The 105,411-nt window shown below is 43.4% G+C and overlaps 2 protein-coding genes across 9 annotated transcripts; one reads left to right on the top strand and one right to left on the bottom strand.

Annotated features, from left to right (window-relative positions):
* Positions 1–26,633: 26,633 nt before the first annotated feature.
* On the bottom strand, positions 26,634–31,966 carry JMJD4 (jumonji domain containing 4). 5 transcript variants are annotated; one of them, XM_032626136.1, is made up of 6 exons: positions 31,454–31,966; positions 31,033–31,198; positions 28,846–28,971; positions 28,229–28,496; positions 27,505–27,651; positions 26,634–27,054 (listed from the first exon to the last, which is right to left on the bottom strand). In XM_032626136.1, exons 1-6 carry the CDS (start codon positions 31,716–31,718, stop codon positions 26,752–26,754), a joined length of 1,275 nt encoding a protein of 424 aa, XP_032482027.1. In that variant the 5' UTR covers positions 31,719–31,966; the 3' UTR covers positions 26,634–26,751. The 5 variants fall into 5 exon arrangements, with proteins under 5 accessions (XP_032482027.1, XP_032482029.1, XP_032482030.1 ...); XM_032626138.1 differs by having other exon boundaries at positions 26,634–26,997; positions 31,454–31,755; XM_032626137.1 differs by having other exon boundaries at positions 26,752–27,054; positions 28,229–28,460; positions 31,454–31,755.
* SNAP47 (synaptosome associated protein 47) lies at positions 31,815–96,436 on the top strand. Of its 4 annotated transcripts, none has more exons than XM_032626143.1 (5): positions 31,815–32,336; positions 42,707–43,251; positions 66,866–67,356; positions 74,832–74,956; positions 77,733–81,652. In XM_032626143.1, the coding sequence occupies exons 2-5, from the start codon at positions 42,752–42,754 to the stop codon at positions 77,742–77,744; spliced, it is 1,128 nt and encodes a 375-aa protein (XP_032482034.1). In that variant the 5' UTR covers positions 31,815–32,336; positions 42,707–42,751; the 3' UTR covers positions 77,745–81,652. The 4 variants fall into 4 exon arrangements, with proteins under 4 accessions (XP_032482034.1, XP_032482036.1, XP_032482033.1 ...); XM_032626145.1 differs by lacking the exon at positions 77,733–81,652 and adding an exon at positions 92,445–96,436 and having other exon boundaries at positions 31,960–32,336; positions 42,907–43,251; XM_032626142.1 differs by lacking the exon at positions 77,733–81,652 and adding an exon at positions 92,445–96,436 and having other exon boundaries at positions 31,960–32,336.
* Positions 96,437–105,411: the final 8,975 nt, after the last annotated feature.

Genomic DNA, 105,411 nt, shown 5'->3' with positions numbered 1-105,411 from the left:
AAGACAAAAGTTTATACAGATTGTACTTTCATGGTACGGAACACGTCCATAGGATTTGGAGTAGCTAGGGCCATGTTTGAGACACCTGAAAACCAACATTTTGAAACATGGCATCAAAAGTGGTGAGATGGTCTGAGATTGTAGGCAAAATAAGAGTGAAATCTTTGCCGATTGCATGCCAAGGCCTGCTTAACCCTTAGTAAGAGTATTTGTTTTAAAAAACGGATGCAAAAATTTTTAGGGCACAGTGCTTTTTCAGGATGTGGAATGTACATCAAGTGAGTGAAGTGGGTAGTAATTTATTTCACAGTTGTCTATCACCACTGTTTCCAGGCTACTTTGAGTCTCTGCAAAACAGGTGTGAGAATGTAATCAATGGCCTTGTCAAGCTGCAAACCAAGAAGAGGCTCCTGAGCAACCGGAAGCCTTTTGGATCAGGCTACCAGCAGAGAGTTTTTCCAGCAGTGTTTTCCCATCAAGGAGAGTTCTACCTTGTACGTGATAGAGGCAGACATGTGTCCCTGGAACTTGTAAATCTAGCAACTGTAATTGCTAAGTGAGGTTGCGCTCAGTTTAGAAGGTGGCTTCTAAAGCTGCAAGATGCTCAGTGGTCCTAGGCGGAATGAGAGTGAAATCCTTGCAGACTGCCTGCCTAGGCTTGTTTCACCTGTAGTAAAAGCATTTGTTTTCACAAGATAGATGCAAGAATTTTTAGGGACAGTGATCTTTTGGTGTATGGAAGGTAACCGAAGTGACTGAAGAAGGTAGTGATTTATTTCACAGACTTACAAGATGAGTGTTTTTTACAGACTACTTTGAGTCTTCCTCAAAACAGGTTTACTACCTGAGAATATAAGCAATGGCATCCTCAACCTGCAGCCGATGAAGAGTTTCCCATGGTAACTATAATACTTCTTTTTGAGATATCCTTTAAAACTGTGCTCAGCTCTGAGTGTAAAGCACATAAGTGTGAAGTAAGGAAAGTCCTGTTTCCCACAGGGATAATGTACATATCATACAGAGTAAAAGGAGCTGCTAGAGGCTCTGTGTTCAGAGGCAAAATGAGAGTGAAATTCTTCCAGACTTCATATGAGGGCTTGTTTCCTCCATAGTAAAAGTATGTGTTTTTCACAAGTTAGACGAAAGAATTTTTAGGCACAGTGTTCTTTCATTGTTCATAACTGACCTCGAGTGACTGAAGCAGGTAGTGTTTTATTTCACAGATAAGAATGCACTGTGTTTTTTTTATTGAGTGGAAGTTATATTTGTTTATGATGCATGAAGTATGTTGTTAAGAGTTGTAATACTTCTCTTTGGAGAGGTACTTTAAAGCTGCTCTCAGCTCTCTGTGTAAACCCCAATAGGTGTGAAGTCCTTTCACACTGTGGAATTGTCCAGATTTCCATAAGAAAATCTACTTGTCATACACGTATGAGGACTAAGTTTTATACATATTTTTCTTCCAGTGTATGGAATTTTTACCCATGATTTGGAGTAGCTAGTGAAATGTTTCAGAGACTGACAAACCAATCCTTTGTATAGTTGCATGGAAAGCTGAGAGAAGCTCTGTGTTCAGAGGCGAAATGAGAGTGAAATTCTTGCAGATTACATGTCAAGGCTTCTTCCCCCTTCAAAAAAACTGTGTGATTTCCACAAGATGGACTAAGGAATTTTTGGTACACTGTTCTTACACTGTATGGAACTTACTGCAAGTGACTGAAGATGGTGGTAATTTAATTCTCAGACATATATAACAAGTGTTTTCCAGGGCACTTTGAGTCTTTCCTCAAAACAGGTTACTAACTTAGAATATAATCACTGGCCTTGTCAACCCACATGCAATGAAGAGTCTCCCATCACAACCAGAACCGCTTTGCACCAGGCTACCGTACCAGTACAAAGTTTCTCCAACAGTGTTGTTTCCATGAAGGAAAATTATACCTTGTATGTGATACGGGCAGAGGTGTGTTCCCTGAACTTGTAAATTGGCAACTGTAATTGCTAAGTGAGGTTGAGCTCAACTAAGTGTGCTCAATGCGATTGGAAGGTCAGGCCTTTCAGATGGCATAAACATGATTCTCACGGAAGGAATGTAGCCAATTGTTTCTGTTAAACTTCTATGCACTGTGGTTTTTTTTTTTTTTAATGAGTAGAAGATGTATTTGAAGTGTGATGCATGAATTATATTGTTTAAGAGATGTAATACAGGTCTTTCGAGGGGTAATTTAAAGCTGCATTCAGCTTTGTTTTTATGCCAGTAGCTGTGAAGGCCTTTCCCACGTAAGGAAAAGGACTGTTTCCCATAGAGAAAATATACGTGTCCTACAGTGTAGAAGGATGAAGTTTTATACACATTGATCTTTCAGTGTATGGAACATGTACCCAGTATTTGGAGTGAAATGTTTGAGAGACCTCAAACCACCCCTATGAAAAGTGGCATCAAAAACTGCAAGAAGCTCAGGGTTCAGAGGCAAAATGAGAGTGAAATCCTTGCAGACTGCATGCCAAGTCTTGTTTCTCTCATTGTAAAATATGTGTTTTTCACAAGATAGGTGAAAGAACTTTTAGGCACAGTGCCCTTTCAGTGTTTGCACCTTACCCCAAGTGCCCGAATCAGGTAGTGTTTTATTTCACAGCTGTCTTTAACACTATGGTTTTACAGGCTACTTTGAATCTTTCCTCACAACAGGCTACTAAATGAGAATGTGATCAAGGGCCTCGTCAACCCTAATACAATGAAGAGTCTCCAGTTGCGACCAGAAGCATTTTGTGCCAGGCTACCAATACAGAGTTTCTCCAACAGTGTTCTTTCTCTAAAGTAAAGTTATACCTTGTATGTGATAGAGGCAGAGATGTGTTCCCTAAACCTGTAAATCTAGCAACTGTAGTTGCTAAGTGAGGTTGAGCTCAACTAAGTGTGCTCAATGCGATTGGAAGGTAAAGCCTTTCTTCAGAAGCCATAGTTAAACATGATTCTCACGGAAGGAATGTAGCCAACTGTTTCTTTACCATAAGAAAGAAATCCTATGCCCTCCGTTCTTTCATTGTATGGAAGATATATGTGAATTGTCATGCATGAAGTATATTGTTTAAGAGATCTGTGATACTGGTCTTTGGAGAGGTACTTTAAAGCTGTGGCAATTGGTGTGAAGGTCTTTCACACTGTGGAACAGGCCTGGTTTCTATATAGAAAATATACGTATCATACTGAGTAGAAGGACGAGGTTTTATACAGATTGTTCTTTCGGTGTTTGGAAATTGTTCTCAGGATTTGGAATAGCTAGTTAAATGTTTGAGAGACCTGTAAACCAACCCTTTGAAAATTGGCATCAAAAGCTGCGAGATGCTCCATGTTCAGAGGCCAAATGAGAGTGAGACTGTATGCCAAGGCCTCTTTCCCCCATAGTAAAAGTATGTGTTTTTCACAAGATAGAGGAAAGAACTCTTAGGCACAGTGTTCTTTCAGTGTTGGGAGCTGACCCCAAGTGACTGAAGTAGGTAGTGTTTTATTTCATAGCTGTCTAACACTATTGTTTTACAGGTAATTTGAGTCTTTTCTCAATACAGGTTACTAACTGAGAATATAATTAATGGCCTTGTCAACATGCATACAATGAAGAGCCTCCCATCACAACCAGAAGAACTTTGTACCTGGCTACCAGTATAAAATTTCTCTGACAGTGTTCTTTTCATGAAGGAACGTTATACCTTGTATGTGATAGAGGCAGAGATGTGTTCCCTAAACTTGTAAATCCAGCAACTTTATTTGCTAAGTCCTGTTGACCTCAACTAAGTGTGCTCAATGTGATTGGAAGGTAAAGGCTTTCAGAGGGCAGAATTAAACGTGATTCTCACAGAAGGAATGTAGCCAATGTTTCTTACCATAGGAAGGAACTTCTGTGCATTGCATTCTTTTATTGAGTGGAAGATGTTTTTGAAGTGTGACGTATGAATTATATTGTTTAAGAGATCTATAATACTGCTCTTTTGAGATGTACTTTAAAGTTTTGCTCAGCTCTATGTGTATACGTCAATAGGTGTAATAACCTACAGTGGAAGAGAATGTAAAAAAATATGTGTGTGTGTAACTGAATCACTTTGCTGTACACCTGAAACTAACACAATATTGTAAATCAAATATATTTCAATAACTATTAAGCTAATAATAAAAACTAAAAAAAATAAAAGGATTAATAAAGAGTCAATACCTGTCCTTCTCAAACTATTCTTAAAAAATTGGAAAGAACATTTCCAAACTCATTCTATGAGGCCAACATTACGCTGATATCAAAACCCAAAACACTTCAAAAAAAGAAAGTTACAGGTCAAACGTAAATATAAAAATCCTCGACAAAATATTAACGATTTGAATTCAACAATGTATTAAATGGATCTTATATCATGATTAAGTGGGATTTATTTCAGGATGCAAGGAAGGTGCAATATCCTCAAATCAATCACTGTAATACACCACATTAGCACCCTGAAGCATGAAAATCATATCATCATCTAAATAGAAGCAGAAAACTATTTGATAAAATTCAATATCCATTTATGGTAAAACCTATCAACAAAATGGGTATAGAGGGAACATAATAAGGGCCATTTATGGCAAACCCAGAGCCAACATTATACTCAATAGTGAAAATCTGAAAAATATCCTGTAATGTCAGGAACAAGACAAGGATGTCCACTCTTGCCACTCCTATTTAACATAGTATTGGAAGACCTAGCCACAGCAATTAGACAAGAAAAAGAAATAAAAGGCATCCAAGTAGGAAGGGAAGAAGTAAAAATGTTACTGTTCGCAGATGCATAGGAAAAGAATAAAATGCATAGGAATAAATTTAACCAAGGAGGTGAAAGTACTGTTCTCTGAAAAATAGAAGACACTGAAGCAAATTGAAGATGATACAAATAAATGGAAAGATATCTGTGTTCATGGATTGTAAGAATTAACATAGTTAAAATGTCCATACTATCCAAAGCAATCTACAAATTTAATGCATTTCCTATCAAAATACCCATGACATTTTTCTCAGAACTAGAACAAACAATCCAAAAATTTGTATATAAATACAAAAGACACCAGATAACCAAAGCAATCTTGAAAAAAGAATGCTTCCTGGCTTCAAACTATACTACAAAGCTAAGTAATCAAAATAGGTACTGGCACACACACACAGACACACACACACACAGACACACACACAGCACACACACAGATCAGTGAAACAAACAACCTAGAAATAAACCCATGCATATATTGTCAGTTAATCTATGACAAAGGAGGCAAAAAAATATATTGAGGAAGAGACAGCCTCTTCAATAAATGTTGTTGGGAAAACCAGACAGCTACATGTAAAAGAATCAAACTGGACTACTTTCTCACATCATACACAAAAATAAACTCAAAATGAATGGAAGACTTAAATGTATGACCTGAAGCTCCAAGAAAAAAACATGAGCAATAATCTCTTTGACACTGGTCTTAGCAACATTTTTTGGATATGTCTCCTCAGGCTAGGACAACAAAAGCAAAAAAACAGGTGGGACCAAATCTAACTAAAAATGTTTTGCACAGTGAAGAAAACAATCAACCATTTGAAAAGTCAACCTATTGAATGGGAGAAGATATTTGCAAATGGTATGTCAGATGAGGAATTAATATCCCAAAATATATAAAGAACTCATACAACTCAATATAAAAATATCTGATTAAAAAATTGGGAAGATGACCTGAATAGGCATATTTTCAAAGAAGACCTACAGATGGCCAACAGGCACATGAAAAGATGATCAACATTTTACTGAACTTAGATTGGGTCTGCTCAACAAATGCACAGCAAAGCCAGTCTGCTGACACTGAGTTGTATTAAAGGAAGGTACAGCTTTTATTGTAAGGTGCCAAGCAAGGAGTTCAGGTCTTTTTTGAGCATGAGCTGCTGATTCTCCTTGCTTGGTTCCCTGCAATAAATGCTTTACTTTCCTTAACCACAACCCAGTGTCATAAGACTGACTTTGCTGAGTGTCAGGTGAGTGGACCCAAGTCCAGGTTCAGTAACAAATATCACTACTCATTAGGGAAATGCAAATCAAAACCATGGGATAGCACCTCATACCTGGTAGAATGTTATTGTCAAAAAAACTACAAGGGCTTCCCTGGTGGCGCAGTGGTTGAGAGTCCGCCTGCCAATGCAGGGGACACGGGTTCGTGCCCCAGTCCGGGAGGATCCCACATGCCGTGGAGTGGCTGGACCCGTGAGCCATGGCCGCTGAGCCTACGCATCTGGAGCCTGTGCTCCACAACGGGAGAGGCCACAACAGTGAGAGGCCCGCGTACTGCAAAACAACAACAACAACAACAACAAAACAAAACAAAAGCTACAAATAACAAGTGTTGAAGTGGATGTGGAGAAAAGGCACCCCAGTACACTGTGATGGGAATGTAAATTGGTACAGCCAATATGGAAAACTTTATGGCAGTTCCTCAAAAAATTAAAAAGAGAACTACCATACAATCCAGCAATTACACTCCTGGGTATTTATTTGAAGAAAATGAAAACACTATTTCAAAAAGATATATGCACCTGAATTTTTTTAACATCTTTATTGGGGTATAATTGCTTTACAATGGTGTGTTAGTTTCTGCTTTATAACAAAGTGAATCAGTTATACATATACATATGTTCCAATATGTCTTCCCTCTTGCGTCTCCCTCCCTCCCACCCTCCCTATCCCACCCCTCCAGGCTGTCACAAAGCATCGAGCCAATATGCCTGTGCCATGGGGCTGCTTCCCACTAGCTATCTACCTTACTACGTTTGTTAGTGTGTGTATGTCCATGACTCTCTCTCGCCCTGTCACCACTCACCCTTCCCCCTCCCCATATCCTCAAGTCCGTTCTCCAGTAGGTCTGCGTCTTTATTCCTGTCTTACCCCTAGGTTCTTCATGACATTTTTTCCCTTAAATTCCATATATATGTGTTAGCATACGGTATTTGTCTTTTTCTTTCTGACTTACTTCACTCTGTATGACAGACTCTAGGTCTATCCACCTCATTACAAATAGCTCAATTTCGTTTCTTTTTATGGCGGAGTAATTTTCCATTGTATATATGTGCCACATCTTCTTTATCCATTCATCCAATGATGGGCACTTAGGTTGTTTCCATCTCCGGGCTATTGTAAATAGAGCTGCAATGAACATTTGGGTACATGACTCTTTTTGAATTTTGGTTTTCTCAGGGTATATGCCCAGTAGTGGGATTGCTGGGTCATATGGTAGTTCTATTTGTAGTTTTTTAAGGAACCTCCATACTGTTCTCCATAGTGGCTGAACCAATTCACATCCCCACCAGCAGTGCAAGAGTGTTCCCTTTTCTCCACACCCTCTCCAGCACTTATTGTTTCTAGATTTTTTGATGATGGCCATTCTGACTGGTGTGAGATGATATCTCATTATAGTTTTGATTTGCATTTCTCTAATGATTAATGATGTTGAGCATTCTTTCATGTGTTTGTTGGCAGTCTGTAAATCTTCTTTGGAGAAATGTCTATTTAGGTCTTCTGCCCATTTTTGGATGGGGTTGTTTGTTTTTTTGTTATTGAGCTGCATGAGCTGCTTGTAAATTTTGGAGATTAATCCTTTGTCAGTTGCTTCATTTGCAAATATGTTCTCCCATTCTGAGGGTTGCCTTTTGGTCTTGTTTATGGTTTCCTTTGCTGTGCAAAAGCTTTGAGGTTTCATTAGGTGCCATTTGTTTATTTTTGTTTTTATTTCCATTACTCTAGGAGGTGGGTCAGAAAGAATCTTGCTGTGATTTATGTCATAGAGTGTTCTGCCTATGTTTTCCTCTAAGAGTTTGATAGTTTCTGGCCTTACATTTAGATCTTTAATCCACTTTGAGCTTATTTTTGTGTATGGTGTTAGGGAGTGATCTAACCTCATACTTTTACATGTACCTGTCCAGTTTTCCCAGCACCACTTATTGAAGAGGCTGTCCTTTCTCCACTGTACATTCCTGCCACCTTTATCAAAGATAAGGTGTCCATATGTGCATGGGTTTATCTCTGGGCTTTCTATCCTGTTCCATTGATCTATCTTTCTGCTTTTGTGCCAGTACCATACTGTCTTGATTACTGTAGCCTTGTAGTATAGTCTGAAGTCAGAGAGCCTGATTCCTCCAGCTCCTTTTTTCGTTCTCAAGATTGCTTTGGCTATTCGGGGTCTTTTGTGTTTCCATACAAATTGTGAAATTTTTTGTTCTACTTCTGTGAAAAATGCCAGTGGTAGTTTGATAGGGATTGCACTGAATCTATAGATTGCTTTGGGTAGTAGAGTCATTTTCACAATGTTGATTCTTCCAATCCAAGAACATGGTATATCTCTCCATCTGTGTGTATCATCTTTAATGTCTTTCATCAGTGTATTATAATTTTCTGCATACAGGTCTTTTGTCTCCTTAGGTAGGTTTATTCCTAGATATTTTATTCTTTTTGTTGCAATGGTAAATGGGAGTGTTTTCTTGATTTCACTTTCAGATTTTTCATCATTAGTATATAGGAATGCCAGAGATTTCTGTGTATTAATTTTGTATCCTGCTACTTTACCAAATTCATTGATTAGCTCTAGTAGTTTTCTGGTAGCATCTTTAGGATTCTCTATGTATAGTATCATGTCATCTGCAAACAGTGACAGCTTTACTTCTTCTTTTCCTACTTGGATTCCTTTTATTTCCTTTTCTTCTCTGATTGCTGTGGCTAATACTTCCAAAACTATGTTGAATAAGAGTGGTGAGAGTGGGCAACCTTGTCTTGTTCCTGATCTTAGTGGAAATGCTTTCAGCTTTTCACCATTGAGGACGATGTTTGCTGTGGGCTTGTCATATATGGCCTTTATTATGTTGAAGAAAGTTCCTTCTATGCCTACTTTTTGCAGGGTTTTTATCGTAAATGGGTGTTGAATTTTGTCGAAAGCTTTCTCTGCACCTATTGAGATGATCATATGGTTTTTCTCCTTCAATTTGTTAATATGATTTATCACATTGATAGATTTGCGTATATTGAAGAATCCTTGCATTCCTGGAAAAAACCCCACTTGACCATGGTGTATGATCCTTTTAATGTGCTGTTGGATTCTGTTTGCTAGTATTTTGTTGAGGATTTTTGCATCTATGTTCATCACTGATGTTGGTCTATAATTTTCTTTCTTTGTGACATCTTTGTCTGGTTTTGGTATCTAGGTGATGGTGGCCTCGTAGAAGGAATTTGGGAGTGTCCCTCCCTCTGCTATATTTTGGAAAAGTTTGAGAAGGATAGGTGTTAGCTCTTCTCTAAATGTTTGATAGAATTCGCCTGTGAAGCCATCTGGCCCTGGGCTTTTGTTTGTTGGAAGCTTTTTAATCACAGTTTCAATTTCAGTGCTTGTGATTGGTCTGTTCATATTTTCTATTTCTTCCTGATTTAGTCTTGGCAGGTTGTGCATGTCTAAGAATTTGTCCATTTCTTCCAGATTGTCCATTTTATTGGCATAGAGCTGCTTGTAGTAATCTCTCATGATCTTTTTTATTTCTGCAGTGTCAGTTGTTACTTCTCCTTTTTCATTTCTAATTCTATTGATTTGAGTCTTCTCCCTTTTCTTCTTGATGAGTCTGGCTAGTGGTCTGGCTATTTTGTTTATCTTCTCAAAGAACCAGCTTTTAGTTTTATTGATCTTTGCAATTGTTTCCTTCATTTCTTTTTCATTTATTTCTGATCTGATTTTTATGATTTCTTTCCTTCTGCTAGCTTTGGGGTTTTTTTGTTCTTTCTCTAACTGCTTGAGGTGCAAGGTTAGGTTGTTTATTCGAGATGTTTCCTGCTTCTTAGGGTGGGCTTGTATTGCTATAAACTTCCCCCTTAGAACTGCTTTTGCTGCATCCCACAGGTTTTGGGTCATTGTGTCTCCATTGTCATTTGTTTCTAGGTATTTTTAAATTTCCTCTTTGATTTCTTCAGTGATCACTTCATTATTAAGTAGTGTATTGTTTAGCCTCCATGTGTTTGTAGTTTTTACAGATCTTTTCCTGTAATTGATATCTAGTCTCATGGCATTGTGGTCAGAAAAGATACTTGATACAATTTCAATTTTCTTAAATTTACCAAGGCTTGATTTGTGACCCAAGATATGATCTATCCTGGAGAATGTTCCATGAGCACTTGAGAAAAATGTGTATTCTGTTGTTTTTGGATGGAGTGTCCTATAAATATCAATTAAGTCCATCTTGTTTAATGTATCATTTAAAGCTTGTGTTTCCTTATTTATTTTCATTTTGGATGATCTGTCCATGGGTGAAAGTGGGGTGTTAAAGTCCCCTACTATGAATGTGTTGCTGTCGATTTCCCCTTTTATGGCTGTTAGTATTTGCCTTATGTATTGAGGTACTCCTATGTTGGGTGCATAAATATTTACAATTGTTATATCTTCTTCTTGGATCGATCCCTTGATCATTATGTAGTGTCCTTCTTTGTCTCTTTTAATAGTCCTTACTTTAAAGTCTATTTTGTCTGATATGAGAATTGCTACTCCAGCTTTCTTTTGGTTTCCATTTGCATGGAATATCTTTTTCCATCCCCGTACTTTCAGTCTGTATGTGTCTCTAGGTCTGAAGTGGGTCTCTTGTAGACAGCACATATATGGGTCTTGTTTTTGTATCCATTCAGGCAGTCTGTGTCTTTTGGTGGGAGCATTTAATCCATTTACATTTAAGGTAATTATAGATATGTATGCTCCTATTCCCATTTTCTAAATTGTTTTGGGTTCGTTATTATAGGTCTTTTCCCTCTCTTGTGTTTCTTGTTTAGAGAAGTTCCTTTAGCATTTGTTGTAAAGCTGGTTTGGTGGTGCTGGACTCTCTCAGCTTTTGCTTGTCTGTATAGGTTTTAATTTCTCCATCAAATCTGAATGAGATCCTTGCTGGGTAGAGTAGTCTTGGTTGCAGGTTTTTCTCCTTCATCACTTTCAGTATGTCCTGCCACTCCCTTCTGGCTTGTAGGGTTTCTGCTGAGAGATCAGCTGTTAACCTTATGGGGATTCCCTTGTGTGTTATTTTTCCCTTGCTGCTTTTAATATGTTTTCTTTGTATTTAATTCTTGACAGTTTGATTAATATGTGTCTTGGCGTATTTCTCCTTGTATTTATCCTGTATGGGACCCTCTTTGCTTTCTGGACTTGATTAACTATTTCCTTTCCCATATTAGGGAAGTTTTCAACTATAATCTCTTAATATATTTCCTCAGTCCCTTTCTTTTTCTCTTCTTCTTCTGGAACCCCTATAATTCGAATGTTGGTGCATTTAATGTTGTCCCAGAGGTCTCTGAGACTGTTCTCAGTTCTTTTCATTCTTTTTCCTTTATTCTTCTCTGCAGTAGTTATTTCCACTATTTTATCTTCCAGGTCACTTATCCGTTCTTCTGCCTCAGTTATTCTGCTATTGATCCCATTTAGAGTACTTTTAATTTCATTTATTGTATTGTTCATCATTGCTTGTTTCATCTTTATTTCTTCTAGGTCCTTGTTAACTGTTTCTTGCATTTTGTCCATTCTATTTCCAAGATTTCGGATCATCCTTACTATCATTATTCTGAATTCTTTTTCAGGTAGACTGCCTATTTCCTCTTCATTTGTTAGGTCTGGTGCATTTTTATCTTGCTCCTTTATCTGCTGTGTGTTTTTCTGTCTTCTCATTTTGCTTATTTTTTTTGCTTATCATTTTGCTTATCTTACTGTGTTTGGGGTCTCCTTTTTGCAGGCTGCAGGTTCGTAGTTCCCGCTGTTTTTGATGTCTGTCTCCAGTGGCTAAGGTTGGTTCAGTGGGTTGTGTAGGCTTCCTGGTGGAGGGGACTAGTGCCTGTGTTGTGGTGGATGAGGCTGGATCTTGTCTCTCTAGTGGGCAGGTTCACGTCTGGTGGTGTGTTTTGGGGTGTCTGTGGCCTTATTATGATTTTAGGCAGCCTCTCTGCTAATGGGTGGGGTTGTGTTCCTGTTTTGCTAGTTGTTTGGCATAGGTTGTCCAGCACTGTGGCTTGCTGTCGTTGAGTGAAGCTGGGTGCCGGTGTTAAGATGGAGGTCTCTGGGAGATTTTCGCCGTTTGATATTATGTGGAGCTGGGAGGTCTCTTGTTGACCAGTGTCCTGAAGTTGGCTCTCCTACCTCAGAGGCAGAGCCCTGACTCCTGGCTGGAGCACCAAGAGCCTTTCATCCACACAGCTCAGAATAAAAGGGAGAAAAAGTAGAGAGAATTAGTAGAAGTATGAGGAGAGAAAGAAGGAAAGGAGGGAAGGAAGGAAGGAAGAAAGAAAGAAAGAAGCAAAGAAGGAAAGAAGGCAAGAAGGAAAGAAAGGAGGGAGGGAGAAAGGAAGGAAGCAGGGAAAGAAGGAAAAAAGACAGAAAGAAAGAAGGTACAGTAAAAATAAAATAAAGTATAATAAAGTTATTGAATTAAAAAATACTTATTTAGGAAAAAAAAGGGACGGATAGAACCTTAGGACAAATGTTGGAAGCAAAGCTATACAGACAAAATCTTACACAGAAGCATACACATACACCCTCACAAAAAGAGGTAAAGGGGGAAAAAATCATAAATCTTGCTCTCAGAGACCACCTTCTCAATTTGGGATGATTCGTTGTCTAAAGGAGGGAAGGAAGGAAGGAAGGAAAGAAAGAAAGAAAGAAAGAAAGTAAAGTATAAAGTTATTAAAATTAATTATTAAGAAAAAAACTTTTTAAGAAAACCATGGACGGATAGAACCCTAGGACAAATGGTGGAAGCAATACTATACAGACAAGATCTCACACAGAAGCATACACATACACATTCACAAAAAGAGGAAAAGGGGAAAAAATCATAGATCTTGCTCCTAAAGCCCACCGCCTCAATTTGGGATCATTCCTTGTCTATTCAGGTATTCCACAGATGCAGGGTATATCAAGTTGATTGTGGAGCTTTAATCCGCTGCTTCTGTGGCTGCTGGGAGAGATTTCCCTTTCTCTTCTTTGTTCTCACAGCTCACAGGAGCTCAGCTTTGGATTTGGCCCTGCCTCTGCGTGTAGGTCGCTGGAGGGCGTCTGTTTTTTGCTCAGACAGGACGGGGTTAAAGGAGCCGCTGATTCGGGGGCTCTGGCGCACTCAGGCCGGGGGCGGGGGGAGGGAGGGGCACTGCGTGCGGGGCGGGCCTGCGGCGGCAGAGGTCGCCGTGACGTTGCACCAGCCTGAGGCCCGCCGTGCGTTGTCCCGGGGAAGTTGTCCCTGGATCCCGGGAACCTGGCAGTGGCGGGCTGCACAGGCTCCGCGGTAGAGGGGTGTGGAGAGTGACCTGTGCTCGCACACAGGCCCCTTGGTGGCAGCAGCAGCAGCCTTAGCGTCTCCCGCCCGTCTCTGGGGTTCGCGCTTTTAGCCGCGGCTCGCGCCCGTCTCTGGAGTTCCTTTAAGCGGCGCTCTTAAACCCCTCTCCTCACGCACCAGGAAACAAAGAGGGAAGAAAAAGTCTCTTTCCTCTTCGGCAGGTGCAGACTTTTCCCCGGACTCCCTCCGGCTAGCCGTGGTGCACTAACCCCTTCAGGCTATGTTCAAGCCGCCAACCCCAGTCCTCTCCCTGGGCTCCGTCCGAAACCGAAACCCGAGCCTCAGCTCGCAGCCCCGCCCGCCCCGGCGGGTGAGCAGACAAGCCTCTCGGGCTGGTGAGTGCCAGTCGGCACCGATCCTCTGTGTGGGAATCTCCCCACTTTGCCCTCCGCACCCGTTGCTGTGCACTCCTCCGCGGTCCCGAAGCTCCCCCCTCGGCCTCCCGCAGTCTCCGACCACGAAGGGGCTTCCTAGTGTGTGGAAACTTTTCCTCCTTCACAGCTCCCTCCCACTGCACCTGAATGTTTACAGGAGTACAATACTCAAGATGTGGAAGCATCCTAAGTGTTCATCAACAGATAAATGGATAAAGAAAATGTGGTATGTATACAGAATGGAATATTACTCAGCCTTAAAAAAGAATGAAATCTTGCCGTTTGTGACAACATGGATGAACCTGGAGGGTATAAGTCTTAGCGAAATAAATCAAAGACAAATACTGTATATTTTCACTTATATGTGGAATTTTAAAAAACCAAAGCAAATGAACAAATATAACAAGAGAGAAAACTACTCAGATACAGATAATAAACTACTGGTTGCCAGAGAGGAGGAGTGGGGGAAGAGGTAAAATAGGTGAAGGGAATTAAGAAGTACAAACTACAAGTTATAAAATAAATAAGTCAGTGGAATGTAATGTACAGCACAGGGACTATAGTCAATATTTTATAATAATTTTGTATGGTTCATAATCTATAAAAATATTGAATCACTGTGTTGTACACCTGAAACTAATATAATATTTTACGTGAACATACACTTCAATTTTAAAAACTTAAGTGAAATGGTAAGATACTGGTAATAAAAGGTGTTTCTAACAACCTGCTTGCCAGATGCATTCAGTAGAGTATTCTTTCAGTGAATGGAAATGATTCCTGTTCACTAAGGCATGTAGTGATATGATTAGAATCTTGTAATAAAGGTATTTCTAACAAGCTACTTTGCATTATGCATTAAGTACAGAGTTCTTTCAGTGAAAGAAAGTGAAACCCACTATATAATGACTGTAAAGAATTGTGTCAAAAATTGAACTAAAGATTTTTCTATAGAGGTGTTCACAGGTGTGTTAACCATGGTACTCTTTCAGTATATGCAAGTGAAATCCATTCTTTAATTCATGTAGTATAGTGTTACCAAGACTTGTCATAGTTTCTAACAAGTTAATTGCAAGATGCGTTTGATACAGTGTTCTTTCCATGATTGGAAGTGATAGTCATTCTGTAACGCATATACTGAATTGTTTACAATACTTGAAGTAAAGATGGTTATAACAAGCCACTTGCAAGTTGCACCACAAGCACAATTTGTTTTTCGGTTCATGGAAGTGATACTCATTCTGTAATGCATATCATGATTGTTTAAGAGACATAATAAAAGTGTTATCCTAAAAAGGTATTTGCATGCGATATTCAGCACAGTATTCATTCATTGAATAAATTGATATTCTTCCATAATGCATGGAGTGAAGTGTTTAAAAAACTGGTAGTCAAGGAGTTTCTAACAAGCTGCTTGCAAAATGCATTTGCTACGGTGTTATTTCAGTGAATGAAACTGATACCTGTTGTGTATTGCATTTGAGAACTGTTTAGAGGACGTACAATAAAACTGTTTCTGGAAACACTTGCAAGCTGTGTTCAGTGCAGTTTCTTTCACTGAATGGATGTGATACTTATTCTGTAATGCATGTAGTGATGTGTTTAATTTTGAAAGTAATAAAGATGTTCCTTTCAGCCTACTAGCAAGCTTTGTTCAGAAGTTTCTTTCAGTGAATGGAAGTGATACCCATTCACTAAGGCATGCTGTGTGTGTTTTAAGTTCTTGTAAGAAAGGTGTTTCTAACAAGACACTTGCAAACCATGTTTATCACAGAGTTTATTCATTGGATAGGAGTGATATTTATTTTGTGATGCATTTAGTGAGGTGTTTAAGCGACTAGTAATGAAAGTTTTTCTAACAAACTATTTGCAAGCTGCTTTCAGCATGGTATTCTTTCAGGGATGGAAATAGATACTGTAGTGCATGTAGTGAAGTATTTATGTGACTTGTAATAAAATTGTTTCTAACAAGGACTTGTAACAACAGTGTTTCTTAAAAGCCACTTGCAATATGTGTTCTGCATAATGTTCTCTCAACGAATGGAAATGATGTCCTTTCTGTAATGCATGTACTAAAGTGTTTAAGAAGCTGTAATAAACGTGTTTCTAGCAAGCTACTTGCAAGATGTGTTCAGTTTAGTTTTCTTTCAGTGAATGGAAGTGAATCCCATTCTTTACTGCATATTGTAAAGTGCTTAAGAGACTAATAACAGTGTTTCTAATAAGCCACTTGAAAACTGCATTCAGCAAGTGTTCTCTCAGAGAAAGGAAGTGATACTATTCTGTAATGCATGTAGCAAAGTGTTTAAGAAATTTGTGGTTTCTAACAAGCTTCATGCAAGCTATATTTAGCACATTATTCAGTGAATTGATGTGATACCCATTCTGTAATGCATGTAATGAAATGTTTAAAGTCTTGTATAAAGGCATTTTTCTAACAGCAAGATGTTTTCAGTTGTGTTCTTCAGTGAATGAAGGTGATACCCCATGTGTAATGCATGTTGTAATATGTGTAAGAGACTTGTAAGAAATTATTTTCTAAAACACCACTTACAAGCTGCATACTGCAGATTGTTCTTTAAATGAATAAGACTGATAACCATTCTGTAATAAATGTAGTAAAGTTTTTAACTTTACAGGCATGGGCTGTTTGGTTAACCAGCTCTTTGCCCTAGGCATTTGGACTTTCCCTCAGCACTGGACTGGTAAACCAGTTGTCCATCTGAAGCTTCCAGATCACCAAATTATTTGCCTTGAGTGCCAGGCTGCCTGGCTGACCACCTTTTCTTCCAGGGCATCCCAAAGTTGACCATGGACTCCAGGGTGCCAGATGACCAGCAGTTCTTCCCAAGCATCCCAGACTTAGAGTTGACCAGCTGTCTGTCCCTGGTGTCATGTACTTGGCCTCGGATGCTATGCTTTTGAGTCAACCAGTTGTCCATCCCAGCCTTGGCCTTCGATGTAGGATCACCAATTCAACCAGATGTCAATCTTGGGCATCCCTGAGTTGGCCTCAGTTGCCAGGCTGCTGTGTTGACCAGACTACCATTTGGGGTGTCCTGGATTTGGCCTCAGAGAGTGCTGCTGGATTGACCAAGTGTCCATCCCTAGCATCCTGGACTTGAGCTGTGGCACCACGCTGCCGAGTAGACCACTTGTCCATCTTGGACTTGACCTCCAGTGTTGGGCTGCCAGGTCGACAGGGTGTCCTAGACTTGGCCTCCAGATTCAGGCTAATGAGTTGACCAGCTGTCTATCTGAGGCATCCTGAGCTTGGCCTCAGAAGCCAGGAAGTCAGGCCAACCAGCTATCCATCTTAGGTGTCCTGGAATTGGCCTCCAGTGTCAGGCTGCAATGTCAAATAGCTATCTTTCCCAGGCTTCCCAGGCATCCAACACTTGGTCTTGAGCTCTGGACTTTTGGATCAACCAGCTGTCCATCCTGGAATCCTGGACTTGGTCTTAGGTGCCTGTTTCCAGGTTGACCAGCTGTCATTCTGGTACATGCTAGACTTGGCCTAATATGCTAGGCTGCTGGATTGTCCATCTTGGATGTCCCAAACTTGGTTTCAGGTGTTGGGCTGGTAAGTCAACCAACTGTCTATCCCAAGTGTCCTGGTTTTGGCCATGTAAGCCAGGCTTCCAGGTCAACCAACTCTTTGTCTGATGCATTCTAATTTGGCCTTGTGCACTGGCTTTCTGGGTTAAGGAGCTGTCCTTCCTCTCTGCCCCAGAATTGGCCTTCCTTAAGTGCCAAGCTGCTGGGTTGACCAGTTATCCATCCTGTTTCCTGGTCTTGGCCTCAGGAACCATGCTTCTGGGTTAACAAGCTGTTTGTCCCAGCTGTCAAAATCCTGGCCTCAGACATCATGCTTCCAAGTCAACCAGCTTTTTGTTCATCTCACATCTGGTCTCAGTGATGGGATGCTGGGTTGACCTGCTGTCAATCTCAGGTGTCCTGGGCATCCCAGACTTGGCCTTGGGTGCCAGGATACTGGGACCACTTTGGGCACCAAGCTGCTGGGTAGTTCAGCTTTTTTTCAGGCATCCTGAACTTGGCCTCAGGTGCCAGGTCTGAGGTTGCCCAGCTTGGGCATTCCATAGTTGACCTCACCACCAGGTTACCAGGTAAACCAACTGTCTGTCCCAGCCTTCCTGGAAGTCTTGGACTTGGTCTATAGTGCCAGGCAGCTAAGCTCTCCAGCTCTGTGTCTCAAACATCCCCGGCTTGGCCTTTGGTGACAAGCTTGGGTTGACCAGCAATTTGTCTCATGCATTTTGGAAATCCCAAACTTTGCCTCAAGCACCAGGCTGCCAGGCCAATGAGCTGTCCATTCTGGTGGTCCTAGACTTGGCCTCTGCCGTCAGGCTGCTGGGTTGGACAGCTGTCTATCCTGGGCATCCTGGACAACCCTGAGTGGGCCTTAGGTGCCAGAGTGCCAGCATGACCAGATATCTTTCCTGGGCCTCCCAGACTTGGCCTCTGGCACTGAGCTACTGGGTCAGCAAGCACACAATACTGGGTATCCTGAATGTCTGAGACTTGGCATCAGGTCAGGCTACTGGATTGACCAGCTGTCCTTTCAGGATGTCCTGGACTGTTTGAGAGTCCCAGACTTGGCCTTGAATGCTGAGCTGCCAGGTTGATCATCTGTGCATCCCATGGCATTCCAGACTTGGCCTCAGACCCTGGGCTGCCAAGTTGACCAGCTGTCCCTCAGAAGCATCACAGTCTTGAACTCCTGTATCGAGCTGCATTGACCAGTAGTCTGAGGTGCCCCGGACTGGGCCTCTGGTGCTGTTCTGTGGGGTTGACCAACTGTGAATTCTGTGGCATAGGGAACTTGGTCTCAGACACCCAACTACCAGGTGAAACCAGTTGTTTGTCCCAAGCATCACATACGTGATACAGTGTTGGGCTGCTGGGTCAACCCGGTATCTATCTGGGGTGTCTCAGACGTGGCCTCAGATGTTGTGAAGAGTTGACCAGCTGTCAATTTGAAGCATCCCAGACTTGGCCTCCAGTGTTAGGCTGCCAGGTCAACAAGCTGTCCTTCCTGAGCACCCTAGTGTCCTGGATTTGGTTGGCAGGTTCACCAGCTCTTTGACCTGGGCATCCCAAACTTGGCCTCAGGTGCTGGTCTGCCAGGTAACTAGCTGTCCTGTTTGGGCATACTGGATTTGGCTTTAAGTGTCAAGTTTCTGGATCAACCACATGTCAATCCTGGGCATCCCTTGTATCCCTGACTTGGCCTTGGGTGCTAGACTGTCAGGTAAACCAGCTGACAATCCTAGGAGTCCTAGACTTGGCATCAGGCACTGGGCTGCTGGGTTGACTTGGGTGTCCTGTGTGTCTTGGAGGGTCCCAGACTTGGCCTTGGGCACTGAGCTGCCAGGTCGAGTTATCACTGGCATCTCAGGCTTCCTGAACTTGGCCTTGGATACTGTACTACTGGGTCAACCAGCCGTCCATCGCAAGTGTCCTGGACTTGGCCTCTACTGCCCGACTTTAGTTGACCACCTGTATGTCTTGGGCCTCCCAGACTTAATCTTGGATGCTGGGATACTGAATCATCCAACTCTTTGTCCCATATGTCCTAGACTTGGCCTTGGGCACTGAGCTGCTGTGTCTACCAGCTGTTTTCCCTAGGCCTCCCAGACTTGGACTTGGGCGTTGGTCTTCTGGGTTGAAGAGCTGTTTGTCCTGGGCATCCCAGACTTGGCCTTGGTCACCACGTTGCTGGGTTGGCCAGCTGTCTTTCCAGGGTGTCCCAGACTTGGCCTTTTGTGCCAGGCTGCCATGTCAACCAGCTGTCTGTCCCAGGCATTCTGGACTTGACCTCTAGTGCCAATGTGTGAGGAGACCACTGTCCCTTCTGGGAATCCTGGAGTTGGCCTCAGGCTTTAAGCTGTCTTGTTGACTTGTCTGACCCAATCATCCTAGATTTGGCCTCTAGCACCTGGCTGCCAGGTCAATCACCCATCTTTCCAAGGTGTCCCAGCCTTGGCCTTGGCCCTGGGCTGCCTGCTCAACCAACTTTTTGTCCCAGACTTGCCCTCTGGAATCAGGCTGCTGTTTTGACCATTAGTTTGTCCCAGGCATCCCATATTTGGCATCAGGTGATGAGCATCCAGGTCAACCAGCTGCCTGGTACCCTGAACTTGCCTTAGGTAACAGGCTGCTGAATCAAACAGCTGTCTGTCCCAGGCATTCTGGATATCTTGGACTTAGCCTCAGGCACGGGGCTGCCCAGTCAAACAGATATGTATCCTGGTCATTCAAAACTTTCCTTGGGTGCCTGTCTGCTGGGTAGACCCCCTTTCTGGTCCCAGGAGTCATGAACTGGCCTCAGGCACTGAGATACCAGATGGACCAGCCATTCATTCTGATCTTGGACTTGGCCTCGGGCACTGGGTTGGCCAGTTGCCTGTTCTGAGTGTCCCTGTCTTGGCACTGGCACCAGACTGGGGGCCCAACAGTCATCCTAGTCATCCTGGAATTGGCCTCACAAGACAGGTTGCTGGGTTTACCAGCTGCTCATCCTGGGCATCCTAAAATTGACCTCAGGTGCTGGACTGCTGGGTTGAACACCTGTCCATTTGGGCATCCTGGACTTGGCCTTGGGCACCAGGATACTGACCTGTCTAACCATCAATCTTGGGCATCCCAAACTTAGCCTCTGGATTCAGGTTGCCATGTCAACTAGTAGTTTGTTTTAGACATTCCATACTTGGCCTGGGGCTCTGGGTAACCAAGTCAACCAGCTGTCCAGCCTGGTCCTTCTGAACTTTATGTCAAGTGCCAGGCTGCCAGGTCTACCAGCTGTTTGTTCTGGGTATCCTGGACTTGGCCAGAGTTTCCAGGCTGCTGAATAGACTGGGCTATTCATTCTGAGCCTCCTGGGTGTCCAAGACTTGGCCTTAGACTTCAGAGTGCTGGGTCAGCCAGCTGTCCACCCAGAGGATCCCACCTAGGGTGCTGGGCTGCTGGGTCAATCAGTTGTTTGTACCAGTTTTCCCAGACTTGGTCTTGGGCACTAGGCTGCTGGGTTGGCGAGTTATCCATCCTGAGCTCAGCCCTGGGTGCCAGGTTTCCAAGTGACCAGCAGTCTGACGTGGGCTCCTGAGCATCCAAGACTTGGCCTCAGGCACTGGGCTGCCAGGTCAATCAGCTGTTTGTCTTGGGTGTCTTGGGCATCCTGGACTTGGCCTTGGGCACTGGTCTGCTGGGTTGACTAGCTGTTTATCAGTCCAATTGCAGTCCAATTCTGATGAAGTCCATTTGTTTTATATTTTGTTGCTTGTACCTTTGGTGTCATATTTAAGAAACCATTGCTAAATCAAAGGACATAAAGATTGGCCTCTATGTTTGTTTGTTTGTTTTCTTTCCCCTAAGGGTTTTGGAATTTTAGCTCTTGGATCCATTTTGAGTTAATTTTTGCATATGGTGTGAGATAAGGTTCCAACTCCACTTGTTTGCATGTTGAAAACTGGGATATCCAGTTTTCCCAACGCTATTTGTAGAAAGACTGTTTTTCCTTCCTTGGATGGTCTTAATGCCTTTGTTGAAAAATCCACTGGCATGGGTTTAATTTTTAAGTCTCAATTTCTATTCCATTGATCCTGCAGCTTGACTGAATTCGTTTGCTAGCTCTAACAGTTGTGCGTATGTGTGTGAATTTTTTAGGATTTTCTACATATAAACTTTTGTCATCTGTAAATAATCTTACCTCCTACTTTCCAATTTGGATGCTTTTTGCTTTGCTTGCCTAATTGCTCTGGCCAGAGCCTCCAATGAAATGAATGTTGAATAGACGTGGTAAAGGTGGATGTCTTTGTCTTGTGTTCTGATCTTAGGAAGAAAGCTTTCAGTCTTCCAAAACTGAACGTGATGCTAGTTGTGGGGTTTTATACGTGTCCTCTATCTTGTTGAGGATGTTCCCTTTTATTTCTACTTATTGAGTTCTCTTATTCTGAAAGAGTGTTGGCTTTTGTCAAATGCCTTTTCTTCATCAGTTGAGATGATCGTGTGGATTTTTCCCCCCTTCATTTGACTAATGTGGTATAGTTTGCATTTCATATATCGAGCAGTACTTTAACCCCTGAGATAAATCCCACTTGACCATGATGCATAATCCTTTAATATGCTGCTGGATTCTGTTTGCTAGTATTTATCAAGGATTTTTGCATCTATACTCATGGGGGATATTGGTCTCTAGATTTTTCTTGTGAGATCTTTGTCTAGCTTTTGTATTAGTGTAATGTTGCTCTCACAGAAATCCTAAGTGTTCCCTCCTCTTCTACTTATTGGAAGAGTTTAAGAATTGGTGTTAGTTTTTCTTTAAATGTTTGGTAGGATTCACCTGTTTTGTAATTTGTGTGCTTGTTAGAATTTTCCCATTTCATCTAGAGTATGCAATTTGTAGGTGTATAATTTTTCACAGTTTCTTATAAACCCTTTTATTCCTGTGGGGTTGGTAGTGTTGTCCCAACTTTGTTTCTGACTTTAGTTACTTGAGTCTTCTCTACTTTTTTCTTAATCAATCTAGCTAAAGGTTCATCAATTTTTTCATTTTTTCAGAGGAACAACTTTTAGTTTGTTGATTTTCTCTATTGCTGTGTTGTTCCCTATTCTATTCATCTCGGCTCTAATATTTATTTTTTAGGTTTACTTTGCTCTTTTTCTGGTTCACAAAGGGCATCTTCTAACTAACTCCTGGCAATAGCTAGCCTCAGGATCACCCTCTCCAGGGTGAGCTAAAAACTTACAGACTGGAGTGGCCCAGGCCAGACAGGCGCCGTGCTCCCAACGTGACAGCCCAGGCCACCTCCAGGCTTGTTTCACCACTGAACCTCTTCTGGCTGGGTATGACACCTAACAGTTGGCAGGCTGACCTGGACTCCTGTGGACCTTCTTACTGCCTTAGTTGCCTTGTGCTCTCTGGGAACCAGAAGGCTAGTTAAGTTTAGCTGAGGAGCACTACCAATGGGCACAGTGCCCTGCCTGCTGCCAGATATTGCCCTCTGTACACTTCTCTCATTCCTTCACAGGTACCAGTCATTGTCATCTGTGCCCACAGGCATCCCAGAGCACTCACCCACCCAATGGGTCTGACAACTTCAGTTCTATCTTCATGACTTACAGCACCTGCCTGTTACCCTCCCAGGGGTCCTGGCCCTGCCTCCCACCGTGTTCTCAGGCTAGATTCCATCAAGGCCAACTGAGAGTGATGGACTTACCTACCCCCCTCCCCCAGTAGAGGAGAGACCCCACTTCACATACCTTGCTCTTCACCAGGAGAGGGGCAGCTGAGTCCCACTGATGTTGTCTGGTGCCACTGCAAGTGCCAGACACCAAGGACTTTATGAGACCACAGGAGATGGGGTCAGTGGGAAGGGAAAAGTTCAGAGGAGGTGAGAGGGTGATTGATTTTTTTGTATAAAAGATAAAAAAAAGGTTTACTATAGTTGTAAATAGCAAAAGCTGTACTGGAATATTATATTAAAATCCCATTTCTACTATAGCCTGGGAGTTGTGGTTTTGTTCTTTCATTTCTTGTGTTTAAAAAGAGATAGACACTCTCACTCTTCATTCAATAAGTCTTTAAGGCCATCAGTTTATTGTATGTGGGAGAAGTAGGAAGGGCCAGCTACCCTTCTCTGAAGGACATGCCCAAGTCCATCTTTCACAGAGATGTTTGTTTCAGTATCATTAAACTGGGCAAGGAGCTGAGAAAGCCCCTCAGAACTCAGGGTGCTTGGAGGGAGGTTGAAGGTACTTTCACAGGCATAGCAACAACCACTGAAAACTGGGCATCTTTAAAAGTAACTCTTGCCAGGACCATTTCCCACCCCAGGACAATGGCTGCTTTTCTACACTCTGGCGAGAGCTTTTTGCTTCTCTCGCTGAGGTATCTTTTGACCACCAATTAGGAAACTGTAGGTCAAACTCTGGAATTCTATAGGCCCTAAGTGGGGAAAATGGTTAAAAAAAAAAAAAAAAAAAACAACATGGAAAGGAAAAAGCCAGAGGAAGATTATTTGCAAACAGACTGAGGGCAGGCAGGATTTTTCATCATCCCTCCCCACCAAGGTCAGCACTCTACCTAAATTTGAATACTCCTCTGACTTCAGAATTCCTTTTCCTGCTTATTTCTTATCCAGGGGAAAGATTTGTGATGCAGAGTTTAGGCCTATAGCTGGGTGTCATTCTATAAGCATCCCTGCAATGCCCTGTATAATTGTTTTAACCCAGAAATGCCCTAGATGGCCCCCAGTCCACCATCAGGTACACTGATCAGGTACATCAAGTCACTCCTCTCTGGCTGGGGCCTGATGAATGTACTTTGGTTATGTCAAGGGGATGTCAACCTTTCATGTCGGAAGGGCTAAAAGATGCAGCCTGATAAGCAGGGGAGGAGGTGTACCACCAGGACCAACAATCCATGGGCAGCACAGACACAGCTCTACCAATTAAACACTAGAGTGCTTCCAATCTGGGTGGGAAACACACACTGCCCTGCACTCACCTGAGTGCCCTCCTGGGGCTTCTCCCAGGATTGGAAGCTAAAGGGCTAATGCCAGCCACAGGGAAGGAGCCCCTGGGACCCTATACAGCCTTCAGCCTGCACCCTGTCACCTATTTTCAGTAACATCCCCTAAATATACAGCCTATAAAGGCAAGAGACAGATGAAATACAGGGCAATTCTGAGTTACCCTTTCCTCCGTGATGGCTCTGTCACTCAGACACAGAGCAGGGCTCACCTCTGCCAGGCCCTAAGTGATTTGTGCAAGTGACTGTTGAATGCAAATGGGAGTGCAAGAAGCAGACACAGAATAGAGCAAAATGGAGCAAATGATTGTTGAACTACAGATAGCGATTGCAAAGGAGTTGATTATTGATGGCTTAGTGGAATTTGGATGGTGCAGAATGTGCAAGGAAAGATTGATAAGTTGACAGAAACGTGCAAAAGAGTAGTTGTTTTGCAGTGAGTGCGCAAGCACTGACTGTTAAATGGCACACAGTGGCTGTATACGAGGGGAAGCTGGAATAGTTAAGAGCAGTTGACAACATGGCCCCCGGGAGTATGCAGTGACTTGCAGTGGGTGCAACAAGACTTTGTTGAATAGCACACAGTGGGTGTGTGAGAATAGAAAATTTGATGGGAGCATGGGAGGAGCAATTGTTAAATGCTGCAAGAGTGTGCTGGAGTGAAAGTGAGATGCACATGCATAGATTGGCTGTTGAACTGCACATGGCGAGTGTGTAAACAGTGACTGAATGGCAAAGAGGTGTGCAAAGTGTTAAGTCAAATGGAAATACAGTCATTGGCTTTTGAATTGCACAGTGAGTGAGCAAGGAGACACTGGTCAATATCATAAGAAGTGGGCACCGGATGAAGCAGAGTGACCAGTGAATATGCGGGGAGTGATTACAATGGTGCATTTTATGTGCCAGTGTGGTCAGGTCATGGTGCACAGTTGTTTGGCTAAATGCCAGCGTCTGGATGTTGCTGTGAACTCAACCGACTTTAAGCAGATTACCTTCCATAATGTGGGTGGGCCTCATCGAATCAGTTGAAGATCTTAAGAGCAGAGGACCTAGGTTTCCCGAAGAAGCACTTCTGCCTCTAGACTGCAACACAGAAACCCTGCCTGAGTTTCCAGCCTTCAGACTCAAGACCGCAAGGTCAACTCTTCCCTGGGTCTCCAGCCTATCCTGCAGATTTAACAATCAACAGCCCTTAACACCTCTCTTTCTACACATACTCTATTGGTTCCATTTCTCTGGAGAATCCTGAAACTCTGACTATTGGGTGTAATATAGGTGTGCAAGAAGTGGAAACTGGATAGTACATACAAGTGTAAAGAGTCTGCAATGACAAAAAATTCTGGGCAGGGCAGAATGAGTGCACAAAGAGTCGTTGTTGAATCAAACACTGTTTGCAAAGTGACTTTAGATGGCGGATAGTGGGTGTTCAATGAGTTGAAGTAGTATGGTGCAGAACAGGTGTATGAAGTGTGGAAGAGGCCCAGGTTCCAGCTGGCCTTTTGGGCCCTACCTGGCCTGCAGGGAGACCTTGGGCAAGGCCCTCTCCCTCACTGGGTATGCAGCTGCTAGGGTGGGCTTAGTCTCTGAAGGGGAAAGGTGGTGCTGTAACAAGCAGGAGGGGGATAAACTCACTGGTGCTTTGCCTTGCCCTACTGCCAGCAGGGCCCAAGTGGCACGTCAATGATGTATCTATGACACTTGAGGGGCTTGCATGAAGGACAGCACATGAGGCCTAGAGCCCTGACCAACAGACATCTTTGGCTCAGGATCCTGCTGGGGAGGAGGTGGGCACAGGTGGTTCTAGTGTGGGATAGAGACACAGGCCTTTGGTCTCGGGGCTGCCTTGGGGCCCAGTGTCTCCACCCTACACTGAGGGTCTTGCTCCAGTGGGAGATGTGTGGACTCATGCAGGGATGTGGTGCTACTGCAGAGGGGGCCCTGCCAGACGAGCCAGCTGCCCTGCACTGCTGAGGATGGGAGGCCTGTCAGCTTGGATGCTGGCCTTTGCTGAGGGAAGGCTGGCGGGGTGGGGGAGAAGAAAACCTAGCCACACGCCACCCCCACTCCTGAGTCCCCAGCACATTTCCAGCCTCCTTGCTGTGGGTCCAAATAACCAACACCTCCCCATGCACCCCCCCCTCACCGGATCCAGTTCCCAGTCCTGGCTGGGCCTCACGAGGACAAGGAGCCTGGACCCTCTGGACAGGCATTGGGGCCCCAGGGATGCCAAGAGACAGCCAGGACCTATCAGACCCCAAAGAGCAGGAATTGTGCCTGGGACGCCGAGGTGACAGTTCAACAGGGAGGTGACACATCCCAGGCCACAAAGGAGGACAGAGCTTTATTTCCAGAAGGGACCCTTGCACAGGGTGACTGCCTTCCACACTGGTGCCTCGAGGGTCCCCCAAGGATGTGCTGCACCCGATCCTTGTAGCATACACTAAAGGGATGTGGTGGCGGCCACAGCCTCCTCCAGCTGCTGTAGGAGCTCCTCTGGCCGTGGTGAGAATGCACTGGTGTCCACTCTCTGGAAGTCAGGGTGGGCCACCACGGACTCCAGCACCTCAGCTATGCGGCAAATGTCAAAAGCGGCCTGCTGGGGGCCCAGCCTGGTGCCCTTGCCGCCCTCCACCTTGCCAGGACCCATCCCCTTCGCCAGGAGGAGAAGCCTCCTTTCAGCAACGACCTTGAGGAAGTGATAAAATTCCTCGAAATTAATCCCGGAGCAGGACTTCATGATGACCTGGGCCAGAAAGAACAACCAGTGAGCTGCTGCTCACTCACAGCTCTAGGCAAGTTCTGCTGACCCTGCATCGAGTCTAGGCTACAAAGGGCCCTGAGACACAGTCCAGTCCTCGAGGATGGAGACACCTGGGGGACAGCCAGTGATCAAATGGGTCTGAGTCCTGCAGCCTGGAAGCCCCAGAACCCTCACTCAAATAGGCAGGCCTGGTTGCCACCAGGCCCCCAAGACTACAGATCTGACCTTAGAGACCACACCCTCCCTTAAGACTGCAGGCTGTCCTGGGGCTTTTCCATACCCTCCCCCCACTGACGCCCTGGGCCAGGTGAGCACCCTCTTGCCCTTGACTGTGGTCCTGGTTCAGGTGAGCCCCCTACCAATCCTCCCACTATAGATAGCCCTGGTGAGCCTCATCCTGTGCCCCCCTCCTGCTCAGACCAGTTGTCCCACCTGGCAGTGGTGGTGCCAGTCGGGCATGCTGTCCCTCCACTCAATGATCTCCTGCTGCACGGCACAGAGCTCCTGCTGCAGGAAGTGCCACATGTTGGCCAGGTTACAGCCGTTGACCCAGTTGTGGTTGATGGAGATGGTGTCCTCCTGGAAGGGGTAGGGCACAGGCTGTCCCCGTGAGCCCACAGGGGGCACCGTCCCCTCCCCGTCCTGAGGTCCTCTCAGCTTTCCTCAGCTGGGAGGAGCTGCTTCCATCTCCCAATGGGAGCCAGCAGAGAAGAGGGAGCTGGGATCATTTGAATCCATAATTAGCCCAGAATGGGGCTCCGTAAGGGCTGGGACACCACAGTGTGTGGACCCCTTGCCCACTGTTGCCCAGGAAAGCAACATGGGAGGAAGGGAAAGAGGCTGGGGGCCCTCAGCAGCGCTGCGTGCAGGGAACCAATATAGCCACATGCAGTACCAGCCTTGCCCATGGCCTGCCCCATCCCATACCCAGGCTCTCCCAGAGGGACAGCCTGCCCACTCTATGGGATCAGGGCGGGTGGGCTCGGCCCTCTCTCTGCAGGAACGCATTTAGGAAGGTGCCGAGGGCAAGAAGAGCTGCTGAGCAGGCCAAGGGGCACAGGTGAACAGGGGTAAGAGTCAGCTCAGTGGAGCCCTGTGGCCTGTCTCCCTGACCCATCTGGGCCACAGCACATGGGGTAGGGAATACCCAGCATACCAGGTTGTGGACTTGATGGTGCCACCCACTGGGCACAAACACCATCTCGCCTGCCTCCTGTGTGACCTCCAGTGGTGGGCTACAGTGATCTCGCATGGGGTGTAGGCGGCTATCCAGGAGTGTGGGGGAGGTCACGTCGTAGGGCAGGCTACCGTGGCAATCCCGCAGGGCTTCTTCTTGCCCCGGTGGGAAGAAGATCCACTTTTTCCTCCCGCAGATGTTGACGGACCAGCTGAAGGAGCGGAAAATGTCAGCATGGAACGGCGACCTGTGCGAGACCTTCTGTTGGTGCTGTGTGGCTTGGATGTGGGCTTTGCTTCTTCTGAGTAGACTGACCAGGCTCAGTGGTCCCCAGCTCTCACACCTGGTCTGTGAGCCAGGTGGGAGGGCCAAACCTCCCCCACCCCAAAACATCACACAGGAGGTGCATGAGCTCTTTCCACAGACGAAAGAGGTAAGTGGGCTTAGAAATGCCAGACCTGGCAGCCGACTCCATTACCTGGCTAACAGGAATCTCTGAGAGGCTCTGGGCAAGAGCTGACACACCAGCAGGAAGGTTCAGGAGAGTGACCAGGGATGGGGTGTAGGATGGTGGGTGGGAGCAGACAGGCGGTTACCAGGTGCCGGTGGGCCCCATGTAGATGAAGCGGTAGTCATCCACGTCCAGGGCATCCCAGTACTCGTTGAGCCAGTCAGATGAGAAGTATATGGGCAGGGTGAACACGCCCTCTGCTGAGGAGTCCCTTTAGAAAGCGGCATGAAGCTACAGCAGAAGTGGCTACAAGCCAACCTCCCAGCACCCACGTCCTGAGTGCATGAAATATCATGAGAGCTTTGAAATTATGTGAATGACCCTGACCTGCCTTCTGGAGTCAGCACCAACCACCAGAAGTGGGGCCACCTCAGACCACCCAGCCATAGTCCAGTCACCAGATGACCACAGCCCCAAGTAGCCCTAGCTGATCCCTGCCCAAATGACTGAACCAGAATTGTAAGCAGATGAAATGGCTTTGGGGGTGCTGTGACACAGCCTAGACAACTTGTACAGGCAGTGACCTAGATGTTCCTGGCCACTCCCACACCCATTCCAGGATTTCAGCTTCGGGCTGAGCTGGGGTTTAAATACATCATCTGCATCATGCTGGTTTCCCGAATTTGGGGGCCTCCTCCACTTTTTTAACCACACCAGTGACCTTGATTCTGCCGAGCAGATTCAAAGCCACAGGCCCAGGCATGAGGACAGCCCAGGTACACGGAGGTCCTTTTCAACCCCTCATTTCCCTGGATCCATCCCCACAACCCAACCAATGGGCTCCCAAACAGAGGAGCATTCTAAACCAGCCCAAGGGAGAGTGCAGTTCTACCAGCAACATGGTCACACAACACTCTCAGTCAGAGGCCATGACAGGGGAGAGCCTTAGTAGTACCAAACCACCAGTAGTTCCCCAAAACACCATGCAGGTCCCTCCGCTGCCATGCCTTTGTACAGTGACAGACTCCTGCTTATCGTTCAAAACCCTGCTCAGATATCACCTCCCCTGTGGCTACCCCTGCGTGCCTGATCCAGGCCTTCCTTTGTTCTTTTTATTTGTGGGTTGCCAAGGAAAACGCAAGACACTTCCTCAAGACTGAATTTCAAATAAACAGTGAAAAAGTTTCTAGAATAAGTATGCCCCTTGTAATACCTGGGACATACTTATACCCAAAAAACTACTCGCTGCTTATCTGAAGCACAAATTCACAGTGCACGAGTGTCTGAATCTATGAGTCCATCTGTGCTGTTGGAATATGAGTCCGTGAAGTCTAGGACCAGAGTCTGGTTGCATCATAGTGACTATCTGCCAGGCCAGGTCTCTCTGACAAGTAAGAAGCTGTGTGGCAGACAGTACCAAGGGCAAACTTTGAGCAAACTTCATGTACTCTTGGATTGCTCTTGGGAATCACAAGGGCCTGAATTTTTTTTTTTTTTTTGAGTCTTAGTTCCTGCATCAGCAAAACAAGAATTCCACTGTTCACTCATTCATTAAATGAACACCTGATCTGTGCCAGGGCCCTGTGCTAGATGGTGGGGGTCTGACTAGGACCTCCTCTCTGCTTGTGAAAAGCACACCCCTGGCAGGGGAAATGGCTACAAAACCTAAGGACCACCTCAGAGAGTGGGAAGGCCAGCAGAAGGGGTGGGGCTGCCTTCAAGATAGAGGCGTTTCTCAGAGCACATCCTTTGAGCTCCCCAGGTGGAAGAAGCATATGGTGAGTGGCAACAGATCTCGGAAGGCCTTGTTAAAGAGTTGGCATTGCTTGTTAGTGATGGAGATTTTAAATGGGTGGGGCACAGTCCTGCTTGAAAGCTCACTTGGACTTTAGCAGTGGGGTGCAGGACTTGAGGCGGGGCAGCTAGTCTGGAGACTGGCAACAGCCAAGGTGGATGATAACAGGCCTGACTTGGAGAAGTAGGTCTGGACAGGGGAGGCTGGTCCCAGGGCCATCTGAGAGGACAGGCAAAGGCTGGATGCTGCCAGTTAGATGGAGGTGAAGCTGACAAGCATGGTTCTGGGCAAATGTGACAAAGAAGAGGTGGGTAACCATAGCCCATCTGTGCCTCTGCCAGGCCCACATTCCCCATAGCAACCAAGCCTGTGCAGGCATGGTGAGATGGCCATGATTGGAGAGAATGACACTTCCAACCAGGCCGAGGAAAATGGGTTAAATTCCGAACTGGGGAAAAGATGAGTTCCTCCGTGTGCAGCCAGGGCTCACTCAGAACTGAAAAACAGTGCTGTGGCCAGTGCTCCAGGCTCCTTTACCTGCACAGATGCCAGTCTTTGAGATAGAGACAGCCCCGTGAAGAGGAGTAGTTTCCCTGAATGTACTCTTTCCAGTAGCTGATGTAGTCTCTGAGGGTCATGTGTTCTTTGGGGTTGGAGTTGTATTCCCGGACCCCACAATTTGCAACAGGTACAACCACGTCTCCTGAAAGGAAAGGGTCAGGGACAAGATTCTGAGAGTCCTCCAGCCTGTCAATCCTCCCTGACCCTGTCTGCCCTCCAACTCATTGCTACACGGTCTCCAGGTGAATTCTTCTGGGGAGTGACTCATGCCTTGCCTCCCTCAAGCCCTCTGTGGCTGTCCTCATTTGCGCCCTCCCTCACAGTCCGACCTAAGAGTCTAGTCCTGTGTTTGCACTCCATGCTGTTCTTGCCCGGGTCACTCGCGCTCAGTCCTTACCATAGTTCTGAAGCAGATAATCGAAGTTGGGCTTTCCGCTGGGTGTCACCCAGAGCCTCCTGCTGCCCCAGCCCTCGGTGAAGGCGCTGGAGAAAACACAGGGTAAGTTAGGGAGCAGGTAACCCTTGAAAAAGTCGGCGTAGGAAAAGGAGTCCGGCTTCTCGATGAAGTCCACGCGGTCCAGTTTCGGGCAGACCCTGCGGGGGAGACACCCCTCGAGGCTTCGGAAGTGGCTCTCGGCGAACACGCGCGCCTCCCTGTCCATCCCGGGCCAGGTTCGGCGTCCCTGGCGTGCGGGGTGCGTGGGGTGGGAGTCTGCCGGGGGGATCTGGAGGGCTGCCGGGAACAGGGCGGGGCTCGGGGGGGGGGGGAGTCGGAGGAGCTGCAGGGCACAAGGAGGGCTGCGGGGCGGTCACAGAGGCTGCGCGGAGTCGGAGGAGCTGCTGGGGACGGAGTGCTCCTGGAGGCCCAGAATCCGGCTTCCGGATTCCCACTTCTCTGCTCTTTAAACAGGGAGGTGAAAAAGGAAGTATTTGTTAAACCTGCTTCCGGAGCACACGCTCTGAGCACCCGCGGCTCACAGCCCCGCGCCGGCTAGAGCGAAAGCGGTGAGGTACAGACACTCATAGGCCGCGGTCGTCCCGGAGCACTCGACCGGAACCTAGAGCCCGCGGTCTAAGTTCCTGGCCGAGCCTGAAACACGGCGAGCCAGTTCTTGGGCGCATGCTCGCGGCATTCTACGGCCCTCACCCGGCGCAGGCACAGGAGCGGCCCACAGCACAGTCCTCCCAGCTCCGGGTTCCCCCGTCCCCCGCGGCTTCAGAGATTGTTGAGCGGTGTCGGCCTCCAGTCTTGTCGACTTCGCGCCTCCCCCGCGACTCAGGTAAGGCGTGGCTCCAGTCTGCAGCTGGGCTTGTGCTCTTCCGTCAGGGTCCCTCCTAACGCTACCGCCGAAGTGAGGACTCCTCCTCTTTCCAATGCTCCAAGGACTACGGAAGGTGGTGGGATGTGGGCTGGGCTACCAGAGAGGCACAAGGGCCAAAGGTAGTGTTCTGAGGGATGCTGAGTGTCTAAGGGGATGCTGGGAACCTGGAGGGGATGCTGGGGGACTAGGGCGATGATGGAGGCCTAGGGGGCTGATGAGGACTTGGAAGGAATGCTGCAACTTGCCGGTGATGGTGGGACCTGGTGGGAATGCTGGGAGACTAGGGAGGTTCTGAGGGCCTAGGGCGATGCTGGGGACCCGGAGGAAATGCTGTGGACCCGGAGGAAATGCTGTGGACTAGGAGAGGATGGTGGGACCTGAAGGGCATGGTGGGGACCTGGAGGCATGCTGGGGGACTAGGGCGATGGTGGGGACCCGGAGGGGATGCTGGGGGAATAGGGTGGGTCTGAAGTGAAGGTGTGGGGGCATCAAGGGTGGGGATATGAGGCTGTGCACACCAGCAGACCTGAAATGGGGGACATCAAAGAGGAACTTGGGTGGGGGTGACACATCATGGCCTCAGCATGTTGGAGAAATAGATGTCCTTCCTACCCATATCAATATGGAAAGGAAGAAAGCAGTTTCATTACTGTATGAGCAGATTACATGCATGTAAGGCATCTTCAAGAGAGTATAGAGCTGGGCAGAACGTCACACATTTTATACACAGGGAAGTAGAAGAATGAACTGTTAAGACCTCTCTCATCTCCTTGAGGGAAAAAATAGATGCACCAGTGTAGTCTGCGGCTGATGAGAGACTCCTGCCTCAGTTCTGGAGGTCCGTGTTTACTGCTCTGAGTCAGCAGGTGGTGACTGTGCCGTGTAAAATCTGAACACTGAGTTTGTTTCATTCCTGACGAAAGGAAACACTCGAAGGCCAGGGAAGGGGCAACTTCTTCCCCTTTGTTAAACAGTGAAGATGTAATCTTATTTACCCTTATAGATGGCATAAGTGAGATTCTGGGGATATGAGGGCTCTGAGCTTTGGAGCGGGGCTTGAGGGGGGACTCTTTCCAAGGGTTATGAAGCTTATGCAGAAGGTGAACAGCAAGGACCAGAAGTGGGGAAAGGCAGAGAAGGGGAGGACTAGGAAAAAGTGAGTTAGGGAGAGCCTGAAGTCCAGGTATAGGAGGGGTCTAAAGTGGGAGCTGAGAACATGGGCAAGATGTTGGAGTGGAGAGTTCGTTGCAAGCAGAGCAGTGTGAGGGGTTGTGTGATTCTGTGTGCACTGTGCTCCCTTCCCAGTCTGTCTCATTGTACCTCACATGGTCAAGCTGTGGAATTCTTCATTGGGCCAGTGTTGGGCAGAAAGTTAGAATGCACTGGGAAGTTAAAATGGAGAAAAAGAGTCACCCTTAATTCCATCCAGAGATGAGCAGTTTTTGTTTCTTGATATAGAGTTATCCTTCCAGGCATGCACTCATTCATTCATTTTTTTTCTCTTTGTCCCTCCCTGTACACACACACACACACACACACACACACACACAAAGACACAGTCTCTCTTTCTATTTTATATGTATGTAAGTTTATATATATAAGCTTTTGCTGCTTTTAACTTTTTAAAAAAGATTAACAAATGTCAATTTCTTGCCACATATTGACCAGATGTTCCTTAATTATTTGGTTTTAGTTGTGGTGAGTACAGATCATGGAAGGCAAATAGAAAAAGTGTGGGAAGCAGAATGTTCATAATTGTCTAAAGAACTGGGAAATATGGCTCAAAGCTTGCCTCACAGGGGAAATATGAAATTCAGATAGACATTGCCTGGGAAGAATCCCAGGATTCTAGCTTCTGAAGCTCTGTGGTTGAGACTAAGTTTCATAAGAAAGGGGACGCTTTAGGCCAGCAGGTCCACATGCTCCCCAGGATTGTTGGGGCAACTAAACCAGTAACTCAGGGTAGGAAAGAGGGTCTCCTTTCTTGAGCATTTGCCCTGGGCCAGGCATTTTGTCCTGTATTTGCCCTAGTTCACATGATGGCTCGCTGGTGTTGACAGTATTATCACAACTGTACACATGAGGCCCTGACATAACTAGTGAGAACAGGGGACTGGAACACAGGTCTGTGTCCCTCCAAGGCCACTAGACGGCAGCCCTGGCATCACCTGGGAACTGGTGGGAAATGCACATTCTTGGGCCTCACCCAGACCTGACTCAGAATCTGGGAGCAGGGTACTGCTCTAAGCCTTGTCACATCTCAGTGACACACCCCACAGAGGGCCAGAAAGAAAAATGGCAGGAGTGGAGTTTAAAAGTTAGCATTTTGTAGGAGATGCAGTGGGAATAACATAAAATCCTAGTTGTCTGCTCTGAGAGGTTAGAAAGATAGCGCGTACCATGTGAATAGGCTGTGTTATTGCAATGAAACGAACACCCGCAAACCTCCCCGGTTGAAAGTGAGAGCCTCTGAGGAGCAGGAGGTGAAGGTAATGGAAAAGACTGGCCACTGATGCCTGGAGACACTGCTCCCAGTGTTCTGACTCTAAGCCTTCTTGTGGTCAGGAGTTACTGGAAGGTGCATAAAATGTTGCTTGGTCTGTTACTTTGGAAATTAACTAAAAATAGGATGTTTACTTGATACTGAGTCTACTCCAGGACACAGGTCTGATGGAAGTGCTAAGAGACATCCATTATACTAATTGCAGTGTGTTAATAAGTTCAGTCCCTGTGACCATTCATTTCTTCCCCAGGAGCATCACTGTGTGGATTAGTCTCAAAGACTCTTGAGGTACCTTGCCATGACCTCTTCTCCCTAATTCAGCAGGCATGTTGTGTTTTCACTGGAAGATGTGGGTTCCAGTTTACAGGAGGTGAGGACCAAATAAGGACTCTGTGAACTTAGCATAGAGTGAAGACCTAGTTCAGCAGATAGATGGAAGAGAACTGTCCACAGTGGACCCACTTAATGTTTTCACATCATATGATTTGTGGTTCACTCAACACATATTTAATGGGTTCCTATGGTGCACCAGCATTGTGCACAAGGCACCCTCCTTGTAATGTTTGCCTTCTCCATTGTTTTGCCTGAGTTGGTCAACATGTAAGCACATTCACAGGCTTTTTGGAATTATGGTGAGTACTGTGGTTGGTGAGTGCTGTGGTTGGTGAAGGGGCAAGGATGCCACTGGAGCAGAGACCTGGAGAGTGAGGTAGAGTTGGCTGTTCAGAGTCCCAGGAGCAGCAGGTGGGGAGCCTGAGACAGGAACAGAGCAGAGCAGAGAGGGTACGGGCTGGTCGGTGAGGCTGTAGTTAGTAAAGCCTACATGACTTGGGTGGCGACTTTGGACTTTACTCGACGTACATGGGGAAGGGTTTCAGCAGAAGAATGATGTTTTCTAATTTTGTTTTATGACTGTCATATTGGCTGCTGGCTAGAGAACGGGTAGTGGGAGGCAGAGTGAAACAAGGAGGTCAGGTGGGAAGTTGTCCAGGAGAGTAATGACAGTGTTGCATAGTCGTGTGACTGTGGGGATGGGGGGCGGTGCAGACGGCAGATGTGAGATACAAGTGCCAAAACTTGCTGACAGATTGAGAGGGATGAGGAAGAGGGGATCCAGGAGAACTCACCTGGCAGTGCCTTCACTGAAATGCAGGAGCAGAAGGAGGGGCTTGCCAAATTCCAGATGCCTGTTAGATGGTCATGTGGAGATGCCCAGGCAATACTCAAGTCTCAGAGAGTCTGGGCTGGAGAGGAAAGTTTGGCAGGCCAGGCAACAGCTGGAAGGTGATATTTAATGCTGTGAAACTGTGTTGACTCACTTAGAGAGTATTGATTAAGAGGACCAAGGTTGTGACCTGGTCATTCCAGCATTTAGCAGTCAGGTGGAAGAGGAAGAATCAGCAGAGGAGACTGAAGACAGGCCCCAGGGGGTGGGAGACCAGGGGAGCATGGTATCCAGGCAACCAAGACGTGATGTGTCTCAGGAGATGGGCAGGTGTGTTGGACAGAGGTTAGAACAGATGTGGGCATTGGATTTGGCCATCTGGAGGCCTAGACAGAGAAGTGTCAGTGAGTGGCGGGGACAGGAGCCTGTCTGGAGGGGGAGATTCCTGGCTGGTGGCTGGGGGGCAAGCACAGGGAAGCATTTGGAGTCTCTTGGAGGAGGAGTAAGTGGAGAGGACTGCGGGGATGTGGGGAGGGTGTCTGTTTTAAGATGGTCTTAGAGCATGAGTGTAAACTGATGAGATGATCTAGGACGGGTTGGTAAACTATGGCCCATGGGCCAATTCTGGCTGCCACCTGTTTTATAAGTGAAGTTTTATTGGAACAGTCACACCCCTTTGTTTCTGTATTGTCGCTGGCTGCTTCTACTCTACAATGGCAGAATAGTTAAAGGGAGACCATGTGCTCACAAAGCCTAAAATATTTACTACCTGGCCCTTAGGGGAAAAAAAGTATGCCCTTTCCTAGTGTTGAAGGGATGGAGACCAGACTAGAATCTGGTCTTTGAGGGAGGGTGCGGGGACACTGCTTCCCGCAAACTGTGCACGGAGACCAGAGGAAAGGCAGGACACCCAGGAACAGGTGTGGTATCAGAGTCCTCAGCTGAGGGAGAGGGAGGGTGTGGGTGGGGTCATTCTAATGCACACGGGAATGTTGTTCTCACTTTGGCCCTTCCACTTAATCCTCATTTATTTTGGTCTGTTGGGAAAGCTGCCATGGAAATCTGTGGTAGGAAAAGTTGTGGCCACAGGTTTTTCCTTTTGCTTTTTCCTTGGTATTTGTCAAACCTGAGTACTTTTCTCATATTTCTTGTATTAGTACAATCATGAGAAGTGTTTTCGTTCTTCTCTTAAATTTTCTTTCCTCTAACTTTTCTCTCTTTTTGAATTTTAGAATAATTTAGAGCTGATATTGTCCTTAGGTCTTTTAGTTATTTTCATGGTTAAACAGAGGCCCAGAAGATGAAATAGCTTTTCCACAGTCATAAAGTTTGTGGCAGAGCTGGAGTTGGAAATACAGCATGGTTCCTTGGATGCTGCAATGCCAGACTCAGTAATTCTTTGGGGAATTTGTGCATAATCTCACTCAGTGCTTAGGGAATACCTCTCAGAGTACACACTCAGGAATGACAGCTCGGGTCAGGCAATTGTTAATATAAATTCAATTTTCATGCTAAATCAATGTCTCAAAGTATGGGGAATAGCGGTAAACAAGATATGGCCCCTCCTCGACTCTCTTGGGGGTGGTTTATGGCAGACAGGGGGTGGCCAAGTGGCAGGAGGCTCTTTTCAGCCAGGAGGACCAGAGTCTAGCTGGTTTCAGGGGCTGACCCGAGCTGTGAGCACATTGCAGTGACTGAGGCCAGAGGTACCTTGCCTCTGACATTTGTTTTGGACGTGGAAACACTGAAAACCATGGTTGATGGGGTTAGTAGTCCCTAATGCTGAGAGTAAAAACTTTTCTATTATTCACATCTGAATAACTGCCGAGTGGCCTCATGGCAGGACAGCGCTAGCAGGTTGTGCCAGTGGCTCGCCGGGGACCTCACAGCTCATGGGGAACTGTAGGTGTGTGAGTCATAAAAGCTGAAGGTCTACACATCCTTGCTTCCCTGTCCTGTGAGAATCCCTAGTCCAGCGACACTCTGTAGTCTGTTTTATGTCTGTTTCAGAGTGCTCAGGTGAGTGTCCTTCTTACTAGGGAGAAAGGTCTGATGAAGACACTTTGGCTTTACAGTTCCTTTTGTCCAGAGTGAACCATTGTTAAAGAGGAAATGCACCCTCCCAGCTGCTCTGCCCCACGCAGGGAGCTTCCACACAGTCCCACTGTGTGCAGGGAGCTCACAGATAAAGCCCCTAAAGAAGACACCAGTCTTCTGTACAGGAGGTCAGGAGTTTTAAACACCTGAGATCTTTGTTAGCTTTCCAGCGACATAAGAGCATGGGTTTCCTGGATCCTTTACAGAGCCCTGCTGAGTTGGGAGTATGAGATTGTTTGTTTGTAGTGTTGAGATTCCCCTTGGTCTGGCATTCATCATCATGTTGCCTAAGAAGATGGATTCTTGGGTTTGTGTCTCCTTGGGGAAGTTCCTGACCCCATAAGCCTCAGGCTCCTCTGTGACTCAGAATGGTCATTCCTACTGACGCACAAGAAGGTGGCACCAGACCTGAGAGTGGAAAGTCTCTGCTTCTTCCTGCTCCAGCCCTGCTACATTCTTCAAGTAGGAGGCTTGCCTTCCTTATAGTCTTAATCTGCAGTAGTCTCTTCTACAATGTTCTTTACCACTTACTGTTTTTGCAGTTCGGTGCAAGTACCTGCAGTCTAATTGTTGCTTATCTTTAACTGTATATGTTCTGTCTCCTTAGCCCTGTACCCTCTGGTCCCTGCACTGTATTGTATCTCCTTAAATATGTAGGTCCTGAGGCTACCTTAAATATGTAGGTCCTGAGGCTATTGCTTTTTCAGAATTGACACTCGGAGAAAACACTTGAAGATGCTAATACTCCTGAAAGAGCCAAGCTATCAGTGGACTTTTAGAGCTTCTGCCATGATAGAGTTGTGCTCATTCATTTGTTGAATGAAGTGAGTTGGAGATGATCTCTGTGGTCCCTCCAGCCCTGACATCATTTTGTCATGATGACAACATTCTCATGCTTAATATGGCAGCTTTCTTTTAGGTTTGTCCTAATTTCAGGTATTAGTAATTAGCAGAGCTGGTAGACTGGACTGATTTGTAGTACTGAGTAACAGGGGTTGATTGGCACATACGCATATCTGGGAAGTTTGGGTCAGCCCTTGCTACTGTGATTAAGAGAAGTTCTAGAGTGTACTTGGGAAGTACTTCAATCTGATTAACATAGGAGTTAAATTTATTTCTCTTATAATGGAATCAAGTTGTTTGGCACTTTAATTTTGTGTACACTAGGCACATTCTTCCTTCTTTCTTTCTCCTCCTTTTCACTGTCATGTTTGTTTTTGTGGCCAGGTGCTGTCGATAGCCAACTCTGATCAGGTGGTGAAAACTAATGAGACCAAATAACAGATTCTGGGTATGGTGATGTTTTAGCAGTCGTTAAAGAAATGGAATCAAGAGTAGACTCTTCACATTCCTAATAGATGAGCTGAGTTAGTTCTGTAGATACTTTGTAGTATTCACAATGATTGTAATAACACCTATAGCATATATTAGGTGCCAGGTACTCTTCTAAGCACCTTTCACATTATCAGTTCAGTTAAGCCTTACAGCTGCAGTGTGGGATAGGTACAATTATTATCCCATTGACAGATCAGGAAGTGGAGGCAGCGGGGCTGAGTAGCCAGGGGTCACACACAGATGAGTGGGAATACCTGCCATTGTCCAAAGGTTTGTGCTGTAGTCTTCCAGCTGTGCTGCTACCTAAGGCAGTGATTTCAGATGTTTTTGAAATTGTAATGCCCAGCTGAAATTTAGTTTTGGTATATCTTTCATATGTACATTTATTATTAATTTTTAATAAAATTTTATATTATTACTAAATATTTAGTAAATCCTTCATTGAAGTATTAATGAAGAAAAGTGAACAAATCATAAGAACTGAAAATGCACAAATCCTGAATTATCAGAAAATTAATACACCCAGGGCAAGAAATAGCACATTACCAGCATACAGAGTCAAGGCCTCCTTTCTCCCCAGTTATAACCACCATTCTGACTCCTGTTTCTGAACTTTTCCTGTACTTATTTTTAAAATGAATTAAAGTTTGGGGAAAGTTTTAATTCCCATAAGTCAAATAAAAACATCCTAGGGTGTTATGAATCGATAGAGTCGATTTGTAAAGTTTGCTTCCTAAATATTTAGCTTAATAGAGATTCTCATATGAAGAACCCATACCCAAAGTAGAATGATCTTTGTGTTGCACCTCACTGTTGGGGATTGTGAAGGGTCTGAGACTTTATTGCGGGTTGAAGAGTGAGCCTGCCATAGTTTTGTAGATGTGGCAGAAAAGAGGAGGCCCTCTGGCAGAAAGGGCCTGTTATACATGGCACAGCAGGAATCATGTGTGCATCTGTTCCCCTTGCCCCCTACATTCTGAGGGCACAGGTGGATGCTGCATATACCATGGGTTTGTGTCACAGCTTATGAGGGGGCTGCTAGCAAATCTGCCCAACACTTGCCTCCAAGGGGACACTGACCTATTATCCTGGTCAGGAAACAGATCTTCTTTCAACCAGGAGGGAGACACTGTCCACAGTTACAAGGAAGATAGCCTGGGACAGTTTTTGGTACATAAAATTTTATGTCAGTTTTTGACATAAAATGAGGAGAAGCACCGTGAAGAATTGCCTCCATAATGTCCATACCTTGTATGTGCAGTATTTAATTAAGCAGTAGGATGAGACTAGCCTGAGCATTGACCTCAGCTATGCTGAGAGTCACAGATGGACAGATACCATAAACCGCGAGTGTCTGTTCCATTTATTCAGTCACGAAGTGTTTCCTGAGTTAGGATTATGAATAAAATATGGTCATTGCCCTTTGAGAGCGTGCAGTCAAATAACAAGTGGTCATCCTACCATTTAACAGGTACAGTAAGTGTGCATAAGTGCCATACAGCCCCACAAGGGAGAGAGAGGGTGGGAGAGGCCGAGGGCTGGATGGGGCCTCTCTTACTCTGGAAAGAAGATTGCAGTGGCAGTGCGGGGCGGGTATTTTGGAGTACCAAAGGCAGGAGACCAATTAGACTGCCACTGTAGTCCACTTAAGACTTCCTCACATTCCGTATCATGCCTACAACCCTATGAGCTTTGGGGTTTTGTTTACATTAACATATTTCATATTTGATGATACATTGCCTAATCTCAAATCACTTTGTTTCTTCATAATTAGGAATCTCAATTCAATTCAGGTTCTTCAGGTGTAGGTACTGCCTTTTTCTTTTGCTGTCCAGGCTTGTGCTGCTTGATGTGGCATCTAGTACAGTAATTATATGGAAGAGTCTGAGTCTTTAGAATATAACTCAGTGAGGAAGTTTATAGAATTCCAGTGGACTCTAAGCTCCATGAGCCAAGGACTATGTCATTGTTGTTTCTTTTGTACTTGCAGCCCAGCATGGCATGGTGGGGGCTTAAAACTTGTTAACCAAATGCAGAGAATCCCTGTACCCATTCTGTGAAAGTCCACACGTTTCAACATTTTTAGGGATAATATTATGTCTTCTCCTGTTTTTATAAGTGAAATCATGTCATAATTAAACTCGTGTGTGTGCGCACGCGTGTGTGTGTGCGTGCGTGCATGCAAGAGAGAGAGAACGAGGATTTGAGGAAGGAGGGAAGGAAGGAAAGAAAGAAGGAAAGAAGGAGGAGAAAGGAAAGAAGAAACGCCATATTACAGGTGGACCTCTAATTGGAAGAGCATTGGACTAGGCATTACCCTGCCTAGTTCTAGCCATGTTAATATCATGAACTTGTGGTTTGACCTTGTACAAAGTCCTCATCTTTTCTTGGCCTTATATTCTTTATCTGTACAGTGAGATGGTTGGACTAAGTGTTCTACAATGGTTGTTTCAAATCTGTGATTCATGACTTTAAAATGCATCCATAGGGAATTCCATGGCAGTCCAGTGGTTAGGACTCCACACTCTCACTGCCGAGGGCCTGGGTTCAGTCCCTGGTCAGGGAACTAAGATCACACAAGCCGTGCAGCGTGTCAAAAAAAAAAAAAAAAGCATTGATAAGTGCAAATGGTGAATAGTACACCTTTGTTATGTATAACTGTATATAAAATATATACATATAATTATATAATTATGTAGAACCCTATAAAGTTAGTTGGGATTACAAGAATGGAAAAGGTTGTCTGTAAGATTATTTTCTATATGAAACTAAGTAAATTTATAAAAATTTCAAAAGGAGAATGTTAGTTTGGAAACTTTGTAGAGTATGTAGTTGATAGGGGTCATCACAGCTGATGGTGTTCCTATGAAGAATCCTTGGGTGGTCTTTTCCAGTGATTTTCTTCTTTTGGTCACATCAGCTGTGGACCCTGGTCCCAATGTGGGTGCTCTAGTGAGTGAAGAGCCCCTGGGGACCTTGATGCTTTGGGTCAAGCACAAGTCTGGCCCCAGCCCTTACCTCTCTGCTGAGTAGGGCAAGGTCTTCATCCTGCCTATCACAGGTGGTGTGAGAGTCCTTGCTAGGTGAGAACTTGGCCATGTGCTGGAGTCTCCAGTGTGCTTGGAATCCAGACCATATCCTTGCTGTCAGTGTCCTAGTATCTCTAGTCCAAGTGTGATGTCCTATTTTAGGCTCATCTATCCACTAATTTGTCCCCCTCTCCTTCAGAGGCAGAGTGACCTTGGCCGTAGTACAAACCGACCTAGGAACCAGATGAGCAGAGACGTCTGCGTCCACACCTGGCCATGCTCCTATTATTTAGAACTTGAGAAGCAATGGGTCCCTGGCAAACTTTCATTAACTTCTCTCTCACTAAAATTTATGACTGATAAAACTAGAGAAATTCTTGTCAACTTTCCTCTTTCTAGTATAATTGAGATCAAGAAAGAAGCTTCTTATTTTATCTTCAGTTCTATTACCATCCTGGAAAAGGACCACAACAAGCACTGGTTCAGTTCCTTGCAGCCTAGCCGAAATGTCGTTTTCAGCATCATCGAGCATTTCTGGAGAGAGATGCTGTTGTCCCAGTCAGGAGCTGCTGTTGAGGAATCATCCTCCCCCATGACCAAGGGGAAGGAGTTGACTGGTCTGATGGCCTGTACCCAGAAGCGTCTGGAAGACACAGCCAGAGTCCTTTACCATCAGGGCGAGCAGCTTGACAGTATCTCGAGAGGCCTGGACAAGATGGAATCTGACCTGGATGTGGCTGACAGGTAAACAAACACTGTAATCATAACCTGACCTTTGGATGGCTGAGGTATGGTATCTTTTCCATCATCCCGTATTTATTACACATTCAGCCTTCTGAAAACACAAGCTGTGCCCCTGTTGTGGACAGTTACACTGGGCTGACTGCTGTGGGCGTGCAAGTAATGAGGGCCAGCGTTCGCTAAGTGTGCGGTATGTGCCAAGGACAGTTTTAAGTGTTGAAGGGGGATTGCCTCACTGAATCAGCAGACAAGTCAAGAAGAGTGTGTTCTTCTTCATTTTACCCATGGGGAAACTGAGGCTGAGAGGCCGGGTAATTTGTTCAAGATCACACACACTAAGTTCGTTAGCGTAGTTTATCTTAATTTATTTTCCATAGCTGTAGAGCAGCAAGGTTTGAGCCAAAGCATTTTGGCTTCAGAAGCTGCCATCTTAGCCACTGCACTAGCCACTCTCAAACCTTCAGTCTTGGGGGCCACTCCACCCACCTTAAAAACTGAGGACCCAAAGAACTTTTGTTGATGTGGGTTATATATACTGATATGTACCATTAAACTAAGAAATTAAATAATTATTTATTTAAAAAGTACAATGATAAATCCATGACCTAGTAACATAAATAACATTTTTTTAATGAAAAATAACTTTTATAAAGCAAAACGTGTAGTGAGAAGAGTGGCACTGTTTGAGATTTTTGTACCTCTCTTTAAAGTAAAGCTTAGCAGAAAACAGCTGGATTCTCATGCCTGCTTCTGCAGTCAGTGTGCTGTGATTATCACAGGTCACATGGTCTCTGGAAACTCCACTCTACACTCATGAGAGAATGAGAGTAAAAAGCCAAATAGCCAAATAGTGTTGTGGTATTGTATGAGGTGACTTTGACCTCCCAGACTCCTTTGGAGGGTCTCAAAGACCACACTTTGAGAAGCGCTGCACTGACTATAAGACATATAAGGTAAGTCAGGGATCTTAGAGTCTAGTAGGAATAACCTCTCCCCCATGTCTGGAATGGTTGCTTGAGAGCTCAGGATGAGGTGGCAGCCTCTCAGTGATGGGCCCTGAGTGTGGGCCCCCTGTCTCAGACCAGGGCTGCATGGCTGCTGTTTGTGAGACCCCTTGCCTCTGAGTGACCCCACTCTGCAGTTACCATCTGTTGCTATTTCTAAGCACTATGTGGTAAAGGGCATCGTGCTAGAGCTACAGGGAACAGGGCCCTGCATCTTATTCTTAGAGGGGGTGCTTATGGTGGTTGAGATGTAAGATCACCAGACCTTTGTGAGTTTTCCTCATGGGAACATGGCTAGACATTTTTCCACCCTCCCTTGCAATTTGGGGTTTATATGACTGAGTTGTGGCAGAAGTGATGTAGGTCACTTGCAGGCCTAGTCTCTAAAAGCCCTGCTACCCAGTCTCTAGTACTGTCTTCCCCTTTACCTGCTGGAATCCTCCAGGACTCGAAGGCCCTAGGACAGAAGCATTAGTTAGACAGAGTTTAGGGCCTCAAATGTCTTCCCAGAGCAGAACGCTGACCCCAGCCCTCAATTGGACTACAGTGTGAGCAAGAAATAATCCTCTATTGGGGCTAGGCCCTTAAGATTTCAGGAGTTGTTTGTTATAGCAGTCAGCCCTCACAGAATAACACAACATTCCTGTAGGAAATTGAGACATCTATTAAATATCTTCAATACATAACAGGACATAGAGACCAGAGATTTAGAAGAATGTTCATTTGCACTGGAAATCTAAGAAATGCACACTAAAATAATGGAAATCTAGGTTTTAATGATCAAATTAGTAACAATTAAAAGTAAGAATACACAATACCAACTGAGGATAGTGAATAATCATTTTCATGGACTGCTTATTAGGAATGACAATTGGTATAATCCTTTTGGAGAACAATTGGGTGATTTGTAAATCTTCTTTTGACAAACAACAAAGTGAAAGGATGAACCTGAGGCTGGGAGAAAGTATTTGTGATACCTACCCATATCCCAACACAGGGTTAACACCCAGCTAGTTAAAGACAAAATGAGAAAAAGGCAATTCAGCAGAAAAGTTAGTAAAGGCCGTTGACTGGAGTTTAGGCTAAGAAGCTACTATAACAGAGATCCAAAAATATTGTGGTTGAAATAAGCTAGACCTCCATATAATGATCCAGAGGAAGGTAGTTATTCCAGGCAGATAGAAAGCTCTGCTTTAGGCCTTCACCTCTGGCTGCATGTTGGCTAGAAGGTCTCCTGTCTTATCACATGGAACCATCACTACATCAAAAGTTGCTGGTATCACTCATTCGCAGCCAGTGGGAAAGGGGAACAAAGAGGGAGGCCAGGGAACACAGCCTTGTCTTTAAGAAGGTGACCCCAAAGTTGCATATATTACTTCTGCTCATATCCTACTGGTAGGACTTAATCTCATAGTTACACCTAGGAACAAAGAAGTGGGGTAGTTGTGAGAGATTACTCAGGTATTCCATTATGGAAGGAAGAACAGGAAAATGGATACTAGGGATCATTAGTTGTCTCTGCCACAGTGTCTCACAAATGAGAAATCCCAAAAGACCAATGAAAAGGGAGTTTAGCATCCCTAGTGATTAGGGAAAGGTAAATTAAACCAACACATGTATTAGTTGGGTAACACCAGCTGTTGGTTAAGATGTGGGGTGATAAGAACTCTAATGTTTTTGTCGGTAATATGAAATGGTTCAGCCACTTAGGAGAGCAATTGTCAATACCTAGTGAAGCCAGAGGTGCACAGAACCCATGACTGTGACCTTGCTCTTTCAGATGTGTATCTTAGGGAAACTGGCACTTGTGCACAGCATGTGTGGACATGACTTTCATTAAAGGATTGTGGATGGTAGCGAGCGATTGCAGTCAGTTGCTTCTCAAGGGGGATTGGGTATATAAGCTATGTTTTAGTCACAAAATAGACTAATTCTTTCACGGTAACTGTTATATGTTAGATCTATACATATCAGCTTGAATAAATCCCAAAGCAGTATGAAAAAAACAAAGCAGGTTGCAAAGAGATGTGTACAGCAGGGTACCATTTATAAGGCTTTTTTTTTTTTTTTTGTGGTACGCGGGCCTCTCACTGTTGTGGCCTCTCCCGCTGCGGAGCACAGGCTCCGGACGCGCAGGCTCAGCAGCCATGGCTCACGGGCCCAGCCGCTCCGCGGCATGTGGGATCTTCCCGGACCGGGGCACGAACCCGTTTCCCCTACATCGGCAGGCGGACCCTCAACCACTGCGCCACCAGGGAAGCCCTATAAAGTTTTTTTTTTTTTTAATATGCCAAATAATACTATAGGAAAAACATTGAGTTAAAATATGAAAACCTGAACAGGAAGGGTGCATGCAGGGCACCACACTGTGTAGCTCTGTGGTGAGTTATCCAGAGAGCAGCTGACTGATGTTCCTGGAGTGGTCTTGTGGTTCATCATGCTCTTTGGCGTGGGTCCTTTCAAGTCGATTGTGGTAGGCCCAAAGTGAGCTCTCTAATTTGTCCATCAGAGCTGGGGAAATTTCCTGTATTATTTCTTTGATAATTTTTCCCCCTCAGTTTTTAAAATGTGTTCCTTTTGGAACTACTCCTTTTTTTGTTATCTGACTTCCTGAACTGATCTTCTAATATTGTTCTCATTTTTCTTTCTCCTCATCCTTTTGTTCTGGTTTTATTTCTTGAATTTTATCTTCCTACCTTCTATTTCTGTTATCATGTTTTTAATTTCCAAGGCTTATTTTTTGTTTTCCAATGTTCCTTTTGAACAGCAGCCTATTATTGTTTCATGGATGCCCTATTCTCTTATCTCTTGGGTTGTTATGGATAGCCTTGTCTTGGTATGTTATGTCTTGTATGGGAAGGCCTGCGTGGACTGTGAAATTTTTGGTTCTGCTGAAAAGGGGTGTGGTCACAGTGTTTGAGAGCAGTGCTCTGTGGTCTGAGAATATCTGGTCTCTCTTCCCATGACAGTCCTAGATTTATGCAGTTATAGTGTTTTCAGTAGTCTTCACAAAATGTGGTCTCTTCTCTCTCTCTCTCTCTCTCTCTGTTTCTCTGTCCCTCTGTCCCTCCTTCCCTCTCTGTCTCCCTTTCTGTCTCCCTGGCCCCCTCCCTCTTTCTCTTTCTGTACTGAGAGTGAAGGGTGAGTTTTATGAATTCTAAGGTTTTTGGAATCTCTAATCTGATTAGATTTAAAGCGACTAATAACTCTTATTTCAAGTGGTGTAGAAGGCACTGATGATGTGGCAATGGTGATATGTAAAATAATTGTTATGGGATACTCGTAATCAAATATTTTAAAAAGGCTCTGAGTGACCATGTATTTGATACCTAATAACATTTTTGTCAAACTAATGAGTAATGAGATTGGCTGGCTGCTCTAACTCTACTGGACAAAGTGTGGAAAGGAAAGGGTGAGTTCAGAGTGCCCCATAATGACCTGAACATTTCTATATCTGCCTTGAAGGAAAACCTTAGGTCCCGTAGCTGCAGCACTGAGATTTTTGAAATTCAGATCCGGAGTGTCATCCTGTGAGTGACTAAATTACAATGTAAATTGAAATCTCAACTTTGCATGGTGTCTGCTGTTAAACTGAGGGTATTGATAGGGGAGAAATGGGATCCTGAAAATTGGAATGTAGACATATGGGAAGATCCTAATGAAACTGAGAAAATAGAACCCCTAAATTCTGATGAATCTTCTTTGCCAGTAGAAGCAGCGCTTCCTCCCCTGTCTGAGGCGATTAACCACATTTTGCCTGAGGAAGCTGTAATGGCCTCCCCCAAGATAATTGCTTTGCAAGACGGTGCAGATTTCTTTCAAGACCTCCCCCCACCCCCCCCTTTGCTTCCAGGTATATTAGAGTTAGAGTTAAGTCTCAGCACAGCCCAGAAGATGAGGCATAAAGTGTGGCCCATGAAGAGGTGCACTGCACTCTGAAAGAACTGCATGAGTTTTCCAGTTTATACAGACAGAAATCCTGTGGGAATGGATATCTCGGGTGTGGGATGATGGTGAGAGGAATATGAAGTTGGATGGGGCTGACTTTACTGAAATGGACTCACTAAGCAGAGATCCTGGATTTGGTACCATGGCTCGAGGAGTTAGAAAGGCTCTAACAGTTTGGTTGGTTGGCTGAGATGTGGACTAAAAGGTGGCTTACTCTAAATGGAGTCTGAAATGTCAGAACTGCCTTGGTATACTCCAGAGGAAGGATCCAAGACTGAGGAAGATTGGAATGGTAGAATAGGTTTATTATGTGAGATCTCCTCACCCATCCTGGCAGGGTCCAAGAAGACACACTTTTTACCATGACTGTGAGAAATAAATTTTTAAGGGGAGCCCCAGCATCCTTGAGCTGTGTGGTTGCTCTTCTCTGTAGGCCAGAAATTACAGTGGGAAGTGGCTGGGATCTGAGCTGGGAAGCCGCTGAGCTGGGATCCTTAAATGCAGCAGGGGTAATTGGATCCTGAGGTGGCAAGGCTAAGTGGTAGCACTTAATCACCAAAGACAACTGGGTTGGTTACCATAATGGACAGCAGAGTCAAAGCAGCAATCAGAATAGTCTGACTCCCAGAGACCTATGGCATTAGCTAGTTGGTCATGTGCCCCTAGAAGAGAAACAGTTGGGCAGTCTGCTCAATTCTTACTTGATCTGTTAAGCAGAAGAGTTCTAGGTCATGTGAACAAGCATCTAACCTGAATTAAAAAAAAAAAGTCACGGCTCCTTAATTGATTTCTAGATTTGACCCGGTTTACACACCCAGAACCCCTTGAATGACGGGGAAGGTGGGTCCCCTTGTGGAAGGACCCCAGTATGCTACCAAATTTTGTACTGTTAATCTTTCTCCCAGCCTTTCCCAGAGAGACATATGGCATTTTACCAGGGTGACTGTGCATTGGGGAAAAGGAAATCAGATTTTTCAGGGACTACTGGACACTGGCTCCAAACTGACACTGATTCTAGGAGACCCAAAAGATCACTGTGGCTCACCTAGGGGCTTATGGAGGTCGTGATCAGTAGAGTTTTAGCTCAGGTTCATCTCACAGTGAGATGGCCCCTGAACCCATCCTATGGTAATTTTTCCTAGTTCTGGAGTATATAATTGGAATAGACATACTCAGTAACTGGCAGAATCCCCACACTGGTTCCCTGACCTCTGGAATGAGAGAGATTCTGGTGGGAAAGACCAAGTAAAAGTCACTAGAACTGCTTCTACCTAGAAAAATAGTATACCAAAAGCAATTTTGCATTCCTGGAGGGATTACAGAGATTAGTACCACCTTCAAGGACTTGAAGGATGCATGGATAGTGAGTCCTACCCCATCTCCATTCAGGTCACCTATTTGTGCAGAAAAAAGATGGATCTTTCAGGACAGTGGATTATCTTAAACTTAACCAGGTGGTGACTATAATTGCAGTTGCTATTCCAGATGTAACTACTGCTTGAGCAAATTAACACATCCTCTGGTACCTGGTATGCAGCACCTGCTCTGGTAAATGCTTTTTTTCCATCCCTGTTAGTAAAGACCACCAGAAGCAGTTTCTATCAGCTGACAAGGCCAGCAATACACCTTCACTGTCCTACTTCAAGGGTATACCAACTTTTCAGCCCTATATCATAATATAGTTCACAAAGATCTTGATGCCTTTCTCTTCCACAAGATAGCATGCTATTAATGCTGATTGGACTGAGTAAGAAGTAGCAAATACTCTAGACTCATAAGACATGTGCATGTCAGAGGATGGGAAATCTGACAAATTCAAGGGCCTTCTACTTCAGTGAAATTTTTGGAAGTCCAATGGTGTATGGCTTATTGGAGTATCTCTTCTATGGTGAAGGTTAAGTTGTTGCATCTGGCGCTTCCTACAACCAGAAAGGAGGCACAATGCTTCTTAGTGTTTTGGAAGCAACATATTCCTCATTTGGGTGTGTTACTCTGGCACATTTACCAAGTGACTCGAAAACTGCCAGTTTTGAGTAGGGCCTAGAGCAAGAGAAGGCTCTGAAACAGGTCCAGATTGCCACAGAGCTGCTCTGTCACTTGGGCCATATGATCCAGTGGTATATGATGGGTCAGTGGCAGATAGGGGTGCTCTTTGGAGCCTTTTGCAGACCTCTATAGGGAATCACAGTGCTCACCCTTAGGACTTTGGAGCAAAGCCCTGCTATCCTCTGCAGATAACTACTTTCTTTTTGAGAAACAGTTCTTGGCCTGCTACTAGGCCTTAGTAGAGACTGAACACTTTGGACTTTTTCATCTTCCAGAACTGTAAGAAATAAATATTTGTTGCTTAAGCTACCCAGTCTGTGGCAGCCCAAGTTAACTGATAATACTCTGGAAATCTAATTCTCGTATGCCTCAGGGGTTGCTGGGTTTTGCTTGCTGAGGGTTGGAACTGACTTTTTGTGACTTTTCCAAATTATTTTTTCAAAGTGTGTATTCCTTGTTAAGTGTGGTCACTGAATTTCCGAAGAAGGAAAAAGTAAATAGGTCTTGTTTCTCTCAATTCCCTCCTGGCTGGGAAGCCACTTCAGCTCATGGTGGTAGAAAACTCTGTGCCAACCTCTCAGCAATCAGAAGCCCCAATCAGACTCACAGTCCCAGTTTTTGGAGGAAGGGTCTTTATTGCCCACCCTGGCTTCAACAGGCCATACTAAGAATACTTGCGGCCGTCCCACAGCTGCCAGTTATGGATTTGTGGGATGGGGGTTGGTAGTTGCTACTGCTTGAAAGCAGAAGTTGATTGAAATTTATTGGTCTCTCCATCAAACTCACTGCTGGATGCTGCAGATGTTCTCCTTGACCTAGAGTTCCAAAATAGTTGCTTCAGACAGTTCTGCCAGTTCCTTCATTTTGCTGGAGGGACAGATTCCTGCAGCTTCCTATTCCACCATCTTCCCTGCTGCCACTAACTATATGGCTTTTATGAATAGATGCTGCCCTTCATGTACCATTTCATTCTGGGGCAGATTTCATGGAGGTTTGCTGTTTTTCTGTATTTAGCAGTTTTCAAGGTAATGACTTTGTTCTTTATCCTCAAAAGATGTTCAGTTATTATTTTTAAAATCCTTTTGAATCCCTGGATTTAAAAATATTTGAGTTTCAATCCGTTGCAATTAGTATCTTATTGAACTTTAAGCTTCCATCTTTGAGCATGTTGTGACATTTTTGATCCAATAATTTAGCAAGGAGTAATGTCTAGGATTGTAAACCTTAAATTATATAATATCATGGGTTCCTGGACAGTTCCTGTGACCATTTTTTACACTTTAAATATAACTATGTTGGGTGAATGGTCAGACAAATACCAGATAAAGTCCACATTACAGAGCAGTAGCAAGGGATGGCGCAGAACGTCAGAGTTACTGGAGCAAGTCTTGTCAGTGAGGTTGGCATCCAGAGGCTTTATTTGCAGCTGCCTCTTGGGAGGGAGTTAAGAGCCCTGGTTCCCTAATGCTCATTCAACAGCCATGCCATTCTTTAATCAGATCTTCACCACTTCCTCACATTCTGTGGTAACATAAGGACTACATAGTGAATTTTTAGAAAACAAAGTTTATTTACATATATTAAAATTCTGGATTAGACACTTCCTACTTTTTGGTATTATGTATGTCAACCGAGAAAAGAGGCACAGCTAAAATAAACAAAAGAATTTATTTGGTGTCTTAGAACCATTACCTCAGTTGTTTGTCAAGAATTGTGATTGGAAGATATAATTACAATTTACGTTTCATTGGGTTTCTAAGCACTTTGCATAGGATACTAGGAAATCTATTGTTGGAGTGTCCAGATTTTATCTTGGAAATGTGGCCATAGCAGTCATGTGGTCAGCCATCTGCCTTTGCCCAGTACAAGAGTAAAATTTGGTTCATGCTATATCAGCATAAAGTGGAGGTCAAATCCAAAATGCAGTCTGTTCTGTTCAGTTAAGCACACAGGTTCACACATGTCTCTTTAAATGAAACGAGGACGTGTTAGTAATGCAGACTTGATCGCAGTTTGCTGGAATCTACTTGGTGAAATAATTGGTCTGATTCTGTTTTCACTGGGGTCTGTGAGTAAGTAGTATTGTCTCAGTCTTTATATGTTGGAAAATGCCTTTATTTTACTGACACTCTGAATGATAATTTGGCTCTTCACAGTTGAGCCAAATTTAGCTCAACGTTTTGAAGATGTTTTTCCATTGTCCTCTTTGCGTATGTTATTGCTAAAGAGAATTTACTGTTTCTTTGTGGCTAATGTTTTTTTCCCCCTATTTTAGATGTTTTTTTACTCCATTGTGTCTGTGTAGATATTTTAGAACAGGTTTCTAATTTATATACCACAAAATTCACTCATTTTATATGAATAATGATTTTTAATAAATGTACAGAGTTGGACAAACATCACTATAGTTCAATTTTAGGACATTTCCATCACCCCCAAAGGTTGCCTCAAGCCCATTTGCTGTCACTCTCTGTTCTCACCCTAGCCCAGGTCACCACTAATCTATCTATTCTCTTTTCTCTATTGTATAGGGTATTATCTTATGGGACTCTGGACATTATATTCTGTTTTAGCAGATCTTTCTTTGACACATTGCCCCGGGGAGCAAGGAGCTGATTCTTCTTACTGCCATGTGGGGATGAGAGTCCAGATTCTTCTCTTGGCCCTAGTTTATGCCTTGGGATGGAAAAGGACACCTGTTGCTACTGACTGGGGGTGGAATTTCAGGTTTCCCCATAGGCCTCTGCTAATACCACCCTGATTGGGAGAATGAGGGCTGTCTTGTTACCCCCTCCTGGCCTATGTTGACCTGTAAGGTTTCCCTCATTACTGCTGGCTCCTCACATGGCCTTCTCTGACACTACCCCAGTTAGGAAGAAGTACCCCTCAGTGCAGGTAGGAGAGGGTCCATGTCTAGGCTCCTCATGTGGTGTTTGCTGATGAGGGTGGGAGTGGGCTGCACTTCTTTCTGGGGAGTTTGGCTGGAGTAGAGCTGTTATTGACTAAAAGTTCTCTGTCTTGTCAGCTTCCCCTTTTCTACAGGGTAGGGAGAGTAGGCTTTTATTTATTTATTTATTTATTGTCTGTTTATCCAGGTTTCTGGCTTCTTCAGGACTCAGTTCAGAATATAGTAAATAAAAAGAGAACTCGCTTCCTCAGAGTTTCTGAAGTCCTGAGACCTACCAGCCTGACTTTTTCTCTCCACTCTCCATAATCTTATGTGTGTTTCATATATAATATCCAGGGTTTTAAGCTGTATTTAGTGGGGAGAACAGGGAGAAGCGTATCTACTCTATCTAGTCCTAGAATTGGAAGGCCTTCAATTGATCTTGTCTTGTATCCAGCCAACTTTCTGAATTCGTTTATTAGTCCTAGTGGCTTCTGTGTGGATCTGTAGGATTTTCCACCTGCAGAATCATGTCTTCTGTGAATAAAGATTGTTTTACTTTTTTGCTTCTAATCTTGATGCCTTTTATTTCTATTTCTTACCTAATTGTACTATCTAGAATTTGTAATACAGTGTTGGCTGGAAGTGGTGAGTGCAGACATCCTTTACTTGTTCCCAGTATTAGGGGAGAAGACATTCAGTCTTTCACTGTTAAGTTTGATGTTGCCTGTAGGTTTCTGATATCAGATTGAGGAAGTTCACTTCTATATCTGGTTCATTTAGTGTTTTTATTAAGAATGAATATTGGGTTTTATCAGAAGCATTTTCACCATCTATTGAGATGGTCATGTGGTTTTTGTCCTTGATTCTGTTAATACAGTGTAGTATCTTAATTGATTTTCAGATACTAAACATTTCAGATATTTTTGTTCTTGTGATAAGTCCCACTTGGTCATGGTACATAGTCCTTTTGGGTTTGGTTTGGTAACTTTGTTGGGGATTTTGTGTCTGTAGTCATGAGGTTTATTGGTCTGTAGTTCTCTTTCTTGTGATGTGTTTATCTAAATTTGGTTTGGGTAATACTGTCCCTCATCTGTAGTTTCTGGAGAAATTTGTGAAGGATTGGTATTATTTCTTCTTTAAATCTTAATAGAATTTACCACTGATGCCAACTGGGCCTGAGTTTTTTATGTGTGTGGAATATAATTACCAATTCATTTCTTTACTTGAATAGGTATATTCAAATTTTCCTTTTCTTCTTGAGTCAGTTTAGTAGTTTGTGGTGTTCTAGGAATTTTAAAATGTTATCTAAATTGTCTAATGTTGTAGCGTAAAGTTGCTTGTGACTTCCTTTATAATCCTTTTCATTTATGTAAGGTCTGTATTAATGTTCTGCTTTCATTCCCAATTTTAGTAATTTTTTAAAAAGATTATTTATTTATTTTGGCTGTGCTGGGTCTTAGTTGTGGCATGCAGGATCTTCATTGTGGCGTGTGGGGTCTTTTAGTTGCGGCATGAGGGCTTCTTAGTTGCCACATGTGAACTCTTAGTTGTGGCATGCATGTGGGATCTAGTCCCCCAACCAGGGGTCGAACCTGGGGCCTCTGCATTGGGAGCGTGGAGTCTTACCTACAGGACCACCAGGGAAGTCCTGATTTTAGTAATTTTTGTGTTCTTTCTTCTTGGTTGGTCCAATTGAACAGTTTGTCAATTTTGTTGATATTTTCTAATAATTAATTTTTGTTTTCAATGACTTTTCTTTTATATTTCTCTTTTCTATGTCATTGATTTCCTCCCCTCTTTAATTTGCTCTTCTATTTTCTTGTTTCTTAATGTGAAAGCTTATGTTTTTGATTTGAGATCTTCTGTAATACAGGTTTTATGGTTATAAATTTCCCTCTAATTACTGCTTTAGCTGCATCCCATAAACTTTGGTATGCAGTATTTTTATTTTTATGTAGCTCAGACCATTTTCTAATTGTCCTCAGGATTCTTTCTTTAACCTATTGGTTATTTGGAAGTGGGTTAATTTCCAAATATTTGTGGTCTTCTGAAATTCCGTTCTGTTGATTTCTATTTCATTCCATCATGGTCAGTGAACAAAGATACTTTGCATTATCTAAATCTTTTTGAATTTATTGAGACCTGTTTTATGACTTAGCAAGGAGCTGGCAAATGACAGCAGACTAAATTCATCTCACCTCCTATTTTTACAAATGAAGTTTTATTGGGACACAGCCATGCCCATTCATTTGTGGTTGTTTTCCTGGTCTAATGGAAGAGTTGAATATTTGTAACAGAGACAGTTGGTCCTCAAAGCCTAAAATATTTATTGTTTGGCCCTTTGTATAAAAAGTTTTCTGACCCATGGTCTAGCATAGCATCTATGTGGGAGAATGTTCCATTTATACTTGAGAAGAGTGTACATCCCAGTGTTGTCGGATGCAGCGTTATTTAGATACCAGTTAGATGGAATTGGTTGATAATGTTCAAGTGTTCTGTATCTTTGATGGTTTTTTCAGTCCATTTTGAGAGTAGGGCATTGAAGTCTCCAACTATTATTGTTGAATTGTCTATTTCTCCTTCAATTTTGTCAATGTTTTCGTAATGTATTTTGTGATTCTATTGTTAGGTGTGTATATATTCATAATTATTGTTTCTTCATAATGAACTGACCCTTTTATCATTATAAAATGACTCTCTTCACCTGTGTTAATTTTTAAAAAATTTTTATTTTGTCTAATAACAATAGAATAACTCTATACCTCCCTTAGGATCACTGTTTGTGTGGTGTATCTTTTCTCTTTTTACTTGCAGTCTATAGCTTTGAATTTAAAATGAGTCACTTATGAACAACATATAGTCTGATCTTTTTTTTTAATCCAGAGTGACAACTTCTGCCTTTTGATTACAGTGTTATTCATTTACATTTATTCTAATTATTGGTATGGTTGGATTTACTTCTGTGACTTTGCTATGTGTTTTCTATATGTCTGTAGCTTTTTTCTTTCTATTTCTCCTTTACCACCTCTGTGTGTGCATTAGCTTTTTTTCTAGTGTACTATTTAAATTATTTCATTAGTATTTTAAAAATTATTTTCTTAATTGTTATGTTAGATATTACAATGTACATCTTATGATCTATTTCAGATTAATGCCAATTTAATGTACTCCATTATAGCTTCATTTCCTCCCCTACCTTTGTGCCATTGTCATATATAGTACATCTATATATATTTTAAACGCAATAAAACAGTACTATAATTATTACTTTGTACAGTCTTGTATATTTTAAAGAAATTAAGAGAAGAAAGAAAAATATAGAATATTTTATTCTAATCCAGATACTGCTTTCAGTACACATCATTTCTACCTGTGGACTTGAGTTACAATCTGTTATCACACTCCTAACCCCCTTTTATGCCATTATTTGTCATATATATTATATCTTTATATGTTATAAGCCTCAGTATAATTTAAAATTATTATTTTATGCAATTACCTTTTAAATCAGTTAGGAAAAGTAAACAAAATACTTATATTCTCTAATTACCTGCATGATCTCATTACCAGTGCTTTTTGTTTCTTTGTGTGGATTTGAGTTTCCTTCTGGAGGTGTCATTTCTTTTCAGCCCAAGGAACATCTTTAGTCTTTTTTTCAGGAAACAGGCTTGCTAGCAGTGAAGTTTCTCAGCATTTATGTGTTTGGTAATGTATTTTCCCTGCTAGTTTTGCTGGTGTAGAATTCTCTACTGGCAGTTTTATTTCTCTCAGAACTTGGTTTTTGTCATCCCATTACCTTCTGGTGCTCATTGTTTATGATAGAGGTCAACCGTTAATATTATTATGATTTCCTTATTCATGATAAATCATTTTTCTGTTGCTGCTTTCACAGTTTTCTCTCTGTCTTTGGCTTTCAGTGGTTTAACTAGGATGTATCTTACTATTGTTTTAATTTAAGAAATTCCATTTGATTCTTTTTTATATAATTTCTCTCTCTGATTTGATAGTCTCTGATGAATCATTGTCACGATACTTTTCTTTACTCTTCTTAACATGGTTTTCTTTAACTCTTGAACATTTATAATTACTTCTTTGACATCTTCACCTCTTAAGTCCAGTATATGAGTGCTCTCAGAAATGGATTCTGTTGACTTTTTTTTCTACTCCTGTGTATGAGTCACATTTTTCTGTTTCCTTGCATATCTAATACTTCTTTGTAGAAAACTTGGCATTTTAAATAATACATTGTTGCAACTCTGGATTCTGATCTCCCTTGCCACAGGATGGTGGTGTTTGTGGTTGTTTTTATTTGTTTACTCATTTTAGTAATTTGCCTGAACTAACTCTGTGGAGTGTGTTTCCACTGTCATGTGCAGCTTTTTTATTTTTGTTTTTTTTTATGTTTTAATTTTTAATTATGGCTTGGTTCCTGGTGGTTGTCCCTGCATCAGCATAGCTTAGTGGTCAGCCATTGATTAGTCAGAGGTTATGTTAAGTGCCTTGTGCTGACAAGGCTCTACCCTTTGCCATTGGATCTCTGTGTAGATCCAGTGGGGAATACTTTCAAAATTCAGATACTTTAGAAGTCTGCCCATTTTTTTAAATTTGTTTCTGATCTTAAACAGAAGACATTGACTTTTTCAACATGAGGCATACAGTTACATGTACGTTTTTTATACATACATACATGTATGCTTTTATAGATATCCTTTATCAGATTGAAGAAATTTCCTTCTAGCTTGCTGGGGTTTTAACATGAATGAGTACTGAATTTCATCAGAATCTGTTTTTGCATCTTTTGTGATGATCATACAGTTTTCCTTTTGTTTTTCTACCAATGAAATAAGTTGCGGTGATTAATTTTCAAATGTTAAACCAACTTCAGTTTCCTGGGATTAATATCACTTAATCATGATATTATATTCTTTTTTTATATATTATTAGATTTGACTTAATATTTTCATGGAACTCTATATCTGTGTTACTGAAGGATATTGTTAATGTACGTATTTCCTTGTAATGTCCTCATCAGGTTTACGTATAGGAGTTATACTGGTCTTGTGAACTAAATGGGCAAAACATTCACTCTTGTTCTATTCTTTGAAAGAGTTGGTGTAACAGTTATGATGATTTCCTCTCTATATATTTGGCAGAATTCATCAGTGAAGCCACTTGGACCACAGTTTTCTCTATGGCAAGATTTTAAATTACAGATTCAATTTCCTTGTGAGGCTATTCTTATTATTAAACTATTTCTTGCCTCAGTTTTGAAATTTTGGGTTTTTCCAATGTTTTGTGTATTTCATGTAAATTGTCCCATTTATAGGTATAGAGTTGAGTATAAAATTCCCCATAAACCTTTCAAAGGCTAAATGATCTGTGGTGATGCCCCTTTTTTTATTCCTGATATTGGTAATTTGCATTTTCTTTATTTTTTCTTTATTATTTCTTGCTAGGTGTTTAATTTTAAAAATTACTTCAAAGAAGCAACTTCTGGCTTTGTTAATATTTTGTATTTCTTCTGTTTTCCATTTCATTGAGTTTTTTAAAAATAAATTTATTTATTTATTTATTTTTGGCTGCACTGGGTCTTTGTTGCTGCACACGGGCTTTCTCTAGTTGCAGCGAACAGGAGCTACTCTTCATTGCGGTGTGTGGGCTTCTCATTGTGGTGGCTTATCTTGTTGCGGAGCATGGGCCCTAGGTGCGTGGGCTTCAGTAGTTGTGGCACATGGGCTCAATAGTTGTGGCTCATGGGCTCCAGAGCGCAGGCTCAGTAGTTGTGGCGCACGCAGGCATAGTTGCTCCGCGGCATGTGGGATCTTCCCAGACCAGGGTTCAAACCCGTATCCCCTGCCTTGGCAGGCAGATTCTTAACCACTGTGCCACCAGGGAAGCCCCCATTTCATTGATTCCTACTTTTCCTTTCTTCTACTTACTCTGGGTATAATCTGTAACTTTTTGAGGTAGAGACTTAGATCACTGATTTTAAACCTTCCTAAGAAGTTTTCAAATATATGCATTGAGAGATATGAATTTCCCTCTTATGACTGCTCTATTTGCATCCCCCTGTTTTTTTGTGTATCATGTTTTTAGTTTCGTTCACTTCAAATATTTTCTAATTTCCTTTATTTTAGAATTGTGTTTAGTTTCCAAATATTTGAGGATTTTCTAGTTAGCTTTTTGTTATTGATTTGTAGTTTCATTTCTTTGAGGACAAAGGATGTGCTCTATATAATTTCAATACTTGAAATTTATTGAGACTTGTTATACTCTTTTTTTCTTACAGTGTTATTGAGATATAACTGCCCTACCATATTGTGTAAGTTTGATGTCCAGTATAATGATTTGACTTACATACATTATGAAATGATTACCACAGTAAGTTTAATGAACATCCATTGTCTCTGATAGATACAAAATAGAACAGAAATTTTTTTTTTCCTTGGGATAAGAACTTACAGGATTTACTCTCTTATCAACTTTCATGTATAACATACATCAGTGTTAATTAAATTAATCATGTTGTATACATTACATCCCTAGTACTTAATCTTATTATTGGAAGTTTGTACCTTTTGACTACCTTCATCCAATTTCCCCTTCCCCCAGTCTCCACCTCCAGTAACCACAAAACTGATCTCCTTTTTTATTAGTTTGTTTCTTTGTTTTTTTCTTTTTAAAGATTTTTATTTATTTTAATTGAAGTATAATTGATTTACGATGTTTCAGGTGTACAGCAAAGTGATTCAGTTATACATATATATGTGTATGTATATTCTTTTTCAGATTCTTTTCCATTACAGGTTATTACAAGATACTGAATGTAGTTCCCTGTGCTATACAGTAGGTCCTTGTTGGTTATCTGTTTTATATATGGTAGTGTGTATCTTTTAATCCCAAATTCTTAATCTGTCCGCCCCACCTTCCCCTTAGGTAACCATAAATTTGTTCTCTTTTGTCTGTGATGCTGTTTCTGTTTTGTAAATAAGTTCATCTGTATCAGTTTTTGAAGTGTAGTTTACCTACAGCACTATATTAGTTCCAGGTGCACAACATAAGTGTTTTGAAATTTCTGTACATTACAAAAGAATCACCATGATAAGTCTAGTTACTGTCTGTCACCATTCAAAGATATTATATTATTATTGACTATATTCCCCATGCTGAATTTCATCCCTTTGACTCATTTATTTTGTGCCTGGAACTTTGTACCTCTTAATCTTCCTCACCTGTTTTACTCATCCTCCTCTCCCTTCTGGCAACCACCTGCTTGTTCTCTGTATCTTTGACTCTGTTTCTGGTTTGTTATGTTTGTTCATTTGTTTTGTTTTAGATTCCACATATAAGTGAAATCATACAGTATTTGTCTTTCTCTGACTTATTTCACATTGCATAGTACCCTTCAAGTCCATCCATGTTGTTGCAAATGGCAAGATTTCAATCTTTTTTTACGGTTTCCATTCTATATATATACTACATATTTATGCATTCATCTGTCAATGGGCACTTAGGTTGCTTCTGTAATTTGGCTGTTGTGATTAATGCTTCATTGAAAATAGAGGTACATATATCTTTTTGAATTAGTGTTTTTGTTTTCCTCAGAAAAATACCCAGGAGTGGAATTGCTGGAACGCATGGTAGTTCTAGTTTTAATTTTTTGAGGAATTTCCATAATGTTTTCCATAGTTTTCTGTAGCTGTACCAATTTACATTCCCGCCAACAGTGTTCCAGAGTTCCCCTTTATCCATTTCTTTGCCAACATTTCTTATTTGTTGTCTTTTTGATAACAGCCAACTGACAGATGTGAAGTGATATCTCATTGTAATTTTGATTTGCATTTCCCTGATAATTAGTGATATTGAGCATCTTTTCTTGTGTATGTTGGCCATCTGTATGTCTTCTTTGGAAAAAATGCCTGTTCAGGTCCTCTGCCCATTTTTTTGATTGGGTTGTTTAGTTTTTTTTGATGTTGAGTTGTATGAGGTCTTTGTATATTTTAGTAGTAACCCCGTGCATGTATATTGTTTGCAAGTGTCTTATTTTTCTTATGTTTCCCTTGCCTGTGGAGACATATCCAAAAAATATTGCTAAGACTGATGTCAAAGGGTGTACTGCCTATGTTTTCTTATAGGAGTTTTATGGTTTCAGATCTTAAATTTAACTCTTTAATCCATTTTGCGTCTATTTTTGTGTATGGTGTGAGAAAGTAGTCCAGTTTGACTCTTTTGCATGTAGCTGTCCAGTTTTCCCAACACTATTTATTGAAGAGGCTGTCTTTACCAGGTTGTATATTCTTGCCTTCTTTATTGTAGATTAATGGACCATATAAGTGTGACTTCATTTCTGGGCTATCTGTTCTGTTCCATTGATCTTTGTGTCTGTTTTTGTGCCAGTACCTTACTTTTTTGATTACTGTAGCTTTGTAGTATAGTTTGAAATCAGAGCATGATACCTCCTACTTTGTTCTTCTTTCTCAGGATTGCTTTGGCTATTTCTGTGCCTTTTGTGTTTCCATACAAATTTTAGGATTTTTTTTTCTAGTTTTATGAAAAATGCCATTGGTATTTTGATAAGAATTGCTTTGAATCTGTAGATTGCCTTGGATAGTATGGTCATTTTAATAATATTAATTCTTCCAATCCATAAGCATGGTATCTTTCCATTTGTTTTTGTCACCTTTGATTTCTTTCATCAGTGTCTTATAGTTTTCCAAATATAGGTCTTTAACTGCCTTAGTTAGATTTATTCCTAGGTATTTCATTCTTTTTGATGTAATTGTTAATGGGATTCTTTTTTAATTTCTCTGATAGTTTGTTATTAGTGTATAGAAATGCAACATTTCTATACACTAATAACAAACTATCAGAGAAATTAAAAAAGAATCCCATTAACAATTAATGCAATGTATCCTGAAATTTTACTGAATTCATTGATGAGTTCTAGTAGTTTTTTGGTGGCATCTTTTGGATTTTCTACGTATAGTATCGTGACATTTACAAACAGTGACAGTTTTAATTTTTCCTTTCCAATCTGGATTCCTCTTATTTCTCTTTCTTGTCTAATTGCTATGAGTTGGACTTCCAATACTATGTTGCATAAAAGTGGTAAGAGTGGGCATTTTTGTCTTATTCCTGATCTTAAAGAAAATGCTTTCAGCTTTTCACTGTTGAGTATGATGTTGGCTGTAGGTTTGTCATATGTGGTGTTTATTATGTTGAGGTATGTTCCCTCTAGACCCAATGTTGAACATTTTTATCATAAATCGATGATGAATTTTATCAGAAGCTTTTTCTGCATCTTTTGAGATCATATAATTCTTATTCTTCAGTTTGTTAATGTGGTGTATCACATTGATTGCTATGCAGATATTGAGCCATTCTTGCATCCCTGGGATAGATCCCACCTGATCATGGTGTGTGGTCCTTTTAATGTATTGTTGAATTTGCTTTGCAGATATTTTTGGAGGATTTTTGCTTCTATGTTCATCAGTGATGTTTGCCTGTAATTTTCTTTTTTTGTAGTGTCTGTCTGGTTTGGTATCAAGGTGATGCTGGCCTTGTAGAATGAGTTGGGAAGCATTCTTTCCTGTTTAATTTTTTGGAATACTTTGAGAAGGATAGGCATTAGTTCCTTTTTAAATGTTCTGTGGAATTCACCTGTGAAGCCCACTAGTCCTGGAATTTTGTTTGTTGGGAGTTTTTAAATTAATAATTATAATTAGTCTGTTCGTATTTCTTCCTGACTCAATCTTGAAAGATTATACATTTCTAGGAATTTATCCATTTCTTCTAGATTGTCCATCTTATTGGCATGTAATTGTTTGTAGTAATCTCTTACAGTCCTCTGTATTTCTGAGGTTTCATTTGTAACTTCCTTTTCATTTCTGATTTTGTGTATTTGGGTCCTCTCTCTTTTTTTCCTTGATGAGTCTGGCTAAAGATTTATCTTTTCAAAGAACCAGCTCTAAGTTTCATTGATCTTTTCTATTGTTTTTTTAGTCTCTATTTCATTAATTTCCACTCTGATCTTTATGACTTCTTTCCTTCTAACTTTGGGTTTTGTTTGTTTTTCATTTTCTACTTCCTTCAGGTGTAAGGTTAGGTTGTTTATTTGAGATTTTTCTTGTTTCCTGAGGTAGACATATATCACTATAAATTTCCTTCTTAGCACTGCTTTTGCTGTGTCTTACAGATTTGGGATTGTATGTTTCCATTTTCTTTTGTCTCCAAGTATTTTTTTATTTCCTCTTTGATTTCTTCTATGACCCCATTGGGTTTTACTAGCATATTGTTTAGCCTCCATGTGTTTGTGTTTTTTGCAGTTTTTTTCTTATAGTTGATTTCTTGTCTCATAGTACTGTGATATGAGACTAGAGTTATCTTAAACTATCCTCATTTTTAAAAATTTCTCTTTCTTTTTTCTGTTCAACTTGGGTGATTTCAACTACTCTGTCTTCAGATCACCTGTCTGTTCCTCTGTATCATCTAATCTATTGATTCCTTCTAGTGTATTTTTTAGTTTCAGTTACTATTTGGTTCTTCTTTATATTTTCTGTCTCTTCTTAAACTTCTCACTGTGGCCATTCATTCTTTCCCTGAGTTTGTTGAGCTTCTTTACGATCATTACCTTGAACTGTTTACTGGGTACGTTGCTTATCTCCACTTCACTTAGTTCTTCTCCTGGGATTTTATCTTTTCCTTCGTTTGGAACATGCTCCTTTGTCACCTCCTTTTGTTTACCTAATTTTCTGTGTTTATTTCTATGAATTAGGTAGGTTGGTTATGTTTTTGATGTTGGAGAAGTAGGCTTGTGTAGGAGACATCCTATGGTGCCCAGCAGCACCAGAGTTATATGATCTAGGGATGCCCCTGTGGGCACGTTGGTAGGCAGGGCTGTCCCTGTCCCAGTTGGCTACCAGGCCTTGCCTCATGCAGAGGCTGTTGGCCACTGGTGGGCAAGGCTAGGTCCCAGAGCGGCCAACTGAGTGGCCCTGGGGTTTCCTGAGGCTTATCTCAGCCTGCTGGTGGGTGGTGCCTGGTCCCAGTGCAGTTGACTTTGGGGCCTGGGGGGCCTTGGACTGCTGTCTGCAGGTGCTGACAAGTCCCGGTACTAGTACTGGCTTGCTAGTATGTGGAGCAAGGGCCTTGAAACTCCTGGGGCTGGTGCCAGCCTGCTTGTGGGCAGAGCTGTATCCCAGTATGGTCGGCTATAGGGCCTGAGGTCCTGGGGCTGGCTCCAGTCCATTGGTGGGTGGTGCCAGGTCCTTGTGTGGCTGACTACAGGGCCGTGGGTCCAGGACTGGTCTCAGCCTGCTGGTAGTCAGGGTCATTTCCTCATGTAACTGGCTTGTCAGTGTGGGAGGTCCCAGGACTGTGGCCAACCTGCTGGTGGGTGGGACCGTGTCCTGGTGCAGATAGTCTAGACACCAAAATGGCCCTTGCCAGCACCAGTGTCCTCGTGGTAGAACCTAAATGGCCCCCATAAATGGCTGCCACCAGCATCTATGTCCCCAGGGGAGTTCTGGTGGCCTCCTCCCTCTCTGGCAGCCTTCTCCAAGTTCAACAAGTGGGACTGACCTAGGCTTCTTTCAGATTACTCCCTCTGTGCTGGGTCTAAGAGCATGTGAGATTTTGTTTGTGGTTTTTTTTTTTTGCAGTACGCGGACCCCTCACTGTTGCGGCCTCTCCCGTTGTGGAGCACAGGCTCCGGACACGCAGGCTCAGTGGCCGTGGCTCACGGGCCCAGCTGCTCCGCGGCATGTGGGATCTTCCCGGACTGGGGCACAAACCCGCGTCCCCTGCATCGGCAGGTGGACACTCAACCACTGTGCCACCAGGGAAGCCTGCTTATGTTGTTTAAGAGCAGAGTTTCTGTTTCCTACAGCCCTCTAGCTCTGTCTTATGTAAGTCCCACTGGCCTTCAAAGTCAGATGTTATGGAGGCTTATCTTCTGTGTAATACTGGGCTGGGGAGCTCAATGTGAGGCTTGGACCCATCACTCCTTGGAGAGAACCTCTGCAATTGTGATTGTCCTCCCTTTTGTATGTCACCTACCTGGGGATGTGGGTCTTAACTATACTGTGTCTCTGCCCCTTCTACCCATCTCACTGTAGTTCCTTCTTGATAACTTTAGTTGTGGAAAACTTTTTCTTCTAGTCTTCAGGTCCTTCTCATCGTTAGTTCCTCTGTAAGTAGTTGTAAGTTTGGTGTACCTGTGGGAGGAGGTGAGCTCCAGGTGTTTCTTCTCTGCCATGTTGACCACTCTGTTATATATAATCTTTTTGTTGTTATTGTTTATATTCTGAACAATAACAGTTCAGGGACTTAACACTCTGGGACTTAACAGAGTGCATTCAGCATTTGGATGATGTTTCTGTAAATATCAGTCATGTTTGAGATGGTTGAATAGTGTTGTTCAAAATGTCTATATTCTTATTAATTACTTTTGTCTTCTTGCTGTATCAGTTGTGGAGAGCAGTTTGTTAAAATCTACAACTACAGGTATGATTGTCTATTTCTTCTTTTAGTTTTGCCAGTTTTTGCTTAATGAATTTTGAAGTTCTGTTATTAGATGCACGCATATTTACTATCATTAAGTCTCTCTTTTGGATTGATCCTCTTATTATTATGCATTGCCCCTCTTTTTCCCCAGTAACACTCCTTGTCTTAAAGTTTACTTTTGGCATGATATCTTCTTACTTTACTTTTCCAATCCCTTTACTTTCAGTGTATCTGTATCTTTATATTTCACATTGCTTCTTGTTGACAAGATATAACTTTGTCTTGTTGTAGACTGACCATCTGCCTTTAAAGGCTGACAATCTGCCTTTTGATTAGAGAATTTAGTCCACTTACATTTAGTATGATTACTAATATGGTTGTGATAATTCCACCATCTTGTTATTTGTTTTCTGTTTATTCCATTTGATCTTTGTTCCTTTGCTTTTCCTTTCCTGCTTCCACCGTTTTCCTCTCTTATTGTCTTTTTAGATATATCTCTGGATATTATAAGTGGTTAATTTAGAGTTGTCCAATATGGTAGCCACTAGCCACATTAAAATTAAGTTTAGGGCTTCCCTGGTGGCTTAGTGGTTGAGAGTCCGCCTGCCGATGCAGGGGACACAGGTTCGTGCCCCGGTCCGGGAAGATCCCACATGCTGCGGAGCGGCTGGGCCCGTAAGCCATGGCTGCTGAGCCTGTGCGTCCGGACCCTGTGCTCCGCAATGGGAGAGGCCACAACAGTGAGAGGCCCGCGTACCGCAAAAAAAAAAAAAAAAAAAAAATTAAGTTTAAAATTCAATTCATCATTGCATTAGCTGCATTTCAGGTGCCCAGTAGCCACATGTCCCCATTACTGGATTAGGCAATACAGATTACTGAAGAAAGTTCTATTAGACAGCTCTCTAGAGCTTATGATCAGGATTTATTTTGGTCAAAATTACACCAGGTCAAGTGTGAAAAGAGCAATATTCTAGTCGCAGGATGTGTGTTTTTGTTGTGTGTCTACTTCTGGTTAGTTTTGTATCTGTAGGCAAATGTCCCACTGCTCTTAGCCTCAGTTTTCTTTTCTAAAATGTGGGGATAATAATGCCTGCTTTTTCTGCTTCATGGAGTGCTTGTGGAAAAGAAAACTATAAAATGGTAACATTCTTTATAAAAGTCAAAACAATTTTCAAAAAAAAAATTAACTCATTGACTACTTTCTGTGTTGTGTTTGCTTTTTTAGGCTGCTGACAGAACTGGAGTCTCCTTCTTGGTGGCCCTTTAGCTTCAAGCTTTGGAAGTTGCCATCAGAAACAAAGCCCAAGTGGGACGCCTCAATGGCTAGTTCCAAAGCTTTGGGAAAAGAAGGGATAGTGATCAAAATTCCTGCTGTTATTTCCCAAAAAACAGAATCTCATGTTAAACCAGGAAGGCTCACCGTCTTTGTTTCTGGGTTGGAAATCCACAACTCAGATTCTTTGCTCATGCACAGATTTGAAAGAGAAGAAGTAGATGACATCAAGGTTCATACACCTTATGAAATTAGCATCCGCCAGCGGTTCATTGGGAAGCCAGATATAGCTTATCGTTTGATATCTGCCAAGATGCCAGAGGTTATCCCCATTTTGGAAGTGCAGTTCAGCAAGAAGATCGAGTTTTTAGAAGATGCCTTGATGCTCAGAAGCACTAGAACCTCTCCCCTAGCAGAGAAGGGCTACTCAGTCTGGCATGCAGGTGAGTGATCATCAAAACAATCTGTGCGCAAGGCCTCTAAAGTCACAGTCAAACTCAACACACCCATGGTGCGTTGCCGTGATGCATCACGTAGAGCAACTGCCAGTTTCAGCTCACTAGTGACTACCTATTTGTTTGTAAATAAAAATAATTTCAGACAGTTTTCCTTAGTACTTGCCCCCTGAATCTCAAATCACTCAGGTTTATCATGTACTTGAGAGCTGTGCCTTTTCAAATAGGTCAGAAATGGTTTTGGTGATGCTTTCAGAACAAAGGAAAGCTCCAAGTTAGATGTTTTCACCTCTTTCCTCTGTTTGATTTGAGAACCAACACTTTAGGGTCTTAACTAACATCATCCCCACCTGCGCTGGTGTGTCTCCAGTCCCTTCCCCTGACCCAGCATCACACTTGGTTTTCTTGGCACTTAATTGAGGTATTCCCAGCCCACCTTCCAGATGGGCATGTGGATATCAGAATTTTTGAAAATTACACAACATAGTTTCTGTGTGTTTTTTTTTTTAGCATCTCAGAAGTATTGTGAAACCCTTGCTTTTCTTGGCATTATGGCTGCAGTATCCTCTTTTAGGTCTCTATGGGGCATAGAGGGTATAGCTGAGTTTGGCCTGAGGTTCTAGTGTGGGTGGCAGGACATGTGGATATGTCCCCAGGTCCCAGCCTCCTCGCTAGCATAGAATAACTTGGTGGTATCTGACTTCTCGGTTTTGCCATTCTGACTGATGTCAAGTGGTATCTTAAAGGTATTTTTATTTTTTTGATTGATTGTGAGGTGGAGCATCTGACGCCTTTTAGTTGCTTTTTGGTCCCACAGATTTTGCTCTGTGGGTTGCTTGTTCTGGTTTTTTTTTTTTTTCCTACTGGGCTTTTTTTTTTTTTCCTCTCTGATTTGCAGGAGTTCATTATTCATTCTAGATATTCATCCCTTGTTGACTTTAGAAGCTACCAATACTTCTCTTAGATTGTCAGCTTCCATTACAGAAATCTTTAATTTTTCTATGGTCAGATTTACCATTTTTCCCCTTAAGTTTATTTTTGAGCCCTGCTTAAGGAATCCCAAAGTCATAAAATATTCTAATACTAGCATTATAGGTGACATTACTTCTATGTTATAGTGATTTTTCTAACAAGTAATAGTCTTTTCTTATTAACTTCAATTGCTAGAGTTTGTTTAAAGTAAGAGATATGGGCTTCCCTGGTGGCACAGTGGTTGAGAGTCCGCCTGCCAATGCAGGGGACACGGGTTCGTGCCCCAGTCCGGGAAGATCCCACATGCCGCGGAGCGCCAGGGCCCGTGCGTCCGGAGCCTGTGCTCTGCAGCAGGAGAGGCCACAGCAGTGAGAGGCCCGCATACCACAAAAAAAAACCAAAAACAAAAACAAAAAATAAAGTAAGAGATATGTTTGTTACTATTCCAGTTCCTTTTCTTTTTTCCTCTTAAGTGATTGATTTCAATTCCAATATGTAATCTGTTTCCCTAACATATGAATATTTTGATGTTATTCTAGATGACTTCAAGTTTCAAAAAGAAACTGCTTGATAATAGATCTGGTCCCATAAATATCAAAATGTTGCAAATCTTAATGTAAAAACTTAATTTAGAAACTTACTTTCTTAATTTAGAAACTTACATTTCCAGATTTTTCTTTGGCCCCTCATTCAAGGCAGGGCTCAGAAGCTGGCCCATAAAAGGGCCAAGAAGGGTACACTGTACCAGCCAACATAAGATCCTGACCAGAAGGGCCCTTCAGGAAAGGCCATTTGCAAGCTCAGCTGGGTAGCCTCTCTGATACCCCAAATCTCTGAGTCCCCCTCACTGCTGTTTTCCTCTGGGAGGAGCCTCAGCAGTGAGAGGAGGGAGGAGGCCCTGGCTGGTGGGACCAGATGCAGAGCACCGTGGGCTGTTGGTTCTGACAGTGCTGTTGGAGAATCCCTCTGTGCCAGGCATGGTGCCAGGTACCTACAGTCCTGAAAACAATCCTTCTTCTTATGGAGCTCTACCATATTCGTGGGTTTTATGTTAGGCATGGTGGTTTCAGAGAGAGAACACGACATAGAATGTTACAAATGAGATGGCAGATGCGAGCATGTCACGTGTGTCACAGAAAGTCACACTGTACAAGTGAGAAGGGTGCAAGCTTGCTGTGCCTTGCTGTCATGGAGGGTGGGTCCCAAGGAAGATGGGATGGTAAGCTCTGACTCCAAGCATACAGGTGGCAGATGGGCCTAGAGAGGAGGGAGTGAGTGCCAGGGCCTCTGCAGCCATAATCAGACTGCAGGAAGCTGAGTGAGTGCAAATTCTGCAGGGCCACCCATCAGGAAGGGGAAAATGAACCTCTTGTGCACAAGCTGAGGCTGCTGACCAGAGGCTGAACGTCTTTCTCCTCAAGGAAGCTGCAGATATACTTTTAAGGTTTTTCAGCTGATTGAACCAGGCCCACCAGATTGTCTAGGACAGGCTCCCTTCACTAAAGTCAACTGGCTGAGAACCTTCACCACGTCTACAAATACCTTCCCAGTAACACCTAGATTAGGGTTGGATTGAATAACTGGGGACTATGGCCTCACCCATCACAGTAACTGATTGTATATGTATGGAATGAGCTGAGCCACATCCACGGTGACAGATGGGTTTTCATCTCAGTGCTAACTTTAGCCTGTGGGTAGGATCCCTACAGTGTGTCTGAGTCTGGACCGAGCATGAAGTGCCATCCTCCCCTGGTGAAGCCTCCCTGCGTAGGCGAGGCAGGTGTACCTTACAGCTGTGGATTTGGAGAGGTACAGATGACAAGGAGTTATGTTTGGAAGAAGCCGGCATGCTGAGTTCAATAAGCAAGACGGTATCTCATTTGCTTGGAACTTCACAGGAATCCTGCATAAGCCCAGCAATGAGAACTTACTTCTCATTTTTACCTCTCGTTGTTGCATCTGTCAGCACCTCTGTTTTTACTGTTCTGCACTGGAAACTACAGAAACAGTGGAGGTAGAAACCATGACTTTGACCTCTCAGAAACATATTTCTCTCCTTGATGAGCTATTTTGGTAAATTGTGTGTGGCCAGAAGGTGGCGGTCTAGTAACAGGGGACCAGTGTCCTAGAAGAACTTTCCAGAGACCTCTGTAGTAATGTATAGAGTAGACAGGTTGAGGGCCTGGGGTGGCCAGGCCAGGACTGGGGGAGGAAGAGAGTCTCCTGGGCTTCAAGGGCTGGAAATGATACAAGTGGGCAGATCTCACCTTAAGGAAGAGCAGTTGCAAATTGCTGTTTTTCTGCATAGTATCTTTAAAATAATCTTTTAAATTTTAGAATAGTGTCAGACTTGAGAAAAAGTTGTGAGGATAGTACAGAGAGTTCCCATGTCTCCCACACCCAGTTTTCCCTATTCTTGTCATCTTACATTAGTATCGTTCATTGTCACTACTAATGAGCCTGTACTGATGCATCTTTATTCACTAAAGTCCATATTTTATTCAGATTTCCTTATGTTTTACTGTTCCAGAATCCCATCCAGGACCCCACATGATATTTCAGCATTTCATCTCCTTGGACTCTTCTTGACTGTTACAGTTTCTCAGACTCTCTTTGCTTTGATGATCTTGATGGTCTTCAGGAGTAGTGGTCAGGTTTTTGTAGACTCCCCTAGTTGGACTTTGTGTCATGTTGTCTCATGATCCACTGGGGTGATGGGTTTTGGAAGAAAGCCCACAAAGCTCTTATCATGTAAGAGCAAGGTCCGTGCATAGCATTTTTAAAGAGTTTTTTTGGTACTGATTTTTGTTTTCACTGTTTGCGAACTGTCGCCTTCTGAGAGGGGCCTTCTCTGACCACCTAATTTAAGAGGACTAGTTTCCCATTCACTGATCCTATAGAAATCTTGCCTAGCACTTGCCCTCTGGTGCTGGTACCCTCTGGTTTGCTGTTCAACTTCCCACACTGGGATGTGTGCTCCAGAATCAGACACAAGTCTGTCTTTTCTCACCCCATCTCCAGCACCCAGGACAGGCCCAGGTAACCAGAAGGCACGCGCATCTCTGTGTAATGATAAATAAACTTCTGAGGCATTGAAGTCTCTGCATAGGGTCATTAATTTAAGATCATCTTTGAAATAGTAAAGTTCTGACCCTGGGACACAGCACCATGCTGACCACCAACAGACTCCATGTGGTCACTAGGATATGGGTATCAGGTTGACCACCAACGGACCCCTCCATGTGGTCACTAGGACACAAGCACTGCACTGACTTCAGACAAGCCCCATGTTATTAGTTTATTAGGACATGGTGACTCCCTGACTATCAACAGACCCCTGGAGAGCTGCTTGGCCCTCACCCACTTGATCCCTTCCAAGGACCCATGAGTCAGTTGAGACTGCTGTCTCTCTCCATTTCAGTTTTCTCTCTGTTACACTTCCTGTTGTATTGAGGACATGGGCCGTTTTGTGTTTTTTTTCTGAAAGGGCTTCCCACCCCAGTTATATAAGCTGCTGGATCCATCCCTGGGTAGAGTAGGCATTTTCCTGTGTCATCAGTGAGGCATACGGGGCCCAGAGACAGGGAGAAAGATTTCCTCAAGGCTGAACAGGCTTGGAGCGGTTTTTCTGCTCCCAGGTCAGGCCCTGGTGGTCTTTGGTCTGAACTCGCAATGAGGTCAGGAGTCTATGTCTGATGCACAAAGGAGACTGGTGTCCCAGTGCTGCCCCTGCCAGCATAGTCCTTACTCAGGGTTTCCCTCGATGCCTCCTTGTTCTTGGAAAGTGGAATCATCTGTAAGGTAGCATGTAGCTTGAACAATTTGTGATTATTTTGTTTAACTGAGATAACTAATGACTTTTGAGACAAAAACCATCTTATACTGAACTAAATTAATTTTTTCAGAAGATATTTCAAAGCATTGAAGTAACTGAGTCAGCAACCCAAGTCTCAACACAAAGTTCACGGGGGTGGCCGAGTTTTGTATTAGGCAGGATCCTGCTGGTCCCACAGCTCGTTTTGAAAAACATCTCTTATTAGTATGTTCCAGGAAGCAGAATCCTCAGTTTTGGTTTTCTGGTTGTTTAAGTAATCCCATTTGTTAAACATTCAAAAATAGTATGTCTCTAACTGTAATATAGCTGTAGGTGTTGAAATGGAAACCAGAGTGACAGTGCAGGAGCACAGTTCTGGGCACAAGTGTGAATTAGACATGGGCCATGCTCTCAGAGAAGCTAGCTGGGGAGATCCCAGTTTGAAAAGATGCTGAAAAAGATAAATAGCAGTGCAGTACCAAGCAAGTGACTGTCAAAGGTGTGTAAACTGAATGGTACCAGGACAGATGAGGGAAGATTGCTGTTAATGGAAGGGCTGAGTGGAGAGCATGTCTCCAAACTTGGGCTAGGAGACATCTGTCTGCATGACATGTGCAGAGCGGGGGCACGGTGGGCAGGAATAGCATGCTGGGGCCAGGGTGCCGGGGTGGCTGGAATAGGAGTCTGCAGGATCAAGAGCAGACTAGGAAGGAGGAGGGTGTAGGCTGAATGGGGAGTTTGCTTTCACCCATTAGGCCATAGAACCACTGTTAACATAGACAAGTGAAGTGCGCTTTGCCATCATGTTATCACTGATAATGTTTTAACGTCAGGTATGTTAGTTGGCCTTTCCTTTAGGCTAATAATATCTAGTAAAACATGTCCTCTGTTGTCTAGTTTAGCTCTGATGGTGTTCTATTGCTGTTTTAGAAAAGTGCTTTTCATTATGTAACATGTTAGTGACATTTAGATCATGTAAGACCAACCGACAGTGAGTTGTATGCTATGGAAAGTTCTGTGCTAATTAATAAGCCCTTAGGATGTTGAAGTAGTGGCACTTTGGAGATTCCAGGACACAGGTTGTAAAATCAATTTGGTTGGTTGCAACCAGCTTTTATATAAAGAATAGAATAGAAAAGCACATCTGAGTACATGGTGTGTACTAAGGTTTTTGTCTTGTGAAACTTTTTCAGACCTCCAAGGTGCTTGTACGGGTGTAGCAGTTCTGTGTAGGAAGCACTTCGCACAGTGGTGCACAGTTAAAGGGCACGAAGACTCTCACAAAGGGCCTCCTTCCTAGTGGAGATGGGCCTGGGAGGGCTCAGGCCCGCAGTGTGGAACCCTCGGGTCTTGCCTCCATGCAGGTTTTGCTTCGCATCAACTGGTTCCTGAACTCACTCCATCTGGCCAAGACCCTATTCCTCTCTAGGATCCCAAGAGACATGCTTTCTTGTCATCATGTCTTCTTTGCTCAGCTAGGTAATCTCAGGGAGTGTTAATTTGTAAGAAATTTTTTGAGAAATAAGAATAAGGGGATGTTTGTGTACCTGTTGGAGGTGGCTGGTCTCTCCCTGGGGAGGAGGGGCTTGTGCAGTTGGTGTGTCCTGGATTCACCACCTGGGTTCCTGCTGTTCAGGCCCAGCAAGACCTTTACCCCAAAATGGATTTCCTTTCCTAACAATGCATTTATCAGTTGCTCCAGGCTGCTCAGATGAAAGGCAGCTCTGCTGACTGCCACTAGGGTCCTAGGAAGGAAGTGGGGTGTCCTGCTTTGGCCCTCCCATTTTGCTGAAGCAGAGAAATCTGCTCAAAGGAATTGGTGCTGGAATCCACACTGCTGGTTCTCACCCCAGAATGCTTTCCAGCATCCTAATAAATAAACATGGCTATATTGACACATCTGAGGTGGTCTGTATTATGGAGAAAAGCAGGTGACAGACTCTAAGCTATGCTCTTATCTGGGCCTTACAGTGCCAGGGTTGCAGATGGAGGCAGCTCTTTAAATAAAGGATTTTCACTGTTCCTTGCCAAGCTGCTCTTCCGCTTCTTAGCAAGACTACCCAGGCATAGATATGTGAGTGGAAACACCCCTGAGCAATGCCTTGCCACGTGCAGCAGTCTGGCTCACCCCTACCTCAGTACAGCTCCACATTCAACTTTGCTTGACCTGACTAGCTGACCATTTCATGTGCTCTCTAGAACCACAGTGTTTTGTGGGGCAATCAGATGGTAATGCAGTTTCTAGTAGTGTATTTCATGTACATTTCACCGGGGCTCAACAAGTATTATGTTTCATACTCCAATCTATTGTCCTCTCAAAAAGAAAAAAATCACTCCTGGATAAAGCATCTTTCTTCTAAAAGCCAGTTATAGAACTAGATCCTGAGTATTTACAGTGTTGCACACTCTGATCAGCGTGGGGTAAGGAAGCAGCCCTGGACTGGGGTAGAAGGCAAGGATCAGGCGGGTCCCACATTCAGTCAGCTCAGCAGAGGTTCAGAGAGGTGGACTCACCGCTCCCGCAAACACAGAAGCTCTAAACCAGTAAATGCCTGGGAAAACACTTCATCAACCCAAAGAGCTCTGACGGTCTTAAACACTTTTTGTAAAGTTCTGAATGCCCTTGCGTTGTTCACACCTTCTAGAAGATGCCACTCTGTTTGACTTTCCATTTCAGCATCTGGGCTTTTGGACCAAGCCATGCACTGTGAGCCCTCCTCAGGGAACCAGGAAGGGAGGCCACTTCAGCTACAGATGAGCGAACCGTTAATTTCCGAGGGGGACAGCCAGGAACTGAGACAGGTAACATGCATTCGTAGTGTCATGTCCTCCCCTGCAGGCAACTCACTTCTCTTTCTTGTCTAAAAACAACTCTCCACTGATTTATGCTTGTCTGTCACCTGCACGGAAATGCTGGGACATCCACCTGATTTGCTCAGCTCCCTATAGCTTGAGGAAGGGCGGTGCCCATTCTGAGTCCTTGCGTTTTGTGGCATGCAGACACACATAGCATTCCTGTGCACACACAGTGGTCTTGGCAGCTGCCTATGTCTGTTGTATGTGTGTGTATGTCTGTACATGTGGGCTCAGATGCACATGTAGGCTGTGTATGTGCACGATGTGTGTGTCCAGCTGGGCTCTGTACACGTACATGTATGCATGTGTGGCGTGTGTACTGTGTGCACACGTGTGCAGACCTGTATGTGTGTGCCATCTGTGTGTGCACTACCTGGGCATGTACAGTTGAGGGCACTTGCTCTCAAGTGCTCGACACAGGTTCTTGCGGAGGCTTGCCACTTTTTGTCCAGGAAGTTGAAACTTAAACAATATTTGATAGAAATACTTGCAACTTATCTTCCTATGTTAATGCTGGACAACACAGTGGCCTTTTCTTTTTCCTTTTTTAATAATTATGTAGCAAATACCTAGACGTTATATCATTTCATTCATAAATATTTCAGTATGTAGCTTTAAAAGATAAGAACCATTTTAAAAAATCAGCACAATACCATACTCACCTTAAAAAAGTAAAAAGTAAATTCCTTGGTATCATCAGACATCAAGCCAGTGCTCACATTTCCCTAGTTACCTCATTTAGGAAAATGTGTTACATGTTTATTCAGATCAGGATCCTCATGAGGCCCGTGTGTTGCATTTAGTGAAGTGCCTTTAATGCATAGCTCTCTTTCCTCTGTCATCTTTTTCCTGTGAAGTTTATTTGTTGAAAAAACTAAATTGTTCCTCTGTCAAGATTTTGCAGCTTGTATCTTCCTGACTTGGTTTCCCCATCTCCCAGCAGGTGGTGAGCTGCCTGCTCTCTGCCCTGGTACTCTTGTAGGTCGGTTTGTACCTCTAGAGGCTCCATCCGATTCAGGCTCCATTTTGGAGAGACTGTTTCATTGGTGGCAACCCACACTTAACATCAAGGCATACAAGAGACTGTATGTCTTTTAAACCTGATTTTAAATAATTTTATTCTGTGTGTCTACATAGGCATAGACTCCTTTAAGCTCAGCCTTTTCCATTTTGGGAAAAAAGTGTTCATCTTTTGCTATGGGATATTTTAAATATACATGATTTGTCACCTTTTCTTCTGGTCTAACTTTTAATCACTTTAAGTAATGACACAGAGACATGCCACTTTCTAGCTGCAACTAGGAAATTCTGCAGATTACTAATCACTTCTTTTGATAGGCGTAGTGACTCCAGAACACTGCAGATCTTGTCTGCCTTGGGGCTTGAGAAACCCTCATACTATAAAGGCAAACTTAACCTGTTTTCATGAAAGTGGGTAAGATTGCATATAGGCCTCAGGCTGGTAGGATCTGAGACCCTCCTCTCCCATCCTCCAATGAAGGTGTCTGTGGCTGAGATGAGCTCTTCTATGTCCCACAGTTGTGTTGAGGCTGAAGCAAGAACATGGGTTTTGTAGGACATGGGAAATGTAGGAATTTTATCTGTTAATTCTAGTGGTGGCCATGTAGTTTGAGAGGGCCCTTGCAATTTCAAATAACCAATCGCTACTACCATGTATATACAACGTGCCCTTCCCCTAAAAGCTGTGATAGAATGGGAGAGGTCAGGATGAATGCACCAACAGCTGTGAGTAGAATAAAATTCCTCAGTGACCACTGAGGTCACCATTCTTTCCCATGAAAGTGTGTTTCTTATGTGGTTGGTCCTGACTGTCATCAACAAGTCTTAGTGAGCCCTATGCCGTCCATGCTGGGAACAGCAGATGCCATGGTCATGAATCAGGAGGCTGGCTTGGGGGCAGAGGACACGGTGATCCCTGAGCAGTTAGGCTGGGAAGACCCACCCACAGGAGGGGCAGGGCTTTGTGCTAGTTAGCTGCCTCATTCTCCTTCCCTGCAGGGAGAACCTAATTTCATAAGAGATTGTCCTTTTGAGGTAAAACACATGTTTCATATTTAGAGAAGAATTCTGAGCTGTGTAGTTGAAGCTCAAGCATAGGTAGGAATGAGTTAAATTTCTGGGGAAAACGAAAATGCAAGAAAATCTCCCTCCATTCATCTGTGGTTTCTGTTGCAGATGCTATTAAAGTCATTACGTGGAAATGGGTTTTGGTGACTTAAACTGCAGTTGGGGTGCTAGAGAGAGGATTTGCCGTGATTTCCTCAGGGAGCAGCCGTGCTTAGTGCAGTGTGCCAGCTCCCTCTGTGCTGGGCCCCTGGAGCGGGCATGTGGGCTGCGGTTAGGCCCCATCTGCTGCGTAGCTGTGGCTGTCCACCATCCGCTGTGGGAGGGCACGTGGTGGAGGAGGCTGGGAGAGGAATCAGAGTCCCTCGGATGGGTTTGGCAGAGTCCCTCAAATCATTTCCAGTGTCTGATGTGCTAACCTTTCCTGCCTCAGAACTCCTGCTCTTTCGTTACTAAGTCTGTGGCTACCATATATTTGATACAACATTTGGAAGTGATAAAACAAAAAGCAGCATGGCTCTGTCCTGAGGACATTGCAGTTTTACATAAAGTTTCTTCATAACTTCTTAATCCGCACTTCTCTGTCTTGTCCTGCGTTTGGTGTTTTTTCATCCCGCCTCCCTCTTTCACCAAGAAGGAATCAGAATGAAAAGCTGACCCAGGTCTGGTCTCATGGTTTATCAGCCTCTGCAACAGCCCTGGCACTGGGAATAGCAATGAAGGAAGACTTGCACTGGATGTTCTCATCATTTCCAATAAAGAGGGATGCACAGAGTGTGGATTCATGGCAAGTTTTTAGGTCATAGTTTTGAACTTTCTGTTTGATTATATTCGGCATTTAGTCTGCCTACTGTATGTGGTACCTTTATAAACAGTAAATGCAAAACACAAAAATTAAAAACGGAGGTGATTAATTCAGTTCAGTCAGAAAGTTCGTTTACTGGAAAACCTAGCTAGTCAGCTGGCGTGAGGAGAAGAGTTTATTGAAAAGGCAGCCCTGCAGATGCCTGTGCTGGGGAGATGAGTGAGGCCCAGGGCTTTTGTCTCTGTGTTGCTTAGCAGAGCCAAGTTCCACATGTATCTGCACTGGCAATTCACTGGATCTTTCCTGAAATAATTCTAGGCCGGAAAGGATGCTGTGGTTCTCTACTTGCTGTGAAACTATCTTAAGAAATTAATGTCCTTCTTTTCTTTTTTTTTTTTTTAACAGATACATATATTCATTTTCACATTCTTTTCCATTATGATTTATTATAAAGTAATCTTATTTTCTTTTTTTAGAAATTGTAGAATACATTTCATCTTCAGTAACTCCACCATTCTGGTCTTTTCCCCTGTACTTTGTTCCCAGTTATTTAAATTTGTCCCAATTCATCTGTCTCCTCTCCTACTAGTCAGGGAAAAAAAAAAAATATCTGTCATTTCTTGCATACTGAATCTATGTAAAAGAATTGTGTTATAAAGCAGAAACTAACACACCATTGTAAAGCAATTATACCCCAATAAAGATGTTAAAAAAAATAAATAAATAAAAAATAAAAGGGTTTCATCTTCAAAAAAAAAAAAAAAGAATTGTGTTTAGCAAGTGTTCTTCAGCCTAAACTAAATGTCTGAATCAGTGAATTATTTAGCTGTGGCTTCAGTGAGTTATTTGGAGAAGACAACAGATCTGAGTTTCCTTGGATAATTGTCAGGACAAAGTCATGAGATAATGAGCAAGGGGTGATAATCCATGATGCTTCTCATCAGTTGTGGCAATGGACTAGACCACACTTCAGGAATGCAGATTCCAGAACTGATACTTCTTAGGAAGGAGGGGATGGCTAAACTGGTGGGCCCTCAAAAGTAGAAAGGCAAGGGCAATGCACTCCAGCTATAGGACCACCAAACAGTGCTGGGACGGTGTGCAGACACCTTTGTTGGAGTGAGCTCTGTGGAGGGGTCTGGGGACAGAGAGCTGGACATGTCCACTCACTTATTAGTACCTTCATTTAGTCTGGGTTTTGTCCTGTAAGCAGTTTGGAATCATTGAAGATTTTTAAGCAAGGAGTCATGAGATAATTTCAGATTTTTACCCATTCTCCTCAGGTTCTCCTATTGTCCTCTGCTGCCTTCTGAATCTTTCAGACTGTATCATTTCATTAGTTAATTATGGGGCACAGTTAGATGGTTAGTGTTTTTATTTGTGGCTTTGATACCAGCCTGGATATTAGCAATGAGCTAGGCCGTTTACTTAAATATGTGTTACTCTAATTGTGAATTATTAATAAATGTTTCTGACATCATATCCTATGTCACTTCTAAACGTTAAACCATAAGAAGAGCCTTGGTAACCCGGAAAACATACCTAGTAACTTTTGATGTCCACACACAGTGGACATTTCAATAAGAGGTCATATGTCTTAGGATGAGCCCTGGCCTAGGAACCTGGCATCCTGGCGCTGGTCCCAGCCCCTCCCTGTCAGCTCTGTAGTCCTGGGAAGGCTGGTGTGCTTCCCTGTCCTCAGTCTCCAGCTCTGAAAAGGGCACTGACTTGTAGCGTATTCCAGTATCTACCGTCTAATGTAGAATCCACCGCAATGAAATGAAAGCTGAGTTACAGAAAAATGTCATGCCTTACTTTTAAATATTCGTTCATGGTTTTCCTGTCTGCTCTGTTGGTTAACTAGGTCACTGGTAACGATGAGCATTACTTTGACAGACAAGAGACAGACACGCGGTGCCCCCACCGCTAGCCCAGCCCTGCCTGCTGTGGTTTCATGTGCCTCCCACTGCTGCCTTCTGTAATTGCCTGGGACAACCAGCTCTTCTCCACAGCAGCCTTCAGAACTCCCATTATGTTGGATGTGGTCACCACTCTAGCAGAGGCCCATGTTGTCTGTGGCAGTGGTTGTTCGGAGTGGGAGGACCTGTCAAAGCGTGTGGCTGTGTGTCCTCTGCAGTTGACAGAGAAGGCTATGTGGGCACACCGGACCTCCCTCACATAGAGGCCATGGTGTAAACCTGAGCTGCATGGAGGTGGCATCTGCCCTTCAGGTCCAAATACCCATGCAGATGAATCTTGGGGGTGTATTCTGTCCCTTCCACTGCCCCTGGGAACTGTGGACAGGGAGGAAGCTGCCAAATAAGGAACTCTAAGATATTGTGCCAAGGGCAGGATTCCAGAATGTACCAGCATCTCAGCGAACAAATTCTAGAGCAGCTGCTTGGCTGTGCAGAAGGTAGAATGCCAAGGAGCAAGAAACAGATGCTCAGGCATTTAGACTGGGAGGATGCCTTGTTCCCCCTTTGGAACATTTTCCTGTGCTCTTGGTCAGCTTTCAAATGAACCTCAAGTCTTAAAATCAAGTGTTTGATTATATTGTTATTGAGTGCTTGGCTATGGAAGGTTTCATATATTATAACCATGTTTTTTATTGTGGTAAAATATATAGAATAAAATCTTGCCATTTTAACTATTTTAAGTGTATTATTTAATATCATTAATTACATTCAAAATATTGTGCAACCATCACCACTATCTATTTTATTTCCAAAGCTCGTTTATCACCCCAACAGAAACTCTGTTACCATGAAGCAGTAGCTCCACATTTTGCCTCCCCCCAGTCCCTGGTAACCTCTAATCTTCTCTCTGTCTCTATGAATTTGCCTATTCTGGGAACCTCCTATAAGTGTAATCCTTTTGCATCTGGCTTTTTTCACTTCGCATAATGTTTTCAAGGCTGATCCATCTTGTAGCATGAATTGGTACTTCTTTCCTTTTTATAGGTGAATAATATTCTGTTGTATGGTTAAAACATACTTGGTTTATCCATTCATCATCGATGGACACTTGGATTATTTCCACCTTTCAGTTCTTTTGGACATATACCTAAGAGTAGAATTGCTTGGTTATAGGATAATTCTATGTTTAACTTTTTGATGAGCTGCCAAATTATCTCCTTAGCAGCTACACCATTTTACCAGCAATCCTCACCAGCAATGTATGAGGATTCCAGTTTTTCCACATCCCTGCCAACACTTATTTTCTTTTTTTAAAATTTTAAAATTATTCTAACTATCAAATAGAATAGATAAGGAGGTAAGTGTTGGAGGTAAGGGTCCAACTTCATTCTTTTGCATGTGGCTGTCTAGTTGCCCCAGCACCACTTGTTGAACAGACTATCCTTTCTCCATTGAGTAGACTTGACACCCTTGTCAAAAATCTGTTGATCTGAGGACTCTTTATTCCATTAGTCTATTCTTATGCCAGTACCAAGCTGTTTTTATTACTATAACTTTGGGTAAGGTTTAAAATTGGGAAGTGTGAGTTTAATTTCATTCTTCTTTTTCAACTTGTTTTTACTATTTAGGGCCCCTTGCAATTCTATATGAATTTGAGGATTAGCTTTTCCATTTCCGAGTAGGGGGGCTGTTGGAAATTTGATAGGGATTACATTGAATCTGTATATCACTTTGAGGAGTATTGCCCTCTTGCCAATATTGTCTTCCAGTCTAGGAACACAAGATGTCTTTTATTTATTTAGGTAGTTCCAGCATGATTTTATAATTTTTAGTCTTTCACCTGCGTGGTTCTTTTTTCCTAGGTATTTTATTCTTTTGGATGCTATTATAAATGGGATTATTTTCTTAATTTCTTTTTCTGATTCTTCATTGCTGCTGTATAGAAACACAACTGATTTTTGTGTGTTGCTCTTGTATACCGTAACTTTGCTAAATTTGTTAATTAGTTCTTCTAGTTTTCTTGTGGATTCTTTGGGATATTCTATATATATAGGGTCATGTCATATGAAAATAGAGATAGTTTTACTTCTTCTTTTCCAGTTTGGATACCTTTTATTTCTTATTCTTGCCTACTTGCTCTGTCTAGGACTTCCAGTGCACAGTGGTGAAAGTAGGCATTCTTGTCTTTTTCTGATCTTAGGGCTTTCAGTCTTTCCCCATTGAGTATCCTATTAGCTGAATTTTTCACAAGTCCCCCATTTTTTTAAAAAGTGTTTTAAGTTTTTACTTTATTACAGGCTTTTCTATTTCTAATCATTACAAATGTTTTCAACATTTCATTTATCTGCTCCATTGTATTCCATTTATATTTCATTATGATTCCCATCTGTCTATCATATATTCAAGTTATGTCTACTATTTTCTTTTTTTTAATTTTTATTTTATACTGGAGCATAGTTGATTAATAATATTGTGTTAGTCTCAGGTGTACAGCAAAGTGATTCAGTTATACATATACATGTATCTATTCTTTTATAAATTCTTTTCCCATTTAGGTTATTAGAGAATTTTGAGCAGAGTTCCCAGTGCTATATAGTAGGGGTTTGTTGGTTATCTATTTTAAATATAGTAGTGTGTACATGTCAATCCCAAACTCCCAGTCTATCCCTCCCTCCCACCCTTCCCCTCTGGCAACTATAAGTTCATTCTCTAAGTGTGTGAGTCTGTTTCTGTTTTGTAAATAAGTTCCTTTTATCATTTTGAGGGGGGGGGTTCTGCATATAAGCGATATCGTATGCTATTTGTCTTTCTCTGTCTGACTTACTTCACTTAGTATGATAATCTCCAGGTTCATCCATGTTGCTGCAAATGGCATCATCTCATTCTTTGCAATGGCTGAGTAATATTTCATCGTATTATTTCATAGTAATATTTCATTTCATTGTACCACATCTTCTTTATCCATTCCTCTGTCGATGGACATTTAGGTTGCTTCCACATCCTGACTATTGTAAATAGTTCTGCAATGAATGGTGTGCATGTATCTTTTAAATTATGGTTTTCTTCGGATATATGCCCAGGAGTGAGATTGCTGGATCATATGGTAGCTCTATTTTTAGTTTTTTAAGGAACCTCCATACTGTTCTCCATAGTGGTTTTAGCAATTTATGTTCCCACTAACAGTGTAGGAGGGTTCCCTTTTCTCCACACACTCTCCAGCATTATTGTTTGTAGATTTTTTAATGATGGCCATTCTGACCAGTGTGAGGTGATACCTCACTGTAGTTTTGATTTACATTTCTCTAATAATTAGTGATGTTGAGCATCTTTTCATGTGCCTCTTGGCCATCTGTGTGTCTTCTTTGGGAAATGTCTACTTAGGTCTTCCGTCCATTTTTGGATTGGGTTGTTGATTTTTTTTTGATATTGAGCCACATGAGCTGTTGTTTGTAAATTTTGGAGACTAATTCCTTGTCAGTCACATTGTTTGCAAATATTTTCTCCCATTCTGTGGGGTTTTTTCATTTTGTCTATGGTTTCCTTTGTTGTGCAAAAACTTTTGAGTTTCACTAGGTCCCATTTGTTTATTTTTGTTTTTTTTCCCATTATTCTAGGAGACGGCTCAAAAAAGATATTGCTGCAATTTATGTCAAAGAGTGTTCTGCCTATGTTTTCTGAGTTATTTTTGTGTATGGTGTTAAATAATGTTCTAATTTCACATGTAGCTGACCAGTTTTCCCAGCACCATTTACTGAAGAGCTCTTCTCTGCATTGTAGAGTCTTGCTTCCTCTGTCATAGATTAATTGACCATAGGTGTGTGGGTTTAGTTCTGGGTTTTCTATCCTGTTCACGCATTGGTCTATATTTCTCTTTTTGTGCCAGTACCATACTGTTTTGATGACTGTAGCTTTGTAGTATAGTCTGAAGTCAGGGGGCCTGATTCCTCCAGCTCCATTTTTCTTTCTCAGGATTGCTTTGGCTATTTGGGGTCTTTTGTGTTTCCATACAAATTGTAAAATATTTTGTTCTAGTTCTGTGAAAAATGCCGTTGGTAATTTGATAGGGATTGCATTGAATCTGCAGGTTGCCTAGGGTAGTATAGTCATTTTGACAATATTGATTCTTCCAATCCAAGAACATGGTATATCTTTCTGTTTGTATCATCTTTGATTTCTTTCATCAGTGTCATATAGTTTTCAGAGTACAGGTCTTTTGTCTCCTTAAGTAGGTTTATTCCTAGGTATTTTATTCTTTTTGATGTGATGATAAATGGGATTGTTTCCTTGATTTCTCTTTCTGATCTTTCGTTGTTAGTGTATAGGAATGCGAGAGATTTTCGTGTATTTTGTAACCTGAAACTTTACCAAATTCATTGATGAGCACTAGTAATTTTCTGGTAGCTGTTTAGGATTTGTTATGTATAGTATTATCTCATCTGCAAACAGTGACAGTTTTACTTATTCTTTTCTAATTTGGATTCCTTCTATTTCTTTTTTTTTTTTCTTTGCGGTACACAGGCCTCTCACTGATGTGACCTCTCCTGTTGAGGAGCACAGGCTCCAGACACGCAGGCCCAGCGGCCATGGCTCACGGGCCCAGCTGCTCCGCGGCACGTGGGATCCTCCCAGACCAGGGCACGAACCCACATCCCCTGCATTGGCAGGCGGACTCTCAACCACTGCGCCACCAGGGAAGCCCGATTCCTTCTATTTCCTTTTCTTCTTTGATTGCCGTGGCTAGGACTTCCAAAACTATGTTCAGTAAGAGTGGTGAGAGTGGACATCTTTGTCTTTTTCCTGATCTTAGAGAAAATGCTTTCAGCTTTTCACTGTTGTGTATGATGTTAGCTGTAGGTTTGTCATATATGGCCTCTATTATGTTGAGGTTTGTTCCCTCTATGCCCACTTCCTGGAGAGTTTTATCATGAATGTGTGTTGAATTTTGTCAAAAACTTTTTCTGCATCTGTTGAGATGATCATACGGTTTTTATTCTTCAATTTGTTGATATGGTGTATCACACTGATTGATTTGAGGCAGTGAAAAATCCTTGCATCCCTGGGATAAATTCCACTTGATCATGGTGTATGATCCTTTTAATGTATTGTTGGATTCAGTTTGCTAGTATTTTGTTGAGGATTTTTGCGTCTATGTTCATCAGTGATATTGGTCTGTAATTTTCTTTTGTGGTATCTTTGTCTGGTTTTGGTATCAGGGTGATGGTGGCCTCATAGAATTAGTTTGGGGATATTCCTTCCTCTGCAGTTTTTTTGAATAGTTTCAGAAGGATAGGTTAGGTGCCTTTTATCATGTTGAAGAAGTTCTCTTCTAGTCCCAGTTTTCTGAATTTTTATCGTGAAAGGGTGTTGGGTTTGTCATTGCCATTTCTCCATCAATTGAGTTGATTGTGTTTTTTTCCTCTTTGTTCTAATAATGTGGTATATTGCATTAATTGATTTTCTAAGAGTGAACCACCCTTGTATTCTGAGATAAATCCTACTTGGATTCAGTTTGCTAGTATTTTAGTATGTTGTGGTTTTGTTTTCATTTGTCTCAAAGAATTTACTAATTTCCCTCTTTGACCCACTGGTTGTTTGATTTCTACATACTTGTGACTTTTTTAGTTGTTTAGATTTCCAGTTTCATTTCACTGTGAAGGTACTTTCTATTACTTCAATCTTAAGTTTGAGGTTTATTTTGAGGCCTACCATGTGGTCTGTCCTGGAGGATGTTCTGTGTGCACTTGAGAAGAATGTGGGTTCTGCTGATTCGGATGGAGTATTTCGTGTATGTCTGTTGGGTCCAGATGGTCTATAGTGTTGTTCAAGTCTTCTGTTTCCTTACTGATCTTCTATCTGGGTGCCTTATCCATTACCAACATCTTTTTATTAACTTTTAAAGATAGTTAACAAGTATTAGACGGTTTTTGGGTTCAGGCTGGGAAGTTGGTTTTGTGCAGTTTTTAAATGCGAAATTGGACTGTATGCATGAACACAGTGTTGAGTAGGCTGCGTGGCCTTGGGCAGCATATGTCTGTCCATCCCATCTGTGGCATAGGGCTGGGGACTGATTGTTAGAAACATGGTTTCTCGTAGCCAATAAGTACCTTTGCCATGTTAGCCATGTGGCCTTCAGCAGGCTTCACATTTCACTTTTTACACAACAGGGTCCTGCCTTAAGGCTTGCATGGGTTTGAAGTGAGGATGAGGCCTGTACTATATGGAGCAGAATTCTAGCACATATTGAGTTCTAAATAAATGTATCAGTGGGACCCCAACTGTCTTTGACCTAGTCAACTCTGAAGAGCCCCAAACTTAATGCATTTTCTGTCTGTTTCATATTCTGAGAATGTCCCTGCTGAGGCATTTACTTCCGCATGTAAGATGAACCTTCAGTTTATTGAGCATTTCACTTGGTAGGGATTCCACTGTTCTCTTAAAAACATGGTTCTCATCATGGGAAGCTCTGATAGCAGCTTGGCTCCCAGGACCCCTCTCTAGTCCTGGGAGGTGCTTTCCCTGCCCAGACCTTGAGTTACAGGGGCCATCTTTGCTGTGGGCCATTGGGGCCATTTGTAACTGGAGGCCAGTCAGCAGACTTCAAGTGAGGGCTAATAGATCCCTGAAGACTCAGCTCTGAGTCTTGCTATACCGACACAGCCGTGGTGCCTAAGGCAGGTTTGTGCTCCTCCACCCTCTGCACTGAGAGGGGGTCGTGAGGAAGGGAGCACCGTGGTGGGGGAGCTCCTTAAAAGAGAACCCTGTGCTGCCCCTGTTCGTCCACAGGGCATCCTCAGGTCCTCAAGGAATGCAGCACAGAGGACAGGGTGGGATGCGGAGGGTGGTCTGTGAGTGCTGAAAGTGACAGGTTGCAGCTTAGGATATTCTTTACAACCTCCAGAGCTTTGGCTGAGAGGGAGCCAATTTTTCCCTCTTTACCTTCTTTACAGTATGTTCTACCCCAACTGGTAGAATTGCAGACAACTTGATTTATCCCAGCTCTATTCTTAAATGGTTGCTAGTTTCTCACTGCAAGAAAATTCAGTTTTTCAGTGGGTCAGTTTAATAACAAGATCAAGGCAAACAGTCTAGCTAATACTAACTCACTTTAGGTGCTTAATATTAATATACTAATACTCTAAATCCTGGAGTTCTGTCATGAGGTAGAGCAAAACATTTTTTTTCAGACTATAAGTTGAGGCAACAACTAGCATATTGTAGACATTTTAGAAATATTAAGGCCCGTACTTGTATGTACCATGTCCTTACACAGTGAAAGCACAAGCTTGGTTGTTTCAGGACCCCTTTGGGGGCACAGCTTACAGCAGAGCTTGGGGCCTCTGATTCCCAGACTTGCACACCTTGATAGCTAGCATGAGGCATACAGTTAAATACATCTGTTTTGATAAGTGAACCTCCTCTACTGGATGAGCTATTTTTCCATAATTTATTTTCTGTTTTTATAAACAAAATGGAAATGGTTGGAAGGCTAAAATGTCTCCATATCAGCTCTTATATCAACCCAGACGGTGTCTGTGCCACCTTTCTGAGGTCTGTGGTATTGCAGAGATGGAGGTCACTGTAGCATGTGACCAAAGCAGAAGGTCCTCCTCTTCCAGAGAGGACAATAACTTCTTCTCTGCCCTGGGGACCATGTGGTGCCTCCCACTTCCTGCCTGAGTCATCTCGGCTATCCCCCTTGCCGGTTACTGACGCTGTGAGTGAGCCCAGCATCCTGCCCGTGGGGAACCAAGCCTCCTGCTCTGGCTTTGTTGAGCGCCTGTGACCCCTGAGCTGAAGAGCACTGAGTGTTTCTGTGGGTTTTATTTCCAAGATACTGCTCCCAGAGGTATTGGCATGTATGTTTTTATGTCTTAACTTGTGGTTATGTGCATTATATATTTCTTTGGAGTTAGTTTCTCCTACAACTCAATGTACTATTAATCAGGTAATTTCTGTGTAGGTACAAATGTGGCTGGAAAGATGGCTGGCTGCTGGGTTTATTTATTAGTGGAGCAGAAACTTGGGGAAAAGTCCATTTTGACCCTGGTCTTTGACTCAGAGCCCAGCGAAGTCTCATCTGAGAGGCCAGTTGATATTCCAGAGGCTGGCAACATCATACATTGATGACTAGACAGCTTGTCATCCTGGGCTACAGAAGTAACAACTGTTTTTAAGGTTTGGCCAGACTTCATATTCTCCATTCTTTCCATCCCATGTTATATGGAATGCACACGATGCCATTTAATTACTTCAGTCCCTTTCTTAAAGGAAAAAGACACTGGACCAATATTCCAGTGGTACTAGTAGTTTGAAAGTTTACTCAGTAATTTTCTTTGCAGACTTAGTAGCTGTAAAGATCTCGTTTATATTTTTGTGGTATTAATTAATTTCAAGTGCAGTTTTGGCAGACCAACCAAGGGTCTCAACAGGCTGCATAGAATGGGTGCTATTTTTAAGGCCATCGTCTCAGTGAAGCTTTTTCCAAATGAAATTCAACAGGAACCAGCCTTTATTTGGACTGTACACTCAGTAAAATGCTCAACTTTTGTAGGCATGTCAGCAGTTCTTACAAAATAAGTTGTATGTGCCTTTTATTACTGTGCTTATTAAGTGTAGACTCAGGAACGTAGGTGTTCTTGCTTTTGCCACTGTTTCATTTTGGAAAGAGGCAGTTGATTCATTCTCTAGAGAAAGATGGCCATGGAAACGTAGGACACATAAGGTCAGTCACACAAAGTGGCCCTTGGTGGAAGTGCTATCGTGTGGTGATGTGGTCCTGTGCTACCTGGCACAGTAGCCACTGGCTACTGAGCACTTAAAAAGCAGTTGGTCCATGACTTCCCTGGTGGCACAGTGGTTAAGAATCTGCCTGCTAATGCAGGGGACACAGGTTCGAGCCCTGGTCTGGGAGGATCCCACATGCTGCAGAGCACCACAACTACTGAGCCTGTACTCTAGAGCCCGTGAGCCACAACTACTGAGCCTGCCTGCCACAACTACTGAAGCCTGCGCACCTAGAACCTGTGCTCTGCAACGAGAGAAGCGACTGCAGTGAGAAGCCCACACACCACAATGAAGAGTAGTCCCCACTTGCCGCAACTAGAGAAAGCCCGTGTGCAGCATTGAAGACCCAGCACAGCCAAAAATAAATAAATAAATAAAATAAATTTATTTAAAAAAAGCAGTTGGTCCAAGTTCATACTAACTTGCTAGGACTTCATATAAAAAAAGAATATAAAATATCTCATTAATAATTGTTTATATTGACTTCATGTTGAAATGATAATGTTTTGGGTTGATGGGTTTAAATAAAATATATTATTAAAATTAATTATACTATTTACTTTTTATTAGAAAATTTGAAATTACAGGTATGGCTCTCCCCTAACTGGACATCTTGCCACAGTTGCTCAGGGCTCTAAGAGCTGGCACAGGTTCTGGGGTGTGTGAATGGACTGCCTATTCCTGGTGGGAGCCCTTTTGCCATTTTTTAAGGGTCTTAGGCAATTTCTTTCAGTGTCTCAGTGATGTGACCTCTGAGTCATGGCCATGACATCTATTGTCCACGCAACGATCACGTCAGGGCTGCTCTGGGAGCTGGACCCCAAGAGCTTGAGCAAGTCACCCACCCTTCTCAACCTCATCTGTGAAACAGAGTTAGATCAAGGATCAACAGGGAATAGTTAGGGCACATTGCAGGGGTCTCATAACTCCTATCCTTATTTAGGATAACTGGAGGATGAGGAAACAGAAAACAAAACCATGTGTGTGTGTGTGTATATATATATATATATATATATATATATATATATATATACACACACACACACATATATATATATATATATATACTTTAATCGCCAGATTTTCTTTTCTCTGAAAGTGTACGGATGTTGGGATGAGAAAGCAAGATGAGAAGGCCACACAATATTATCAGCAGTGCTTATGTGATAGGCAGTAATTTGCATTTGAACTTTGGAGGAATTTTATTTTCTCTTAAGTTCTGTCTCCTGGTTTTCTATGTGCACTGTAATTATCGGAACGGAACAGGACAGTTGACTGCGTGCACTAAAGGGGATACATGGCTGCCTTGCTGAAAGCCCATCTCCTGCCATCAGTGCACGTGCAAACACTGATTGTTTACAGTTCAGAATCTGGTGGTCCTGAAAGACAGTTCAATTGAAAATAAACTCGACCACAGTTTGATATGATTGACAAGGATGTAGAGGTAGCAAAGAGAGCCGCAAGGTCTGTGCGGGCTGATCACTCACCATAGGAGAGAGATTTGACACCCTCCTCGAGGCTGTCAAATCGGATGCAGGTGTGTGACAAAGGGGACATTTTATGCAAGTTCCTGGTAGAATGGCCTTATTATCACACTAAAATGGAGGTAATGAGGAAGGAATAGTTGACCAGAGAGAACAGCATGGAAGGACCTGCCTAACGTAGTGATGAGTGGTGACTTTTTTATTATGCTCTCTGGGCCTCAGCCATATGAGATCATAGAAATGAGAGATGGAAAAGACCTCCTGTATTAGGTCATCCAGCCCATCCCCTCCAGAGCTGACTGACCCCACAGTGTACTTTCCAGAGCTCCGTCCAGTTTTTCAAGTGACTCAACTGATGGAGTTTCCACCAGCTCCCAGAAGGTGCAGAAAGGTGGTGTCTGAGACAGCTAACTTGGATCTGGATTTATTCTTTCTCATGACGAAGATCCCAGCGATGATGCTTTGTTCAAAGAGAGATGTGGGGGTGAATCCCACCTCTGTCACTAACTTGCGGATGACTGCGGATGACCCCAGCTCACCTCATCTCCACATCCCCCTCCAAAAGTGGGGTTGCTTTGCTGGGCTTCTTCAGTCTGAGTGTTCTAAGACTTGGCGGCGGCACCTTACGTAGCACTTTATGGTTTTCACAGCTTGTTCACATTTGTGATCTCATTTGAGCCTCACCGTTCTTAGGGCAGGAGTTGATCTTATTATTCTCCTGGCCATCTCCCTGCCTTTATTGTTTCTTTTTAATCAGATGAAGCAGTTCTCCCAGGCAGTGGGTGCTGGGCCAGGTGGTCAGGCATTCCTTTTGATTCTAAGCACAGAGCTGCTTCCATTTGACCGCGCGGGTACTATTATGCCTTCTGAGACACCACACGGGTACAGTTTACTCTCCTTGAGGTGTGGCCTCCTTTCCCGGCAGTAGCACTGCTCAGGATTGTCCCAGGCCACCTGTGGGACCTAGAGCTTTCTTGCCTGTGTCACCTGGTGGGACCTCTGGGAGCAGGGGGCAGGATTTCAGTGTGGAGTATGATATATTATCAATAGATTGCACTTGGGGTCCTCTGAGGTGGTCACCCAGGCTGTTCACTAGTAACATCCATCCCTGTGTGATAAAGGACTTTGAATGGATCTGTAGGCAGGTTCATCCACTGGGAGTTAGTAAGCAGGGCACCAAGGGCTCATCTTAATAATTCAGATTCTGCAGTTCCTTTTTCTTGACCTAACCAATGATCTGAAACTTTGCCTAAAAGAAAAGAGGTATTAACATTTATTGCAAGTAGTTGGTCATTAAGATTTCTCTTAAAACCATTACTTTTTGTTTCGGCGTGGGGATATTAAATTTTTAAACCAAGGTTCGGTAAGTATGTAATTAAAGTGCATTTCACAATATGCAACTAGTCCCAATAGAATGCAGTACAGTGCTGCTCTTAACTAGTCTATGAAACTGTACGAAGTATGACACGAGTCACAGAAACGGGGACGAGGAGCTGCCATCCAGCCTGGTTGGCTCCCTTGGTCTAGCCACGCTGGAGCAGCCCTCCACGCTGTGGGCGCCATCCTCCCCTGTGGCATCACTGTGTGTTTATGGCATTTCTGAGTGTCCTCCCCGTGTCTGCGCCCACAGATATCCTTTTTGCCTCTCCACAGAACCCTGCCGTCTCCCAGTTTTTCTCAGTAGGCCCACGGGGTTATGTTGTGTAACTGCTTCATCACCTTGGGTTGTTTGTGCTGTGTTTTGTTCTGCCTTTTGTATTTGTATGTGAAATATTTCAAACATGTAGACAAAAAAGTGTTTTGCCTTTCTTCTTAAATTTTGTTTTTCCAGCTTCAGTCTGCAGTTAGGCACTTGGATGCAGAAAGGTAATGAAAACAATGATTGGGTGAGAGCTGGAACTCAGATCTGAGTTGTAGGATCCAGATCCCTGGTTCTGCCCTGTGCTGCTTCTGTTTGCAGGAATTCCACGTGGATGTGGTAACATTCCCAGCAAGGCTGTCAGGGTTGGTGAAACAGCAAACCGTGGGTTGGAAACAGCAGTGCCGCAGGGGTGCATCTCCTGGGGCTGTGTGGTCAGTCTCCTTGCTTATGGCTTGGGGCAGGGCCAGAGAGCAAATACATCATCTTCCAACAGCTCTACCTCGCTGAAGGTCAGTGCCAGAAAGTGGCAGAACTGAGACCCAAACCCAGGGTCAGAGCTGCAAGCTCTGGCTCTGCTCAGAGTGTTCATCATTCCCCTTCACTTACAAATTTTCTGTAATTTTACAAGTACTGTAAAAATAACGGAAAGAAATATTGTCTGTTTTTGAGAGTATAAGAAAAGGCACCCCTCCTATCATTTGTACTTCCCTTGCAGATCCTGAGGAAACTAAAAGATCTCGCGTTGGATGCCGAATCAGAGCTGGAGAGACAGGATGAGGCCTTGGATGGCATCACTGCAGCTGTGGACCGGACAACCTTAACCATTGACAAGCATAATCGACGAGTGAAAAAACTGACCTAGAAGGACAAGAAAGCATAGAGGTGACTGCTTTTGTTGAGAATCACTTCTCTGAGTACGTTGTTCTCAACTCCTGCATGCTTCCTTTGAGATGAAGACCCCAGGAAGTCATTCCAAGTGCCCTGCCCCAGGAGGTGCACAGCTGCCTCAGGGTGAAGGGCTGCTTTTGACAGCTGTGAGCAGCTTAGCTTGGGGTGATTGTGGCTTCCACCAAGGGATTCCCTTGCAGGGAGCTGAAAGTGCAGCTGAAGGAGAGGAGTTCTGCCTGCAAATACAGCGAGCCATTTCCTCCCAAGGCCCTCTCGGGCTGCTTGTGGAGTCAGGAGCACACACGCATTCAAACATGGGCTGAGCCCTATTGAGGTGGCCACGACAGCAAGGTGGCTCTTCATTCTGAGGGTGGGCTGCACCCAGCACTCAGGGACCACTTTGCTTGGCCACAATCCCAGGTCTCCAGTGGCACAACTAGCTGCATTTTCATCCTTTTTCCATTCTCAATAAGCATAAAAAGGTTGGTTTAAGTCTCTGTGAAAGAAATCTACTTATTTCTAACCCTCTGCCTATCTGAACACTCTAGGCATATCCTATGTCAGCAAAATCTCTTCTCCAGGATCACATTCAGGTCTGAGCCTGCCTCTCCTACATGGGCTGCTCAGCACAGACCCCACTGCCTTCACTTTGTTCCATTTTTCTTTGGTGAACAGGTCAGTTTCTTTTTGGTTGTATTATAATTTCTAACCAAAGCTGAGTCTAGTATACCTCAAGGTCATCCTGTAAGCACCTGAAATATTTTCACTGCTCAGTTTTTAGTCAAACATGAAAATAGTACATACTGCACCTATTTTAAAAAGTGTTAATTTTTGCTTTTTTGCCCCATTTCTACCCAGAAACAAAAGAGAAATGCTAGCTTTAGAATATTTTTTGAAGCTATGCATTGATGCTGCTTTTTGCTTGGTTTTGGGTATCTTAGTGTGTCCCTGGGAGAGCCCCTCATGGGGAGACAAGAGGAAAGTAGAGAAGTGGGTGACCTCCCCCGATTCTCACAACAAGCCACCTCCAGACTGCTTTGAAATAGCATCCCAAAGAACCTAGCACAGAGAGGCTCATTTAGACCTTGTAGAGATGTTACTTTGAAGCGCCTTTCCTACAGCCCTCCTGGGATGGCGCTCGCAAGCCCTGTGCTGCCCTGTTGCACCACTCCACTTGCATACTAAGTCCTGGATCGTTTTAAGAATTAATTCACAGATGCAGTGTAAGTTTTCTGGGGCTGCCCCAACAAAGTACCACGAACAGGAGGCTTACAACAATAGGAATGTACTTCCGGAGGCCAGAAGTCCAGGATCGAGGTGTAGGCAGGCTGTGCTCCTTCTGGAGGCTCTAGGAGAGGATCATTCCTGCCACTTCTAGTTACTGGTACCTCCATGTATCCCTGAGCTTATGGCCACATCACCCCAATCTCTGCCTCCATCGTCATGTGGCCATCTTCCTGTGTTTCTGTGTCTCAAATCTCCCTCTCCTCTCTCTTATAAGGATCCATCCTAATCCAAGATCATCTTATCTTGAGATCCTTACCTTGATGACATCTACAGAGGCCCCATTTCCAGATAAGGTCACATTCAGAGGTTCCCAGTGAGTATGAATTTTGGGTCACCTAGGGATGCCCAGCCTTGTCATAGCTGACCCATTCCAAAAAGACATGGAATGTAGCACTTTTAGAAAGTAATGTTCATAGGAGTCTTTCAGTTCTTTCCTGTTTTGCAATTTGGTATATTATATTCCTAGTCTCCGTTTGTCTTACTTGGTTAGTACTTACTAACTTCCAAAATGACAGGTGGACCTGTTCTGTCAAGGTTTCTCACACTAATGCAGCATGTGAGCAGTTTGCTCTTGACCTTTCCTGGCACATCAAGTGATGGAGGGAGCTCTTGGAGCTCATGGTCATTCCCGGGGGTCTGAGCCCCATGCAGCCCCTTCTAGTGCTTGATGACAGGGAGGTCAGGGAGGACATGGCAGGTGTGAAGATGTGTCAGCAAGGACAGTTATTGAGAGCTCATGCCTAGAGGCAGCAGCAGCTGGATCACGTCCCTAGGGAACTTGGAGGAATGCTGGAGGAAAGGCAGCTCGTGCCCTGGGCACAGGGCAAGTGCAGGTGTGCAGGCTGTGCCCAAATACTGTAGCTTCTCACAGCAGCCCATGAAGAGTGAGTTCCCCTGAGGTAGAGTATGTGGTTCTCACCGTGGCCACACACCGGGCTCATGCCAGGAACTCAGAAGATACAAACACACACGCACACACACGTGCACTGACCCCAGGCCCCTCAGTCAGAATCTCTGAGGGTATATACATTACCCAGATGTTTCTAATGAGCAGAAGGGGAAGATCCACAGGCCAGGTGACTTACTGCCCCTAGACCTGCTCTCTCTCTACATCTAGCTCTAGAGAGCCCTGAACAGCTGAAATGAAAACGGATCTGTCCCACTCATGATGCTCTTCTGAATCCAGGTGGGCACTGCTCAAGAGTTCCCAGTGCAGCCTCCAGCCACCAGCCAGCCTCTGCTTGTCCTGAGAACAGATACCACCCAGCACTCATGTGGCATCAGGGCTGTACATACCTCGGCTGCTAACAGGCCTCTGGAAAGCAGGGGGCCAGGACTCTTGGTGATCCCTCGCCAGGAGCAAGCCCTGAGCTCTCTGGGCCTCACGCTCTCCTAATCCATCACCTGGGGATGCATAAAGCCCAGACACTCTGGGCATGAAGGTGTATGGTACAGAAGACATTGTACTGCTGGAGGATTATTCTCCAGGCCTTTTCTGTCCCATGAATAGTTAAATTGATAGAGACTATGGTCTGTTTATGTGGAGACATAGAGTGTAAAAAAAAAAAAAAGGCCATCAAGGGCCATTTTATGCTATTTTTTTTAACCTTGGCCCTAGAGTTAACTTTTTTAACCTTAACCCCTTCCAGAAGCAGAAAATCCATGTGCCAAACTGTTAGTCACCAAGGCTGAAACAAAATTGCCAGGAACTGTATAACACCAGGCATTGATTCCCACGGCACACTGATTCCCCACCCCCAGGTGCACTAATTCCACCTCCCATTGCTCCCTCAACTTATGGTGCACTGACTCTGCCTCCACACTTCAGACATGGGAAGGACACGAGGGGGAACAGATATTATGATGCTCCTAGAAGCAGTACCAGGGGAAGGAGATGAGCAGGTAGGCTGGTGATGTCTCCTGCCATCCTCAGGCAGCCCAGGTGGTAAGTGCCGTGATGGTTAGAACCAAGTGGATCCCATCAGGTGAGTAGACCCTCTGGAGAGTGGCAGGAAGGGCACGCTGAGCCTGTTGGCATCATCATCGCTGGTGTTTGGATCAGGACCTATTGTGTCTCCTGTTTTGTTTTTTACTTTCCTGATGTGGAGTATGTCCTCTAACATTGACATTGGGTTTATGTGTGGGGTCAGGCTCACCCACATGAGTACCAAACTCTATTTGCCGCTGTTTAGCCTGTGACTGAGGGGATTATGAGGGGATTATGTTAGTTTGTTGTCACCTCGTAAGGTGTTTGTACTTCCTAAAACATGTAACACTTTGAGCTCAGTTTTACACTCTGTAGAGGTGGGCAGAATACAAGACCCACGTCTGATGCAGCTGTGAGACCAATATTGAGCTGAAATGAAACTGCTTTGACATTTCATCAAAAATGGCTGATCCTTTTGTTTGTTTTGTTTCTATATAAGGGTCAGGTAGAAAATATTTCATCTTTCAAGGCATATGGTGTCTGTTGTGAACAAATGGCCATGCTATGTTCCAGTAAAACTACCTGTGAGATTAGAATTTCATATATGTCATGTGTCCTGAAATGTTATTCTTGTTTTGATTTTCTTCGTTCAACCATTTGAAAATTCAGACATGTCCTTAGCTTGCAGACCATAGGAGAACAGACTGCAGGGCTTTGTAGTCACCTGCCCAGGTGAGTGTGTTCCTTTTGAGGTTTCACATAAAGTTGTCCAGCATTGTCTGTCCTGGAGGGCAACTTACTTCCCTCCTCAGCCCCAAACTCAAGCATGGCCTGAGCTCTTCACATGCCACTGCTGCTGGTGGCCAAAGCTGAGCCTAGGGTTGCGGCTGAGAGGGTTCTGGGTATTTTTGCCATAAAAAATAAAAAGGGCATAATGAAAAAGACAAAAATGGCATAATGAAACATGAAAAATTAATGACAAAATCTTTAAAAGATTTTATTATGGGAAAATGAAAATACTAAAAATATTTTAATACAATTAAAATGTGTGTAGATTCATGGTTATAGTTGTATTTGGGTATAACTTAGAGGAAGTGATGATACTTCCTTTCTCAAAGTCAGTCATTAGGGATTCAGGATCTAATATCAGTTGTAAGTTCTTTACGATATAAAAAAATCTGTTGTCTCTTCAGGTTTTTCTGGAAGTAAAATAACAGATGAAGGATGCTATTTCTTATCAATATATTTCTTGTGTATAACTGGTAGTACATATCTGGACTACATTTAAACGTTCCATCACATGTCCAGTTCTTATATTTAACCAAATCATCTAAGCAAGATCTGTGCCAAATGCCAAAATTCTGGTTACATCATGTACTCCGCTATCAAATAGGAAAAACGTTTCACCATTTTCAAGAAACTTATGCTCATCAGGAATCACGTAACCATTTATTTTTGTGAGGAATAGGAGGTCCTAGATTCTTCTTTTCCCTCCAACTTCTAATATTGCATAAGTTTGGTAAAGAAAGCAGAGAACAAGCTGCCATATCTAAATTAGCTAAAGAATCGATAATTAATGCTCTCAAAGACTGTTGTGAATTAGTTACTTTATCTTTTATGGCACAGTTGCCGTACAGCCAATTAGTTGTGTGACCGAAATGCTTGCAGCAAAGATGCTTACAGCAAACATACTGGTCATAGGCTGGGAGACCCCTACCACCTGCTCAGCTGTTCAGAGCCTCAAAGCCTGCACTGATGGCACAAAGTCAGTCCTGTTCCTTTTAAAGGCAGAAACAGGAAACTGTAGAGAGAGGGGAGTGAGATGGGAAATGACGGGTACTGGTTTCCACAAGTGATCTTCTCTGGAGGCCCCAAATCAGCACACACACAAATTTTAGGAGAGAGGAAAAAACAAAAGTCAATCCTTGAGGGCTTCCCTGGTGGCGGAGTGGTTGAGAGTCCGCCTGCCGATGCAGGGGACACGGGTTCGTGCCCCAGTCTGGGAAGATCCCACATGCCGCGGAGCGGCTAGGCCTGTGAGCCATGGCCGCTGAGCCTGCATGTCCGGAGCCTGTGCTCTGCAATGGGAGAGGCCACAACAGTGAGAGGCCCGCTACCGCAAAAAAAAAAAAAAAAAAAGTCAATCCTTGAGACATTTTCAAATAACACAGGAAACTCAACTATATGCAGTCAGTTGGGGTGGGGGCTTTGGTTTTGGGTTTGGTGAAATGGCCTCTTGGAGACACTTGTATTGATTGGGGCCTCAACCCTGGCATGAGACCACACGACAAGCAGGTGCCTCCAAGGCCCCACTGGTCTCACCTGTGAGGAGCCCTCTCCCCTTTCACTGATCCCAGTTTAATTATTAGCTATGGATTTGAATAAAACTTGAAACACTTGCAAGTTGTAATCAGTTTTCACATTTGCAACTGATTTCCACAGCCACATAATATCTCAAGCTTTTGGCACCCATTTGGAAACTAAGAACAGCAGTGGGTTTGCTCAGGAGGTAATTTTCCCTGATTCATTTTGAAAGTGAAAAGTCACAGGGTTGGTCCTTCAGCTAGGGTGGTCCTGCTTCCCAAAAGGACTGCTCAGTCTCATCCCTCAGCTTCCTCAGTGAGAAGTAGACTGGCATGGGCAGAGTGGGGAAGGCATAGATTCAGAGACAGCAGGAGCTGCTCGCCAGCTCAGGAGAGCCATTCAGGGGCCACGTGCAGTGTCCAGGTGAGGAGACCCAGGCTGCAGGGGTGGGGAGCTATGAGCAGGACCATGGTCAAGGCTGTGTTCTGTGGGCCTGACTCATGTCCTGGGCTCTCGCTGGTTAGGCAACCAAGTCCAGGCCATCCCATCATGAGTGGCTACTGTCCTGGGGGGCACTGGTGCCGTACTAACTGTCCAACATGTTCTCCCACCAGGTCTGAAGCAGCACTTGTTCCTCAGAGCCCTCTGGATTTTACTCTTATCACCTATCACAACCTCTGCCCCTTTGTCTCACTCTGGGGAGGCAAGTGTGAGCTAGGGAATGGGCAACTCACTTCCCCCATCTATCCCTTCTGGAAGTCGGAGGGTTAGGGAGCTCTAGGGCATGTTTCCTAGAATGAGTAAAGGGCAGGGTGCAGAAACCCAGCTGTACATGAAGGAGGGTCAGGGCCTCACAGGTGTCCCAGGATGCCTCTTCCTCCACACTCTTAGGCTGCTTCCACCCATCAGCAGTGGCTGTTCTGTTCCCACACCTGGCCCATGGAGCTGGTGCTGAGAGATTAATGAGGCTGGCCGTTTTTTAGAGGCTCAGGGCAGATGCCTTGGAAAGGGGTGGGAGGTGGGGTGCAGCCATTGGGCTCCCACACCATGGAAGGTGAGGAAAAGCAGAGAATGCACAGCCTTGTGAAGTCCCTTGGGTGTAGTTGTTTGGACCTTGCGCTGCATTTTCCAATGGAAATGACGCTCTAGAGGGCAGTCTCCTAATGTGATGGCAGCATTGAGATGCACAGCATGGGAATGAAGATGATAGGGATGGGTCAGAGGGCAAGGCCAGGGATCCCATTCCCAAGTGCCCAGTAAGTGGGTCATCTGTGAATCAAACACTCAAGTCTGCTCATGTGTGCTTGCCTTGCTCTGAGTGCTTACCTTGCTCTGAGTGCTTACAGAAGCTCCCCAGAGGGGAGCTCTGTTTACCTTTCTTATGGGCAAGGAAACAAACACCTAACTCCCACCCAGGGTCTGCACTCAAGCCTCTGGGGGCTGCTGAGATCCTGACTGCCCAACAGGAGCAAACCCACAGGAAGGACTGTGGGGAGAAGGGAAAGTGTCCCAGGTCGTGGGTGTGGTCTGGATGAGCCAGGGTTACTTACAGATCCAAACCCACCCATTTATGCCCCATCTCATAGAAAACTGGTTTCTTTTCGGAAGCAGTAGCTGCCTGCTAAACTTTCAGACCACCTTTCTTACCAATTGGCTTGTTCATGTAGGACATTGCCTTGGTGCAGGAGGGTCACAGAGAGGGGTTGAAGCAGTAGCTGGGGAGGCGGTGAGATGCCCTCTGGGACACTCACTGTCCTGATCCCTCCAGCTTAACCCCAAATCAGGAGGTGCCTGAACCTGGAGCCTCACTCACTCCGTGTGCTTGCTGGAGTGTGTGGTCATGAGGAAAGACACCATTGCATCTTGTTCAAGCCCACTCTGACCTCTGGGTCCTATGAAGTAAGCACTCTGCCCTCTTGGCATCATAAGCTAGCCTGAGGCTGCTCACAGCTCCACCCACTCTTGCTTGCTTAGCTCTCCCTTGTCACACTGCCCAGCACAGGAACATCATCATGGGTGGGGTCTCCCTGTTACTCTGCCCTCAGGGTCCACAGACCTCAGCATGGGTGGGTTCTCCCTATCACCCAGCCCTTCACTCTTAACCAGACCTTACAGCATGGAGTAGGGTCTCCCCCTCACCTGGCCTGGCTGCAAACTGTGCAAAAGAGCAGATGGAGGTGTATGATCTTCCTGGGGCTGCTATAACAAAATACCATGAACTGGGTGTCTTGAAACACCAGAATTTAAGCTCTCACAATTCTGGAGGTCAGAATTCTGAAATCAAGGTGTCGGCAGGGCCCTGCTCTCCTCAGAGGCTCTAGGGGAGAATTCTTTCCCCTTTCCACCTTCTGAGGCTACGTCTCTCCATTTCCACTGCATCTTCGCATTGCCTCTTCCTCTTCTGTGTGTCTGTCTCAAAATTCCCACTGTCTCTTTCCTATAAGGACACTTGTCAGTGGATTTAGCATCCACCAGGCAATCCCGCATGATCTGCTCATCTTAAGATTCTTAACCCAACTGCATATGTAGAGACACATTTTCCAAGTAGGTCATATTTACAGGTTCCTGGAATTAGGATTGGACATATCTTTTGAGGGCAACAGTTCAGCCTATTATAGTCTGCCTGCTGTTCCTCCTAAATTCACATTCATCCCACATACAAAATACATTCACTCCATCCCAACATCTCCAAGAGTCTCAACCCATTATATAACAGCTCTTCATCCAAAATCTCATCTAAATATCATCAGCTCTGATCTCATCATCTGAATCATCTAAATCCAGTATTGGTGAGACTCTTGGTATGGTCCATCTGGGGCAAAATTCCTCTCCATCTCTGATCTGTGAAACCAGAAAACAACTTATCTGCTTCCAAAATACAGTGGTGGGACAAGCACGTGATACATGACAGACTGTTCCTACTCCAAAAGGTTGGGGGAGGAGAGGAGGAATGGAAGTTAGGAAGGGTCACCAGAGTTGCTTGTTTCCTGTCTGGCATGTGAGGAGCTGGGAAGTCGCTACTCCATCCTAACAATTTAAAAACTGAACAGACAGAAAATGAACAACCCTTCTTGGATCCATTAAAGAAGTGAGTTCACAGGGCAAACTTCCTAACTCATTCTAGGAGGCCAGCATTTCCTTAATACAAAACCAGACAAAGGCATTACAAGAAAACTACAGACCAATATTTCTCATGACCATAGATGCAAAAACCCTCAACAAAATATTAGCAAACCAAATCAACAATGCATAAAATGATTACACACAATGACCAAGTGGGATTTATCCCATGTTTGCAAGGCTAGTTTAACATTCAGAAAACAATCAATATAGTCCATCACATCAACAGACTATAAAGAATGAAAATCACATGATCATATCAATAGATATAGAAAAAGCATATGATAAAATCCAATACTCATTCATGATAAAAACAGCAAACTAGGAAGAGGGGAGATTTCTCAACTTCATAAGGAACATCTACAAAAAAATCTACAGCAAATATCATAATGGTGAAAAACTAGATGTTTTCCTGCTAGAATCAGGAACAAGACAAAGGTGTTCCTTCTCACCCTTTTCAACATTGTACTGAAAGCTAATGCAATAAGATAAGAAAAAGAAAAGTATACTGATTGGGAAGGAAAAAATAAAACTTTATGCTTGCAGAGAATATGATTGTCTATGTAGAAAATCTGATAGAATTGACCAAAAAACCCCAAACAATCTGCTGGAACTAATAAACCGTTATAGCAAATTTGCAGGATACAATGTTAATATACAAAAGTCACTTTCCTATATACTGTTGATGAACATGTGTAATTTGAAATTAATGTCATTTGCATTAGCACCCCTCCAAATGAAATATTTAGGTAGAAATCTAACAAAATATGTACAAGATCTCTATGAGAAAAACTACAAAATACTAATGAAAGAAATCAAAGAAGAGCTAAATAGATATTCTATGTTCATGGATAGGAAGACTCAATATTGTCAAGATGTCAGTATTTCCCAACTAGATCTATAAATTCAATGCAATTCCAATCAAAATCCCAGTAAATCATTGCGTGGATGTCAACAAACTGATTCTAAAGTTTATCTGGAGAGGCAAAAGACTCAGAATAGGTGACTTAATATTGAATGAGAAGAACAGAGTCAGAGCATAACCTGACTTCAAGACTACTATAATGCTATAGTAATCAAGACAGTGTGGTATTGGTGAAAAAATAGACAAATAAGTGAAACAGAATAGACAGCCCAGAAGTAGACTCACATGCATATGGTCAATGGATCTTTGATAAAAGGGCAAAGGCAATACAATGGAGCAAATATAGTCTTTTCAACAAATGGTGCTGGAACAACTGGACATCCACATGCAAAAAATAAAAAATATGAATCTAGGCACATACCTTACATCCTTCACAAAAATTAACTCAAAATGGATCATAGGCCTAAATGTAAAACATGAAACTATACCTAGAAGATAACATAGGAGAAAACCTAGATGACCTTGGGTATAGTGTTGCTTTTTAGATACAACACCAAAGTCATGATCCATGGAAGAAATAACTGATAAGTTGGACTTCATTAAAATTTAAATTGTCTGCTCTGTGAAAGATACTGTCAAGAGAATGACAAGTCAAGCCACAGAATGGGAGAAAATATTTGCAAAAGACATACCTGATAAGGACTGTTATCCAAAGGACTGAATGAACAAACTGCAGAGCATCTAGACAATGGAATGTTAGCACTGAAAAGAAATGAGCTATCAAGTCATGAAAAGACATGGAAGACCCTTAAATGTGTATTACTAAGTGAAAGAAAACAATATGAGAAGGCTACATACTATACGATTCCAACAATATGATGTTCTGGAAAAGTCGAGACCGTGGAGACAGTAAGAAGACCAATGGTTTCCAGGGATTTCAGGGAGAAAGGGATGGATAGGCAGAGCACAGAGGGTTTTTAGGGCAGTGAAACTACTCTGTATGATACAAACATAATAATGGTTATATTTGTCAAAACCCATAGAATACAACACCAAGAGTGAACCCTAATGTAAACTATGGACTTCGGGTGAGTGTCAGTGTAAGCTTATCGATTATAACATATGTACCCCTCTGTTGTGGGATTTTGGTAGTGGGAGACACTCTGTGTATGTAGGGACAGGGAGAACCATCTCTATACCTTGCACTCAATTTTGCTGCATAAATCTGCTCTAAGAAAGAAAGACTACTTAAAAAATAAAAAACAGGGAAAGGAGGGAAGGAGAGAGGGAGGTAAAGGAAGGAATGAAAGCAGTCTCCAGTCCCAAGCAATACTAAAATCCAGCAAAGTCCTTTCAGTTTCAAGACCTGAGAATAATCCTCTGTGATTCAAGGCTTTGCCCTCTGGGCCCAACTCCACTCTTGGAGTCATTCTTCCTTTTTCTTGAAGGATAGAACATGTCAACAGCTCAGTAGTTCTATCAGCCTGTTTGCTGCCTGTAGAATTTCAGAAGTCCAGCAGCCCTTTTTTCGCTCCATCCCTTTCAGTTTAAGCTGTCAGTGTTTCTGCTGATTAACATTCTCAAAAAACTTGTGGGTTGCCTGTGTTTGTCATGGGGATCCACACCATAGACAAGAAGATCCTCCATAGATCCTTCCTGGGTAACACCATCTCTATTCCTGGCTTCTGCTGAGATGGTTGAGTGCATCCATGAGGTCACACCCTTAATCTCTTCAGCCACACTGTTGGCTTTCTCACCAGTGCACACATTCCCAACCATGAATCTCCTAATTTTAGCCTCTTTTGCTATCTGAACAGGCTGAGAATTTCCCAAATCATCAGGTGCTCATCATTTCTGTTAGTTCCTTCCTCAATTTATCTCTTCCCTCTAAAATGTTACTGTAAACAGCCAGGAGGTACCAGGCTACACCTTCAAAACTTTGCTTAGAAATCTCTCTCTTCATGTTCATTTACAAGTTATGCTTTCCACCCAACAGTAGAATACAGTTCAGCTGAGTTCTCTGCCACTTTATAATAAGTTTCCTCCAATTCCCAATAACATGTTACTCATTTCCTTCTGAGCACTCACTGGCAGAGTTTTTAACATCCATATTTCTACTAATAGTCTATTCAAGGCAGTTTAGGCTTTTTCTATCACGTGTCTCAAAACTTTTCAAGGCATTACCTAATTCTAAAGCCACTTCCTTATTTTTAGGTATTTGTTGCAGTGGCACCCCACTCCTGGGTAATAGAATCTGTATTTGTTTCCCGGGACCATAACAAAGTACTACGAACTGGGTGGCTTGAAACAACAGAAAGTTACTCTCATAGTTTCGGAGGCCGGAATTCTGAAATCAGGGTGTTGGCTGGGCTGCGTCCTCATCTGGGCTCATCTGGGGCTCCAAGCTCATCCAGGTTGTTGGCAGAATTCAGCTCCTTGCAGCAGTGAGTCTGAGGTCCTCATTTCCTTTCTGGCTGTCAGCTGGGCCACTCTGAGCCCTTGGAGGTCACCCATGTTCCTTGCCACATGGCCCCTCCATCTTCACACTAGCAGCAGAGGCCAAATCCTTCTCATGCTGTGAGCCTAGGACTCTCCCTTTGCAACCAGCTGGAGAAAACTACTTTTAAAGGAAGTCATGTGATTAGGTCAGGCCCACCTGGATATCTTCCTATCTTAAGGTCCACTGATCTGGGACTTTGATTCTATACATCTGCAAAATCCCTTTGCAACAGCACCTTATTAGTGTTTGATCAAATAACTGGGAGAGGCTGTGTGTACACCAGGGCAGGAATTTTGAGGGTATCTTAGGACCTGCCCCTCTCTGTTTCCAGCACCCAGGAAAGCTGTGGCCCGGCCCTCATTCCTCACCCACAAGGAGTAGACGCATCGACCCCCAGTGCTGGCTCTCCTTGCTGACTGTAGGACTTCAGTAAGTTACCTCCCACCTTTGAAGATTCATTTCTGCACCTATAATAGGTGGATTCTGAAGATCCACTGTCACAACCAGGCAGAGCCCCTGGCCCAGGCTTACTTCCTCTCTGCTTCTCTGTGAGACGCCCCCACCCCTGACGGCTGTGAGATGTCCTCACACTGGCTTCAGGAGCTAGGAGAGAGTGAAGAAAGGGCTTTGTGAAGCCAGTCCTGTTCCAGGAGGCTGTTAGTGCCGAGGGCCTGGGAGAAGTCCCCTTCCTCTCCTTCACACGTTTGAGGAGACGGAAGGAGCACGATGAAGCCAATCATGAGGGCTGCAGCTGTGGGGAAGAAACCCCCTCACCCTCTTGGCCTGGAGGG

The sequence above is a fragment of the Phocoena sinus genome, chromosome 3 (assembly GCF_008692025.1).
Source record: "Phocoena sinus isolate mPhoSin1 chromosome 3, mPhoSin1.pri, whole genome shotgun sequence".
Classification (NCBI taxonomy): Eukaryota; Metazoa; Chordata; class Mammalia; order Artiodactyla; family Phocoenidae; genus Phocoena; species Phocoena sinus.
Note: the sequence above shows the minus strand (reverse complement) of the source record. Positions and strands in the feature narration are given on the sequence as shown.

Bases quoted from the DNA above. Each gene is read 5' to 3' on its own strand.
- SNAP47 (XM_032626142.1), top strand. From the start codon at position 42,752: ATGAGCAGAGACGTCTGCGTCCACACCTGGCCATGCTCCTATTATTTA. The intron at 43,252-66,865 runs GTAAACAAACAC...TTGCTTTTTTAG, and splicing joins GACCTGGATGTGGCTGACAG to GCTGCTGACAGAACTGGAGT. The intron at 74,957-92,444 runs GTAACATGCATT...CTTCCCTTGCAG, and splicing joins ACAGCCAGGAACTGAGACAG to ATCCTGAGGAAACTAAAAGA.
- JMJD4 (XM_032626136.1), bottom strand. From the start codon at position 31,718: ATGGACAGGGAGGCGCGCGTGTTCGCCGAGAGCCACTTCCGAAGCCTC. The intron at 31,199-31,453 runs GTAAGGACTGAG...CTTTCCTTTCAG, and splicing joins TTATCTGCTTCAGAACTATG to GAGACGTGGTTGTACCTGTT. The intron at 28,972-31,032 runs GTAAAGGAGCCT...CGCTTTCTAAAG, and splicing joins AAAGACTGGCATCTGTGCAG to GGACTCCTCAGCAGAGGGCG.